The following is a 111,830-nucleotide window of genomic DNA, read 5'->3' on the forward strand; positions in this document are numbered from 1 at the left end:
TGAATACAACGAGCTACAGTAAATAATTTAGAAATGAATTTTACTGCACAACTTTCACCACACTCTACACTCCACATTAGATAATTTATATGAGTTTGTATGAGTTTAGATAATTTATAAATAAAAATAAGATACTTGAGTTGATATGAGATGAATTATAAATTGTTTGAATTAAAATATTTAATGGAATTTTAAAAAATGAGAGAGAAAATATTTAATAAAAATATTATAAAGTTAAAATATTATTAAAATATAATTTTTTAATATAATTTTTATTTTGAGTTTTGAAAAAAAAAATTTTTGTGTGTGTGTGCGCCCACTCTATTTTCTATTTGGAAGTTTAAAAAAATTGTAATGATTAAATAAAATAATTAAAAATTTGAAATTGAAAAATATTTATTTTTGTGGTGTTTGGAATCTTTGGATATTGAGATGAGATATAAGCATCTCTCTATCATATCTCATTTCTCTATCCAAATCAAGCTTTAAACATTATTTAAATATAAAATATTTTTTTTATTTTTTCATATAATCATTATTCAAATACAAAAATTATATTCAAAATTTTTGTTAACATGAAAAAAAAAATTATATTCAATTTGTTCTCTTACCTTTTTCCAAATCTAATAAAACATTTTCATTTAAATTATTTTACTATTATTTACAAAATTTATAAATTACTCCGTATGTTCAAACATGTTGAAATGGCCTAATTAAACAGATTTCTTTAAGATTTTAAGGAAAATGGGAGGTGGGATCATGGTGGGGGTGCCCCATTTTTTGGAAAAGAAAAATTCCCATGGCTACTTTTATTTTTATGATTTTTTAAAAAATTCTTACCTTACCAATAAATTGAAAATAACCCCTTAACTAACTACATATCTTCTTGACAAAATTCAAGAAGAGAAAATATATTTATAATTTTAAAATGTGTAAGTCTTGTCGACTTTCTTTAAAATAAATTAGATAAATTTAAGACCCTTATGAATTGTATCTTACATTAGTCTTCACAATATTTTTCTTAAACAAATTATATTTACAGTCGTAAAGTGTCTAAATATTACGTTATCTCTTAAAAAAATAAATAAATATCAGACTCACATGAATTTTTTTTTAGTGATAGATTTTATTCATTTTCAAAACGATATGTGAAATGAATAAATATCAGACTCACATAAAAAATTATATTTACAGTTATACGATACTTGCATATTCTACAATTATGGATAATATTACTTCTTCTTCTTCTTCTTCTTCTTCTTCTTCTTCTTCTTTTTTTTTTTTTTTTTTTTTTTTTTTTTTTTTTTTTTTGTATTTTTATAAACTCATTAGTTTGGCCACACGTGTTTTTCAAAAGTAAAGATCGTGTACATAAATTTAAACAAAAAACTCAGGGGTACGTGTAATCTTTATTACTACAAATGTGGACCACATATTCTTAAATGGATAAAACATTTTTAAAATTTTTCTAAAATTAAAAAAAAAAAAACTTTTTTATCCTTATCGTCTCGTGCTAGCAGCCTAGCACTGCTCTTTTGACATGTTCACATATTCTACGGCGTCCACTTGCTAAAGATTCCTGTTTTCTATCCCAATAATTAAATTTATCAGTCTAAATTAAATTTAAAAGGAAATTTTTTAATGTATAATTTTTCTGCGTATTCTTTAAAAAAAATTGATAAATTTAATATCTAAATAAAAAAAACTCATTTTTTTTATAACGAATTCTATTTTCTTTTCAAAGAGTATATACTTACAACTTTTGAGAAATATATATGAAAGAGATTTATTATACATTAGATATTATTTATTCTCATATTTTATATTTATAATTTTTTTTATAAGATGTGAGATATTTTTTATAAGGTATAATAATATTTTTTATAAGATATACGGTGTAAAATGATAAATAATAATATATGAGATGAATTTTTTTTATATTAAAATGGAGAAGAAAGCATGACTATTGACTTAGGGACGTTTTCCCATGCCTTGAATGAAAATCAAATTTTTATTATTTTATTTTAAATAAATAAGCAGGTTGATTAGACTATGATTGGCAAGCGAGAGTACCTCAAGTACTCTCACTACTATTCTTTATTTTATTATTACTTTTTATCTATTTTTTTACTATTCATTACTTTTCACTTACTTTTTATTACTATTCAATATTTTATTATTACTTTTTTATTACTATTCACAAACATTTTCAACACTTCTCACTACCTAAACGTAGTCGATGAGAAGGTACGATTCAGGAAGATGGATGCATTTTGATGATTAATTTCCTTTTCATGGCATTCCTTTTTTTTTTTTTTTTGGTTCAATGCATTAATTCCACAAATTTACTTGGGACCAAACACGGTTTTCTTTTATGACTTTCGGACATCATCAACAATTTGAATAGCATCATGTTTGCTATTACCAAGTCAACCTAATTAGAAGTGTTGAAACTCTCATCACAGACAAATGGAAACGGCGTATACTATTGCTAAGCCACCTTCTTATTTTGTTATGTTATGTTGTGGTCACAAGGCTTGTAACACATGTTCATTTTGGAGTGAGTTAGGGAAGAGCCGTATCGATCAGAATTTCTGACCTAAAGAAAAGAAAAGAAAATCATTTTGTTTTTTAATATCCAGATGTGACTTAGTTTAGTGGTATGTTGACCCAAATAATTTGTCAGTGAGATCGGGTTAACAATTTCAACAGTTTTCCTTTCTTTATTATTATTGTCTTGCATCACAGCAATACAGCATGTATTCATTTTGTTTTTCTATTGATTTTTTCTATTCTATAAACAATTCATCATTTACAAATTTTAAAACAATAATAATATGATTAACTCATGAGAATAACATGATTAATTTAGATATAAATTTATGACTAAATTTTAATAAGGTGTTTTTCATTAAAAATAAAATAAAATTCTCATATGATTCTTTAATTTTTCTAAAAATACTAATTAGCATATATAATACTTACCTAAATCTGCATATAAATAATTAATTTTCTTTCCGGTTTTCCTACTGTCCTGGCCCTGCGCCTATATATATATACTTTTTAGCTAGCAAGCCCATCAAGCACATGATCAGCATCCTCTCATCTCTCTAATTTTCTTCCCAAGATATCCTGATCCAAAACTTGCATATGGGGGCCGGAAGATCAGAGGGGTCAGAGTACATTGTGAGAGTGAGCAAGACGGAGATGGTGGCTGCAGTTCTGCCATTGCAAGAGCACTGGCTGCCACTATCTAACCTAGACTTGCTTCTTCCCCTTGTGGACGTGGGTGTTTTTTTCTGCTATAAGAAACCTGCAGCTACCTCCGGGGATGATGCAGACAACCAGCTTAGTGCTTTTGAGTCCATGGTCGGCGTGCTCAAGAAGGCATTGGCACAAACTCTGGTTTCCCACTACGCTTTTGCCGGTGAGGTGGTGCCAAACTTGGTTGGAGAACCTGAGATTCTCTGCAACAATGGCGGAGTATGTTTTGTTGAAGCTTTTGCAGAGGTAGACCTTAAAGACCTCAACTTGTATAACCCTGACGAGAGCATCGAGGGCAAGCTTGTACCCCAGAGGAAGCATGGTGTTCTCGCTGTCCAGGTTTGGTTCAATATGTCACACGCTCTCTGATCTGTAGATGGCTATGATTCCTCATTGCCTCTAACAACGAAGACTTTTTGCGCAACCACGGTCGTTTTTTTTAGTTGATATTTTTGTTCACTCAAAAATACGTTTTCTGAAATCTGTTGGACCATAGATTTTATTTCTATTTTTATTTTTTCATACAGACACTTGTTTTCAATGGCTTGATTATTTTTTTCTTCTTAACAAACTACAGAATATTAATTATAAATTTGAGAAAACGTTTTCCTTTGTTTACTTAAAAGCTAGTACCTATATATACGACGATCTTTGTTGAATGTGCTTGCAACTGGAAATGGCCGATAGGATCCAAATTACCTGTGAATATAATCATAAACTCGTGATTTTTAGTGTTGGAGAGAAGGCAAAATTAACATATAAATGAATTTGTATTATAAATTATCATGCAGTATATTTTTTCGTAGAGATCAATCTTATCTTCATCTGGGAATTAAGGGTGGCCAGGGCTCCATCATGGTACAGAAGTACGTAGACTGTCGGGACTTGGCCTGAATTGGCTTTAGAAGGTTCATACGCACAAGAAACTTAAATTGACTACAATTCTCTAAACTTCAAAAGAATATCCATATTATATTCTGCCTTCGTAAAAATTCAAAGTAAAAAAAAAAAAATACCCCAAAAAATAGAAGAAAAAGAAAGTAAACCTCTTTGTAATAAATTTCCCTAACCATTAATCACTCGTTAAAAAATTAGAAATTATGGAACCTACAAATATTCTAAATGAAACAAAAAAAAAAAAAAACTATATTCAATTCATTTGTCTAAATGATTTAGAGATGGACCGATTAAATGCATGATTGGTAGATATGTTATGAGATCAGGTACACTACCTAGCTAATAGTTATTCGAAATTAACTGCATGCATCGTGCAGGCTACTCAGCTAAAATGTGGCGGATTGGTGGTGGCATGCACATTTGACCACCGAATAGCAGACGCTTACTCGGCCAACATGTTTCTTGTTTCGTGGGCTGAGATGGCTCGGTCTAAAACAATCACTGTTATGCCATCTTTTCGTCGATCTCTACTCAACCCTCGACACCCCGGCTCGATTCATCCCTCCTTGGATGACATGTATGTCCCCATAACCACATTGGCCCCACCCAAAGACCCAGAACCTGATGCAGACGATCTCATTAGCCGCATATACTACATTACTGCCGACCAACTCAACCGTCTCCAGTCACTAGCCAGCAGTACCAATGGTTGCAGGAGGACAAAATTACAGTGTTTTAGTGCATTCCTGTGGAAGATGATTGCCAAATGGGCTATTATTAAGAACATGGACAAAAAGGTAACCAAGTTGGGCATTGTTGTCGATGGAAGGACAAGATTAAGCGAAGGAGATAAACATAAAGCTTCACTCATGGGTTCTTACTTTGGAAATGTGCTGTCCATACCGTATGGTGCCAAGCAAGTGAGTGAGATTAACGACAAGCCGTTGGATTGGGTGGCAGACGAGGTTCATAAACTGTTGGAAGGGGCAGTGACAAAGGAACATTTTTTGGGGCTGATAGATTGGGTGGAGGCTCATCGTCCGGTGCCAGGTTTGGCAAAGATATATTATAATGGGAGCGAAGATGGACCGGCTTTGGTGGTGTCATCCGGGCAACAGTTCCCAGTGTCTAAGGTGGACTTCGGGTGGGGAAACCCGGCTTTTGGATCGTACCATTTTCCGTGGGAAGGGGACGCCGGATACGTGATGCCGATGCCGAGCCCCGCCGGAAACGGTGATTGGGTGGTGTACATGCACCTCTTTAAAGGACAACTGGAGTTGATAGAGGCGGAGGCTGCTCAGGTCTTTAGACCTTTGACTTCTAAATATCTCGGTTTCGACTAGATCAATATTGCAGGCTAATTTTAGCGACATGTTTTAAGTGTATAATCTTTATTTTATAAAATAGTGGATTCTATAGAAAAAAAAAAAAATTAACTTTTTTTCATAATGGATCTACTTTTTATAAAATATCTGTACGAAATTTATATATTTAAGAATTTATGTATCATTATTAAAATTGAAATATTATTAAGTTAATGTTGTATCACCCTTTGTTATGTATGTCATGGAGATTTATAGATGGCCGGTGAGATGAACTTCTTGTTGTATTACTCTGTAATATTTCGCATGCATGCATATAGGTATACATACATACATACATACATATATATATAATTAATGTGGTGATCAATTTTATGAACTATATATTAACCGTACGCATGCCACATAATTATGTTAAATATCAACCCAATGTGAATATGAATGTGAAATTGTCTTGTAAAGCTGCACCATAAATTAAGCTTGTCCTCAAGCATTTATGGTGTCTCCAAAATATCAGAAATATCTCCCAACAAGTGTCTCAAATTGTCAATAGTGGTGGCTGTAGATTAGTTTGTCCCCTGAGCTTTCTCCTATAAAAGGAGATCAGTTGTAAACGAAATGAGAGTGTGGAAATCCAAAGAATGCAGTGTAGAGATAGTTTTGTTAGAGTTTGTATATTTTGAAGAAATTTCGAAATATATTGTTTCCGTTACAGTGGATGTAGGCAAGTTGCCGAACCACTTACATATTGTCTCTATCTTGTGTTTGAGTGTGTTTCTGGATGGTTTTGGTACAACAATTGGTATCAGAGCTTCGGTTTTGTGCTATCCAGAAAATTTAAGTTGATCCAAATCAACTTTTGATCACACCAGGAGGTTTGTCTTGAGAAGACGAACACGCTGCCGCAAACGGAATAAAAAACGGAGGCCGGAGAAGCTTACACGCGCTCCTAGAAGGTCGGAAGGTGCGATTCACGCGCCAACGCTCGTCCAGAGGTTGAAGACGAGTGCTTCACACGCGCCCACGCGCCCCCACTCGCGCCAGAGGTTGAAGACGAGTGCTTCACACGCGCCCACGCGCCCCCACTCGCGCCAGAGGTTGAAGACGAGTGAATCACACGCGCCCACGCGCCTCCACTCGCACCAGAGGTTGAAGACGCGTGAGTTACACTCTCTCACGCGCCCCCACGCGCTCCAGAGGAAGACGACGCGTGAGTTACACGCTCCACACGCGCCCCCACTCTCGCCACGTGCTCCACCTGCTGTTCCGGTTCGATCTGGACCGTTCAAAATTTCAGATCTGTTTTTGGCTTGTTTTAAGCCATTCGGAGTCCGATTTCAACGATCCAATAGTGGTTTCCAACTATTTGGATCATTCCGGACTCATCCGTACGGTTGAAATTTTGAAATTCATTTTACAGAAGTAAGTAATTTTTCAGATGGAATCAGAAGGAGAAATTACAGGTGATAGGAACTCTGGAAATGCTAGTAGCTCTGGACGTAGATCCATGGTGTCAAATGCCAAATTTGAAGTTGAGAAGTTCGATAGAACTAATAACTTTGGCATGCGGCTAAATGGATTCTACGGTACATTCTAGGGACCGTAGATCTTGGTTTAAAGTTTGAGAAGAATGAAGATAGTCTAGTAACTGGATATGTTGACTCAGACTATGCTGGTGATCTTGACAAACGACGATCGACAACTGGATATGTGTTCACTATGGCTGGAGGACCAGTTAGTTGGCGATCTATCTTGCAGTCTACAATTGCACTATCCTCAACAGAGGCTGAATACATGGCTGTAACAGAAGCCGTGAAAGAAGCCATTTGGTTACAAGGACTGGTAACATATTTGGGCTTTAAACAGCAAGAGGTTACCGTTTACTGTGACAGTCAGAGTGCAATTCATCTGGCCAAGAACCAAGTGTATCATTCTCGAACAAAGCATATAGATGTCCGCTTTCACTTCATACGTGAGATATTAGATGAAGGGGACATTCTACTTCAGAAGATTGGCACTGAAGACAATCCAGCAGATATGTTGACGAAAGTCGTCACAGGGATCAAATTCCAACACTGTTTGGAATTAATCAATATCTCACACTGCTGAGCACCTTCAGGTGCATTGGTGCCTTAGGGCGCATTTGATAGCGGAAATCTCTCATGGCAGATATAATGAGTATTTTAACGAGGGGGTGAAATCATTTGAAGGAAGCATCAGTTTGCAGCAGCTTTAAATATGACACACATGGGTGGAGGGGGTGATTGTTAAATATCAACCCAATGTGTGAATATGAATGTGAAATTGTCTTGTAAAGCTGCACCATAAATTAAGCTTGTCCTCAAGCATTTATGGTGTCTCCAAAATATCAGAAATATCTCCCAACAAGTGTCTCAAATTGTCAATAGTGGTGGCTGTAGATTAGTTTGTCCCCTGAGCTTTCTCCTATAAAAGGAGATCAGTTGTAAACGAAATGTGTGTGGAAATCCAAAGAATGCAGTGTAGAGATAGTTTTGTTAGAGTTTGTATATTTTGAAGAAATTTCGAAATATATTGTTTCCGTTACAGTGGATGTAGGCAAGTTGCCGAACCACTTACATATTGTCTCTATCTTGTGTTTGAGTGTGTTTCTGGATGGTTTTGGTACAACAAATTATAAGTCATATATTGTGCTATATATATTCCAGATTCATAAAACGTTACATGCATGATGCATAAATTGTGGTGATCAATTTATTTTTTCTGCAAATTATAAGACGACTCGTGCGGCAGATGATTTTTTTTTTTCTGATTAGCTATTATTTATCACTCCACAATACATATTTTATGAAAAATACTTCATACCTTATAAAAAACATACATATTCTATGAAAAACATCACATACCTTATAAAAAATACTCCATATTCGATAAAAAAAATTATAGATATGGAGTGTGAGAATAAATAATAGCTTATACATAATAAATTTCTTTTTATAATAACGTTGAGAAAATAATTTGTAAAGATTATGGATGTGCAAATTCTTTTTAAAAAATTCATTTAAAAAAACTTTTTTTTTTAGTTTTTTGTAAGAATGAATACAAAACTTACCGAGGCAATATTGAGGCATGCATCCGTTCAAGTACTTTCTAGCCGGGGCATAGAGCTCATCCTCTAAGTTGCCGTATTTGCAGATGAGTAATATACATACATTTCATAACCTATTTTACAATACATATTATAAAAATATATATTTTAAAATATTATTATATAAAATATTTTCAATCTTTAATAATTAGACGTACCTTGAAAATATTACACAACTCGAGGTTCAGGTGGGTCACGGGTCGCGTATAGTCGAAGAGGTACTACTTCTCGTGGGTCACAGGTCGCACCTATATACGTTCGTATATTGTAATTGAAAAATATAAACACATTTCATTTTTTTATAATATTTCATATAATAATATTTTAAAAGGAATATTATTTTTATAAATTAACTTATAAAAGTAATATCATTTTATTAAATATTCTTATTTTATAAAATATAGTATAAAATATGTTATGAAATGTATTTTGTGGATATCATTATTTTTTTAATATATTAAGAAAATACTGATAATGGAATAAATTGATTTTTTTTTTTTTTTTATATTAACAATGCAGAACTTTTTTTTTTTTTTGATCGATCGGTACTGAGCAATGCAGAACTAATGATAAAAGGGCTTATTTATAGTAAGTTATTTGCGTAAAAAATGATAAATTCCTACCAAAATAAGTCAATTTTTATTATAAACCTAACTAAATGATATTTATAATTTTAGAGTAAATAAATTCCGTGCACCCCTTTAATAAAAATTAGTAAATATAAGATTTACATAAAAGTTTATTTTTAATAATAGATTTTACTTTTTTAAAAAAAAAAAAATGTGTACAAGATCATTTACACACTTTAAAATTATATCAAATATTACTGATTGGTTGCAAATAACCCATTTGAAGTAATAGGAGGTGATTAGTTATCCAGAATTAGGTGCGAATGCGGTACTGCTACGTACGTATAAGGTGTGAGTTAGTTCACCCTACAAAGAAAGAATCTTTCATTCTTTGAATTAATATTGGAAGAAACTGGTGAAGTCAGTATTGATTTGTATCCATTAGCATTAATTGATGTAAAAAGTAGAGCTAGCTAATTAATTAAGTGTCGATTTGGAGGGTTGGTTTTTGGTGCATGGCTGATCTATCGTGACGATGATGATGATTCTGGTTGAGCGGCGCCTAACAGCAACTAACGACTTCAAAAACTGGCTTAGTTAATAGGATACATCAACATTCAACACCAATGTCGATATCGATAATGAAATATAATTACTGGTAATTAATATATATATATATATATATATATATATTAGCAGTATTATTTGAAAGTGTTTACACTATACACCATTCACACGACATAATTTGATTTATAAGATTTAAATTTTAAAATTTATCTTTCAGATCAAATTATGTCATGTAGATGGATGTGGTGTAAAAACTTTTAAATAGACTTATTCTATATATATATATATATATATATGTTAGCATTAATTCATTGTAAATTAATGGAAAAATATGTTAATAATTTCATTTATTAATGGATAAAATCAGTATATATATCTAGTTAATTAATGTTAGTAAAATATAATAAAAAGAGTACTCCCGAACAAAAGTAAAGCCAACCCTATAATATATGAGTAATGTTAAATACAATCAAGTTTCATGTTTTTTTTTTTTTTGAAAAAAAATATGAACCATTATTAAAAAAATAATTTTTTTATGTAGATTCTAAATTTATCCATTTTTTTTACGAAGAATACATAAGATTTATACATTATATAACTACAAATATCATTTCTTACAACTATATCCAGTGCCGACTCTTCCATTAGGCCACTTAGGCAATTGCCTAAGGCCCCTGATGAAAGAAAGCCCCTAAAAAAATATATAAAGTATAATTTTTAGATATATATATATATCTAATAAAAAATTTTAATTAACTCAACGAGAAGGAGAATATAAATAAGATCAAATAGATATTATATCATTATTATTTTTTAAAAGTATCACATATAATAATTAATTTACCTATTCTCCTTCTAAGAATACACTTATCTTTTTTTCATTATTAATTTAATATATAATTAATGTGAAAATTATAAATAGAAAATTTTTATTTTTCAGTGTTCATAAAAGGTTTTGGTATAATCTTTTGAAGAGGCAATGACCCACTTTTTTTCAAATGTGTAAGTTGTTTATAGAACTTTATTGACAATAAAAATTATAATTGTGTCTAAGAGTTTAAAGTACTTGTAAAACTACATTTACATTTAATACAATTCTCTCTAAATCAAAAATTTTCTAATAAAGATTAAGTCAAGTATTAATTGAAAATATAGTATAAAATCTTAATCAATAATTTTACTTTACAAAATGATAGGAATTATTTTTAAATAAAAATATAATATAAAAATAAAAATAAACTTATTTAATTTTACCTTTAAAAAAAAATATAGCTCAAAATTTTAGCGTTAAACCCCGAACATATTGAGCCGGCCCTGACTATATCTATCAAGAAATCGTATTAATTACATTCAATAACAATCTCAAGATTTTAATGGAGATTCTTATAACCAATCACAACATTACATATGTTAGAAAAAAAAAGTTGATAGCTTCAGGTCAACCCTGAGTTGAATGGCGGCAGGTTTGAGTTATGAGGAGGCAGTTTTAACTTTTAAGTGGTAAATCCACGTCCTTGCGACGATGATAAGATATCGAGTCTTTTTTTTTTTAAATTTTTTTTGATAAGATATGGAGTCAATTGAAAGAAGAGTCGTTAAAAGGGGCAGTCTAATCCATAAAGTTGAAACATTTATGAAACGGAAGCTGCATTGCAACCTGTTTGTTCGTACTTTGCTTTTTGGACTAGCAAGCATTCCACTCTCATTTAATTATTTCGTTGAATTTTTTTGAAAATGCAGATAAGATAATATTGCGGCTATCTATAACTTGGTCCCATTTTTCATGCTTCCTTTAAAAGTCTCCAAATGATTGCCACCTCCCAAAATGTCAAAATGTTTCTAAAATTGGTATGTTGGTTTGATAATTTACCACTTTAATTCACAAGTAAATAAATCTTTTTTTTTTAAATTTTATAAAATAGAAGCTAATTTAATTAATGATTAATTAATAAGCAATACCGTATCAACACGATGTGATGCGTAGAAAGAGAGTGCAGTGTATAGTATAATTCTTTCGTCGTAAACCAGTCGTAGTTTTACATTATTCGAGATGCAATATGAGCAAATAAGTTAGTTTCAGTCCAGGAAACATGTAATTCTTATTTGATTTTTTTGGTTAAAGCAATAATGCACAAGCATTCACGGCCTGCATGTGAACAGTTTTTTATCCATGAACAAAATGTACAACACAACATCCCCAGAAGGACAATAGACAAGGTCTACAAGGCAGAAGACAAAAGCTGCCACCATCCTTGGTATATATTATCAAGGAGAGGTTACACTTCACACTAGACTTGCAACCTAAATTTTCTTTTAGTGTCATTTACAGCCAGACATTATTCTCGTATTGATTTGCAAGGCAGGCAAGGTAAGCCTGGTATTTGGGTGCAAATTTAGTCCTATCATACATTAACAAAGATGAATTTTGTCAGGCAGGAATAGGTACCGGAAGTGTGAATCAAACGGAAGAATGCCGCAGTTGCGCGAACCAAGAAGGCTTTGCCTTCTCTGTGATATGCATTGTTCAACGAAGGTGGCCTGAGGCGGCGGAAGATAATGCAATATCCATACAGCCAGATTTGCATCATCCACAAAGGCTTTGGCAAAGCAGTGTAGCATTTTGGGGACCAACAACCTCCCCTTGCTGCTAACCCCAACTGAAGCTCGAATGAAATCACGCTGTGCTTCTTGAAGCTCTTCTCTCACATTCTGAGCAGTGTAGATTCTTACCTGCATTTGTTATTCTCTAACTCATGTAAAATGCAGATCAAATTATCGGAGTACTAAATATAAAGCAACTCATTCCACGCATTATTCGGAAGTGTGATTACCGCAGGTGAAGAGTGCATTCCACAGCTGAGAGCAAAAGCTACAAGTGGTTCATATATATCAACTGCGGATTTCCGTTGTTCCTCTGATACCTTCAGCTTGTGAAGGGCAAGAAGCAAAGCCTGATAATAGTTTCCATATATACGTTAATCAGGTAATGAAGTAAAACAAAGAGAATAATAATTCAACCAGATTACTAAAATTGTCATACGATTTGTGGCCGATGGAGTGGTGGTTTCATTTTTAGAATCACATACTCAATTGCGGCTGCACTGAAAGAATGTCCCCCAACAGTGTATGCTGCCTGGAATAAAAAACATCAATGGACATGCTCCAAGCATGAAAAGGCCATAAATTACATATTCATTAACTGCAAGCCACGAAATTATCCTTGTAACAGTCATATGCAAATTTAAGATGGTGAATCTATCCATCATTAATTTGAGATAAAGATCACGACACAAATTAAAGATGGCCTTTGCATGCAACCACCGTAACATCAACGAGAGATATGAGGCATCTGAAGGTTTTATTGATGAAGATCAGCTAGCTTGGTCATTCATTCAATATACTAAGTCAAGAAGTTGGATTCTAACATTATGACACAAACACAGAAAGGCTTGTCTGTCTGTCTATGCAATTACCAAGTGTGCGACCCAATGTGGATTGCCATGAGGGGATACACGTGAGAAGGGAGTCTTTGGTCATTCACTATCAGCTTAATCTTTCAGAGTAACTGGTTAAGAATTAATGCTAATATCTTCGCTGAACCTTATGACTATCCAACTCAGCCACAAATGCTCATTGAACAGGCCCCACCGCTGCCTACTTTGAGCTTTTTGACAAAATCCACCAGTTTTATTTAATCCCAAGTGCTGTCAGAAGCACTGGAGAACTCTCCAAAGTGCTTGGCCTCCTAGTCTAACGAGATAATACTAGGTATACACAAACAAAATGAGAGACTACTTAGTCAGAATCAAACCTTTTGCAACAAAGAGAAGAGCTTCAACTCACTTCTCGGGACTCCATATGCCAAGTAAGCCTGTTCATAGATGGCCACAAGAGAACAATAAATTTTACCCGTCAACTTAGGTTTTGGAAGTGCTTTGCGGTGTTAGCAGTGCCTAGTGTATCTTTTATAAACTACGCATACAATAAAAATATAGCAACCCACATGCATAATCAGAGCATTATATAAGTTGATCCAGAAAGCAAACTTCTCATCACAGCTCAAACGTATAGGATTCACCTTCGCCAGTTGCTCAACAAGTGTTCTGCTCTCAAAACACACACAGAGAAAGAGATCAGCTCCAGGTCCAAACAACAATTCAACCATTCAGATGCAAGACTTAAACATTCACGGAGTATTAAAATGGTTATACATGTCTGACCCATGTGCAATATCAGAGAGAGAAACAAATACATGCAACAGGGCCATTTCAGAATAAAAATCACCACATCTTTGTGATTTCATCTTCACATATAAAACAACTTTGGAAATTCATCAGGAATCTTTCAATACCTCGGGTATGCCTTCTATATCAATACATGTGCTCACCAAGAAAAGAAGTTTGAAATGCTGAATGTTGGGAAGCCAAAACAAACATAAAATTTTTGGGAAGTTGCATGTAAACAAGATCAGAAGTAGATTAACAAGCAAACATCCAATATAAAAGAATAAAAACAATCTCAACTATTCTACCTCAGGAGTCTGTAACGTTTCTCCTAATTTCCATAAGAACAAATTTTTGGAATTCATGAATTCTCATGTAATTATAATCTGCCCAAGAGACCCAAGGAAATTCAAACCAAAAGAAATAAATGGAATACCTGAACCTTCTCAGTGCCCCCGAGGCATATTCTAATTGCTTCTTTCCAACTGACATCCAAGAAACTTCAGTTGCTAGTCCATAGTTTCCAATATTAGCCCAACTTAATTTTCTCCGCACCCTGTAGGGATCACATGCATTGTCTGAAGCCACCACCTCAGAGTTACTCTGTATATCAATTTGTGGGCTCTGCAACCATGATGAAATCATTGACCTTTCAGACGATGACCACCAAGATGAACTGGAAAGATGACCGCGTGGAGATGTTCCATGTGGTGAGAGAGGTGAGCAGTGGCTTTCTGATGTAGATGTTTTGGATGGTATGGTAGAATCTGCCAGAGACATGAATATATTTTTCATACATCTCACCATCTCTTCAGATAATTGATTAGGGTAGTTCCAAAGGCCGTTTGATGGCATCCCTTTAGGGAGCTTGCTGAACTCTAGAGGTTGACAACAGTTGGAATCCATTTTCATAGACATTTTCTTGTCATGGCTGAGTGCAATTGAGTCCACTGCATTCTGATACAAAAGTATCAGATGTTAAAATCGTCTTAATGGCTGACCATTACACTAAAGGTTTACTCAATATTTCCACTTTCTTAAAACAAAATACATGGATCAAAGTACACGAAACTAAAGCCAACGCATTACCATTAACTAAAAAGCTTCATCGTAAGAGGAGCACAAGACAGATACCTCTATTACCAACTCTGTACATTTATCGGTAGATTCTAATGATTGGTCTCTCATCTCCTGGCAGTTGTCTTCGGAGGAACAACCAACTTCAGAAACGGAAACCTTTTTCAAAGAAGGTGAACTCTGGACAATATAAAAAACAAGTTAACCATATTTCACAAAATTGAGCCTATACAAATTTGTGCAAGTTTAATCAGACAAATGGAAGGCAACCATGTCAGTTATCTCATATAACCATTACAATTATACCAGCAGTAGTAAAGTATAGCGATTAAAATCCTATCTCAGCATTCCAAAGCATGAAGTAATCAGCTGCCCATGCGTGTTTAAGGTTCCCTCATGGTATAGAAGTGGAACAAATACAAGACCATGTATAACTCATCCAAATATGGAGAGAAAATTCAGCAAAGGCTTTCAAATAATCTTTGGAACCCAAAATTGGCACTTTCCAAGTAGCCAATGAGTAGATGAAACAAAGCTTTTAAGAGTGAAATAGTAAATCAGCCAAACCATTGAATGGAACCGATTAGAGTTGGCTCCGCAAAACCTTGTCCAACAAATCGGGCCACCTATACTTTCTTATTTTTCCATGTTTACATATCCGAAAAAGCAATGAAAGTGAATAAAATAAAAATTCTACAATCTGGCTCCAACTGAGTTACTTTTATGACCCACTTCACATCAATGCAATATTACTGCCTAGCAATACTTTATATCTTTGAGGAGGAAACAAAATGGGAATTTGAAAAGAAAAAGAAAAATAATTCTTTTTTTTTTTCAAGGTATAATTATTGTTCCCTCTGGGAAGGTGTAGGATTAAAATAAAAGCAGATAACATACCGAAGTATCCATAATATCAGAGGAGTGAAGAGATATTGACTGAGATGCTGAATGCCTCAAACGATATTCTGCAAGCCTCCGTTCATTTCTCTCTTGGCTTAGTTGAAAATGCAAAGAGACCATCTCTTGTTCAAGTTTTGAAACCGTGATCTCCAACAATGAAATATTGGATAGGAGCTCTTGAGCCTATTCTAATATGAGAAAACATCATTATCATGATAAACAACCAAGTGCAAGTGGGGTATGAATATACAAAAAAAGAAAAGAAAGAAGTACGATCATACAAGCATGATAAACAATTGGCAACTCTAAAAGCTAAAGTTATTTGAGAACAATATTTTAATTATTTCAACTCTTAGCTAAAATTTTAGAGCAAGTTTTAAAAAAACAAAATATCAAAAGGATAAAAATTCATTTTGCACCCTTACTACTATCCTTTTTTTCAAATCTCAACCCAAACAACCAAAACCCTCAATTTGTACCCTAAACTTACCACATTTCGTCAATGTGCACTGTCTCATTAAATCAGACAAAACTCTAGACTTGTGTTGCACGCATGATTTTTTTTTTCATGTAAAAAGTTGAAAATGCCCTCCATTTTGGGTGAAGGTCATGGTCTCTGGCTGTTGACCACAGAGATTAACATTGGCCATGTGTCTTCGACCTCTGGGGGTGGCTGCACAAGCTGCCCCTTGAAAAACCATTGAGATCTATTCAAAACCAGGGGCATTTCAGACATTTTGCACAAAAAACTTGCGTGTGTGGAAGGAGCCTAGGGTTTTGATGTGGTAGTTTGAAGTGCATTTGAAAAAAAAGGATGGTAGTTTTGTGGGGGAGGGGTGAAAATGAAATTTCTCCAATGCAAAACTAGTAAACTATATAACCCATGATTTACTGGTTCCACCTGATAGAACTTTGGAAGAAAAGATAGAGATCCACAAAAATATGATCTAGACTTACTTGAAACCTACGAAGTAAGTTAAATGGGATAGTAAGTTCCTCTCAAGTTCCCGTAGACGCTTTTAACTTTATTTACTTATTTCTGAACTATCAAGTTACCATTAAAAATATCTAAACTACAAGTTACCACACTTGTCCCATAATATCCTTTCATGATGCTTGCCAATAAAAGAAATGACAATATTTTGGGTGTGAATTAATTGGCCTGGAGTACTCACAAAGAACAGTTATCGATCATGATATCATAGTAGTTAAGTTTATCAGAAGAAATAACAAGGAATTACCCTGCCCAAAATGCCAAAGTGTGTCAACAAAAAGAAACAACTAGCAATATCAGTAACAAAATCAAGAAGCTTGAACTCATATCCTCATTAAAGGAAGTGGGAGTCAAAAAAGTTAATCATTAAGAAATATAGATAAAATTATCCACATTCCCCCTTTTTATTTAGACAGAAAAACACACTGAACCTAAATGAACAAGAAGAGGTCTTAGCAAACGCGTACAAGGTAAATGATAATGCATTCATAGCCTCAACAAAAAAGTATGAGGACATGTGAAATACACTTCAAAAATTTTGATTTCATGACCATTTTGTCAAAGATTCTCATGAGGCCACTTCAATTGTAAACATAACTTACAGAATCCAAAAGAACAATATAACAGGTAACAAACCTGGTGAGGGAGACGTGATGGACTCAAGAATTTCGAAGCATTCTTCTGAATACCCTTTTCCAGGATAGCATGCAGTTCCATCTCTTCTTGCAGCTGCTGTTGTAATCTTTGTACCTATCGCAAAGGCACACCCATTTTTGGGAGCGTTAGCCATGGAAAAGTTGCCTTTGATGAAAGCAATATAACATAACTAGCTCCAACATCATACTTCCTACATGATGAAAGCTGTGTGATAGAATTGATGAGTAAATTTTCCATTAACACTATTGAAGACTGACAAATTAATTCTACACCAGTCCTAATCATGAGGTTAATAACTTAGATGCTTTTGACTGGCTAAAGCTTTGAGCCAACAATTTCCTTTAAGCAGTAAAACACCATGCCTTCCGCAATGTGTACAAAACTGCCTTAACTTTTCCAGATGATTTCCCTTAAAGAGAGGAAAAAATATCAGAACCAACAAAGCTTATTGTCAAACTACTGATACAGCTATATATCCACCTCTACAACAAGAGCCATTTTCAAAGTTGTATGCATCTCCCAAGCAGGACTTCGAACACTCCCACCTTCTAAGTCCACCCCTCCCTCACACATTTAGAATATCAAATGCTCCCATCGCATTCCACTTTCTAAACAAAAGCCAGGAACCAAGAAATGAGACCCTACTCATACTTGTTTTAAGTGGGTATAGAAATATATAAAACTATGTAAATGGTGCAGAAGTCCTTCAGCCCAAAGAAGGAAGTGGTTGACAAGCTCCACTTAATGTTCAGCTGCATATGATCCATCAGAACAACTTGATAGAAATAGTTATCTCCAAGGCACTCTCCTCAGACAACAGTTGATGGCCATTTAACACTAGGTACTAACTCACTCCTATGTGAAATTGAAATTTCAAATTTGGATATCTCTAAGTGGTTCCTTTCAAAAGAACTTTATTCATATCAGATAATAAATTTCACAGACAGAAACACTACCACAAAATCTAAACAGGATTCCTACTTCTGGAGATTAAATTCACCACCCCATATTAAAGGGCATGGCAATATGCGCATGTCTCAAAATGGCACCTTAAAGGAAGGGAAGTGAAGCTTACATCCTGTTCAAGCTGGAACCTGGAAGAATAATCATTGTTGCTTGTAGTGCAGGATCCAAAAATTCCAGCCTCATCTCCAAGATTGCTCTCCTAAATATTAAAGAAACAACCATATTTCCTTGCAATTAATAAACAATTTAACCTTTTCAACAAAATTAGGTATCATAATTGACACCTGTAAAGGTTTTGAGAGAATCTTAAGAAACATTAATTTCAAGCCGAGAGTAACTTAAAGCTCATGATGCGACTATATTCTGCTACAAAGAGAATTTAATTGGATTATCAAGCGAAGAAGAAAAAGAAATGAAACATTTTTTCCCATGTCAATTAAGCATTTATCCCCATTTAATCCCTACTATTAGGGAACACATATAGTAAGCACTTCCGTAGAAAACTAGTCTCTTGACGTTGTAGCCAAGAACTTCAAGACAATAAACCCCTATAAAGAAAGCCCCACCAGTGCTCACCTTTAAGGACGAGTTATGGCTACGAAGTTCATCCACATTATCGAGATGTATTTCTGTATCAGAACAACTCTCGGCAGAATGTGATGGTTTCGAGAGATAATCGCTCCTGTAAAAGTGCAATCAGAAAGAGGAAAAATAAAGCATTGGAAAGTACCGAAAATAAAGAGCCCAGAATTCCGTCTAAGCAAACAATGAGACTGCTGCATGCTTACTGGGTCAAGGCAGATTCCACAATTGGCGAGGTAGGCATCATGTGATCAGTGGGTTTGGAGTTTCTCACATAAAGCACAAACTGAAATCCCCGAGCAACCGTGGCTTTTGGTACCAGAAACTATAAGACCCAAGTGCAAACAAGCATCATGAACCCTGTAAATTCACCTAAAAACATCAAACAATCTTCGAATAACTTGAATGACTGGGCATGTGTGCTGTAGAATTAGCGGGAAAACACTGTGACACCTGTGAACATGTAATAAGGACAAACAAACTCATGAATAAACAGCTACTAGTCATTTTCAACACAACCAAACAAATATTACCAACACAACTCGTGAGACCGATCAATTTCAACATCCAATTTAAGACAAGACCAACGAACCTAAGAGATGTAAAAAAAGAGACGAAGAAAAAGGAATAATATTGTGCAGGAGCATTTTTTATTATCCAGTTACATTTCGCCATCCATGAAATTGAGAGCTGAGCAAAAAAGCATAAACAAGAGCTTATGGGGAAATGTAACTGGATAATAAAAAATGCTTGTCTCCGCAAAGGAAAAGGTGAAATGACCAAATTAGGAGCAAAAGAGCTTTCTGCACATTAATTGGGCACTCAAATGCTAAGAAAATGGGAAAAGAAAAGGTAAAGGTGGGGATACCTCCCAACCGAAGTGGAAGTCAAAAGTTGTTTCGTTGAGAAGTAAAAGGACGGAATTTCAGAATCATACCCTTGGAAGGTCTTTAAAAGTTGAATCAGGGATGGGAACTTGTTGCTTTTGCCTCCTTTTCTTACCCTTGAAAATTTTAAAATGCAAATAAATATGATAGTTGGCCTAAAAGAAATAAAGTGAGGCTTCACACACCACAGAATCTCAGAGAGAAAGCTTGGGATATCTGAGTGCTTCAGAAGTGATTTGTGGTGACCAGTCTAAGTCATGTACAGGTTTGGTGAACAAAAGCATCCAATCTGTGGGACATGATGAAGTGAATTACTCATAGATAAAAAGCAACAAAACAATCCAAATGACAGATCTTAGTGGTCCCTGTTTCCCAAACGAACCATCAACAGTGATGGATACCTACTTTGAATCTCCAATCAAAAAACAAATATCAGAAAACAAAACAACACAGATCCATTTGGCCATTTCCACCACTTTTTGGCTGAATCAAAACTGAGTTGCAGACCCCATAAACCTAACGTAAAGATTGAAACACGGAGAGAAAGAGAGATTTGAAAGCTAACACGTCCCTGATTTAAAAGCCCATTTTGACAGAAAACCAGTTAGACAGAGGAAAAATTCCTTTTGTGGTTACGAGAGGCGTGGAACTAAAGAGTAAAAGAACTAGGAAAATCAGAAAGAGGAAAAAAGAGACCTTAGATGATCAAAGAACATCAAGCGCTGAAATATTCTCCGTACGAAAACAACTTGCCAAGAAGCTCCCAACTTCTTGAAAATGCTTCTCTTCCCTCTCTCTCCTTCTCTCATGCAAATCAAATATATGCACCTCTAAGTTCCAACTTCAAAGAATGTCAACGGGATAGTGTCACGACTTTGAATTCGAGCATTCAAGATAAAGGGGAAAAATGACAAAGATGCAGTTGAGGGGAGCATCTATTAACAAGCCTCAAGAAGAGGGATTTCAATTTTCAAACAGCAGAAAACAAATACAAAAGACAGCGGCACACGAATCCAGAATTGCTTCCAGACAATATATACACTTAAAAAAGGAAAACAGTTACCTTTCTTTGGGTAAATAAGAACAGAAACTAAAATAAAAGAGAGTTCCGTGTCCATTAGCGCACGGGGGGCATAGTGAAGCAAAGAGTGATGCTTTTTAGACAGGGCGCGCTTTGGAGCTGAAGACATACACAAGACTCCATATCTTCAGATACGTGTTTGAAATTTCGAAAACCATGTTTTGCTTGTTTGATGAAAGAGATGATCTTTCTGCATCTGCGTAGAACTGCGTGAACCGCACAATATTACACCTCAGACCATCAGTTCCACGGCCGAATGAACAAACGCTACAAGGGTGCGGTAATGTGACAGCAAATAACCGGGCGAATGAGGAATAGACGCTCTCTCACGTTTGACTTTGTCCAAGCCATTTACTGTTCTACAGCCTTTTGGACTTTATTTTACTAATAATGTTAAGGTACAGAAAGCGAATAAATACTGTATAATTTTTTTAAAAAATAAGTGAGAGTTATTATTAAAAATTTAATTTTTTTTAATATATATTAAATATTTACTCATTTTTAATAAAAAAATTCTTATCCACTGTAAATAATAATAATATTATTATTTTATTTCCTTGATTTTCAATGCAAGGATCCAAGCCGACTGACTTTGGAAGTGCTTCATACTGTAGATTTGAGTCATGTGGATTTTGAGTCAAGCCTGAGTATTTTGAGTCCGACATAGAATTCTGTTCTGAAATAAATGCAGCTGACTAGGATCATCTCCTCAAGGGATAACTAGTGTGTCTTAGCACTCTCATTGGAATGGTTAAATTAAAGTATATTTTTGATGAATATAAGATGAATTTAACTTTTAACTATTCCATTTATATAAATCTCCACATTAGAATAGCCATTTTTTCATTATATGACAATAAAATAATATAAGATGAATTTAATTTTGACTATTCACGTCAAATTTCCAAATTGAATTATCTATTTATTCATTATATAGTAATGAGTAATTAATAATTTTGAAAATTTTTTAATTTTTTTAATTATAAATTTATTTTATTTTATCATATTTTACTATTTATAATATTATATATTAATTTGTAATTGTATTCTAATTATATTTTTTCAATTGTCATTTAAAATGGAGAGATAAATAATTACTATTAAAAGGAGAGATAAATAAATAATATAAAAAGGATTTGATGAATGAATAGTGTGTTCCAAATTTGAAAATTAGTTTGTATATTACTGTAGCTATATTCCAAATATTTAGAATATAGCTAATTCAATGTGAGTAATTTATTGACCTAATAGCTAAATTCTCATTGGATTTAACTTTTAACTAATCCAATGAGAATGCTCTTAATAAGAGTATACTACTGCTGTTGTGCTGTTTTTTATATTTCTCATCAAATTAGATCTTTTTTAATAAATAAAAATTATAGGCAACATCACGTGAATCTATAATATTTTATGTTGCATGTGTAAATTTTCGGACAGTTTGTTTTCTCATGAGCATTTAATTTCGTCTTTATTGTTGGGCTTGCTTTTTTTATTTTTATTTTTATTAAAATTTAAATCCTTGTACAGTTGTCATACTGTATATTTGATTATTAAAATAAAATTATTTTTAATTTTGTAAATATGTACGATTAATTCAATTTTTGCTTTAATTTTTTTTCTCTTTTGGCTTCTAAGAGCACTCCCAATAAATTTTGTAAAACCGATTTTTATATAAAATTTGAAGAAAAGTAACTCAAAATTACCTCTAACAGATCATATATTTTCAAATCTATTTTTTATTTTACTACAGTATTCAGTTACATATAGCGTGAATTGTACACAAATGTAATAATATTTTATTTATTTTTTCTTTTTTTATCTACTTTATCTCCTACAATAGTTTTTCTTAATGATGTAAAGAAAAAATAGATAAATTAATGTGTGATATATTGTAAAAATCAATATATAAAATAGAAAAAATATATTTTAAAAAATAAGATACAAAAATCATTAGGAGTGCTTTATCTTATCTCTATTCAAAATTTATTGTCATACTCTCTCTACATATAATATTTAAATATATATATATATATATATATATATATTAAGTCCAGTGAGTATCTAATGAAGGCATGGGCATGCACGCTGTGAAATTGCAAAGCTCCACCAGAAAGTTTGGGTTCTGCCAGGACCATAAACTAAATTAATGGGCTTGGAATGAACTGGACGGATCATTATTTTTCTCTCTTTTCCCCTCCATCCAAGCAGATTATTGCTTTAATTATTGGGTCGCCCGACTTCCTGGCCCAAAAAGTTATCGTATGCACTGTACTGCATGAGATAAGAGGCAAGAAGGGAATGAGGGGATGTGGCCAGTGGCGACTTGAGTATGGAGATCAGAGTGAGTACTTTATAGTTTATTGTTCCCAGAACAATAAAAAATGAAGAGGCTGCGCCTGTAATTTTATTTTCTTTCGAGCAAATTACCTGAACAGAGCTGGAAGGGTCCAAATATCTCTTGTAAACTTGTATGGCTGTAAGTTCAAAAAGACAAGTACATTTGAATGCACATGAACGAAACTACAACTCAAATATACACATGAAGGAGACAAAACTGTCACGTAATTTATGCCGACATTGATTCTAAAACATGCATCGAAAGTCATGGCTCTAATCCTGGGAAACCTCTGTTGCTATGCTATCCTTGATCTCCAACTATATATTTTGTGTTCGGTTACCAGTGCTCTTTCTTTGCCTGAATATTGGAAGGTCCTTGACTCCTTCCCCAATAATAGCCCCTTCAGCAAAGTCTAATTTCATCCATGTAAATTGACCGTTTTGGGATGAGTCAGTGCTTCATCAACGATCCAATCATCCATTGGGTCAATCTCTTCAGCAACAATGTCACGCCTCCTCGTGCCTGACTGAAGCTGCAGTTGCAAATTGTAATGCACAAATGTCAGATCATTCAATCGTTGTTGCTCAATTGGATTCCTTCCAGTTGTGAGCAGCTTCTCAGCCAAACTCCTTTTGAGTACGTATCTTGAAGCACCATCACAGTTCTGGCTCAAAATTCGAATGGCAAATCTCTGCAGCTCAGGATATTGTCTTCCATAATGAGACCACCAAAGGGCTACAGTTGAATTTCCATAAAAATAAGATTTTGGATATTTGTCAGGGCTTAAAACTAACCCAAATATTTAAGGCGTGGAGCCTCTTACCTGGAGGGATGTTGGTTCTTTGGTCAAGGGCACTCCCCCCTTCAAAACCACCTCTAGCATGTCTGTACTCCTCAAGATGTCGGGAGATCAAATCTTGACTTCTTTGATCACGTACCAAGCGGACAATTGAGCTCAAAAGGCCAAAGGCAACCTCGGCATCACCAAAGAAATCACTTGAATAAAAGAGACATGGGTTTAAATAATACCCTGCAGCATGGATAGGGCTATGGAGATGGGTGTCCCAAATCTCGTCAATCACTTGCCAAAAAGGCAAGTACTGGGATTTCTTCTTTTTAAATTCCTCTTTAATTGCCTCTTTTACTTGATCCATTGTTTCATATATGTACCCAACTTGTGGCTTATCAGCCTGATTGATCAAGCATAAAACACGCACCAGTGGAATTGTTGCCTTCAAGGCAATCTCAGCTCCATTCCAGAAAGTTTGGTCTCCCACCAAATCAGCTACCCTCTTACCCTCTATTCTAGAAGCCCAAAATGATGTCTTCCAATCTGATGAGGCAAACATATCCTTTAAATGCTGCTTTTCGGATACAATATTCTCTAGAGTCAGAAAGGGCATTGCTGGTCTTGTTTTGGAGGGCTTGATTATGTCATGGCCTAGAGTATATTTCTTCAAAAGATTCAAAAGAGTTTCATGGCCATAAATAAACTTCGTAATGGTCTTGGCTTTAGTTATTATCCCTCTGATAGACTCAATCATCCCAATCTTCTCTAGCATAAGCTCAATGCAATGAGATGCGCTCACGGTCCAGACAACTCTCTTGCACTTATCCATGAATTGTTTGCCCACATCTCCGACCCAACCCTTTGTGGAACATGCCACCACTTGAACTACATTGTCAACTCCAATCTCCTTAATAACTCCATCCAACACCGACTGTAAGGTATCAACATCACCAATGAAAGATGTAACGTCAGATGATCGAAGATAAACAGCACCCTGAGGGCAATCCACCAAAAAATTAACCAGATGTCTGCCCTTTTCATCAACCCATGCATCTAACAGTATGCTACACCCTGTGCTTTCCCATGAATGCCTAATCTTCTTCACATACTCTTGCATCTCCTTCACCTCATCTTGAAGCATCCAGCCTTTTAGTTCCTGACAACTAGGGACGTCATACTCTGTCTGACCATGACCTAGTGTCGCATTTATCATTCTTTTAAAGCTAGCAGAATTAGCAGCACTGAAATCTACACCCGTTTCATAGAAGAATCTAGCAATGCTTTTTTGGGCTTGCATTGATAATGCATCTTTTATTGTTTCACAACGTATGGCTCGTTGGAAACCTATACCACCATTGGAAAAAGTAGCACCGTCTGTCAGATTGTCTTCCGGGGCAGAGTCCATGTCAACATGCCTCGCAAAACAAGAACCACCATTTTGAGTGGTCTCATGCTTATTATGCTGGTCACTGTTCCAGTTAGGATAACAATTCCTCTTCCGAGGAAGATTTGGGTGATGGGGATCCCCAACTTCCTTGGAAAAACTCTCTGTTTTCCTTTCAAGTAAACTTTTGTTAAACAGTTCCTTCACGTTTTGAGGAGCATTTTCACAAGGGGTAACATCACCTCGTATACCTCCTAAGTGGCACTTCAAGCGGAAGAAACCGCTGACCACTTTACCACAATAATTACATTGGACTCTAAAGTGTTTCTTATCAAGAGCTGTACCGTGATCATGAACATTGATGGGGCCCTCACCAGCAGCCATTTTGTTCTGCTGTACATCAAGTGCTTTCAGCGAGCTTGGCCTGCAGGACCGCAAGAAAAAGTAGTATAGATATAACAATGAAGTAGGAAAAAAACCCCTAAAGTCAATCGCGGAAACATATTAGATTCTATAAGGCTTTTCGCTTGATAGGAAAAAATATCATTTATCTTGCAATCATCATATGTTAAGCAGTTAATTAAAGAGCTCAAAAAGTGCACAATAGCTGAAAACTCCACTGGTTTTCCAAGACTTCGGACACAGGCACAGTGGACAGAATACAGATGCAGTAAACCCGTTCTATATTTCCTATTTACAACAGGAACTAGTATATAACAACATCGAGGGGAAAGAAAATGAGGTAATGTCCGTTTGGATTGAAAAATTATCTTAATTCATTCCATTTTATTATCATAATTTTTTTAAATTTTTATATAAAATATAATAAACAGTTCAATCATATCATAAAATAATAATAATATTAAAAAATAATATTTTTTTTAATATTTAACTTTTATTTAAAATCATTTCATTTAAATAAAGCAAGGAAAAAAAAAGCATTTTATGAATATCCATCTGCATGATATGCCAGAATATTTTTTTATTTGCTAATTTTAACGTTGACTTAAGTTATTAACAACAATCAGATAACAAATTAAGGGAAAACAAGATAAAGAATGAATGAGCAGGATTCCATTATAAATCAAAAGGAAAATTACAAGACGTAGAGAGATACAAGAAGAAAAACTGGACAAGAAAGGAGGGTGAAAGCCTACCTTAAAAAGAAGCTACAAAAATTCGAGTCTTGAGACAGACATACAGAAAGAAAAAGAGGAATCCTTTAACGCAAGAGCGAGCGAGCGAGCGAGGGGCTCAGATTATCATGATCAACATCAGGTCCTCTCTCTCTAGCACCAGCATCCTCTCTTTCTGGTCTACTCTAGCTGTGGGTTCGTGTTTGGGATCATATTTTCTTCGGTTACATGTCTCGGATGGTGTCTTTTTTTCAGCATTGGAAGTGTCCCCCGACTTTCTTTTTGGCCACGTGCTTTGCCCGAATCAGAGCCTCCAAAAACCTCACGTAGATGGCACTACATTCTAAACCACACGCACCACACCATGCGCGAGTTCACCGCACGGCCTGAAAACAGTAGGCGGCTAAAAACACACCGCTGTAGTTAGCAAGTCTACCTCTGAGATAGAGTAGCAGCCGACCATAGGTTGTGAAATGTTGATTTATCCAAAAAAAAAAAAAAATTTAAAAATTAAGCTTAGCAATTTAATTATTTATATTATATTTTTAATACTATTTTTATATGTTTGCCAAATTTATATTTTATTCTGATCATGTAAAATTATAAAATATCTTTAAAAAGTTAAATTTAAATTAATAAAAAAAATATAGATTTAATTATTTATATCATATTTAACTTATGATATAGACTTTCTTCGTTTTAGACTGAGCTTGGCCCGAGTTAGAAGGTGAAAATCAGACGGGCTGAAGCCGCTGAACAAGGACTAAGATTTCCATAACGAGCTGGTCGTGGGCTGATCTCAGATTTTTTCAATGTACCAAATTGTCATGAATGTTATTGATGATTGTAATAGTTTCTTTTCATTCTGTTAGAGAGAGAGGACCTGATGTTGATCATGTTAAAGCACTTCATACGCAGGGTGGTACTTTCCTTATACGTAAAACGCCTGCTAGGGTTTTTTACGTTTGGATTTTTGCTTCCGTTACGTCGATCTTGCGGCTGCATGGCGGCCATTGCGGGCTCGCCACCTCTGGCAGCCCCGCCAAGGTCCTTTTCTGATCTAGTTTCCGCAGTTCCCCAGCCACTTCCGGAGATGGAAGTCCCTTTCCGTTACCCTAAAACCATTGATGGTGAAATGGTCTTCACGTTTACAGCGGAGGAGATTGAGAAAACTGCTCAACCGTTTCGGTATTCTATTGTCCTTAAATTCCTCCGACAGAGACCTTCACTCGATGCTGTACGTTCTTTTATTCGCAGCCGATGGGGACTGTCTAACATGCCAGTGATTTCTGCTATGCAACGACCGCGACATGTTTTTGTTCGGATGGCCAACGAAGTAGATTTCTGTAAGGCTTTGTCCAGAGAGTCATGCGAGATTAATGGAGTTTTCTACCGTCCTTTTGCGTGGACACCGGATTTTGATGAAAGTTTTGAACCGCCGTGTGTCCCGGTTTGGGTGTTTTTACCAGGTCTCCCTCCAAATCTTTATCAGCCTTCGGTTTTAAAGATGCTCACTGCACCAATAGGAAGCTTCGTCCGATGTGATAACTCTACGGTTTGTGCGACGAGAACAGATGGGGCTCGGGTTTGTCTTCAAGTTGATTCTTCAAAGGAGCCAATTTCTCATTTTTGGATCGGTAAACCCGGGGTTCCATGAAGTAGGAGGCAGGAAGTGGTCTTTGAAACATTGCCAGCTTATTGCTCTTTCTGTAAAAGTCAAGGACACAATGTGAGGACATGCCGCATGATGGGTGAGAAGAAGAAACCGTTAAAGGGTGGACAAAAATGGGTGAGAAAGGATGAGAACCCAACAGAAAATTCTCAAAAGTTGGAAGGCTCAATGGATACGGTCGGAGAGGCTCCGGTAGTTACTGAGAAACATAAATTCCACACGGCATGTAATGAAGGGAAGGACGGGTTGGAGGTAGAAGATGATTGTGATGGGCTGGATGGGATGCGGATTGGTGATGGGCTGCGAGTTGGAAGCCCAGAATTTGTGCCGCTCACTCTCGGGGATGAAAAGAAACCATCCGTTGCTCCTACGGGCCCGATCCTTCAGATAATGGGTCAACCTACATTGGGCTTGGACTTGGAGATTATAGGTGGGGAGATGGACTCATGCAAGAATAATCAGCTAGTGGTAGTTACGGATTTAAATGAGGATGGGCTTAGTGAGATTAAAAATCGGATAACCGTGATTAATGAAGGTGCTCAAGTGGAAAAATTTATTTCCAATGTTTCTGCTGCTTTGGCTGAGAAAGAAGTTGATGAGGCACAATCGGAAGGCGAACCTGATAGAGACAAGCTGAAAGATGACATGCGAAAAGATTATTGCTCTGATTCTGAAAAACCTTGGAAAACGGTACGTACGTTTCAAAAAAGGAACTCTACTCGGGCTATCACTCGCCCCTCCAAACTTAATTTATGATTAGTCCAATTATTTTTTGGAATGTCCGAGGAGTTGGTTCTTCTAAATCGCGTTTGAAAAAAATTATTAAAATCTATAGGCCTAATATTGTAGCCTTGGCTGAGCCTTTTCTGTTGGAAGACAAAATTCCCAAATATTTGGAGGCCTTCGGTTGTAATTTTTTTGTCACTAATGAGGCGCATAATGGGAAAATATGGCTTTTGTGGAATGCCTCGGTAACTATTCAATGGTTGGCTGGATCTAATCAATTTGTTTCAGTGAAAGTTGAAGAGAATGGGTTTACTTTCATCCTTACTATTGTGCATGCTAAGTGCAACTCATTAGAGCGGAGGTTTCTTTGGGAGGACTTGGTTGCTTATAGTAATAGTAACTACCCTTGGCTTATTTGTGGGGATTTCAATATTATCAAAGAGGATTCTGATCGGAAGGGAGGCCGAGCTCGTCCTTTTGCAGCGATGGAAGACTTTAATCTGTGCATCCAAAATTGTGGTCTGCTTGATATGAGTTCCAAAGGCTCGAAGATGACTTGGTGTAATGGTCAGAGAGGCTTGGCCCGTAGCTGGGCAAGGTTAGATCGTTGTTTTTTTTATACTAATTTTCTTAATTGTTATCCTAACATGTTTTATCAAGTTTTGTCTCGCACGTCTTCAGATCATTCTCCTTTGGTTCTCCAAATGGGTGATGATCCCTTCAGGTATGGGCCTAGTCCTTTTCGTTTTCAATATATGTGGACTGATCATGCTGATTTTCTTAGATTTGTTGAGGGGGTGTGGAATCAGGAGGGCCTTGGTTCCGGGTTATCTAAGTTATCTTTTAAGCTGAAAAGGATTAAGGTTGCTTTAAGAGATTGGAATCAACGTGTTTTTGGGAGAACTAATGTAATTATTAGTGATCTTGAGACTCGTATTGATAACCTGGAATCTCGCCTTCAAAATTCTTTCTCAGTGGAGGATGATAATAATCTTTTGGCTACTAATCTGGATCTTTTAACTTGGAAGGGTCGCGAAGATATTCGCCTCTCTCATATGGCCAAAAAAAATTGGCTTAAAGATGGGGATCAAAATTCTAAATTCTTTCATGCTTATTTGAAAGCCAAAGCTCATAAAAGGGTTACTGATATGTGTTTGGCGGATGGCACCCTTTTACATTCTCCTTTTGCTATCCACCAAGAGGCTGTTAATTATTTCAAAAATTTTTTGGGTGAGTGTAGCAATGGTGAGTTACCCTATTTAGGTGATTTATTGTTACCTGTGATTACTGATATTGAGAACTTGATGCTTTGTAGTATCCCCTCTATTGAGGACATTAAAACTGCTCTTTTTAGTATTCCTATTGATAGCAGTCCGGGTCCTGATGGTTTTGGTTATGGTTTCTTTAGGGTTTGTTGGGATATTGTTAAAAATGATTTATTGGAAGCCATTTCTGATTTTTTTCAAAATAAAACTCTTCCGAGATTTTATACTGCTTCTTTTATTGTGTTGATTCCCAAGTTGATAAGCCTAAGGGTTTTGATAATTTCAGGCCTATTAGTCTGTACTCTGTTTTCTATAAGATTTGTTCTAAGATCATTGTGGGTCGTCTGACTAATCTTCTCTCTAAGATGATTTCTCAGGAGCAATGAGCTTTCATTCCTGGTCGTAGTATTTTTTAAAACATTAGTCTCACCCAGGAGATGATTCATTCTATTAATAAAAAATCTCACGGGGGTAATGTTATGATTAAACTTGACATGTCTAAGGCTTATGATAGAGTGAATTGGAGTTTTCTTTTACATGTTTTGGATTCTTTTGGGTTCTCTTCTCATTTTTGCGACCTCATTAATTTGTGTATCTCCACCCCTTGGTACTCTATTATGATGAATGGTACTCCTTTAGGATTTTTTAAAGGGGAACGGGGTTTGAGACAAGGTGACCATCTTTCTCCTTATTTATTTATTATTATGCAAGAGGTTTTGTCTCTTCTTTTGAAGGTCGCTTTTCAGTATGGTAAAATTGGTCAATTCACTCAGGCTCGAGGTACGCCTCTTATTTCCCATCTTATGTATGCCGATGATATTGTCATTTTTGCTAATGGTGGTAATAAGTCTATGAAAAGTTTGATGGAGGTCTTACATGTTTATGAGCTTTGGACAGGTCAAGTTCTTAATAAAGACAAAAGTGCTATTTTCTACTGCAAGAGGATTCATCCCTCTAGAATAGCTTCCATGCTTCGTATTACTGGTTTTTCGGAAGGTGTTTTTCCTTTCAAGTATTTGGGTGTTCCTATCGTGATTGGTAGGCTTAAGGTTTGTGATTTTGGTGAATTGCTCGGGAAAGTGAGTAAGAAAATTGCAGGTTGGAAAATGAAATTGCTTTCTGCTGGTGGGCGGGTAATTCTTTTGCGACATGTTTTGTCTAGCATGGCCACTCATCTTCTTGCTGTTTTACAGGTTCCTAAAGGGGTGCTTTTGGCGTTGAATCGGATTCTTAGTTCTTTTTTCTGGGGTGCTTCTGATGGCAAAGGTAAACGTAAGTGGGTGGCCTGGCATTCTATTTGTACTCCTACGGAGGAAGGAGGATTAGGTATTCGTGATTTTGGAGACATTCAAAAGGCCTTACATATGAAATTTGCTTGGCGCCTCATTCAGGGCCAATCTTTATGGACTGAGTTTTTTAGAGGTAAGTATGTGCAGGGTAATCATTTATCTTTATTGAATCCTAATAAGGGTACTCGTTTTTGGAAATCTATTGTTCGTAGTATTCCTGAGGTTCTGAATAATTCTAAATGGCTGGTTAGGGAGGGTAATATATCTTTCTGGTATGATAATTGGGAGGTTGGTGGACCGCTCATTACTCATCATCAGGTGATTGAGCATCCTTTGTTGAAAGTCAAAGAGTGTCGGGTGGATGATGGTTGGGATATTCCTCTCTTGGAGAGATTAGTGGGGGAAAGTAAAGCTCTTGAGTTATATCAGTTTTTGGCTAGGAGAAAGGAAGGGAATGATGTTCTTGTTTGGTTGAAGGGTAATAATGGTCAATTTGAGACTAAAAGTGCTTGGGATTATATTCGTATTCGTGCGTCTCCTCTTCCTTGGGCCCATTGGATTTGGCACAACAACTTGCCTAAAAAAATCTCTATCATGATGTGGAAAGCAACTCATAATTGTTTGAGTGTAGATGATAAAATTAGGAATATTGGCATTCCTATGGTCTCTAAATGCAATTGTTGTGTTAAGGGTCATACGGAGGATTTAAATCATGTGTTGTGTACAGGTGATTTTGCTAGACAAATTTGGCGTCTAGCTGCGACCCATTTAGGTGTTCATATGGGTGTTTTTCAGACCTGGAAGGAGCAAACAAATTTCTGGTTCCGTCGTGCTGGTAACTCTTCTCAGTTACGGATTATTTTTGGCCTTATTCCTTCTATTGTATCTTGGAAACTTTGGGATAGGCGTTGTAAAGCGAGGTTTGAGGAGAAACTTGAGTCAGTTCAGTCTCTCTGGCATGTCATTAAGCTTTGGATTCGGAGGATTATCTCTCTTATCATGAAAGTGTCTAAAATTTCTCCCCAGGATGTGAATATTTTACAGAGATTGGACATTTCGATTTTAGTTCCTAAGCACAAGAAAGCCCGTGTGGTTAGGTGGCTCCGACCTCCTCAAGGTTGGATGGAGCTGAATTCGGATGGTAGTAGTTTAGGGAATCCTGGGCCGGCAGGTGCTGGGGGGGTGATCCGGGACAGTTGTGGTAGACTGCATGCTGCTTACTCTATTTTCATGGATGAGGGGTCTAATAATTATGCTGAATTGAGAAGTTTAGTGGAGGGCGTCCGAAGGTGTTGTCACCTAGGTTTTGGTAGGATTGAGATTGAGACAGACTCTCAATTACTTGTTAATTGGATTACCAAAGGAGCTTGTAATATTTGGTATTTAGAGGATTTCTGGGAAGAGCTGCAGGGTCTTTTACGTGGAATGGAGTATCGTTTGTCCAACGTTTTTCGTGAGGGAAACGCTGCTGCGGATTTTTTAGCTAAGCAGGGTGCGAAGGGTGTGAGTTTGGACTGGACCAATAATAGCGAGAAGTTGACAGGTCACATTCAAGGTCTTCTCCGTATGGACAGACTTGGTCTCCCCTATCTTCGGCTTAAGTAAGTTTCCTTTGGTTTGTTCCTTTTATTTCTTTTGAGCTGATATTTTTTGTTGGTTTTTCTCTTACAGGTGGTTTTCACTCGTTTTCTTTATTGTTGTTCATGGTTTTATTATGTATTATTTTATTGAGTTGTTTTTGTGGTTGGGTTGTTTTTTAGTTTTGATGCATGGGTTTGGTTTTTGTTGAATATGTGTAACCCCCATGCATTGGGTTTGTAACCACGGTTTTCCTCCGCCATAAGTGAGGGCTATCAATAAAATTTGGGGTACCGTCCTCTTCTTAAAAAAAAAAAAAAAATCAATTGAGTAGCCATGATTGAAAATCCAAGGTTGCAGTCTGAGTGGCTGATTTTGAGTTCTCATGGCTGCCAATGAAATTGAACAATTTGTATATTTAAAATTTTAAAATAAATCAGTAGCAGGAGTTTGGCATGAATGCTAAAGGAACTGTACCAATCTTGAAAACCATGACCATATTCTATTCATTACAGAAATTCAAAAGTTAACCAAAGTTCAGCTGAAGATCACAGTGTGTACTAATACTGATTAACAAAGCAGGAACTGTAAACACAACATAAGATTTCAAAGTTAACCAAAGCAATTGAATTTCTTTTCCTTTTGAAGTACTACAAATGTCAAGCAATACAAATCAAACAAATATTACTTCAATTACAAGTTTACATGCGATTCACGGATTTACAGGAGTTGGGTCATTTTGGGGATGATGCAAATACTAGAGATAACACGTCATGGCACAGCATCTTTAAGTCCAACTGCGGCCTCATCTGAACCTGACTCTTGTTTCTCTTCCAGACGAAGCCTCTATGAGCATGGTTGTGGCTTTGAATCACCACTTTTGGTAGATTTATACTAGGATGATAGAGGTGAAGTTGAATCAGTTTTGGATTCGGCAGGAAGTGGGGGTGACGAACCAGCTGATACAGAAGAAGGCCACAGTTCAGAATCTTGGCATGTATTAGTCAGTGAAGACATGGTTTGAGGAGAAATCAAGGCAATGCCAGCTTTCTGTTGTTCCTCCAAGATCTTTTGCAAGTACCTTGCGTGTTCCTCCATGCGTAACTGAAGGTCCCGTTGGACCTGTGTGGGGATATAGAAACAGTCAGAAGAAATGAAGGAGAATAAATTACATTGCAGACCATAGAGCTAATGCACCATAGATGATGAAAGCTTCAGGCTACATTACACAGCTGAAAAGAAACCAAGACGTGCAATTATGGATTATTGGATTTCAAAACTCAAAAAGCCAGATTCCTACAATAAGCATAAATCAAACCTCAAGTTGTTCATGCAGCTGCTTCTGAACCTCCACTTGCATGCGCAGAGCCTCTGTGATTTGAATGCTCCTATCACATATTCACAATCCAAGTCAGAAATTTTCACATATTGTTTGACAGAAGAAAAGATGAAATACATACACACTACAGAGAAGCGCACACATCAACACAGAATATATCTTATCTCATAAACAAAAATGAAGACGACTAGAAAAAGATGCACTTTGCACACTACCGGACCTTTTACACTTTGCACACTATAACTACCAGACCTTTTACACTCTGTACCCTAAACTACCAAAACTGAAATACTGCATGCTCAGGGTACCAAAAAGTTGCAATGTGTACCTTCCATTAAGATTTGACCATCAAAATTGTGTCATTTCACTTATTTTTCATCCATGTTAACAGTCACAATTGAACGGGGCTGCTAATTTCCAGTTTTTAATTGTTAGGGGGTCAAATATGTCAATTTTGGCAATTTATGGAGTAACATGTAAAAGACCTGGTAGTTAGAATGTGCAAAGTGTATTTTCCCCCTTAAAATTATTACCCTTTTCTACGTCCATCACTTTCATTGCTAGTTGAAGCTGCTTTCTTTTCTTCAGAGGCAGAAGCCTTCTCTGGAAAATAATAAAAACAAGAGACAATTAATTGCCATATTCAGAAGCAGATCAAAGCTTTACTAGCTGATAAGGAAATCACACCAGTATATAAAGTACTGTAGTGAATCAGTGATATTGATGTCAAATTGACAGACAATGCAGGATTTGGCCATGCAACAATACTTTTTGGTGAGCAGACCAATCAAGGAGATGGTAAAATGGGATTATCTTGGCAAGTCAATTGCTTTATATTCTACTGGACAGGCAATACCAGTAGGGCTTAAACGAATCTGGTTTGAACTGCTGAATTACATGTGATATGGCTTGTACTAATTGAAGCTAGGAATGTATACATTCACATATTTCATAATTTAGAAGATGAAGATGATAATGAAAATAAGCATAATTTTATTAAGATTTCATGTTCCTTACCTTCATTTTTCTCTGGCATATACTTCGCAAGACGGTATTTCTGCAAAGACATATAACAGTATAGGCTCAATATGAATAGTGGCTCAGTCTACATTCCATCTAATTCAGCAGTTGTATGTAAATGTAAGTACCTGTAAGTGGCTTTTCACATGATAGATAGTCAGGCCTTTGACATTCATAAGCTTCAACACACCCTTTGGAGTAGCCTCTACATTTCAAACCAAACAAATTAGACTGCGATCAGAAAGATGATAAGACATCAAACTTTGATAGTTGTTAATAAGATTGAGCATTGTTTCACATCTACATTTGTATAGTAGAATCGACCAACTAGCTTGCTTACTTTCAGCCCCATCAAGCTTGTCGACAGCCTCCACAAAGCATTCATGGATCTCAGGTGTCCATCTCATTCTTGGCTTGTGCACAGTGGCTGAACCAGGCGATGGCAAACTTGATTCCTCATCAAGAGTTGGCAACACGGAGAGACAACTTCGATTGCATGTCAATCCTATAGCTGGTTTTGAATTTTTTGATGAAGCTGGTGGTGTTTCATAAATTTCCTATATGATCAAGCAACAGTTCTCAAAAGTAAGGACTAGTGAATAGAACAAAATGCAGCAGTTCCAACTGAAAATGCACATGTATTATGGATGCACAAGTAAAATTGGCCCCTCGAGATTTTCTGTTTGACCCAAAAAGAAAAACCTCATTCGTTCCATTCTTTTTTATTGTAACCAAATTTTGGTGCAAGTGTCAGAAGTTTGATTGTTTGAGCAATTAGGTCACATTAGTTCCAGAACCAAGTAGTGTTGCTTGGCCACTAGAAGGAACTATAGTGTAAAAAGAAAATCTAATTAGTACATATACATGCTTGTACGTGTGCATGTGAGTGTGCATATAACAGGATGTAGTTAGTCGCAGTAGTGTACTTACATCAAGCCTGGGACTTTCTCCATGGCCAGTGATAGCCATGTGAAGATCATCAGGCAAAAAATGTAGTTCCATTTGCTCAGTAAGTGCTAGACTGTCATTTGCAAAATTTACACGAGAAGCATCTCCAGGCAAATTAAGGAAGTCTGTCACAAGAGCCTCTGAATGCTCCTCATCATATTGATCGTCCATATCCTCACTGAAAAGCAATGGGGTTTTGGTTGAATCAGCGGCAGAAACAACGGACTGGTTGTAGGATGGAGGATGTGGAAGAAACGGTAGATTTCCAAGCTGCCTATGGGTTTCAGAGCTTGATGAAGAAGACTGGTATAAACTGGTACAGAACAAGGATGAACGTGAAAATGTGCTCTTAGAATTTTGGTCATGACGACCAGGAGACAGAGGACTGTTTTGTCCAGATTCTGAACGATACTTTTGAGGTTGGACAGTACATGCTTGTGTACAAGCAGAACTTAGAGATTCTGTTTGTATGAAAGGAGATGGACGTGAAGATGAACATTCACTAGCCAATAAACATCTGCCCTCTGATTCCACAGTCAAAAAATTGCGTATAGGGGAGACGGTAGCATAATATGACTGTGTGACTCTTCTGGTAGCCTCACTTTCTTTGGTAGATATGAAAATATTGTGATTCATGGTCTTAGATGGCAGCCCAACCCTCATCCACCTATGAAACTGACAAATGCAATCTGGCCCAACACTATCACAACTTTTGATGATGGAATTTTAAAATTAGTTGGAGATACAAGGATTACAATTTAAAGTGTCATTGGGGGTGAGCAAACACTAGATTGGTGCATTACAAGGAAACAACAAGCACGGAGATTCTAAGTTCAAGTTGAGTAAAGATCATCTAGAATAATCACATAAACTCTACATCTAGATGAAAAGATGATCTTTTTATTTCCCTCAAAGTTGAAACAAGAAGTCAAATCTCAGTGGCAAGAATCTACTAAAATACTTCTATCAATATGGTAAATGGCTATTTCCGTGGTGTTTACTCATCTAGACAACTGAAAACCCTCAACCAGTCTGCTTCATTTCAACGATACATACTGATCAATTCAGAAAGTAGCCATTGACTTCAACTATTGGATAAGAAGAAAGATGTCCATGAACTGCAAAACAGACTACCAGTTGAGTGATCAGTAATATGCCATATGGTAACAACAAGAAGATATCATGTTACAAGGAAATCAGTCTAATCATTTAAATGAGCGCAAATAAAATAGAAATGGTCAAAATAAGCCCTAAAAGCTTAAGCTGTAAAAAAGCGGGACAACATTGTAGATTAATCATACACATAATAACATTATCATGGGTAATACTTGTTAAAATAACAAGAATGGAAACAAGAAAATCACTTCAGCAGTTACTATACAATTTGCTCGACCAACAAGTTTGAATGCTATTAGCAGATTAATCACCCTCACGGTCATAAAGAAAATACTGAAGCTATTACGTATTCAATTGTGCTTTTTAATGATTAGTTTATACTAATTGGATCGACTTATTGATGAAAACCCAGCTCATTTCTGATAAAAATGTAAAGCGGAAACCCAATACAGAACCACTTTAACGGGATTGATGAAGCAATCCTACAAATCTCAAGCAGGACAGCACGTTGACTCAAAGAATTGCCAACTCTTGGAGGCAAATGCTTTATGGTTTATGCAGAAATTCAAGGATTAGAGAGAACCACCGGTGATATTGAGGGACAGACTTTCTAACAGAATCAGGCTTTGCATCTCGTCTCATAACTGTAGGCCGTAGCGTTTACATTTAAAACGATCCCACTAGGATATAAGCGTAGAAATATCTATTTCTCCTCATAAAAAGCCTAATAAGAAGATTGGGGTAATTCCTTATAAAGTTCAGGATGAGTTTGTTCCTAAGCCGTATGGGACTTCTCAACATGCCCCCTCACATGTGGCCCGGTATTTCCGGTATCATTATCGTGAGTAGGTCGCAGGAGCCCATCATTAGTTATAGGTTAACCTGGTTATGATATCATGTAAAAATACTCATTTCTCCTCATAAAAGACCTAATAAAAGGAGTGAGATAACTCCTTATAAAACCCGAGATGAGTTTGTTTCTAAGCCGCGTGAGACTTCTCAACAATAAGCCTTTAGTGTCAACATAAACAAATCCATCTTCATTGAATATTCTTGAGATTTTTGGAGAAGCACATTAGAAACAATTCACAAACTTGTTGTCCCACGGCTTCCTTCGTAACTCTATACTCATACCACCTCAAACAAAAGAAAAACGGCACAGTTGTTCTTTCCGAAAGAAAAGAAAGTGTCAGAATTTAAGTTCATCAATCACTTGGCCAAGAACTCGACATGTAGGCAACCACCATTAAAGTCAATAGACCATGCTTTAACTGTTGGATGATTTCCCCAACACTAGCATGTTCCCAAATCGTGCCAAGTGTCCACTCCATTCATTAATTGAATAAAATCGGCTTGAAGATTAAATACCTCAGGCATTCAATTGATGAACATTTATGGTCTTCGATGCCATTTTTGTTCTAGTTTTCTTCAGAGAAATAAAATTAACAGAAGAAAGTCAATGCATAGCAAAAACGCCTAAATCAGAAAAAAATAAAAAGCTACTAGACGCACTCGAGAATTTAATTAAAAGAGAAAAGTTTCCGGAATATAGGTTTTACAAGGAAAACCCCGCGTTTCTCTTGCCTTTTATAGTTAATACACCAACAAAAAATTTAAGAAGGATTTGAAATCGATTCAAACAAGAATTAGAGGAAGAATACATAAATGGAAAAATAAGATGATAGATTAATACAAGTGAAGAAGAAGAAGAAGAAGAAGAAGAAGAAGAGACTGACCTGAGAACAAATATACAGAGTGGGAATCAGGAAGGTAGTAGATGTAGTTCTTCAGAATTCTCTGGAGAGATGTGGTGGTGGTTTCAACTTTTGAGGAATATGGAAGCGAGAAAAAGGCGTACGTATGTCTGTAAACAGGCGTGGCCTTTTCAACTTTGAATCTAACGTCTGAAGCGGAACAAGAAAATGATTTCGAGGATTCGGAATCTATATATAATATTTACACAAGGCTATCAAGCATATGTGGAGATCAGCAATATTATATATACATGAACGATGCACCACCACCAGCGTTTGATGTCTCACTACATCCAGCGACGATAGATGTTTTTATTTCTTTATATAATAATAATAATAATAATAATAATAATGTGAACGATGAGGCAACTCTTCCTCGGAATTCTTGAGGCTCTGGTCTGAGCTGGCCTTTCCGCTTTAGGCTCTTTGGCTTTGGTTGGCTGTCCGATGCTCTTCTTCGAATCATTACATTGACATTCTAAGCAATCATAATGGGTGTATTAAGGTTGTAGATACTTAGGATATGAGGAGTTTCTCCAGTTTCCGCATACGCGCTTCTCCTGGTACTGTTGGCCACGTCCCTTTGGCTTCTGACTTTCCTACTCTCTCGAGAATCCCTCGTTTCTTGCATTACTTGTTCCGTTATCAACTGTGCTATCATTTGCAAAAATTTATAAATTAATTTAGTTTGATGTGATGTATTAAATTATTAAATTATTTTTATTATAAAATATATTTAATACATCATATAAAATCATATTAATTTATTTTTATAAAATCTTTTTATATTCGTAGTATTCTTACTCTAAAATCTATCATATTTTTTAATTTTATCACCATATTTTGTGCTTTAATTATTTATGTGAATTAAAAATTATAGTTAAATTTTAAAGTAAGGAACAAAATATATATTTACTATATTTAATATTTTTTATATAATTTTTTTTTATGATAGATTTGATAAGTGTTAATATAATTCGTAACACTCCAAATGTTACCAATAGAATTCTTCATACATTTTAGCTATTATTTATAAATTGAGTAACTAATATTTTACTAAATAGATATTTTCTTCTTTTAAGACATTAGTCACGTGCTAAATATTTAATCTTGAATGAAATGGAATGAAATTTATTTTCCATATAAAATATATATGTATAGATGAATACTGTTATAGTCACAAAGATATTATACAAAAATAATCTAACAAATAGACATGGATTCATATAATTCGTTAAATCTATTATATAAAAAAAAATTAATTTGACGAATCACATCATGTTATATCAATTTATAAAATTATTTTTATTTAATCTATTTATAATTAGAACATTTTCGTATATATATGGATATAGATATAGATATATATCCACGTCTTTTTCGCATCAAATGGAATTAATACGAGTTGGATATAGATTGGGATGAAGAGATACGTGATGTTTCGATACAAGTAAAATAAACTCTTGCTGCCTTGAATTTGAGTTTTTTTTAATTTTTAAAATCAAAGTCAATAAAATGATGCGTGTCTCGAGATGTGTGGTGAGGAGGATTTGGATAAGAACGGATTGTTGAAGTGAAAACCAGATGATTGTGGAATATTTTAATTATAAAAATAATCTTATAAATTAACATAATTTAATTTAATTTATTAGATTATAAAATTATTTTTATTATAAAATAAATATAATTTATCAAATAAAGTTACATCAATTTATAAAATTATTTTATATCTATTTTTATAATACATATTTATAAAATAAAGTTACATTATAAAATAAATATAAATATAATTTTATATTTTATTCTTATTTGATGTTGGAAAAAAATATATAAAATGTTTTAATTCGTGACAAACCATTTCACTTATAGTACACATGTAAATTAATTTGAAATGATATTTAATGTTCTAATATATAAATAATTAATATATATGTATATTTCGAAACCGTGTACGTATAAATTCGAACGTCAAAATTTTCATTTTTTTTTTATTTAATTTGTTTAGCCACATTTTCAATTCTCGTATTGATTGAACAGGTCAATTAATCACACACTAAATCCTAACACGTCAATTATTGCTGAACAGGTCATTATACAAACTTTATTTATATACACGAGAAGTGTTAAAATATTTCTCAAAAAAAATTTATAAATTAATATAATTTTATATGATATGTTATATTTATTTTATAATAAAAATAATTTTATAATATAACGTATCATATTAAATTATGTCAGTTTGTAAATATATTATTATCAAATTATTTTGTGACTAAAACATAATAATTGAGTTTTTTTTTAATTTAATAATTGAGTTTTACTACTCATGAATCATTCTTATCGCACATTATATTGATTTTTATTTTTATTTTTTAAATTTTTTATAATTTTATTTTTTTAAAATTAATTAAGTTATTATACTCATCATTTCTATATTTTATAATTTTGATAATATTTTGATAAGAGAGAAAAAATTAAAAATTAAAAAATTATATTTAATGTGATTATGATGAGCAACATTTTTTCTTAATAATTATATATATTATGGCTCTCGATCGATGTCACCTCGTAACAATTAACAATTAATTATACACCATGCATTGGCACTTGGGCAACGCACGAGGTTCATAAAACCTGCTACAGAGGCACGTTTTTCTTTTGTTTTCTAAATTTTTGTTTTACTTTTCCGTTTCTTTATAAGAACTATTTAATATAATATTAATAATTAAATTTATATATTTTCACCAGTTTAAATTATTTAGATAAATGATAATTTCACATGGCATCAAATAGAGATTTTAAATTTAAATATTAATTTTATATTTTATCAAATTTAATTAAATATTACGTGTTAAGAATAAATATATATATACAAATATTATATATATATAAACAGATAATATAAATAATAAGAATATTCTCCTGCATTTCTATGTACATCGATCAAATTGGAGTATAGTGATGGCAGAGGTTGTCCTAATAAGTTTAAACAACTTGATTGTATAGTGGAGAGTGGGGAATGCATGGGCAGTGGATCTGCGACTGTGAGGTGGGCTCTGTCTCTCTTTTTATCTTTTTCTTCTCTTTTTGTGGTGCGTATGAATTAGATGTCTCTGGTGGGGTCTGGATACGAGCGTTTCTGGCGTCCATGATTCCTTTCCTACGCCAAATATAGGCAAAACTCCAAGGTACTTGTCGGGCACCAATTCATAACTTCTTTTCAGTGATTTGGAGAATGGTTGATATTGTGAAATGTTATTCAAAATATATATTAACGATGATAAATAAAATAAAAACAACACAATCAAACACGTGATGCATGATATACGTGATTCGATAAATTGTCTACGTCCACAGAGCTGCATAAATCTTATTAACTAGAAGAGATTACAATCACTCAATCTCAACTCACATTCTCTAAGGCTTTTTACTCTCTCACATAATATGCATTCACCAGACAATTGTTCTTTCTCAAAATATGATTTATGGCCGTCTAACACAAGTCTAATATGACATATATATAGTGAGTGCGCTGGAAACCATAATCTGGCAAAACTGCGTACGTCGCTCGAGTGGCATGTTGAGTGCTACTCGAGCGAACAGCCAAATGAACATTGGCTCGAGTGGAGAGTCGAGTAAGAGTCGAGCGAACACTAGGGTTTGTGTCTCGCTCGAGCAGAGTGTCTAGCGGTACTCGAGTAGGACTCTCGGACTTGAGTTAGCTCGAGCGGTATGTCGAGCGATGTCGAACGAACTTTGGCTCAAGCCAACTGTCGAGCCAACTTTCAGTAAACACTTTTTCAACTCCAAAACCAGTCTCCACATATACCCCAACAATCTCCCACTTGGAGACTGGGTCTCCACATGCCAGCCACTGTTTCCAGCTAAACTCTATCATCTCTGCAGCTCACAGCTCCCGTCTTCAAGTTAGAAGACGCACTGAAGTTAAGCCCGACTTCAGTCTTCCACATACATCGCCCTTAGTCAGCACATCCACATGGCAACTCACAACTCCCACTGCATTTGGAGTATCTGGTCTCAAACCAATCTTGACAACCTTAGCCAACTTTCCCAGACTTTCATGAGGAACGGCAAAGCTGACTTCCTCACAGGTTTCGTGCGATCAAGCCTGCATTTTTGCACTCTTGTATTTCTCTGCACATCATTAGACCCTAATGTTAACTACAAAGAGTTAAATCTCTTACCATGCGCTAGGACTAGTGCACCCTTAGTGATCTTCCAAGCTCCTCCAGAGAACGCTACTGCAAAACCGTTGTCATCAAACTGTCCCACAGATATCAGGTTTTTCTTCAGATTTGAAACATATATGACTTGTTGTAAAGTCCACACGCTCTTGTTTGGAAGTGTGATGTGCACATCACCCACTCCCACTATATACAGTGTCTCTCCATCAGCCGTATATATCTTTCCAAAATCATCAGCAACATAATTATACAAGTTAATTCCACCAAGTATCCAGTCCTTTCCCGTGTGGCCCGAGATGTGCTAGGCATTCCTGTCACTACGGTTGCCTCAGAGTCGGCATTTAGCACTGGAGGTCGCGTGTTGGATGCTTATCGGAGTTCATTGTCACCGTCAACCGTGGAGGCCCTCGTTTGCACACAGAATTGGATAAGTGAAACGCCCATTGGACTAGATACCGTTGGCGTTGATGCCGAGAGCTATAGGCTTGAATCGGGTAAGTTTATATGCTTTTAAATGATGATTTAATTATTTTTAATGTTTCTAACTTCTACTTTTTATGATTTTATAGATCTAATTGTGAACCCTAACATAATTACCGATGATTGAGAGTTTGGAACGGACGCTACTTGAGAGTTGTGATGGAGTTGAGAGAACCTCCTTTCTTGGTAAGAATCAAATTATTCTTTTACCGTATATAATTTTTTATTATCAATTTTTTTTCATCTATTGATTGCTACTTTCTATCTTCATTTCAGGCGTGACCAATGGAACATTGGGGTTTGAGTGAAACCCGTGTTTAATTTTTATGTAATTATATTTCAAGACTGAGTCATATTGTTATTACGTTATAAATGAGACTGTTATAACTTATGGCTGCATCATACATGTTATTTACTTTTTAAACTATTTATATAGTTATATTTATGTACTTATATCCCGAGCAAATACGTGGGATAAGTACTCTTTATTCTATAATTTCTATTAGTACTTATCCATCATCTCTCAAAAGTTTATAATTTATTATCCAACTGAAATTAATCGAATTATACAAATTCGTACCATCATTCTTTTCTATAAAATTTTAAATTTGTGTAATTTTCAACTCATGAGTCATGAGCACTTTTAATGCTAAATTTCAGGCGGACATAAAATAAATTAAAGATATAATCAAAATTCAGTAACAAAATCAGAACGAATATTTAAATTATTGAAAACTCTTGAATAAACCAAATATTTGTAGATGGTTAACTTTTAAAAAAATATATATATGTTGCCCACTATCTGAAACGAAATTGAACAACAAAATTTAAATAATAATAAAAAAAAAAATCTGAAATTGAGTTCGGAGTCGGAGCTCCGACCTCCGTTCGGAACTCCCTCCTCCGATCGGAATCGGACTCCGACTACGTTCGAAGTCGGACTCGGAAGGGAATTTTGGCTCCGAATCCGGTCGGAATCGGAGGTCGAAAATGACAACTCCGACTCCGTCGGAGTCGGAGCCCCCCCCTACATACGACTTAACCCCCCCCCCCCCAACCCGCGGTGCCCGAGTGCCAATAACTAACTGAATTTGGACTCATCTCACTATTGTTCACAAATTTTAACTCATAAATCTCACTACTATTCACAAATTATTTCAAATCATCTTATCTCATCTAAATCTCAAATGGAATAGAATTATGACACAGAAAGATGAGTTGCCGTAAAAAACAGGGCTTATGCCATGCGAATGTTCCAATTTCAAAACAACTAAAAACAATATAAATAATTTTACATACAACCGTGAAGTGTGTAAATGTCGCGTAATCGTTTTGAAAAAAAATGAGATCTACTAGTAAATAATTAATTTTTTTCTTGTAAGTCTCATGTTTTATTAATTTTTTTCAAAACGATTACACGACATTTACATTCACGGTTGCAAATATCAACAATATATATGTTGGCAACAGAACAATAATACAGCAAATGCTAATCCACTAGCCGGCTTGGAATTGATGTTTAGAACTCACCACTACCACTCAAAATAAGTGAAGGATCAAACTATCATACGCTAGTAACCAGGCACTGGAACAAGCAAAATTAGATTACACAGCTCTGAAAATTGAGGTTGAAACATGCCATTCTATCTTTCATCCCCCAGGTAATTTATAAAAAATTCTACATAGAACAGAGTCCTGTTCAAATGTACCAACTTTTTTTTTTTATAAGTTCAAATGTACCAAGTATAATGGCATCAGAGGTTCTAAACATGTCATGAATCATCTTCAACAGCTTCAGCGGCAGCTATCTCAGAATCCAACTTGTTCATTAGCTGTTCACTTACGTGCTTTGCCACGGATATCATGTCGAGAACGATGCTAGGATCTAGGCCTGCACCACCTCGTTTAGTCAGACCACAAATGTGTCCTTTCCTGTTGACAGATATAGAGACCGCAGAGCTCATTTGGGATTCCTCTTCTGATGTGGCATCTACTATATAGTGCCTACCCACCTATAAAATACAAGGAAATATTTAATGATGCAATTTGTAGCTTACAAAATTTTTATATGTTCTATAACTAAAACAGTGATTTTGTCACCTTTGTTAACGTAACTATGACGGGGACGTCTGATGTGTCAAACTGCAGAAATTCTTCGTCACTAATGTCAACCTCTGGTTGCTCATCGCCTGAAGCACCAGCTGCCACAAGAACCCTTGGAATGCCGGTGTTGCTCAGAGCAGCCTTCAGGTGCAAAATTAATAAGATACATTAGTTTTCGGTTTCCAATGGCAGCAAAGTCAACTACATAAACTGCCTCTGATCATGATAGTTTGTTTTAGGAGAATAACGCCAAAATTTTAAATTTATACTGCCATCAAAGTCTGTTTGAATTCTGCAGATATATTAGGAAAACTTACAAGAAAGGAGGACCCAAGTACTTATGGTTTCATTATTATTATTTTTTTTATAAGTACTTATGGTTTAATTAATAATATTTTAATCTATTGATTAAAATTGTCATTGTCAGATTTAATTAAAAAAGAATTTCAATTGCAAATATATAATTGGATAGAGAGAAAAACCACCTTAATGGCAGCACCTAGGGCATCCAGTAGATTCCCATCTGAACTAACGACGAGGCAATCAATATAAAGACCCCAGCACATCTTTCCCTCCACAACTATTAGAGATGAGAGATCAATTCCAGCCCCTAGGAAAAGTTAAATAGGACCCCTCTATTATCAACTCAAGTAAAGCAAGAACCTAATTCAAGCACGATATAGGGTTGTTCACAACCGAAATGATAGAAAGCAGATGGTTACTTCTCTTGCTCTAATTAAATTCGTACCTGCCCCACTTTTACCACCCAAGAGACAACACTGAAGAGCAACCGAGAGGTCTGTAGACAACTCATCACCCCCTCGTCCCTGCATAAAATGTATGATATAGAATTTAATTTTACAATATGTACAACATGTTTTGGACACACCCACCACCCACACACAACCACAGGAAACAAATGAAAGACACTAAAGACAAGCGACCACATAGGGCTAAGCAATGAATCACGTTGGAATAATCAAATTGGATTCTTTAAGAGAACTATTTTATATAATGACTCATTTTTTATATTTATTACAAAGAATCAGAAAAGAAAAAAGAAGTCTACATGCGCTCAATCACCAAAAAAAATAGAAGAATTCAGAAAATCACCGTACACAACCTCAAACATTGGTGCTGCAGTTGGACTACAATCAACATAAATGGAGACCTTTCCTTTGTCAGGTTGCAATGAACTTGGCTTCCCAAGTTCAGCCTGCATTTAAAGAAATTAGTAGGCAACATATTGCAAGTATTCACCAGAAGATCTACCAACAAGCCCGAAATGGTTAGTCACTGTTGGCAATTGTCACTTAAGAAATGCACATAGTAGATCCAGCATCCAGTAGATGTAATACCTTTACACTGGAAATAACATCTGTTGCCCCCATCCTGACTCTTGCCGAACCATTTGCCTGCAATGAATTCCAAGGAAAATTACAATTACATAAAACCATAAGAAGTTAATTCGGTTTGTATGCTAGAAAACAAAATAAACCGGTGTAGAAGAAATCATTCCCGATGCTTTAATGAAGTAAGCCACAAAGAAACTCAAATGAGACTTAATTCCAACTGATTGATTCAGCAGAGGAATTATTTTATGCATTTAGACAACATTCCAATGATGAATTGGAAAGAATATTATACCTGAGGTATAACTCCAGTTTCAACAGAAACAGGCCGGTAAGTTAATCTTTTCCGACCATCAGAGCGAAGATCTTGAGCAATGCCCCCCTGTATGAAGTTCTTCTCTCCAAGAGACAGTCCCACCATTCCTGCACACAGATAAAATTGGCATCAAAGGATTATACAAGAAAGCAAAAGAAACGGAAAATGGAGAAGGAAACCCTTTGGTGTTAAAAAAGACAAATTCAAGTATTTTATAACATTCGATATTGCACTTCGCAAATTTATTTTTAGAGTAGTTGCAGGCAACAGTATTGTTGATACGCTCTAATAACCCCTCCCTCGCGATCACACTCCTGGAACTCAAACCCATGAAATCTAGCTCTAATAACACTTGTCGGATTGTGAACTGTCAATCTACCTAAAACCAATTGGTGTCTGGGGAGAAGTGCTCAAGTTTTGTATGTATTTGGCATTGCACCCCACATGCTTATTTTTAAAGCAGTCGCAAGGAGCAGTATTGTGGACACACTCCAACAGCGTAGATAGGAATCTGAATTTTGGTGGACCGAAAAAATGCATGTAAAAAATCTTCCATAAATACCAAGAGATTCCATAGATAGAGAACTTTTTTTACACGTGCAACACGCATAGAACAATAATTATTGAAACTGAAATTGATAGATAGTCCTTCACCAAACTATAGGAAAAGGTCACACTATGTTCTCTGACCAGTATCAGTTTTACCTAACTGCCCCACAAGACCTGTACATGTGGTGAGATTGCGTGTCTGTAATATGTTTTCTTTTTCCTTTTTCTTTCTTTTTTGGCCAGAGAGATATTTATTCAGTGATCATGTCATAATTCTCCCTTCAAAAGACTTGAAATGAGGACATAATCGAAAGGAATAAATTAAGGGGAAAAATAAGAATAAACACAAGAAGTAGCCTTTTATCTGAATTTTGTGTATATGCATTACAAAAAGGAACATGCCACATAATCCAAGGCATGCCATGGAATTCGGTATTGAGGAAGAAAAAGCATCAACTATCAAGATCAACAAAATGGTATGCATTCCTTTTGTAACAACTCTAGGACCTATAAGAATCTAAAACTTTAAATCTCAAGTCAGCAGAACCTAAAACCTAGGCTTCATCAAACCAACATATTAAAGTCTGTAGAATCTAAAATCGTAGATATCATCAAATCATTCTCAAAGTCTACATCATCTAAAACCTCAAATATAACACAGAGAAGTTCTTATGGTATGCAAAGTCAAAAACTTCAAGTTTTCCTAAAACTCATTCCGTCAAGTCAGCAGAATCTAAAACCTGTCTCTGATACCAACTGTAAACGCCCCGTACCCGGAGAGTTACCGGAGAGTTAGAGAGTTAGCTCATATCACCTAAAATTATATCTCAAATATATATATATATATATATATATATATATAACTCCAAAGACTCTACATAAACTCATTTCTTTAAACTAAACATACATGTTCCTCTACAAGGACATCAATATAGTTAATCAACAACTCCACAAAGTCTCTACAAAAATGTCAACATCCTAATAAACCAAATCAAATCTACTGAATAAGATTCTCTAATAATCATAGTACCCTTTGGTACTAAATCCACTATGCTCAACTAATCCTGCTCAAGCTTCCTATTTTTGATTCTCAGTTGAACTATCAAAATCATATGAAAATATTGGAGGTAATTGGGTGAGTCATCAACAACTCGATAAGCAATGAACATATACAAATATGTAAACATGAGTCAATTACAGAATGAAAAACCAAAACATATTATGAAAATATCAGAGCAACAGTTTGGAAATATTTATATACAAAAATCCTTTGGCATAGCATAATTGATATTTTCATAGACCACCACGTAGAAAACCACTTTATTTCCAAAGTTGGTGCACTAAAAAACAGAGATGTTGGTACCAACATAATAATAGAGGCCACGGTTTTACACATATTATAAGGTCAGAACATAAAGCAGAAACAAAATGTCATGCAAGAGGTTTTCATATGCAACATCATATCATAAAATAGTATTGAATAGATATAGATCATATTTATATCATCATGTATGAAACTTTCAGATTTCATATTTGCTAAATTGCTCTTGTTATACAATTGAGAAATAGAGAGCCAAAAATGCTCACGTCTACACTAGTAATGACAAAAAAATATTTTTCTTTTCTTATTCAAATACAATGTTATGCAGAAAAAAAAAATGACCGATGTTTCCAATGTTCCATAACAATATATGCACATTTTTCATAAAATCAACCTTAGTCCGTTTAGGCAAAGTCTAGCATACAAGCACCGCTTACCTAAATCTTGCAGTGTATTATGTAAGCCTAGGGTCCGACCTCTAACAGTATCACAACCTAAAAAAGAAAACATTCACTAAAGTGTTAATAAACCAAACAATCACAAAACCAACTTTACTAATGAAAACCCGTAAGCCAAACTACCAATTCAGCATGCCAAATCCATCACAACATTCAAAGAATTTCACTACTTCCTGAAAATTAGCCCATCCTCCTCAGATTTGCTTAACCATTTACCACAAGCAAGTTAGTCAAACAGCTCATACGTTCAAAAACAAACATTACTAGACTTATCAAACAAACAAACAACCTGCATTTACCCCGACATGCCCAACACCCAAACAGCCCACAATTTAAGTTCATTCCCTCCTACTCCACAACATTACAAACCAAAGACTCTTGACATGCCAAACAACAGCCCAAACAGCCACACTATGGAGTCTCCTCCGCCAACAACACCACAAACCAAAGACTCCCAACATGTCACACAGCAAACCAACAACCACAATCTTCATATATTCCTTTGTCCACCTCACACAAGCAAGAGAATCTAAAAAAAACAGCAACCCAACACGAAGTAACACAACGTACAAGTTCTACAATTCAAGCATAATTAAAGGAATAACCCGAGAGAGAGAATGAACAGAGAACGTTAGATAAAGGTGCTTACCGTCGTTCAGCAAGAATCCAGGGAGGAGGTGGGGGCGTGCAGCACCAAACAACAAGAAACTGGCTAGAAACCGACGAAGGGATGAGTGAAAACAGAGGACCTGCGGGGGAGTGGGGACAGAGAGAGAGAGTGAGATGCACTGTGGGTGTGAAATGGGGCATGTGTAGCCGAAATGGGGAGAGAGTGACAGGGAGAGAAAAACGGATTGGATCGTGCGTAACATAAGATGGGAAGGGGAGGGGCGTCAGTGCAGGGGAGGGGATGGAAGGGCAGAGGAGAGGAGCTGGGCGACTGAAACCTAAGGAGTAAACGGTGCGTTTAGAACCTGTTTTTTTTTTCCTAGGCAGGATGGGCTTAAACAAACTTGGGCCTAAGATTTGGGCTGGGTGTTACAACGTAGCATAAAATGTTTTAATCCAAAATGTAGTTTTGATCCGACCCAACTAAATTCTTGAGCCATTGATTCGCTAAAAGGATGAAAAAAAGATCCTGACTAAAATTAATGTGGGTACAAATCCTGTGGGTAAAAATAATAAAATCCAATACAGGACCCAGCCCACTGAGTTAGTAGCTAGGGGGGAGGTTAGGGAGTAGGGGTGTAACCGGTCCGATCCCGTTTTGGACAAAATCTAGGACCGAACCGGTATGTACCGGTTTTGTATTTTCCAAAACCAATTACGCATCGGTTACCCTCCTAAATTGGTACTTCGGTTTCCGGTCCGGTCCGGTTTTCCAGTTTTTTTAAAATGTAAGTTTCACAGATTGTCATTAAAAATTTGAATATAAAATATATAAAAAAAAAAAAAAAAAACTGATTTAAAAAAATCTGTTTTAACTTTTACTAAAAAAATCTGTTTTACTAAAAACTACTTCAATAAAAAATCTGCTTTACTACAAAACTGAAAACCCTACATTCTAATCAATTTCACAAACCCAATCACAAAACCCTAATATCACAAACACAATAATAAACACAATTACAAAAAATCCTAAATTTCGGATTCAAAAACCCTAATATCACAAAACTGCAAATCCAATCGGCAATCACAGTCACAGATTCACAAAAATTCCAATATCACAAAACCCAATCACAAAAACCATAATATCACAAAAACCCTAATATCACAAACAAATTAATAAAATCAATTACAAAAAATCCTAAATTTCGGATTCAAAAACCCTAATATCACAAAACTGAAAATCCAATCGGCAATCACAGTCACAGATTCACAAAAATCCCAATATCACAAAACCCAATCACAAAAACCCTAATATCACAAAACCCAATTACAAAAATCCTAGTATGTAATTTCAAAAAAAAAAAACTTACCGTGGAGGCAGATCGGCAGAGAGACAGGGGCCGAGAGAGTTGAGAGAAGAGAGATTGAGAGACGACAGACGAGAGAGTGAGACACGGGAGAGTTGAGTTGTGAGAGGCGGGAGAGTTGAGACTGAGAGCGAGAGACGAGAGCGTGAGAGACGAGGGACTTCTCACTGAGCCGAGGCGGAGGCAGAGTCACAGACAAGTCACGAGAGAGTGAGCCACTGAGCGCACGACGGCACGAGAGCGGAGAGAGTGAGAGGCGAGAGCAGAGTGCAGTGACAGTGTGTAGTCTCAAATCTGAGAAGTGAGACGAGAGGCGGAAAGACGAAACTTGAAAAAGACACGATTCAGAGTTTAGTCTTAGCCGAAAACGGCGCCGTTTGGCCTTTACTTATTTAATTAATATTTGATTCTTTTCAATGAGTTTTTTTTTTAATGATAACTAAAATTTATATATATTTGTAATACATTTAATAGACTATAGTGATTTAATATAACTATATATATTTATATTTGTAATACATTTAATATACTATAGTCAAATATATTATATATTAGACTATAATATATATATATATATATTTGTAATATATTTAATATACCATAGTCTAATAGTATTAATATTAGCTTATTAGTATAGTTATATATTAGTATTACTTATAGTGATTTAGTATAACTATATTAGTATAACTATAACTATAGTCTATAGTCTATATTAAACTATTAGTATTAGACTATTAGTTAAATAGTTATAGACTTGTATATTAGTATAGCTATATAATATATTTGACTATATAATAATATTAATATTAGTCTATTAGTATAGTTATATATTAGTATTAGTTATAAACTTTTAGTGATTTAGTATAACTATATTAATATAACTATAATTATATTAGACTATTAGTATTACTTAAATAGTTATAGACTTATATATTAGTATAGCTAAATAATATATTAGACTATATAATAGTATTAATATTAGACTATTAGTATAGTTATATATTAGTATTAGTTATAAATTATATATTAGTATTAGTTATAAACTTTTAGTATTAATTATAACTTATAAGTATAACAATAGTCTAGAGTCTATATTAGACTATTAGTGTTAGTTAAATAGTTATAGACTTATATATTAGTATAGCTAAATAATATATTAAACTATATAATAGTATTAATATTAGACTATTAATATAGTTATAAGTTATATATTAGTATTAGTTATAAACTTTTAATAAAAACTTGTAGTATTAATTATAACTATAGTCATTAGTCTATATTAGACTATTAGTATTAGCATTTTATGTAATAATTTATAAATTATAATAAGAAATTATTTCATATATGAATATATAATTATATATAAAAATTTCAAATAAAAGTTTATAATTATACATAATATATAACACTTATATATATTAATATATATAATATTTTGTATAAATCTTATATATACAATAATACAAATATTATTTTTTATATATTACTTTTATCAACCGGTTCGGTCCGAAAAATTTTAAAATCGAAATCGGCCGGTTTTCACATTCTAAGAATTGATCTGGATCGATTTTTCGGTTTAAATTTACACCCCTATCAGGGAGTCGAAAAGTGAGGTGGGGGAGTCAGGGCGATAAGGGGGTTAGGAAGAGTGGGGTTGTCGGGAGGACATGACAGGTAAGTGGCAGGCTCCAGAGCATCAACATAAGTAGTGCAAGTGGGAAGGGAAGGCTTCCTGACACACGCAACATGGGGTGGATAAAAAGCCCTCAACTGGATGACCAAAGGGATCTCTCGCTCTCGACTCTGTCTTCTTCCTCTCCTCCTTCTTCCAATGAAATGAGCGCACTAGAGAACTTCTTCTTCTTCTTCCTCTTTGACCTCTCCTCCAACCAGAGAACAATGAGCCCCAGCGAAGGCCTCTTATCCAGTAAATTTATATTCAGCATCATCATTGTATAGTGAGATATGTGGGACCATGAGAGACTGTAAATAAGAATATTATAATGGATTTCTCCTCCCCAAACGTCCGTGGACGTACGCGTTATGTCGAACCACGTAAACAAATGTGTTAATTTCTTTACTTTCTCTGCACTTATATTTTCCATTCACCGCCATGGACATATGCATCGCTACCGTGCAGTCGCACTGGAATACAGTCAGGGGCTTTAAATAACACCGAACAAGGCCCAAGTCACCCCAGTGGGCTGGGAAAGACTGTTTCTCTCCCTCTGGCCTGTTGAGCATTTTTATTGCATCAATAGTGGCGCCGTCTATGGGATTTGAACGCATCGCCACCGTGCAGCCACACCGGAATACTGCTGGGGACTCCAAACAACACCGAACGAGGCCCAAGTCGCCCCAATGGGCTGGGAAAGACTCTTTCTCTCCCTCCAGCCTGTTGAGCGATTTTTACCGCATCAACAGTGGCGCTCTCTGCGGGATTCGAAAGCATCACCACTATGCAACCTCACCAAAATACTGCCGGGGGCTCCGAACGAGGCCCAAGTCGCCCTAGTGGGCTAGGAAAGACTCTTTCTCCTCCTCCAGCCTATTGAGAAATTTTTACCACATCAATAGTGGCATCGTCTGTGGAATTTGATTTCTTTTTTTGTCAACGGCGGGACAAGGACAATTTCTCTGCGCCCTAGATAAATCATCGGACGAACGGATAACGCCCTCCCAGATGAGTATTCTCAATTTTCTACTTTTACATTTATGAAAAAATGAGCGGGTAGCGGGCGAGAAAGATTTTTGGCGAAGATAAAATCTTTCTTGCCCAGGCAAGGGACTTATTGAACTCCTCGCCCCTACACCCGAATCACTCTAGTCTCTATCACATAAAAGCACACTGCCTGAACACTAGCAGACAAACACTACGCACTTAAGTGCACAGTAGCACACAAGCGCTACCCCCCCACGTGTACTGCACCCCACGTGTATAGTACTTGAGAGGGCACTGTGCACAACTTCAACCCCTCACTCCTGTGAGGGACCGATTTGACTCCTCGCCAGGGGAGTCACGTGTGCAGCCTCATGCGCGGTAAGGGACGCAAAGCCCAACCCCACCATGGCACAGCTGGTCCCCCGTCGACCACTAAGGGGGTCGCTGGTTCTGTCTGCCTCTCATGAGGTGGTCTCTGACCACCCCAGCCGACTGGCCACGGCTACTGGCTGTGTGGTGCATCAACGTGGGTATAGGCTTGCGACACTGCCGTGAGCTACGTGGACTTGATAATAGTTACCACTTGGCCGCTAGGCTTCTGAGAATTGCTCGGGGTGGTTACCGACCACTCTGGTCAGCTAGCGGCGTCGTTGGCCTCGCATGAACTCAGTGCGAGGGGCGCACACCCTAGAAGTCACTGCTTTGTTGCATCTCTTCTACCCAGGACTTGCTAAGCTTGGGGAGCACGATTCGAGAAGCATGTCAGGAAGCACGGCTCTGGAACCATCTCAGGAATCATGGCCCGGGAAGCATCACAACCCACTATTCTCAAGACTCATCTCCCTAGGATTTATTAAGCTCGGGAAACAAGTTCACACACGAGAGTTAAACTCGGGAAACAAATGAAGTTCACTCAAGAGCCACCTGCTTGAGAGTCACCATCTTGGGAGTCAAGTGCTTGGAAACCTTCCTCACCTGGTCTACACCGTGCTCCTTTACTCAAGAATCACCTCTTTAGGAGGGAGTCACCATCTTGGGAAGCATGGCTTGGGAACCATCATAACCCACTCTTCTCGGGACTCCTTTGCCCAAGATTTATTAAGCTCGGGAAACAAGTTCACGCACGAGAGTTAAACTCGGGAAACAAATGAAGTTCACTCGAGAGCCACCTACTCGGAAGTCACCGTCTCGGGAGTCAAGTGCTCGGCAACCTTCCTTGCCTGGTCGCACAGTGCTCCTCTACTCGGGAATCACCATCTCGGGAAGCTTGGCTCGGGAGTCACCATTTCGAGAGTCAAGTGCTCGGAAACCTTCATCTCCTGGTCTTCACGATGCTCCTCTACTCGGGAATCACCTCCTCAGGAAGGAGTCACCCTCTCAGGAAGCATGGCTCGGGAACCATCACAACCCACTCGGGAGTCTCCATCGCAGCCCCTCCTTCTCAAAAGTCATCTAGACGGGACCAGCTCACCAGCTCGGGAACCTACTGCGCAGAATGAAAACTAGCTCGGCACCTCATCAGTTTGAAAATTTGCTCAATTCGGCAGCACCTCGGCTTGGTAGCCACCCCACTCGGGAATCACCATCGCAGCCTCTTGGCTCGGGACTATCCTCTTGGAAAAAACTACACTCGGAAGCCACCATCAGAAATTACTCCCATCCCCTTGCTCGAATGTCACCTGCTCAAAAGCCTCATCTCCAGCTCGGGAACCCACTGCACGGTTGACACATGCTCGGTATCTCTAGCCCACCAACTCAACACCTCTCTTGCACGTAACTCATAGCTCGGGATTCGCCTGCTCGAACCCTCCAGCATGGAGCTTACCTACGTGCCTGAGCGCGAGAATTACAACCAACAGCAGACAACTTTTTTTCAAAGCAAAAAGATTGACCACATCAACTAAAAACTTTCCGGTATTATCTCTAAAAATTTGTGTGAATTTATTTATACTAACGAAATTACTTCTTATAGTGCGGAAACACTGGTCATGTTGCCCCGCGCTCCGGCGAAGCAATTTGGCACGGACGAGCGCCCCCGTCCAACTAAGCTGAGTCTATACACTTGCAAGAAGATAGGTCTCTTGACTCGCTAAGCCGAGTACACTCACAAGAAGACGGGTCCCTTGACTCGCTGACCTGAGTCATTGCACTCGCAAGAAGATGAGTCCCTTGACTCACTGTGGGGTAAGGCTCCAAGTCTCCAGACTTGCCACCAACCCCCAGTCCAACAAAGTCAAGTCCTGACACTCGCAAGAAGATGGGTCATGTGACTCGCTGCGAGGTAAGGCCCCAAGTCTTTGGACTTGCTGCTGACCCCCATTCAACAAACCAAAGTCCTTACACTCCTAAGAAGACAAGTCCCTTAACTCGCTAAGCCGAGTACACTCGCAAGAAGACGGGCCCCTTGATTTGCTGCGGGGTAAGACCCCAAGTCTCAGAACTTGCCCCTGACCCTTCGTCCAGCAAATCCAAGTCCTTACACTTGCAAGAAGATGGGTCCCTTGACTCGTGCCGAGTGTCACGCTCGAGCCATAACCACTGCCAGTGTGTTACCTTCCGAAATGAGCCTACTGAGTTAACGGGTCATCTAGCTCCACAACTTCCAAGCGCGGGTTACCTTCAAGAACGAGTCGACTGGCTTGGCAATTGCCTAAAATGGACCTAGTGGGTCGACGGGCCCTCTGACCACTTTGCGTGGGCTACATCAAATGAACATACACTTTATAAATAGCAACAAACATTCGATCTCCGCTCTCACACTATATGCAGTTGAGTCCATCTCCTGCCTTAGCCGAGCTCCGCGCTCACACTCTAAGCGGTCAAGCCCATCTCCCACCGGCTCTCACACCATACGTGGTCGAGTCCATCTCCCGCCTTAGCTGAGCTTTACGCTTGCACTCTACGTAGTCGAGTCCATCTCTCGCCTTAGCTGAGCTCTGCGCTCGCACTCTACGCGGTAGAGCCCGTCTCCGGCCTTGGTCAAGCTTCGCGCTCGCACTCTACGCTGTCGAGCCCATCTCCCGCCTTAGCTGAGCTCCGTGCTCGCACCATACGAGGTCGAGCCTGTCTCTGGCCTTAGTCGAACCTTGCGCTCGCACTCTACGCGGTCGAGCCTATCTCCCGCCCTAGACTCGCACAAGTTGCCTACCCGCACACTACGTAATCAAGCTCATATCTCAAACCTGGGTTCGAAAATGTTTACTGTTTGCACCAGAGGAACAAATGAACGAGGACCGGCCTTCAGAATTTACTTCCCTATGTATATGGGCAAACCAAGTCGACTACATTTTTACCTCTAAAGATTCTCAAAGTCCTTACTTGCCCTTAAGAATCGCGAGGTACTGTAAGGGAGTAAAAACAATAAAGCCCAATACAGGGCCAGCCCACCGAGTTAGTAGCTAGGGGAGGTCAGGGAGCCAGAAAGTGAGGTAGGGGAGTCAGGGGGTAAGGGGTCAGGAGGCGTGGGGTTGTCGGGGGGGGGGGGGGGGGGGGGACATGACAAGCAGGTGGCAGGCTTCAGAGCATCAACATGAATGACACAAGTGGGAAGGGAAGGCTTCTTGACACACGCAAGGGACCGGTCCCACCATTACCAACTGACACACGCAACAGGGGTGGATAAAAGGCTCTCAGCCGGATGACCAAAATGATCCCTCACTCTCGACTCCGTCTTCTTCCTCTCCTGCTTCTTCCAGTGAAAGATGCGCACCAGGGGTTTTAGTCTTCTTCTTTGTCTTCAATTCCCCTTCTTCCTTTTCGATCTCTCTTCCAACCAAAGAACAAGGAGCCCCAGCGAATGCCTCTTCTCCAGTAAATTTATATTCAGTATTACCATTGTATAGTGAGATATAAGGGATCATGAGAGACTGTAAACAAGAATATTATAGTGGATTTCTCCTCCTCAAACACTCGTGGACGTAAGTATTATGCCGAATCACGTAAACCCATGTGTTCATCTCTTTACTTTCTCTGCACTTATGTTTTCCATTCACCGCCATGGACGTACGCATCGCCACCATGCAGTCGCATCGAAACACTATCGGGGGCCTCAAAAAACACCAAACGAGGCCCAAGTCGCCCCAATGGATTGGGAAAGACTATTTCTCCCCTTTCGGCCTGTTGATCGATTTTTATCGCATCAACAGTGGCGCCGTCTGTGGGATTCGAACCCATTGCCACCGTGCAGCTGCACCAAAACACTGCTAAGGGGTCCAAACCAGTTTTTTGGTACCGTCCCGGCCGGTACATGCCGTATCGGCCAGTCGGCCGGTACCAGAAATATGCCATTCCATACGGTTAAAATACCGGGTGTACCGGCCGGTACACATTTCAGCAGCTGGGAGCCGGGGGTTGAGCTGATGGCATTTTTGAAATTATGGCAAATTATTAGGAGCAAATTTGGACTTTCACCTCAAACATAAAACCTAAGTCTGAATCATCTATTTCTCTTCTTTATTTCGTTTCTTTCAATTTCGTTCACCCAGGGCCATTACACTTCACGTAGCTGCAGCACCTGAGTGACCGAGTCCCAGACCGCAAATGGTCAGCCAGCTGCCAGCATCCACCGCCCTCCGTCTCGTTGCACCGCACGTCGCCGACCACCGCCCTCATCTCGGTATTTTACTATTTTTTTTGTTTATTACTTAGTTTGATTTTTTTTGTTACTTTTTTTTATAAATAAATCATAATTGTATTTTTATAGATGTTTTAGATTATATGTTTGTAGATGTTTTAGATTATATTGTTATAGTATTTGTTTGTATTTTTATAGATGTTTTAGATTATATTTTTATAGATGTTTTATAGATGTTTGTTTATGTTTTTATAGATGTTTGTTTATATTTTTATAGATTATATTTTTATAGATGTTTGTTTATAGTTTATATTTTTATAGATTATATTTTTATAGAAGTTTGTTTATATTTTTGTAGATATTTTAGATTATATTGTTATAGTGTTTGTTTGTATTTTTATAAATGTTTTAGATTATATTTTTATAGATGTTTGATAGATGTTTGTTTATATTTTTATAGATTATGTTTTGATAGATGTTTGTTTATAGTTTATATTTTTATAGATTATATTTTTATAGATGTTTGTTTATAGTTTAGATTTGATGAGTTTCTTCTGAATGGCTTGCTTATAAGTGTTAATGTTTTATACTTTAATAGTTATAAATGTCTAGTTGTCAATCAACCGGTAATATGACTTTAACTCCAGCACTTGCTCCTGTAAGATCAGAAGATCCAGCTTGGGCCCATGCACGTGTAGTGCCAGGGGTAAGAAATAATACTGAATGTTTATATTGTAATAAAGTAATTAGAGGTGACGCGATCACTCGGTTGAAGTATCATCTAGTTGGGATTCTAGGCGATGTAGAAGCATGTAAAAAGGTCACTGAATATGTAAAATGACAAATGAATGAGTTGCTTAATGAAATGAAAAAAAAGTAAAGAGAAGAAAAGAAAATAAGTTCAGAGATTGGAGGCGATATAGATTTAACATCTGATGATATTGATGATAGTAATAGTATGGAGGAACAGTCTTAGCTTTCAAAAGGTAAGGGGAAGTCGAAAGAATTTGGAACTGGAAAGTCAGTGGGGGGATTGAGTAGATTTTTTGCTCCAAGAACAACTCCTGGGGCCCAATCTTCAATTAAGAGTTCTATGTCTTCAAATGAGATGATTGTAAAAGCAAAGATGACTGTAGCACGCTGGTGGTATGATACTAATTTGCCTTTCAATGCTGCTCAATCCAAGTTTTATCAACCAGCTATTGATGCCATGACTATCATCGGGCCAGGATTCAATGGCCCATCTTTATATGAGTTGAAATGAAATTTGTTAAAAATGGTTGTAGATGAGGTTCAAGATTATTTGCAACAAATTAATAAGGTTTGGAATGAGACCGGTTGTTCACTAATGGCAGATGGTTGGACAAACCAGAAGCAACAATCAATAATCAACTTTCTAGTTTATTGGCCGAAATGTATAATGTTTTTTAAATCTGTTGATACATCTGGCCTTAGAAAAGATGCTGAAATATTGTTTAATATCTTTGATAAGGTTGTTCAAGAAATTAGAGCTGAAAATCTTGTGCAGTTCATAACGGACAATGATGCAAGCTATAAAAGTGCAGGAAAAAAGTTACAACAGAAGTATGGTTCTTTCTACTGGTCCCCATGTGCAGCTCATTGCATAGACTTAATGTTGGAGAATTTTTCTGATCCAAGATATTTTTCCCTTATTGATGATGCTATAAAAAATGCAAAAAAGATAACAAAATTCATCTATAACCATGGTTGGGTTTTGGCATTGATGAGAAAAGACTTTACCAAAGGTCATGATTTGTGTCGTCTTGCAATTACAAGATTTGCGACAAATTTTTTAAGTATCCAACGTTTGTTCTTGTTTAAGAAAGAACTCAGACAAATGTTTACTTGTGATAAATGGATTGCATCAAGTCATTCTAAGAGCAACATAGGGAAGGAGATAGTTGAGATCGTTTTAGAATATAAAGAGTTTTGGGCTCAATGTCAATTTATTGTCAGAGTTAGTGAGCCTTTGGTTCGTGTTCTACGACTTGTTGACGGGGATGAGAAGCTTGCAATGGGATACTTGTATGATGCAATGGAAAGAGTAAAAAAGAACATAAAAGCAAGATGCAATAACAAAGTTAGTTTATTCAGTCCATTCACCAGGATCATTGATTCAAGATGGGATAGGCAACTTCACATTCCATTACATGCGGCGGGTTGTTTTCTTAATTCTGGAATTTACTATAACCCCAATTTTAAAAATAAAAATGATGTTGTAAGAGACTTCAACAATTGTGTTATGAAGATAGAACTTGATCCCGATAATCAATATAAGATCATTGCAGAACTTAACTTGTATAAGAATGCAATATGTGAGTTTGGACATTCTTTAGCAATCTGCCAGCGTGATAAGATTAATCCAGGTATTATCATTTATCAATATTATTTGTTAAATAATGTAACTTTGTACTTTAAATTTTATCTTATTTTATTTTTACTGATTAATAATTTATAATTGTATTATTGTTATAGTTGTATGGTGGACCCAATTTGGTTGCGAGGTTCCAACGCTTCAAAGGTTTGCTGTTCGAGTACTAAGTCAATGTTGTAGTGCAACTGGATGTGAGAGAAACTGGAGCACATTTGATTTTATTCATTCGAATAAGAGAAATAGATTAGTGCATAAACGTTTGAATGACTTAGTATTTGTTCGTTATAACTTGAAGCTGAGATAGAGGTAACTTTTTTTAATACTAATGTTTTCACTGTTGAAAAATATATAACATTTTCACTTATGTTTGATTTTATTTTTACAGGAGCATAAAAAGGGGAAGAGATGATTTAGATCTAATCAATTTTGAAAACATTGATTTGATGGAAGAATGAGTGGGTGAAGAATCTGAGCTTCTTGATGGAGAAGATTTGGATTGTGCAAGTATTGAGGAGCCATTAGCCTCACTAAATGAGAAAGACAATGATAATGTTGGTATTGATGTTAATAACGGTGATGATGTTGATGAAAATATTTTGATTATGTCGAATCCTGATCCTTATTGTCTTTTTTATGAGGATGAGTATCTTTGATGACGTGGTGACGTTAATGATTTTATCATGATAATATTGATGTTTATAACTTTATGTTAGTTGTAACTTAAAACTTAAGACTTGTATTGAGAAGTATTGAGTTTATGACTTATTCTGTTGTTATTTTGGAATACAGTTAATGCTTGTATATATATAATTTATTCAGGTATAAATTATTCCGAAACGGTACACAAAACGGTATCGGTACGGTACCGATACCGAAACGGTATCGGGACCGAAATATTATCTCGAAACGGTACACGAAACGGTACCGGTATCGAAATATTTCGTTCCAGTGCCTTGACCGGTACGGCTTCCGGTACGGTATTCAAAACTTTGGGACTCCAAACAATACCGAACGATGCCCAAGTCGCCCTAGTGAGCTAGGAAAGACTTTCTCCCTTTCCGGTTTGTTGAGTAATTTTTACCACATCAACAAATCCAATTGCAATTAAGTAAAAATAAGAACTAGAATATGAAAATCTGGACTTCGGTACATATCAAAAAACTACTAAAGTGGGTAAAAATGAAGATTTTTGGCGTTGGGGATATATCAACCTAAAGGGTGGGAGAGAAATGAGTAATAGATACATTCTTAAATTATGTAAGTTTTGCATATTGTCTTCGAAAAAAAATAGAGTTTACTATTAAAAAAGGACAATGCTAGGGTGAACACCAAATGTGCACTCCAAATATGCACACCAATGCAAATGGCTTTTTTCTTTTCTACATCCTTAATCTTTAAGAAAAAAAAATTCACTAAGAGTCAATGTCTTGATCATTAAGAAAAAATTAAAAAATTAAAATATGAGGGAGCACATTTGAGAGTCATACTATCATTTCTATTAAAATATTAATTTTTTATATAGGCCTCATATTTACCTACTTTTTTAAAAGAAGTGCACGAAACTTACACATTTTAAGACTACAAATATAATTTCTTGAGAGGAAATTGGGGAGAGGGGGTGTCGGAGGTTTGCTCTTGACAGTCTTATTTAAAAGAAAGTGTGAATAATGATTGTTTGGAAGGGAACATTTGGTTAGCTTCTTCTACGAGCTTTGAGTGTTTTTTGGCAATAGAGATGACAAAGGGACGACGAGGGTGGCGTACGGTAGCAACAGTAGGTGTGTTCAGTACCAAGTAAAGGGAACGGTGGTGAGAGAGCTTAGCTTAGGTTAGGGCATAACCAACCAAAAATATGAATGAAGGAAAAGGATGCGTGTGTGTTAGCAGAATGAGAATTATAAACCACAAATATACCATTTGTCATCCAAAATCAAAATACCTAAGTTAGGAATTAGGTTAGATCCAATTCCTTTAATTGGTCTCATTTGCTAGATATATGTGGTCTGATTGGCATAAATCCTCAGTCTCCAAAATAGAAGTCTTGGATTCGAAACCCCCCTCCTCAAATGTATCAAAAAAATAATAATAATTAGTCTCATTCATTCAGTTCTATTTATTTTTTATTTTTAAAAAGGAAATTAAAAAAATGTAAAGACCAATCCCATTAACTTTTTTTTTTTTTTAATATCGGAAAACCTCTCCAAGGCAGGGCCCTTCAGACCCACTTCTGTAGAATAAATCCCGATCACGTGCACCGCACCCTTTTAAAAGTTTCCCTACACGAAACTAGTTAAATCACTGACTTTTCGCTATAGGGTGTGACCCTGAATGATTGTTTACACTTATGAGATATTAAACCTTGGACCTTGAAATGAATGATACCCTAAGACCAAGACCTTCACCACTTGGCCCAACCCCTTACCAATCCCATTAACTAGTATAAAAAATAGTATAAAAATATGAAATATTCACATGTTTTGTAATTATAACAAGTCATAATTGTAAGTATATAAGTATAATTGCAATGCCCAATTTGTTGCATTAAAATCAGTAATACAAAGGACACATAATTGGTTGGGTTAACATTACATGGCAGATCATGCAGCTACAGGCGAAGTGAAGCTACTTCATACGATTTCAGAGGTCGGGTACACACACTGGCGAAAAAGTATCCAAACCTCCAATCATCTCATCAAGTGCCCACCTGTATTTGCAACATTTGCCGGGCTTTCATGGCAATGAGCTGAGTGTCCAGTACTGGAAATTCTGAAAGCTGTTCCAATTGGAAATTTCAAGCTACCTCTCTGCTTCATACACACACATGTACATCGCACTATGAACCAAAATGGATTTCTGTTTAGAGTAGAAGTTTGCATAAATCAGAACCACGTAATTGAACAGCAACCATAGTTTTACATTACATCATGCCAGCGCGCCTGCGCGAGTGACAGAGAAGGAGAGAGCAGACATTGTTCAACCATCCAACAATCATAACTCATAACTCATCAGCAGCAGAAATGTATTATTTGAAAAATTCATCAAAAAAAGAAAAAACGAAGGAGATCACAGTGGCCATAGATAGGTAAAATTTCAACTGACCGCCATATTGGCTTCTGCTTCAACACCTGCTTTTAGTAAGTAGCATTATTCAAAGATTTATCATCAAGTACCTCAACATTTTATAAAGTACACCAACAATTTTAAGCAGATGCAAATAATATGTTGTAATAATTTCACCCAGTGCTTAAAGGTCCATATGCAGAACTTTCTCGAGGCAAACTGATACAATAATGGGCCCAGCCAAATCCCCAACAGCACAGCCTGCACAAAAGTGCATAGTTTATTGGTGGGAAATATATGACATGGGATATACCATAAATTGTTGCCAACTAGAGAGATTCAAATATAATCCTAGAAATCTTTCTTGCCAGCAGGTGTGAGCTTACCAATCCACTGGCCAGCCGAAGGACGAATGAGGGTGGCACCAATCCCTGCCCCAATGGAAGCAAAAACCAGTGATGCACTACACTTCACAGTAGCACCAGCAACCTTTTTCCCTAGAAATTTAATTTTTTCGGCTTTATCAAGTTCATCACTCTCTTCTTTAATAAGAGAAGAGATGTATCTGTAGAATTCAATACCAACTTGAACAAGCCATGATGCAGCAACCCCTAGAAAGTGTCCTGCATATCAAAATGGGGCACAATTCAATGCGGTTGAAGCTCAGAAATAAATTACAATAAATGGGAAGAAAGCAAATATAAAAGGCTTAACCTCTGATAGTTGTTCTGCTAACACTATAGAAGTAAACCAATCTAGGCATCCCTCTTTCAGCCTTGCGCACAGCAGATTTGGGAGCGTCTGTACATATTGATCATATGCATCAGTTTATTAGAAATCTAATCAGAAAGCTGATTAGACTTTTTTTATAATAATCAATATCTCTTACAGCAATAACTAAGCTCATCTCCTCTATTGCATGTAAAATGTCCATTGATTCTTCTTTATAATATGATGAATCACGAAAAATGCACATTTGACACCTTTTCTTTTCCAAAGAAAAAAAAAACTTTTCAGTACCTTTCAAAAGTTTCCATGCCATCCTCTGTGAAACATGATGGACAGCAATTCGTTCTAGCACTCGTCTAGTGGTTACAACAGTAGTCTGTAATGGTATGCAGTAGATCACTGAAATAAGTAGTCTCTAAAAGGTACAACTGAGTTTCCTATCTTTCTAGAAACATCTGCTGCAAAACAATGGAGAAAGATGCAAAGCTTTGCAGCACACAAATATGAGTTCCAAGATTGAGAAACAGCAAAATTGGATGGAAGTTTTTTATTAAAATCACTGTTAAAGCAACCAAAATGACTTCTTTCGCTCCAGTTTAAGGTAAACACTAGGTTAGAAACAACAGGTTTCAAAGACAACAATATTAGGACTTGTCAAAGGCCAGTAAACGTGTTCATTGAAACAAATATTTTTTGGACAAAATGTTGTGAGAAGGCAGGAGCCAGTTATAATATAACATGCATCGTGGAGAACTTTTTTTTTTTTATCAGTATCGTGGAGAACTTTTGAATATCAAGGAAGGATGGTTAGATTTAGATCAATACTTTGCCACAAAAAATTAGGAAAGGTAAACACAAAGAGGCAAGTCTAGCCAAACCAGACTTAATTCGCATAACGATGGGAGCTTGGACAAGTTCACAAAATTCATTCATAGAGTTCAAGGCATTTTTGTTTTGGTTAACATTAAGCCCTATCCTACATGATGATGTCAGTTTGACCAAGGAGCACAAAGCCAAAGATGGTAACTTATCGAAGGATTCCAGTGAGCATCAAAATATGGACTTCACTTTATCCTATCTAGTGGAAAAACAAATAACCAACATAGCTGTAAGAATTTTTTTTTTTATATAAGTTAAAGATATTTATTAAGCACAATGTAATAGGCGAAGCCCAAGTACACAAGAAGTATACCAAAGAAACACCTAGTTACATTCTAATACTAGAAAAGCGAAGACAATAACTCGTTTATGGCCCCTCCCTTGAGTACAATAGCAGAGAACCAGCTAAGTAGAGTGCTTATAAAAAACTTCCAAAATGCATCTCTATTGCGTTCCCTATCATTAAAGCACCTCTCGTTTCTTTCCAACCAAATACACCAGGACAGGATGTCAAACACAGATGAAAAAAAATATGCAAGTAGGCAATGATAGCAGAAAGGAACATGCCCGCAGAGATGGATCCCAAGACATGGTGACTGGGTACAGAAATAGATTTGATGAATTATTAATTTTCTGGTTTTACTCATTAAAAATAGATTCTTGCATTAGTTTCTCATTGAGAGGGTAACACGTTATATTCCAGAGAGCCAAGAAATCTTTGCTAAGCAAATATATAAAAAATGAACAAGCAAGTATTTTTTAGAGTTTCACATCGTTATAATTTACCACCCATGAGAATCAATCATGCTTTAAAAACTACTAATGAGAATCCTTGAATGCACAAGAGCTGAATCCTTATGGTTCATGAGACAGATAGACAGGCATATAGGTACAACTCACCTCACGGACAATTTGCTTCACTGATTTTTTTAAAGGAACAACCAAATCTAAATGGCGCTCTTCTTGAGTGTCCTGAAGAAACTCATCATCATCCTCCTCAATGTTTGAACGAGGCTCCAAAAGAGGCAAATAGAACATCAAAAACGACCTCACGGAAGTCATAGCAAATGCCCTTAATTCAAAAGCTGAGAACAAAGGTTTTAACTCAATTTTATATTCTTTTGTTCTGTATTTCAAAGAATCATGCTGAAAGATATTTGTAGTTGCGCTTCGTATACTGGAAATGTAATCTTCAGACAATGCTGCACCAGCATCACAATGAGCAACCGATATCCTGAATACAGCAGTGAAGCTACTATAAGTCAATATATGGTCCGAGCTTAGCTAAAATACCTCTTTTCGAAAGTGGTCCTAAACGTATGGTAACAAAACCAAGTAGCTTGTTGCAAAAGAAAATGGGAACAATAAGAAAAATCTGCAAAAGACACTAGCATAGACAACGGGAGAGAGAGGTGCACTTTCTGCTGTAACTGCTAATCATCCAAGCGGTTATTATTTTGTTTTCCAAAAGGAGAATTACTCAGTTTGACCAGGCCAAGATGGCGTACAAAGCTTAGCTCAATGGAGCTATACTTGGGTACTAAATTTGAAAAACCTAAATATGGAGCTCCTTGTTTCTATTCTTTTCATTTCTTTTTGTCTGCAGCATCCGAGTACAGTCAAAAGCCTACTATATACTTAAATTTCAAGAATTTCAAAGAGAATTTAGAGCCACCCCGTTTAGAGACTATCGATGCAAATGTATTGCTGATTCATAAAACAATGCAACCAGAATGCATAAGTGAGGCACCTCCAAATTTACAACGACAACTCAAGTCACAGCCACCAAATAAAAGAGCCAAGGCCAAGATTATAGCTTTAGTAAAATTTTGCAGCAATGAAGAAATGCACAAAAAAAAAAAGCCTCAAGACTCATTGACTATACCCACTTTTACGATACCAAATTTGAACAACGCCTATGAAATCGAGTTATACATAATCAAGGAAAACAAACAATGCCAATCTGAGAACTTCCATCTTTAAAAAATATATATAACTTGCCGACAAATTGGCCATACGGTCATACCCACTTACCTCAGACAAGTTAATACCCCATACTGAATCCAAATATAACCAATCCGAATTGTGTTAGCCATTTATATACTCCATCCACTCCACACAGACACGAACATTTTTATGCGGGGAGAGAGAGGGATGGAAGGAGGGAGAGAGAGAGAGTACCCGAACAACGCCCTAGAGGCAAAAGGGGTTCCGGCGGAGACGGCGGCGGCGGCGGCAGATGCCGCGACGGTAGCCGAGAACAACCCATTAGAGTGGAGGCTTTGGCCCGTGTATAAACTTGGGTTTTTCCGCAACAAATCCAAGACTATAGCTATTCCCGCCATTGACGTACTTCCTATCTAAAACCAATCACAAAGATACAAACTTTCTTATTCTTTACCATACCCAGTAAGGACAAAAGATAGAGGAAGTTTCTGGGAAGATTTCCCGGGCTTTGTCGTAAATCTGCTTGAGAAAATAAAATAACAGGGTTTAGCTTGAGAGATTGAAACAGATCGAGCAACCTATCCCAAGACTACGGAGAGGGAAGGCAAATGGGCCACGTTGATTTTTTTGTTTTTAAAAAATGAAAAACACTATATGCAACCGAGACGAGAAACCGCGGGGATCCGTTGCCCACGTGGAAAATGAAACAGGCCGTTTTTTATTTCAGTTCTTCTGCTTGCAACCGCCGTTGCAGAACCCTTGCGGAACCGGCTGACGTCAGTGCTAATTTATTAAAAAAAAAAAAAAAAAAAGAGAGAAAGTGAGTGAAATATGCGGTAGAAATGGAGGGAAAGAAAAAACCCAAAATTGAACCGTCCAATTCGTTTTCTCTGAACCAAGAGTCTGTGCTCGCCGCGGTGGACCAAGCCGGTCTCGCCCCCGTCGCCTTCTTCACGGCTCCGTCGCCTTCTTTACAGCTCCGAAAGCACACTGGTCACTGAGCAAGGAAGTGAGCAAAGGTTTATTTCTCCAACCGTTTGGGTTTTCTTTTTTGCACTGCATTGTTTGTTTTTACTTCTCCAGGGTGTGCGTTTTCGAATGTTGTTAATGTTTGTTGAAGCTTCACACACTCCTTTCCTTTTGTATCTATTTTATTAGTTTAATGCAATCTCTGTAAGCCAAAAAATATTTACAGTTGCGCTTGCATTTTACCTGTTTGATAAGATGCATGAAAGAAATACTAGCAAGTAGCAACCAACACTGGGCAGAACATTTAAGGAAGTTTAGTTAATGAAGTTTGGTTTAGATTTGCAGCAAGGTTCTTTGGTTTAGAGAGGGCAAAACTCGTGGGGCAATAAAAATACAAAGGAAGCTACAGATTATTCTCGCCATTTTCCTACTGTCTTGTGAAGGAGATTTATGGTACCCTTATTCCTCTAGTCTCGCATGTTTTCAGTGCAAAAAAAAGATTAATCATCTTTATTTTGGCTAAATCTCCTTCACAAGTCACAGTTCTTGATTAGTTGAAAAATCAACGACAATAATCACAAAAACTCAAATCAACTTTGCAGCACTCAACTAAGATAACCCTTTCATTGAACTGAGAGACCAAAATTGAAGAGAATCATATCATAACCAAAGAAAAAATCTCAAAAGTCTTGACAGTGCAAAATTTGAAACAATGCAACGTTATAAACTCATCTTTTTTTTTTGTTTTTTTTTATAAGTAAATAAACTCATAGATGTCGTGCCCTCTCTAAACCCACACAAGACCCACCTGCGCCCAATCGTAGGTTATTCCGAGGAAAGTGATTCAATTGTTGATTTGGAAAGTGGTGAGACCACAAGCGAAGAAGATGGAATTGAAGACTTGGATGTGGGTGGTAAGCATGCAAAGAAAATGTTGAGTAGGCTGAGGAGTGGATGTATTAGTTTTGATGGATCAGTGGGGGATATTGATGGATTAGATTCAACAAAGATTGTATTACAGCCTGATGAGAATTTGGAGATATTGGAAGGTGAGGTGGAAGGAAAGGCAGCGGGTATGGTGAAGATGAAAATGGCAAGTGAGAAAAGGAAAAAGGCGAGCTCTAAGAAGCCTCCCAAGCCACCCCGTCCTCCTACTGGTCCGTTATTGGATGCAGCAGATATGAAGTTGGTCAGAGAAATTTCTGAGCTTGCAAGATTGAGGCGTGCAAGGATTGAACGAAGGAAGGAAGTGAAAAAAATGAGAGCAGATAAAGCATCATCTTCAAACGATAACCTTGTTGCATTGGTCATCACCATGCTCTTCTTCTTTGTGATAATCTTCCAAGGTAATTTTGTCCTAATCATGTTTACTACTATTGAGATTGCATTATGTTGTCACTGATTGATAATTTATTTTTTCTTTTTGGTTGTTTGTTATTCATCTCATCACCTTAAAGGTCTTCACCGAAGATAAAGGCTTTTGAAAAAAAAAAATTAAAAATTTATTCTTATTCTCAAGAGTGATGACACTGAAAAGATAATAGTCCTCTCAAAATTATATAACGGGTATAAACAAATAAATTTTGGTAGTGCAGAGTAGCTGAGGAATATGAGAATATGGTATATACTGGTGCCAATTTAATCCTTGTGTGTGTGCGCGTGCACGTTTCATATATTTTTGTTTGTACATTTCCCAGCTTATAGTTGTCCTTCATTCAATAATTATCTTTTTTCTACTTTCAGGTATATTGGGCTTTCGAATGTGATGCCTCAAGATGTGGTCGTCTTCAGATTTCACCAAGTAGATTCCTGTACATCTGCTTGTTGTCCTTTTTCTCCCCTTATCATTGTTTCGGTTTGGCTTTGCAATTTATGTTATAATTATATTCCATGTTTGATAATATATCAGATTACTTACTTGATCTGATGTGATAAATAGCAATGCTACTTTGTTTCCAGTTTTCTTATTTTGCTAAGACGTGTGCAAATATTTGTAATTATTTGTTAGTTAGCTGCAAAAGTACCATGCTTATTATACAGGCAAGTGATTGTAGACAATATAATGGGATTACCAAACAAGGAGAAATATAAGAACAATGCTCTCTCTGTCCCTCTCTCTCTCTCTCTCTGACTGTTTATCTATCTGTCTCTCTCTTTGAATTATCAAATTCTATATGCAAGTTTATTTTGTAATTTGAGTTATAAAATGCAGGAGTTTGCTTTAGAAGTGTTCAAGTATTAGTCTCCACATATCCAAAGTCCGCAATGATAGTAGTTGGTGGTGAGATTCAAGTTGAATAGTCTAACACCCTTCTGCTAGGGGACCAATGGACCTGATTCTTGGATCCCCAAGTATGTTACTCTCTCTCCATTTCAACTTTTAACGTAGAAAAACATCTCTGCAATTACTAACTCCATTTTGGGGCTTCGTGTTGACATCATAGTAGTGTTTATTGTTGAAGAATGAGAACTTTGCATATCTGCAGAAAATCTAAACTGTGTTGTCTTTAGGTCTTGCTTAATCTTTTGTTCCATGAGGTATACTTTTGGTAGATGCCGGAGTCTCTTACAGGTGTGGATAATTAATAGATCTTTTGGGCAGGATCTGATGAAAATCTGGATCCTGAATTGTCCATGTGTGGCAAAGTTATCAATCTTTGGTTTCACGGAATATAGCCAGTTTGGTCACAGTTAATGTTATCATTCCCATGGGGCACAAAGCACATAGAGCTGGATTCAAATGGACTCTGGTGCAGGCTCGCGGCTTCATCTAATGGTGAATATGGCTGTTCAAAGTTCTATTGTCCTGTGGCCAGACATGGAGGAAAGAGGAACTTTTTCCCCCATTGTCCCCTCTGATAAGAGAATGTAATATCAGCAGAAACTATTATGATGACATTTCTTTTACATACAAAAAATATCATCAAAAACTATATTATGTATAGATGATATGAATTTTGTTGGGAACTTCAATTTATTTTTCTTCCATTGTCCACAATGATAAGAGAATGTAATAGCATCATTATATGATTTATGCATAAAGCATGTGGCATGTGGCTTTTCTATTGAACTCTCTCTCTCTCTCTCTCTCTCTCTCTCTCTCTCTCTCTCTCTCTCACTTTTTATACCACCTTGTAACTGCTAAGGATTTTGAAAAGATTGTGCCACTGATCTTAAATCGCAGTACTAAGAAGATGCACTCCGACCAGACAAGACAAGGAATCTAAAAAAGAAAAGGAGGAAAAATATAAGTTTGCAAAAGTGAGAAAGTAAACATGTCAATAAAAAGAGGGACAGAGTCCTGACTGACCCAATTAATCGAAGAACTTTTCCAATTGCCACCATCCATGCAACCGAAGTGCCTCCCCCACTTGAAAAGTTAAAGGAAAGAACATCGATTCAACATAATAAGGAAAAAAAAGATTACCTGTATTCTATAGCTTGCAGTTAATGGTTGATGCCAAAATTACCATTTTTCTAAACAATTTGCACCATTCATCCTCATTAAAATATCTAGTAACTGTTTATTGGACATATATGGGAAAGCCAAAAATAATTCAATAATTGTCTGCAATAAAATGAGCTTAGTACATGAAGGTGGAATCCATATCCATAACAAGGCCTCCTCCTCTTATGGTAGAATAACTTGTATGATTGATGCTGCAGTTACCAGGCTGTTTAACCCCAGTTCATGCAGAAATACTTCGAATTAAGCTCCTAAATTGTGTCCATAAAATTGCTCAAAAGGATCACGAACACTAAGATGCTAAAACTCTGGAGAAAATAAAACAGTTTCATGTGGAGATGTCCAGCTATCACGTTCTCTAGCAGACAACCATCTTGATCTTAATCCTCAGTAGGATCAGCTATTAAGAAACTAATTAAGATTTCACAGGCTGAACTCGAGGCCTCCAGAGTCCCAGCCTATACTTGTGGGCATATTTCAATATCAGCTTCCTCTGCAAGAAAAAAAACGGGTGTCAGAATTTATGCAAGTTTTTTTTTTTGGACGGGAGGAAGTGTTATTAGAATTTAAGAAAGCCAACCAGGAGTAATCATGTCTAATATCACAGAATCATGGCCCCAGTTTTAACAAGTAGTAAGCATAGAATGGCAGCCTCATTTACAAGTTATTAACAGCATAAAAGAGATGCGCGCAAGACCTGATTCGTACCATTTTCCCCCCTCCATACCTCATAAATGTAATTCATTCATGTTAAGGCCAATGTATTTTCTGTGTGTGTATCTATTTATATATATGTCTGTGTGCGTGTGTATAAAGATATAGATGAACCCAACTACATTCATCCACAAATTTGCAAAATGGCATCTGGCAATACAGCCACGGTCAAAGGTCTAACCACTCGTATTCACGTAATATTTTGTACTGCCAGCCATCCTCGAACTAGTTCACAATACCAATAGGTTTTGAATGAGACGCGGGTAAAACAGAATCTAGTGATTGCTACTAACTTAATTTTTTGATAAGTAATGCCTCATACTACTATAATAGGCCAAAATTTTTATCGGTAGCCAATAAGAGAACCAACCATTAGCACATAATATGATGAGACAATAGAGAACCATCAACACTAAAGTTATTACATCTTCAAAGTCATCATACTATAGCAATCCTATTATGTCTTGGAAGTCAAGCAAGGTCTAACATTTCCATCGATCAATGCCAATCAAATCCTCTGGGTTGAGGCATAGAAAAAATGTAACAACCTATCAAGATCAATATGACATGATAACTTGTTATATTTCATACCATGTGACAAATGTCAAGCTGAGATATCATTCGATAGCCATATTCATACCAAAACCAGATCACGGAGCTACCATGATTGTAAACTTGAATAAAAATAAACAGCTGCCATATAGGAACATATTGCCAGTGATAAAACAACATGCTACAGCATCACTATACCCATAACACATGCATGAAATCTAGACAAAAATATATTAATTCAGAAATACTAGTTGCTCAACTGCAAACCAAAATTGGTTGCATAAAAACTTAAAATAAAAAAAATAAAAATAAATAGAAAGGGAGAGAGAGAGAGACTCATGCTGACAACAGAGAATCTCTGTGATAGTCACAAGTACCTTAAAGATGAAACTCAAAAAAACAAATTCAAATATTAATCAACATAACGTGCATCTCTCTTTACACGTCAACAAAATAATAAAATTTATCTTAGTACAAAGTCCCACAAGTAAGAAAAGAGTTTTGCAACTGTAAAACAGGCTTCCATCTATCTTTTGCCAACCTAATATTATGCAAAAAAAAAATATTATGCAAACATCAAGAAATAGCTCATTCTGAGTTTTCACTGATTAGACAAGCTAATCATAGCTATGCTGTTGCCAAAAAAATATGGGGAACCTCTTAGACAAGAATTGTGCATCAGACTGAACAATCTGTGACCTAATTAAAAGTTACCTTGCGTTATATCAGCATACTGGGACCATAAAAAAGGAAATAGTTATAGTGTGGCTGCAAGTCCCAGCATGATAAGTGTGTATGGCAGGAAAAACATAACTTGATGATTTACGAGCAACCTGTTCTTTTATGTCAAACCTTATTTGCTAACTTAGAGGAAACATTACAAACGGGGTAACCAGAACTTCTGAATAAGAACTCAAAAGTGCTAATCGCAAATCATTAGAAATACATTCCTATGTACAAATATATCTCTAACCACAATTATGATGAAACCCACGTGCCATATCAGACATGAATGCATGCATGCACATTGTTCCAATGAGACGAGAATAATCTGCAGTGAATACCTGTTGGCATGGTATGCCAAGTTTCTTGAGCTTAAGAGTTCGAGAGACAAGCAGCTTCTGAAAGTCACCAATCTCAGACTCAAGCTTAGCCACATGGGATTTGACCCCTTTGCCTATTCCATTCAAAAACTCTGGTATGCCAACCTTTTCTGCAACAATACCAAGCAGAGCCCCAAACTCAATCATTGCTTCTAATTTCCTAATGCCCTAAATATTCTTTTTGGATGCAAAAATAGCATAAGAAAAATATATAAATTTCTTGATGAAAATACTGATAATTGGGGGCTTGAGAAAAACAAGTTACAAGACTCCTCGAACTAAGCCTAATACGACTATTTGGCTTAGTTAAGGCAGGTTTTCAATTTTCAGAAACCCAGACAGCTCAATAAGAATACTATGTTCAGTTTATTTCTTATTTTCTCATTATCTTTGTATCTCAGGAATCAAACAATATCCGGGACCCCAGAAAAAAAAGAAAAAAAAAAAAAAACAACAACAACAACAACCTTTATTCTCACCCCATTTATTTTCGTTGATGCATATTTTTTACTAGTAAAAAGAAAATTAAACGGCGTCAATTCTTTGGAATTCTTTCCTCAGCTTTTTTCAGAAACCAAAGCCCAATCGCTTTTTTCAGAAACCCACCTGCGCAACGTTATAAACTCAAAATTCTGTGGGTCTTGGGTACGAGGAGAAGAGGAGTAGAAGTGCCTACCTGCTCTGTAGGGCTTCGGATTGTCGATATGGTGGAGAAGACGAACCGGCTTCGGTGCTCTGGTGGAGAAGATGAAGTGGGTTCGTGGAACCGGTGGATGGGAATGGGGAGAAGAGGGCGCCGGCTTTACTGGTTTCGACGCTGACTGAACCAATGCGGAGGAAGACGATGCGATGGGATTGGGGAGGATGGGAATGGGGAGGAGGGAAGAAATCGAGCGGGAGGATGCGGGAGAAATGAATGTGAAAATTCTAATTAGAAACAAAAACCACAAGTTGCAAACGACACCGTCCCCGCCACGTAGGACAGGGTTACGCAACTGGTTCCCCAAACGGTTGTAAGCAGCGTTTTTCTTTTTATTTTTCTTTCATCCGTTTTCAACCTCCCAAACTCATCTCCCTCCATTCGTTTTAAATAAAATTAAGAGTAAAAATAGAAAGTCGGAAGTTTCAATTCCATTTTATCAGAATTTTCTTGGAGATTTTGCCTAAGAACCACACCAAATACAGATGGGTTTCAAGAAATCCCGAAATAAATTGAAAAATAACAAGATTCAAATCCAAAATAAATACATTCAAGTCTTTTGAAAGATAAAAAGAGTAAGAAAAGTTATTGCAATACGAACCTGTAAATGACAATGATCTGGAGGCTGAGTTTAAAAATGGGTCTGGTGGGAAAAAAAAAAGGGGAAGACAGAGACCAAGATCTCGAGATTGGTAAAGAAGAAGAAGTAGCAGCTGTGATGTGAAACTCTGGATGTTGACTTCTGAGCTTGAAAGTAGCAAATGTGCTCGTAAGAAGGAAAGAAAAAGCTTTTCACAATGAGAGAGAGAGAGAGAGAGAGAGAGAGAGAGAGTGAGGGGCAAGATATGCAGTAAGCAAACAGCACCAGAGATCCAAAGCCATCAGACTGAGTAGAGATTGCAAGAATAAAAGAAAGTAAAAGAAGAAGTAGTAGCTGTACTTAAAAGTAGAAAGTACAATTTTATTTATCTTGGAATCGAAGGAGCGGATGAAAAGAGGGCAAGATGCATGAATCAACTTTATTCAATTTTTTTTTTTTAATCTCTCCACGTGGGCCGATTCTCCGGGAGTTTCCCACCCCAGTTGTATATAGCAAAACTATTTATTTAGGAAATGCTTTTCCCACATAAGGTTAATTGACGGTGGACACCGATTAATTTTTTTTTTTTTACTTAATTGTTAAGTAAGGATTTGAAAATTAATTTCTGATTTTTATTTTTTATTTTTAAATATTTAATGAATTTAAAAAAATGTTTAAAAACCAAAAAAAAAAAAAATCATTTATCTATTTGGTGGTTATTTTGGTGGCCTCCATCCGTAGGAGTAGCACCGTCAGCACTGTAAAATATGGTTAAAGAAGAGAAGAAAAAAAAAAAGAATAGAAAAGTGGGAAACATTACTTTCACTACAAGGAAGCTCATTGATGATTGAACAGCTGAATCAGCCAGAATTACACATCAGTAAACCACTACTACCACCACCCGCAAGTACATGGAGTAAAAAACAGCAACAAAAATCACTCGAGAAGACGAAGAAAATATCACCACCAGACTAGGAAAACAAATAAAACTACCAACGCCCATGCCCTCTAGTATATATAATGTCTTGCATGGTGACAGGATTTTATACAATCTAGGACTAAGCAGACTGCTGTATTTTGTGAAGCGGCCAGCTTTTATTAATTCTCATCTCAGCCACCGTAAAGCCAATGTGGGCATTCTTAAAGAATACATGAAGTACTTGGCATTCTAACACGAGCGAGCATTTCATCTCTAGCTAGGTAAAGGATCGTCGATGATTTTCATCTACAGTTCGAGGAACACGAACTCTTCGATTGCAGGCACCCCTCCTATTTTTTGAAGGGTCTCCTTATTTGGTTCTTCATCCACACCAATAGCCATAATTGCCTTTTTCCTGCGGTGAGTCCTTCCCACGCTCATAAAGCTCACATTCACATTGTGCTCACCTAGTATGTTTCCAACGCGGCCAATCATGCCGGGTTGATCCACCTGCCTGCATAAAATCAGGTTTCCCTCCAGGCTCACATCCACAGCAAAGGATCCCACACATGTTAGGTGGGGTTTTCCATATTTCACTTTCCCCTCAATGCTTATATCTCCACTATCTGAAACAGCACTTGCAAATTTAGAATCCACATTGGATATTTGCACCTGAATCGAGTCGACAGGGAACTCTGGAGATGAGTCAATGCCTATCCTTTCCTCACTTATGCGAAGACCTTTTTGTTTGGCAGTAAAATCCGCATTGACCAGGTTAACAAATGAGGATGATATCGGCTCGATTATGCCTTTTGTGATCATAGCCCGGAGGAGTCTTGTGTCCAGGTCATCCGGGTCACGGGCAGATCTATAGACCACCCTTATATTTTTTATGCCGCTCCCTCCAGCCACCAACTGTACAGCTAGCCTTCCCAGCTTCTCAGCTAGCACAACATAAGGTGACAACTCTGACAGAACCTGAGCACACAAGCAATGTGTAAGCTACCTTCCCTTACAGAATTACTACGCGCACACATATATATAGCATAATAGCAAGAGAGTTCTTCTTGTCCCGAACCCCCAACTGGCACTCAAAAACTATTGATTATCTGGCTATGTATGCACAACTTTTTACCTCAGCGGGGACCATGGGAGCATTGACAGCAGTTGCAGAAAGCTCCCCTTTCAACGCTCCTACTACAGCCTCTGCTATTTCAATAGCCACGCCTTCCTAAATGGATGGTACGGAGGGTTTATTGGGTTAGAAAATATTATGTAAGAAAGCAGAGAGTATATGGATCATGAAAGGTGCTAGGAGACAAAAACATGCCTGTGCTTCTTTTGTGCTAGCTCCAAGGTGAGGTGTGACAGTGACATTCTCATGCTGCACTAACTTGCTTTCTTTGGGTGGAGGCTCCTCTGTGAAAACATCAAGTGCAGCCTGTTCCACGTAATTATAGAACTCATTAAATTAGTAAAGGTGACCATTTTCGGGATATCCATCCGTACAACTATCATCAAGAACAAAACTGAGGCAAGAAGATCATCCAATCAAATGATCAGCCCCAATCAAGCGTTTGAAAATTGAAATTCATCAGGGAAAATTTAGAACTGAGAAAATGTAGCAGTGGATGGATACAAGAAGCCTTGAGACAAGATGATACTACTTAGATTAAGCTTATGTCACAGTCACTGATCATTATGCTTCTATGAATTTAGCATGACCATTTAGGTGTCTTCCACATGAATTGAAGAAGCATACCTGAGCAACAACGCCACCATCGAGGGCCCTAACTAATGCATCTTCATCAATAACTCCGCCCCTAGCAACATTGATGATTCGCACTCCTTTCTTCACCTTTGCAAATGTTTCATCATTGAATACCTTTGAAGTGGTAGGAGTGAGTGGCATGTGGAGAGAGATGAAATCCGCTGTGGAGATGGCCTGATCAAAAGATACCAACTCCACACCTAAAGCACGGGCTCTATCGGCTGGGGCATATGGATCATGCGCAATAACATGCATTCCCAAGCCTTTGGCACGCCTCGCAACTTCAGAACCAACTTTCCCAAAACCCATAACTGCTAAAGTCTTTCCAACCACAGAGACACCAACATACTTGCTACGTTCCCATTTTCCTGAAAAATCAACTTGAAGTTTAGCCTTCTCCAACTAATTTATCTTGTGGCAATAACAATGCAACATCCAAAGAAGTTGGCAATGCATCCTAAGATTTTATCTTGCAATTTCATTCAATAACTGAGTTGTTTTCTCAATAACTATTTTCTGCATAATTCCTTCGATTAAGATTACGAAGCACCTTTTCCTATTCTGCTCTTTCTTATTCTCATTGTTTTTTTTTTTACCAGATGATCAAGCAAGACTCACAACTACTAGCAAGTAATAACTGCACGTTAACAGGTAGGTACTCTGATTTTTCAATAAATAATGGACAAGTTTCAGTCTATACAATGAAAAACGCTTATAGATCAGATCACCATTAATACTGACAACATCTATTAATCTTTTTTTTTTTTGTCAGCTTTAATATTATATTTATATTATATGCTGTTGCCGTGCTTAGGATGTGTTCAGGGGCAGAACCAAAAAAATGTAATTTAGGGAGGGCAAAACTATAAAAGTGTTTGATATGGCCATATGGGCATGGACTTGGGTTCACCCCTGCTGCTGAGTGCTGCATGTGACTGAAATTATTAATGTGGTGTACCAAACAAGGTATTCACATTTATACTTGGAAAGCAACACATCACCTAAAGTATCTAATACCAGCAACCCAACATTAAATATGGTTGAAAGCTACAAAAGCGGAAATCCGACCCCGCAGCCTGTTCAACTTGAACGTCGTGTCACCCAAACTCTGCAAACACAGGGACTAGTAACACATGAAAAATCCAGATCAATCATCTCATATCTGGACACGGACATGGAGGCTTTTGTTAATCCATTTTTCAGGTCAATTATTTCACATATACAACCAAAAAAACCCCATATCAACTTGAGTATAAACTTAGATTTCATTCTAACTCTAATGAACAGATCTAAGATAATTAATAAAGAAATGAGCAATTCATTGATTTAAGGCTCCGTTTCTTACTCGGAAAAGTACGAAGAAGAAAGAAATTACCGACACAGAGCTTGTCCTTCTTTAAGCAGTACATTGTTGAAAATTCTAAACTTTCATTTTCTTCTCTTTTTCCTCGTAATTTCTAGGATTTAAAAAACAAAAGAAAACACACGCGCGCACACACATCAGATCAGACATGAAGACGTACCAGCCTTGACAGATGCATCGGCCTGCGCTACATTCCTAGCCATAGCACTGAGCAAAGCAATCCCATGCTCGGCTGCGGCCACCGTATTGGCTGTCGGCGCATTAACCACAAGACAACCGAACTCCGTGGCGGCTTGCAGATCCACGTTGTCAATGCCCACACCGGCACGCCCCACCACCTTCAGCCGCCCTTTCGCTGCCTCGAACACCTGCCTGGTCACCTTGGTACCGCTCCTCACAATCAGCGCGTCGCATGACGAGATCTTGGAGCAAAGATCATCGGGCGAGAGGTCGTACAAGCATTCTACGTTGCCAAAACTACGTAAAACTTCAAGACCGGCTTCTCCGAGTTTCTCGGAGACCAAAATTGTTGGTCTTGGATTTGAGCTTCCAGAGTCGAGATCTTGTGGGTAGTTGAGGACCGAGGTTTCGGTTGATGTTACCGTCTTGAGGACGTTGCTGACAACAAAGGAACTGCAACGAGAATGAGACAGAGAACGCGACAGTTTTAAGGAGATGGGCGTGGAGGTGGTGTGATGGAGGAACGAGAGAAGAGAGGATGATTTGGTAGAAGATTTATAACAAGGAGAGGAGGTGAAGGGAGGAGAGACGACGAGTTTGGTAGAAGAAGAAGAAGAAGCCATGGGTGATTGGATTGCTTCAGGTTCCTTGTTTTTCTGGTTCTGATATCCGTGTCCAATGGAAGCTGGGATTCTTCAGCCTGAAATGCGTCCGGGGGTCTTAAATAGAAGCCACGATCTTTGACTGCCAAATTTGGGGAAGTAGTAACACGACAACGCGATGCACGCTCGATCCATTGTTAACTTTTTACTTTTATTTATAATTTAATTATGTGTAATTGTTTAGATATTATTTTATTTAATTAAATGGCAATAAAGGATATGAGTAATAAAATAATTTTATCCTAAAGCTTCGATTACCACACACCATCTACACGTTATAATTTAATTAAAAGAAATATAAATCAACATATATCGCGTGAATTATATATAATATAAATGCCCTATAATAACATTTCTAGTTAGTAATGAGATGAGATAAAATTTAAAAATTAAATAAATTATTATTATAATATTATTTTTTAATATTATTATCATTTTAAAAATTAAAAAAAGTAAATTATTTATTATATTTTATGTAATAATTTTAAAAAATTATAATGATGAAATGAGATGAAACATTTTTATTATCTAAACAGATCTTACTCAAAAAGGCTTTTTATATGGTTGTTTTAACTCCAATTTTGTCCTTCTCCACCTATATTAGAAACAATTAAATGTAAAATGTTCATATCCTCCTTCATTTATAAAAGAAACAAGTTGAGCTTTGTTAAAAAAATCTTACTAAAAATAAGTCAACATTTAAGCAACAAATCAATGTGACACGTGGACTAAAAAAACAACAAAATGGTAGACGGATATGGATTATACATCTTAGAAGTCTTTGTCTTACTCGGGAAGGAGAAAGCCAATTTCCATGAAATTTCTTATTTTTGAATAAATAACTCATTCAAATGGAACTTTTGTCAAACTAGATAAAACATTAGGCCTCGTTCGATTAGACACACAAGATGAGAAGGGTTAAGAAATATATAAATAGTAGTGATATAGTTTATAAATAATAGTAAAATTATTTGAATTAAGATATTTTATAGAATTTTGAGAAATGAGGAGAAAAATTTAAATTAAAATATTATAAAGTTAAAATATTGTTAAAATATATATTTTTTAATATAATTTTTGTTTTGTGATTTAAAAATATTGAATTATTTTTTGTGTTTTGTTTGTAAATTTTAAAAATTTGTCATTATTAGATGAAAAAATTGAAAAAGTTACAAATTTAAAAGTTTAAAATATTTGTGTTTGAATTGTATTTCAATGTTAAAATAAGATAGGTTGAGACTATCTGAAAAATCAAACGAGACCTAAATACTTATACTCTTTTTTATTCTAATTAATTATATTGGTTGGGCAAAAATGACTTCCACTTTTCATGTGGGCTCTGAGTTCTGATTCTTTTGTAAAAATTAGATTTTTTGTTCCAGGTGACGTTCGCTCGAGTGACACTCGAGTGTGGCTTGAGCGTACATCACACAATTTGTTCGTTCGAACCCATTTTTTACTCCGATTGGAGTCTTGAGCTTTAACTCCAAACTCTAATCGGAGTCGAACTTTGACTCCAATCGAAGGGAGTTTTGACCTCTGCAGTCGGAGTTGGAGGTGAACATTCCGACTCTATCGGAGTCGGAGCACGAGCCCATCCCTACGTTTGTGTGGCTTTCACAATAATTATTTTTAGCACGGTTGTTTTCAAGTAATAATCAAGGAAATGTAGATTTAGGCTAAGATAAAGTAATAACAAAGAAAAGGAAAATAAGAGACGTCATTGGTATTTGGGGTATGTGGGCCTTTTGATTGCTCTTGTTGATGGTACCATTATTCTCGTTCAAACCTTATTTACGAGTATATATCCCAATATATTTTATTTCTCTCTTGGAATGTTTTAAATATATGAGTAGATTATATTTTTTTAAAATAAAATATGCGAGACTTATACACTCTAAAATTAAGAAAATACTAATATGTTTTATGAGTTTACCATCTCATTTTGACTGGTCATATATTTAAAAAAAAATTATTATTTTTTTACTTAAAGGTTAAGGAATCGACTTTTAATATATTGGTGTATTTTTTAATTTTTTAAAAATATTTAAAAATCTCTAAATATATAGATAAATATAAAATATTAAATTTATACCACTAAACATGCCTAGCGGTTAAATTTAGGTGGCACACTAGCACCACTCTTAAAATTATATCTAAATATTACTCATTTTTTATTTATTTAATCACAACATATTAATAAAAAAAATGCATGTTGAAATTTATTATAATGATTAGATCTCAATGTTAATGAATTAAAAACTTGTTCATCTTTTAATGATGGTTGCATTTGGATGTTAAAATGAGTTGAGTTGAGTTGAGTTGAGATAATAAATTATTGTTAGAATATTATTTATTATTATTATTATTATTTTGAGATTTAAAAAAGTTGAATTATTTATTATATTTTATGTTGAGATTTGAAAAAATTGTAATGATGAGTTGAGAGAAATTGTGGTTCCAAACGAAGCCATTTGAGTTATAGTTGAGTTTTTCTTTTTCTTTCTGATATATTTTTCCGGTGGAACTGCAATAGCTGGCCTTGGCCATGTGAACGTACGGAATCGGGATCCAGATCCCATTTTGCACCTATCGTTTTCCTACCACTTGCACCGTCTTTTCGTGGGTCCGCCGGCGCCCTTGAATATTCGACTACAAAGCTATTATTAATTTATTACATTTAAAGGAAAACAATTTAAAAAAAAAAAACATGGAAAAGTAATACACTTCTCTCTATTTTTTGTAAGTACAATTTTATTTATAAAAGATGTACACCATTCATTTCATAAGTCTTTTTTAAGAATTTATAATTTTCAATATATTACTAAGTGAAACGTAGATAAATAAATTTTTTTTAAATATAATTAGTATTTTTTTCCCTATCGTCGTCATAATGCGGAAAAAAAAAAAATCAATGGTGCATATGATTCACATGCCCTTCAGCCAAAGACTCCCGATCTATTTAGATAAGCGAAAAGCTTGTTTACTTTCCAAAGCGTACCGTTATAGTGTACCGCTGTGGGTAAATTTATTTATTTTATTGATTAATGAAGTAATTTTAAATATATTGATATATTTTTCTTATTTTTTAAAAATATTTAAAAAATATGAAAAAAATCAAAAAATAACTAGCGATATAAACGAGCGGTGCTACTCAGGCAGCAAACTAGCACCGCTCTTTAGATAAACAATTGAAGCATTGGGATTTACAAAATGAGTATATATTTTGTTAGAATAATTATGCAGTTAACATTTTAAAATTATATATAACATTATCAATTATCATAGAAATATTATTCATCGACTTTGTTGAAAGTGCGAAAACAATTAAATTTTTCTGAAGCTTTGGAGGTGTCATAAACTTCACTTTCGTTAAAATGTTTTGTATTATTTGATGCATAAAATTATGATAGACTTTACGAGTCAAATTATTGAAAGAGGGATGATACTCATTTTATATATTTTATTTTTATTAAATTAATTGAATTGTTTTACTTATCATCTATATATTATATATTTGTTATAGGAAAAATAAAATAAAAAAATATATAATATGTGGAGATGGTAAATATAATTCATAGTAAAAGCATATATCATGCGAAAGATCCAACTTTATTGTTGAATGAAAAATAATTGCTCAATAAAGTTGGGAGAGCCCACATCAACTACAACGTTGTAAGTTGAAAAATAATTGAATTATTTGGTACATGGGGTCGTGAACGATGAGAAAATAAAAGAGAAATGATACTTGCAGTCGTGAGCGTGCAGTCGTCGTGTAGTCGTTTTGAAAAAAGTGAATAAATAAAAGACTCACCTGAAAAGAAATTAATTTTTTAATAATAGATCCCACTCTTTTTCAAAGCGACTACACGACGACTGCATATTCTACGACTGTATGTAGTATTACTCAAAATAAAAATGGCATCTTTCAAAACGTGTTTTATAATGAATTTTTGAGAAGCAGAATACATGATGTTGGGGAATGGGGAGTGAATTTAGACGGAAAGCCGAGGAAGGACAAGATCTACCTACCTACCCCCCAATAGGCCATGGGCCCATTTTCCAACAAAATAAAGAGGAAGAAAGAGAAAAGTCCCGAGACGCTACGTCCAAGAAACGGACCCGTATAAAGACAAGATCTACCTAATACCCAATAAATAAATATAAATAAAAGCAGTAAAGATGGTTGAAGTGCTTTACCTATTAATAAATAAATAATTAATTATGAAAATAAATTCATCACTTTCCGATAAAAACAGTTTTACAGGATTAATCATAAAATATCTTAGTTTAACGATGTGTTTAGTTGTTAAATTAAATTAAATTCAATTCAAATTAATCATAAAAAAAAATTTATTATTTTTTTAATTTTTCATAAAAATATAAAAATTGATGGCGATGGATCCAAGAACATGCTTATGCTTGCTATACAAGAAAGAATCATGATGAGTGCATATTTCAAATTTTAAATTGATTATATTATGTCATTTCGAGGGTTTATGAATCATGATATTCGATCCATGTTTGAAGGAGAGAATATTGGAGTTCCAACCCTCATTATTATATCATTAGTGGCATATCTTTTTTTATTGTTCATATATTCGTGCACAATTCATTCTGCATAAATACAGTAGCTGATTGTTTACTCAAGTCAACAAGGATGATGATACGGAACGATAAGAACTGTGCGGTAGCTGGCGGAAGGTTTCAAATTCATCTCAACTCATCATTATAATTTTTTTAAATTCTATTATAAAATATAATAAAAAATTTAATTTTTTTAAATCTCAAAATCATAATAATGTTAAAAAATAATATTCTAACAATATTTTATCATCTCAACTTAACTTAACTCAACTCACTTCAACATCTAAACACACTCTTAAAGAGTTTGGGTAGATGAAGTTTCGTGGGTAGACTGAGCAGTGGCTATCTTAAGATGGTGGAGCGGCAATTGTCGGTGTGGAACCGGATCGATTTATTTATTTATTTATTTTTTTCTCGGTCCGATTCGAAATCTAGAAATTCGAGTGTATTCGGGCAGTTATCCGCCCAGATTACATCCGAGCGGGTAGGAAGAATTCGAATTCGATTACGGATTCAGTTACGTGACTCGATTATCCGTAATCGGGTCCCTTAATTAAAAAAAAACAAACAAACAAACTGTCCCGTCTTTATTATTTATTGTCTTCTTAAATCCCTTCTCTCTCAAACTGTTGAAGCTTTCCAAGTTATGTATCTGGGTAGACTGGGTTTGCACTTACGCATCTCGTCTTTGATTCTTCGCAATCCTTTTAGCTTTCTCTCTCAAGTCTCAAGTCTTTCCCCCGAATCCCTTCTGACCTTTTCTCTCAAGTATTTCCACCGAATCTCTCAAGGCTCTGTTCTCTCTCAAGTTTCTCGATCTCACCAAAACACGGAAACAGTAACTTAGAAGTCTTTTGCACATCTAGGTGAGAGACGCGGAGGCTACCATCCATATTCTCTCTCTCTAAGCTCGTAAGATATATTTCTTTGTATTTATGAATTTTTCTCAGATTTTTCTCATTTTTCTGTTAGATTTGTATGAAATTATGGGTTTTGTTTTGTTTTGTTTTTTCTTTGCTCTGTAAGCTTATTTCGATACCTTATCAGTGAATTTTTTCTATTCAGTTCACGTATGGAATGAAAAAAAGGCAAATTTTAATCATTGTTTTATGTAATACTTCGTTTATTTTAAGTAATACTCTGTTTGTTTATTGAAAAAAGTCAAAAGACAATGACTGAATCTATAGGTTTGTATTATTGAGATATGGTTGAGAGACCCATATGGATTTGTTTGTTCTAATATATCGATATGAAGCTAGTTGTGTGCCTTGGCTTAAATGACATCTCTCTTGTCATTGACTTATGTTAGGTCGAATTATTCCCATTGAGTCTTTGAACTGACAAACTTGTCCTTTAACTCAAATTAACTCGAGCTTTCCCAATTAATGAATTTGAAGGGATCCATTAAGGTTGCAGGGGATTACCCATTGCTGTGTTTAAAAACACTAGCAAACATGTTTAATTTTGAATGTTTAATGGTCGTTTAAGAGCTCCTCAAATGTTTTTGGCAGCCCGATGTTGGATGTTGTTCTAAATAATTCTTCACTGGACAGGGAGATGGTGCAATGCCTGAAGCACATACCTGCCATATTTCAGGCCATGTGGGATTGGTGACCCATTGCAGAGATTGGGAAAGCAGCAGTCATTAGGCAACTCATTGTCAATTTGTCGTTCATTTTGTACTGCAGTTTCTCCTCATTCTTGTGTACAGTTTTTTTTTTTCACCTTTGTAATTTGTGATGCATTATGCAGTAAGTAGCATTATTTATCTCTAATTTTATGAGAAAAAAATGAGAAAGAAGAAAAACTAGTTTGTAAACAAACTTTGATCAGGATTTTGTAGTTGTAATATATATATATTTTTCTTCCCGGTGTTCATCCCCAATGGAAAGTTTTAAAGTCTTAAAAAAGAAAAAAAGGATTTATTCGGTTATAACCCGGATTAAATCCGATTACAATCCGGATATTATTCATTTTGTATATCCGGTTACAATTCAAATATCCGGATTGAATCCAGTTATCCGCCTGAATTAAATCAGGATTAATTCGGGCGGATAACCGCCCAGATTTTAGCATCTAGATTCGGTTATGGCCGAATATCCAGATCTGGATTCGGTTGAACACCCCTAACGGCAACCCTAGTCCAGAGGAAGAAGATGAATACTGGATTTAACGTGTACATGTTCTATATATAATGAGGATTGTTGCCGTGAATATATTGTTGCCGTTAATTATGACACTTCATTGAAAGATAATTTCAATTTTACTTAACTACCATTCGTTTTAAGCAGAGTAATAAACTAGTTATGGGCTAATTTTAAGCTTATTATTTTCCAGTCAACAAATGCTGATTTTCCAAGCCCTTTTAGCCAAATGCCAGAGCATCTAAATTTATGGCTTTTTATCTCTTAAATTTGTTGCATTGGAGTAGTCATAACTTGCTAGCTTGACATTTGAGTTACAGTATATGTAAACTTATCTCCATCTTTGAACTAATACCATTCATAGCCAAAAGAATATTTTATTCCAATAATTTAGGTTGAGAAAAAATAATAGTTGAGAAACAATAATTTTAAGTAAAAACTAAATTATTAATTAACATATGGTTAGTGTAGTTACAAAATATGAAAAAATAATAAAAAAATTATTAAAAAGATAATATTATATTATTATTTTGATTAATTTAATATGTAGTTATGACTTGAATGGTTTTAGATTTATGAAAAATATGTACTTTTAGCTAAATTTTGAAAATGGATTTGATAAAACTAATGCTAATGCTCTTAGCTGGATCGAATTGATTCTCGTGGAGCTCAGAGTGATCAACTATGAACAGAAGGAAAATGAAAATATTTTTCATGAACATCTAATTGTTTCAATGGCATTCTAACATTCTAGCTACATGCATGGAATCCCAATTCATGTGGAATCCATTCTCCCAGTTTCTTCTCATCTAGCAACATGATCAACTCGGCAGCCGAAAGCAATCTGAATTAGCACAAACAGTATTCTCTGTGACATGCCATGCCACAGAATTATCTGTGACAGAATTCTCGTTCCATACAGTAAGTTTTGTTTTGAATGAACAAATGAACTAAAACTAAAACCCAACCAATTGTCCTTTCATCGTCTCGTTCGCTCTTCGATCAACTTCAGCCCAACATATCTGCAAAAAGAAACCAACTAATTTTACGTCAACCTTTTCACAAAGCATTTTCCTTATCAATAACACCAAGTTTACAACATTTAACTTACCTTCCAAGCATCAGTACAGTGGCCTGAGGATTTGTCCCTGGCGAAACTCCAAACGTCGACCCATCAACAACTCGGAGTGCATCAATGCCAATGACCCGGAAGTCAGCATCAACCACTTTCCCCACAACGCAGCCCCCGTGGTAGTGCCATATGGTACTAACTGTCCGGCGACAGAAATCTTCCATCATACGTCTGTTGGATTGATCAACAGGCAATGCAGGTCCCACGAACCTAAAGTCATGACCACCGAACAAGTTCCTAAACTTGAAATTCTCCAAGGACCTGCTCCTGAGCACAGCACCAATCTTGCGTGTGCCATTCACGCAGCGTTCAAGATCAACTGGGTTGTTCAAGTAATTGAATCGAACAATTGGGTTTAACCTCACATCTATTGAGGCTAGTCTCAATGTTCCACTCGAAAGTGGCCCAACAATCTTTTCCATGAGAGTAGCCACAGTGAGATACAGAGGGGCGGATGGTGTCCGAATGAATATGGAGCGAGCGGGGGATGCAAAAGGGATGACATTGGAAGCTGCTTCGATGTAAGCCCCCGATTCAGTGATGCCGACGACCTGTATCAGTGAGTGCTCCAGCGGAGTTGGGGCCACAATGGAGATACCATTTCTGGGATTATCGTAAAGGTACTGCCCAACATAGGGAAGATGACGAGCCACAGGGATTCCCCAAGACGATAGATGAGGCCGTGGACCAATGCCACTCAACAGCAGGAGCTGTGGGCTTCCAATGGCACCGGCAGAAAGGATCACCTCGCCATGTCTGCTCAACATCGCATGGTGATACCTCCTGAAGTGATCACGATAAACAACTCCGATTGCTGATAGCCTTGAACGCGTGCGCGCTGAAGTTGAAGCCAGTAGTATTCTTTCCACAGTTGCGTACACGGCCACCTGAATATTGGATGGTCTTGCGTACCTCAGGAGATCAGCGGCAGTGTGTCTCCTCCCGGTTCTATCAAAAGTCGAACCGCCAATCTTGGTTCCCACCAAGTGATCTAAACTAAACCCGTTATAGGGATCAACACCAGCTTCCAATAACCCATCTCGAATTGCCGATTGCCAATTCCTTAGCTCTGGCCTAAACACTATTTCCCTCTCAACCCACTCATAGGACTCGTTCACCACTTTAAGATCCCAATGGACACCCGATTTCTGATAAAACTCTTGATCTGCTCTGCTATAGAACCCTGCATTTATCGCACTGCTGCCACCAAGAACGCGACCTCGGGCATTGAGGACTCCTTCTTCAGATGTGAAGGCTTGGGCAGGGGAGTCGAATGCATTGTCTTCCATGAGTGTGTTCAAGAAACCTTCTTGGTTCATCAAATTGGGCTTTCCATGGGCAACACCGCCTCGCTCGAGCACTAGTACTTTATACGACTGCGATAGTGTTGCAGCCAATGGGCATCCGGCAGTGCCTCCCCCAACGATGATGTAATCATAGTAGTCTTCGGATGGGAGTTCGGTAGCATTGAACACAAACTTGAGGTAACTTGGGTCTGCACGAAAATTGGAGACAGAAATCGTGGTTAGGCCTAGTTCGATTAATAATAGTTCCCACCCTTTTCTTGCACTTTCTCAGCCACTAAACACAAGGAATGAATGATGGAGAAAATACCTCGGTTTTTAAGACAAAAGTACTATTAGGTTACGCTTGCACAGAGAACTTGAACAGGGCAAGAGGAAAATTTCTATGGTTAACGAAATGGTGGCATTAGGTTCAGTTGATTAGAGAATTTCAATTTCTTTCCCTTTCATGCACTTTCTCGGCAACCCAACGGAATGAACGACTTAAGAAAATAATAGACTTTCTCAAAGGATGAGATATGAAAACTGAAGAATAAACGGGACAGCCGTCTGTATGGTTGCCGAGAAAACTGAAGAATAAGATATGAAAACTCAATTCTGGGTCTGTCACATGCATTTTCTTCATCTTTTCCGATATTTCTCAGAAACCAAACGAGAAAAAAAAAAAAAAAAGAGTAGACAAAATTATATAGAGGGAGAACAAGAGTAACCTTGTCGAGGCGGTTGTAGAGGTGGTCTAGCAAAAGAAACAACTGCACCAAAGAACATCAAGAGCGCAAAGTACTGTAGCCCCAAGCAAATGGGTCTAGCCATTATTGTGTTTTCTTGGTGTTTCTTGAAGGAGAGGGAATTTTCCTTGTGTTTCTTGTGAAGCGCGAGAGAAACAGAGGAAGGACTTGCAGAAGTGGTAGGAAGGATTGGCGAAAAATTTTGGTTAAAAATTCAGTTAAATACCGTTAGACGTTATAGAGTAAGGCAAGAATCCTCTACGTCAAGGCCTGATGGGGGGGCTTGCAAATTCATATAAATTTCTAGGCCTACTTTATGGCTCAATAAGAAGTATTTTGGGCCCAGGTTGGACTTGGACTGGTTTGATGGAGTGGCAAGCCCACAGTCATAGAACAAAAAAATCAAAACATAATTTATTTAAACCCATCTCTTCCTCAAATATTGAGTCCAAATCTCGATTATTTGAGAGTTGGTTTAAATAGTAAGATGAGATGAGATAGTTTTAAATGAGTTGAATAAAATATTATTTTTAATTATATTATTATTATTTTAAAATTTAAAAATATTAAATTATTTATTATATTTTATGTAAAAATTTTAAAAAATTATAATAATAAAATAAAACCATATTTAAATCTAAAAAGGGCTCGACTCTTCACAAGGTTGATATTGAGTAGTAGATTTTTGAAGTGTTGGGGGGAAGGGGCAAATAATTGTGCAAAAGATTGTGGCGTGGTGTGTATTTTGAGAGTGGCATCGACTTGAAAGGCTATGATTGATTTGATGTACTTACTTCTTAACTTGTAGATTTTATGTTAGCACGCGTTGTCCTTACTTTGATGCTTATTTTTAGTTTAGATGATTGTCAAATGATCAAAAATTAAATAAAAGAATGATATTTATAATTACAATATGTAAATTTTGTGTATTTTCTATTGAAAAAAATATCAAACTTTTTCAATAAGAATGTTCGGGATTTGCATATTTTAAAACTTATTTAGCATTACTTATAAATAAATTGATATCTTTTAAAGATTTTGATAGAATAGTAATGTTATAGATAAATTTTAAATGTACAATTCTCGCACAGAACTTTTATAAAAATATAAATCTCATAAAAAAAAGAGAGTAAATTTTAACACTTTAATACGATAGAATCTAATTTTTTACAAAAACAACATTGGCGATTTGTAGATTTAGAGTATTAGCATTAGATTCATCATTTTTATTTTCAAAATTTGATGAAAAGTACATATTTTTCATAAATCCAAAACCTCTCTATCCATAATCCCACATTGGATTAACCATTAGATTCATCAAAATAATAATATAATATTATTTCGTTAATAATAATATTTTTAATTTATTTTTTTCATATTTGACAATTACACTAACTATATGTTAATTAATAATTTAATTTAATATTTAAATTATTATTTTCTAACTTAAATATATTGTGGCTCAAAATTAGGAAATAATAATTTAAATAAATAAAATAATAGTTATAGAGTGTGAATAGTGAGTACTGTAGCTAAAAGCTTGACATTTGAGCATATGGTGAATCCAATGCCTGGATTTTAAAACCAAAATCATCAAATTTTAAAGATTGGACTCATTTGATGAGTCCAATGCTAGTGCTCTTAGAATTTATATATTTCATTATTTTTTACAGAAATATATAAATTAAGAAAAATTATATTCTTAAGCCTCATACACCACACACCAACCTTTTTATGATTTTTTTAATTTTATTCTCTTATTAAATGTGTGGTATATGGATTATAAATAGAATAATTTAATTATTTTAAGAATAATAAAATCAAAAAAAACTTTAAAAAAATTTAAAAAAAATAAAAAAATTTTTGGTGTGTGGTGTATAGGCTTATGAATAGCAATGCTCATAAATTAATAACTGCGTATTAATAACTGCAAATTTGACAATGAAGAACGAATTGTTGCTAATAACTGCGTATGGAATAGGCTTAAATTAATATTGTTAAGAGGGGGCCCACTCCAATCTGATTGGCGTTTGTGTGATACTCGCTGAAAAAGGCGCGTGAACCCTCTTCGCCCCTTTCAAAATCTTGATTCCCTCTTTTGATGGCAACATCTCTCAACCTCGCTTTCTTTGATTAGAATATTATTGCAAAATAAATATTTAAAAAAAAGAAAAAGAAAAAAATATTTAGAAGGATTACACATCCAAACACATATTCTCCCTTTCTTTTTCAGAGCCTCTTCTTTTTCTTCTTCCCTCTCTTCGCAGAACCTTCTCTCTCTCTCTCTGAAAGTCTCCATCTTTCTCTTTTCTTCTCTCCCTCCATGAATTGTTTACAACGAATCAAACAACCCAGCCGGTTGTTCTTGGTCCTCCTGCTCTAGTACGATAAGAAGAAGAAGAAGACGAAGAAGGGCGACAACAAACCCATTAGATTCTGTTCTTTACGAGTAGTTGCTCTTCCTATTTGTATCGAGATTCTGTTCTATTCAATTTAACTCAAAGAAGAAATCGCTGAAAAGGAAATTGGCGTGCCAGACGACTACGGCATAACCATGAAACCGGTTCAACCCCCACTGGCAGCGGGCAGCAATAGAGGGCTACGGGCACGTAGGCGGCAGGACCTAACCCTACCTCTCCCACAGCGAGACGCATCTCTAGCCGTCCCTCTCCCTCTTCCCCCATCCTCCGCCCCAAACTCTTCCTCCTCCTCCGCTTCCTCGTCCTGTAATCCAAACGGCCGCAACGTGATCAACTTCTCCGAGCTCGAGCGAGCCAACCGTATCGGGAGCGGCAGCGGAGGCACCGTATACAAGGTGATCCACCGCCCCACGGGACGCCTCTATGCCCTCAAGGTCATCTACGGCACCCACGATGACTCAGTGCGCCGCCAGATCTGCCGCGAGATCGAGATCCTCCGTGACGTCGACAACCCCAACGTCGTCAAGTGCCATGACATGTTCGACCACAACGGCGAGATCCAGGTCCTCCTCGAATTCATGGACGGCGGCTCCCTCGAGGGGAAACACATCCCTCGCGAGCCCGACCTCGCGGATCATGCCCGCCAGATCCTCTCCGGGCTCGCCTACTTACACCGCCGCCACATCGTCCATCGCGACATCAAGCCCTCCAATCTCCTCATCAACGCCCGAAACCAGGTCAAGATCGCTGATTTCGGAGTCGGCAGGATTCTTGAGCAGACCATGGACCCCTGCAACTCCTCGGTGGGCACCATTGCGTACATGAGCCCCGAGAGGATTAACACGGATCTAAACCACGGTAGATACGATGGCTACGCCGGTGATATATGGAGCTTGGGGGTGAGCATCCTGGAATTCTATGTGGGTAGATTCCCCTTCGCGGTGGAGAGGCAGGGCGATTGGGCCAGCTTGATGGTCGCCATTTGTATGTCCCAACCGCCAGAGGCCCCGCCCACCGCTTCCAGAGAGTTTCGGCACTTCATTGCCTGTTGTTTGCAGAGGGAGCCGAGTCGCCGCTGGAGCGCCTCGCAGTTGTTGAAGCATCCTTTCATTGTGAACAACAATCACACCCAGAGCCAGGTTCATCGGAATCTCCATCAACTTTTACCTCCTCCACGCCCGCTTTCTTCCTAGTCTTTTTCTTTCATATGTTTTTCTTTTCTTTTCTTTTCCCCTTCAAGAATGATGATGATTTCGTGTAATTTTGATAAGATGGGTAAGTTTGATTTTTAGGGGCAGAAACTGGGGGGAGAACTGGATATGTTTCTAGTTTCAGTCAAGCAATCTCAATCTTGATCATGATCATTTGTCTTTGATAACGTTTGGTTGAAAAGAAAAATCTTCATCTCTAACGGAGGAGCCCAAGTTTTTATCGTTTTTTTAATGCCTTTCTATTATACTCAGATTATTGTTAGTGTAAGAATTGGTTATAGGGAATGTTGGGTATTTGGAGGGTTGCTGAATCTTTTCCATTTTCGGTTAAGATTGTTGCTAGCTTTTAGCTTTTCTTTCAACTAATATGTAGATTAGATTTTCTTTTGTGATATTTAAAGCATGAATCCCTCTTTTGTCTACCATTATGGTTGAGAAGTGAGAACAGAGAAAAGGCAAAGGTGTTCTCTCTCTCACATATCCCCACACATTATTTCAATTGGGTCTGTTCACGTTTTCATCTTGCTAGGCGGTTTTCACATTTTCATGATTGCTTTGTTTTTATGCGTTCTCTTGATTTTTGACGACTATTTTTGTCACACACACAGATGGGGCTGTTGATTCTTAGGAGAAGCAAGAATTTCCTGGCCAATTGTAGAATAAAATTTTAAATTTTATAAATGGGTGTGTCTTATCGCCTGTGTCTGTGGAGCTTCGTTGTCTGCTCCAAAGCTTTTTTTTTTTTGAACAACATGCTAATTGGATATTTTCCGTCTTTTCAAGATCATATTGGTCTGACCCTCTTCAAGGATTGTGCAGCAATATCAGTCCATGTCTGCATTGACTCTTTTCCAATTAATTTCACCTAAATTTCTATTAGAACCCTCTGACTGGTTCTCTGACTATAAATCATGTTATCAATGTATCTGTTTGTTTGTTTTTATGGACTGAAGTGGCATCTTGAATGGGTTTTATTTTATCAAACAGCACGCAAATGTACTGATGATGGAAATTTGGCAACATGGTTTTAGGTGTGTGTAGTCTGAACTGTGAGAAAAATAATGCCTATGCTTGAATTTAGGCGTCAAGAAATTTCATGGGTAAACTAGATTCTATTATATTTTCCTCTTCATCGGTGTAGTTACGGATTTGAGATCCTGCAAATGTGATCATGGTTATTTTAATACACACTGGAAAATAGTAATTTTTGGCCCTTTTTTTTTTAATGACGGAGAACCACCCCATGGCAGAGTCCTTGATTCCTTAGGACTCACCCATGGAACCTAAACTCCCGGGGAGACTAACACAAAAAGTCATCGCCATGACCTACTTAAATCGCAGTTTGATTCCAGGGTGAATCGAACCTGGGACGTGGGGCTCATGCACACAAGTTCACCCTTACCACTTGGGCTACCCACGGTTGGATCAATTTTTGGCCAATTCTTGATAATGCAACAAATGGATTTTACCATTTATGGGCATCTATGTCATTAGTCATTACCTTTTGCATGAGGTTTCAGATGCTGCAGCATAGAGGATAGCCTTTGATTTTGAAGGATGAAAATCCTTGGATCTCGCTACTGTTTTATCTTGTCTCTTTTGTAGAAGGAATTATTGTATGAGCAGTCACATATACTAAATATTGGATATTCGACAACGGATGAGCTTAGAATCTTCTTCTTTAACACTTAAATGGTCAATTTGTATAGATTTCATGTCCACGATTTTCTTGTATCATTTGTCAATCACAGATAAGGTGTCTTTTGTACACATCCGGTGTATATGGACTATGCCTTACTATGTTCTATCAGTTAAATCATTTGTTACTTATAAAATAAAATATAGAGAACCGATACCTTCTAAGGTCTCAAGCTCAATTAAAGATAGTAGATGATAGCGTTAGAGATGGTAAGGTATTTAAGACCAGGGTTTTAGGCATGTTTAGTTTACTACTACTCTGTTTGGTCCCAGCTTAAATGTTTAACATTATCAGTATACAAGGTGCTACACTGAGTGGAACTTTAAGATGCTCCAGCAAATAGCAGCCCAGGCTTCAGATTGAATGTTTGGCTTATTGCAACACATTTCTGCAACGTTTTTTCTTGGTGCAGCACTAAAAATCTGAGAAGATTGGCATCACAGACGCATCAAACATCCAATCAGATAGTATGCAACGCGTTTCATTTGCTGATCATCCTTCTTTAGAAATTTTCATTTTGGGCTGTTCTCTGGTTATAAGATCATTTTTTTTCACTGCTGAAGCCATCAAACACTGTTGTGTTTGTTTATTTTAGTGCACGAGTCTCAGTTTATGAAAGGACAGGTTGCACATATTCTCCACCTTTTTCAGACACATGGGCCAGCTTTTAACACTATCACTAAAAGTTGCACAAAGTTGCATATCATTAGTTTTTTTTATTTTTGCTCTCTCTCTCTCTCGCTCTCTTATTTATTGATTCTGAAGTTTGAGAGATAAGGGAGAGAGAGAGTGCGTTAGGCATGATGATATTTGTTTAGGAACCCAACTGCCAACGATGTAGAATGAGGAAATAAGATTTGGTAGGTTTTGTAAGGTGGATTTGCATCCCATGGTGGAAATGGGTTTGAGGATTCAGTTTCCATCTCCCTTATTGGTAAAAGACATAAAGCAGATGATAAAGAGTTGCAAATGACGATACCAATGTCATAATCTCCCGAGTATGGAAGCCGTGTGTACATTCCTAGTGTCATTGCTGCTGCTTAGTCCTTATCAGTTTCGAGTACCAAACAAACACCTTTGTGATCCTTTTTGCCATATCTTACAAACAAATCTGGACTTCTGGGTTCCTTCTTCATTGCCTGCTGTCTCTCTTTGGATATATATATATATATAAATGTGAGAAATTCACTTTGTTACGATGTGATTCACTTTTTTACGAAAGGCATGCATGCCCAAAACTTTCTTTTAGAATTTGTACCTGACATTACTCTATATATATATATATATATATATATATATATATAAATCAAAACACTAATATTTTTTGTTATTATGTTGAGAATGTAAAAAAAAGGGACTAAACATGACTCTTATTTTGTGACGACGTGATGTTTTTTATTTGGAAAAATATTTGCATCCGCCCCACACCAGCACACACTCAACCTATTGAGTGTAAAAAAAAAAAAAAAAAAAAAGTGATGTGAAGTGTGTGCTAGTGTGGGGCTGATGCATAGCATTTCCCCATACCATTTCTTCCTCAAACCCCCTCATCGTTTTCTCAGCCATCTCGAGGTCTTTTAAAATTCTTTGCCCGAATAATTACATGTTGGCATTTACTTTTTTTTCTTTCACACTTTCCACAGGGACTATTAAATATTATAAGAGTATTATTTTTAAGAGAGTTATGTTATATATAGGCATTTTTATATATTTTTTTACGCATTATATTAATTTGATTGGTCAAAATAATTATTTTATATTAAAAAAATACGCAGTCAATCAAATCAGTAGAATGAAGTATGCAAAAATAATTGCATATAGAATTTTTATATTTATAACTCTTTGTGAATTGGGTAAAAAATGATTTGAAGAGATAATTACATGAGAACTTAATTTATAAATCGTCCAACTTGCAGATGAGTTTGTTCATCTTACTTGATGATGACAATGAACCTTACGACATTAGACTTTTAATTAGTGGCGTGACGAAAGTATATTTATTCACAGAAACATAAGGAGCTCATTTGGGTGCAATTGTGTGCTATAATACATAGAATATTAGATGGTACGTAGGAACTCAAAAGAATTCCCTTCATAAAATATTAGTTAGTACGTCTCTTTGAGGGGTCTTTTTGTAAATATTTCTACACTTCTGTAAATATAGATTCATTGTCGAACTATGTACACTGTTTTTCGTGCCTTTTATTTTATTTTTCTCTCATCGTTCTTAACACTTTTTATAGAAATTATGTTTAACACAAACAAATAATATTAGACTTTAGTCTTAATCATTAGATGTATTTTTATTTCTTCCCTGCTAAACTTGCAAACATTTATCTTTTTGTTTATATTCTTTCGTAAAATAAAATGAGATATTTTGTTAAAGATTAAATAAAATATTATTATAATATAATTTTTTATATAATTTTTATTTTAAAATATAAAAAAATTAAATTATTTATTATATATTGTATAAAAGTTTAAAAATATTATAATTATTATATAAGACGAGATAAGTTTGATGGGTAGTGATAGGCTTACTACCTATTTACTACCCATCTACTACTTGTAATGTATTTATTTTTTTACTATTTTATTTTAAGTATTTTTTTAACATCCTTAATCATTAAGAAAAAATTAAAAAAATATATAAATTTACTAATTATCACTTCCTTAACTATTAAATAAAATAAAAAATTATAAAAAAAATTAAATATAAAAAAAGTAGTAAATGAGTAGTAAGAAGGTAGTAATTGTATCATTTTCCAAGTTTGATTGTTCTCCGTCTCGTCGCCTGCTCTGTCGGCCCGATCACCTTCCGATTCATTCTCCGGTACCTACTATTCTCTCTTTTGTGTTCGTCTGCACTACTGTCGTATATATATAAAGAACACAACTTTATTTATTCCCTTAAAAAAAAAAAAAAAAAAAACTTTGTGTATCTCATTTTCTTGATCTACCCAATAAAATAAGTCATTTTCTCGTTTGTAGACTCTGCAAACTGCTTGGCATGATCCCCCCAAAGCAAAAAAATGGCAAGTAGCTCAGGTTTGGGTGTCTTTTTCTCTGGTGCATATCTGCTCAACACGTTATGCTCCTTTTGTATATACTAATCAACGATGATGATGATGATCATTAGGAAAAGTCTAACCAGTACTTGAGTACCAGCAGCCCCAAAAAGTAAACGCTGAAAAAAAAGATGAGAAATTTTGATGGGGAAAGAGAAAACCCCCACCAGAGCTGCCTTTTATTTATTTTATCTCCAACCAAAGAAAAAAAAAAAACCATACTTGTCAACGTCGCTCCCTCATTGCCTTCCTCCCATCAAGGGTCAATGGGTTTTCAGTAGTACTGCTATCCCCCAATGATGTTCGAGCTTTAGTCCCCAAAAGGTAAACGCTGATATGTCCATTTACATGGTACAGGTGCCACCACTCTTGTCCTGTCTTCTTCTTATTCCTCCTATTGTCTTGTCGTCCCGGTGACAAGGGAAGGGAGAGTACAACAGTAGAGATTCCCCTGGCTCCTGCTTATCCGCGATGTTTGTCAGACTGTTTACGGTTCTGATTCTTCTGTCTTCCTCTGTTTCTGCTGCCGCAGCTGCCTGCAACCCCCTCGATCGTGACTCTCTCCTCTCCTTCTCCCACAACGTTTCTTCCGCTTCCTCTCCTCTCAACTGGAGTTCTTCCGCCGATTGCTGCGACTGGGAAGGGATATCTTGCAAGCCTATCGATGACAAAGGTGATCTTCGGGTCACCCATCTTTTGTTACCCTCCAGAGCCCTCGCCGGCACCATCTCCCCATCTATCACGAACCTTAGCTATCTCACCCACCTCAATCTTTCCCGAAATAGCCTCATCGGTTCTGTTCCTTCCGGATTGTTCTCGTCCCCGATTCGGCTCCGTATCCTTGATTTGAGCTATAACCGTCTGTCCGGCGAATTCGCATCATCCTCCGCGTCCTTCAGCAGTGGTGCCTTCCAGGTTTTGGATTTATCTAGCAATCGGTTCTCTGGGGCAATCCCGTCTGCATTTTTCAACCTGGCGGTAGCAGCGGATAATTTGACAAGTTTCAACGTGAGTAACAACAGCTTCACGGGCTCTATTCCCACCTCTACCTTCGGTGTTAGTAACTCTTCACGCAACTCGGTCAGGTTCTTGGATTTCTCCTCCAATCAATTCAGTGGTCAAATTGTCCGTGGGCTTGGATTATGTTCCGTGCTGAAGATTTTCCGAGCCGGTTACAACGATCTCTCGGGACCCCTTCCACCTGACATTTACGATGCTGCGGCACTCGAAGAAATCTCGATACCTGCTAATAATCTCTCCGGAACTATTGGCCATGGTATCCTTCGCCTCACTAACCTCAAAATCCTCGAACTATACTCTAACCAATTGCAAGGCCCCATACCCAGGGATATTGGCAAGCTCTCCAACATGGAACACCTGCTTCTTCACATCAACAAGCTCACTGGTTCTCTGCCCCCATCTCTTTCGGATTGCAGCAATCTCATCACATTGAATTTACGGGTGAACCAATTGGTGGGAGATCTCGCTGCCTTCGACTTCTCCCCTCTTGTCAGCCTCAATACCCTTGACCTCGGCAACAACCAGTTCACCGGTAACTTCCCTCCAAGCCTTTACTCTTGCAAATCACTAAAAGCTGTTAGAATGGCCACTAATAACCTCACAGGGCAGATACTGCCCGACATAGTTGCGCTGCAATCTCTCGTTTTCCTCTCTGTTTCTAACAACACGCTGACAAACTTCACCGGGGCAATCAGGAATCTGATGGCCTGCAAGAACCTCAGTACTCTTTTAGTCTCCAAAAATTTCTATGGTGAACTAATGCCAGGTGATGATGACACATTGGATCCAGAGGGATTCCAAAATATCCAAATTTTAGCTTTGGGTGGTTGCGGTTTCCCTGGTGAAGTGCCCAACTGGCTTGCTAAGCTTAAGAAACTTCAGGTCTTGGACTTGTCTGTTAATAGGTTCGGAGGTTCAGTTCCTGCTTGGTTGGGTAGTCTGCCTATGCTTTTCTACATAGACTTGTCTGCTAACCTCCTCACAGGAGAATTTCCCGTGGAGCTCTGCCAACTGCCAGCGCTTTTGTCACAACAGGCTTATGAAAACTTTCAAATGGGCCAGACTCATCTGGAATTGCCAGTCTTTGTTATGCCCAACAATGCTAGCAAGCAACAGTACAATCAGCTTTCCAGCATTCCTCCAGCTATTTACCTGAATAACAACAGCCTTAGTGGCAATATCCCTTCTCAGATTGGGCAATTGAAGGTTCTTCATGTGTTGCATCTCAATGACAACAACTTCTCTGGCAATATTCCAGATCAAGTTTCTAACCTCAAAAACTTGGAGAGGTTGGATCTCTCCTCAAACCACCTATCTGGCCAAATCCCTGCTTCACTTAAAGGTCTAAATTTCTTATCTTGGTTCAGTGTTGCAAACAATGATCTTCAAGGACCAATACCGATGGGAAGTCAGTTTGACACTTTTCCCGCTTCCAGTTTTGCCGGGAATCCACGGTTGTGTGGCACAATCCTGCAGCGTACTTGCCCTAGTTCACAAAGAGTTGAAACTCATAAAGGTTCAAACAAAAGGCTTATTATTGGAGTCCTTGTGGTCTTTTTGGGAACTGGTTTTATTTTCACCGTGCTAGCAATGTGGATATTGTCTAAGAGGAGGGTCATTCCAAGAGCGGACACTGACAAGATTGATTCTGAGTCAATTTCTAGCAACTCCAATCCACTGGTTCCTCTTGGGATTGACAAGGATACCAGCATGGTAGTATTGTTCCCAAACAATGATAATGGAATCAAGGATCTCACTATATCTGAAATCTTGAATGCCACAGAAAATTTTAGTCAGGCTAACATCATAGGCTGTGGGGGTTTTGGTTTGGTTTATAAAGCAACATTGACAAATGGCAGCAGGTTGGCTATTAAAAAACTCTCAGGAGATTTGGGACTGATGGAAAGGGAATTCAAAGCAGAGGTAGAGGCTCTGTCCACAGCCCAACACCAGAACCTGGTTGCCTTGCAAGGTTATAGCATGCATGAGGGCTCTCGGCTACTAATGTATTCCTACATGGAGAATGGAAGTCTGGATTACTGGTTGCATGAGAAGGCCGATGGTGCATCTCAACTAGATTGGCCAACTCGACTGAAAATTGCACAGGGAGCAAGCTGCGGGGTGGCTTACATGCACCAGATATGCGAGCCACACATTGTGCATCGTGACATCAAGTCCAGCAACATCCTCCTTGATGACAAGTTTGAAGCACATGTTGCAGATTTCGGATTGTCCCGATTGATTAATCCGTATCAGACTCATGTTACAACTGAGCTTGTTGGTACCTTGGGGTACATTCCCCCTGAGTACGGGCAATCATGGGCAGCCACTTTGAGGGGAGACATGTACAGTTTTGGGGTTGTTATGCTTGAGCTACTCACTGGGAAGAGGCCTATGGAGGTATTCAAACCGAAGATGTCCAGGGAGTTGGTTGTCTGGGTGCAGCAACTGAGAAGTGAAGGCAAACAAGACCAAATCTTCGACCCTCTCCTTATAGGGAAGGGCTTTGAGGAGGAGATGCTGCAGGTCCTTGATGTGGCCTGCATGTGCATCAGCCAGAATCCTTTCAAGAGACCAACCATCCAGGAAGTTGTCGATTGGCTGAAGAATGTAGGGGCAACCCCCCTAGACCAGAATAAGGAGTAGTGTACAATTCCTTCGACACATCTTTTGAAAAGATATGTATACTTGTAACAAAATTGCAGCTATTAAAGCAGATTTTATGCCACTTTACCTTTCAAACATCTTTTGTCCCATTATGTTGCTTTGAAGATGAGATTAAGTGATTCAGTCCTTAGGAACCTCTAACTAGGGATCGATGACCTATGTTATAAAGGTAATCACTTGCCTATCTGGTTGTACCTAAATGTAGAGTTTTACTGCTTTGCTCATAACCTGTCATGTAAATAATTGTTTTAGAACAAATTTTGATACCCCAATTGGACTAAAAATGATAAAAGGTCTCTGAGGTTGCTCATGTTTAAACTTGTCAATCTGTTGGGTATGACTCTTTCAATTGGAATCTGTCAATTACTCTGTTTTCTAGTTATCTAGACCATCCAAAGATCTGCAATAGTGTAGATATTTTGTCTTCAATATTCAAGCATGGACAAGATGAGAAGCACCCCTCTTTCTTAATGTTGGGAATTTGTTTTATGTTTCTTGATCGTAATCATAGTTTCAATGCATTCCTGAACAGCAGTGCAGGTTCTCCAATGAAGTATGTAGTTGGAACCATCTTCTTAAGATCCTACTAGATCTATGCGGACATGAGAAATTTGTGTTTTATTTACCATGCTAATTGAATAAAACAGTCTCGCCTCGTATTAGGACAGTTACCTTGTTTCACTGGATCCTGTAATTTGTATGTGAAATTGATTGACGTTTCTGTCAAATCTCCAGCACTGGGAAGGGTGTTTATCACTTGTATTTCTGAGGGAAAAATTGCTTGGTGCACGGGTAAACGGACCATGCACATAGCAGAAGTCTTTCTTCTTCCAAAGAAGAAATACTTCCATTCCATCTTAATTCATGCTCTTTGTTTCAAATTCCTTTCCTCTGTAAACTCCACACAAAGTGCAATTAAAGAGGCTGTGTGATTCAGTACAAGCTCTAGATTTCGCCATTACCCGTCAACTAGCGAATGCATTATGCATCTCTCACACAAGCACACACTCAAAAAATGATAAAAACTAGTTAAATGAAAAGCAACTGAGAATCCAAGAACATGTCACGACATGGTAAATATGTTGGTATATATAATTACCCACGATTACAACTTTGCTATTACAACATGTCAAGTGTTCCCTCCATTTTCATGGATCTAAAACATTTTCTTTACGCTGCTTCCAAAGAAAGAAAAAGGACAATGGATAGTGTGTTACAATCAAACCTTCCAACATCAGCTTTAGCCGAACAACGTTATATATAACATAAAAAGACCCTTCATGTCAACTTCATCAAAGTTGAATCTTGATAATCCGATGGTGAAAAAGAATGAGCGTGGCTACAGATTCATCTCTCCTGTGCCTCAAAACCCAAGGAATTTCCAATTGGGTCAAAAAGAAAAGCACTGAACTGTGAGAGGAAGCCATAGAAACCACACCATACCCCATAAAACCAAACCGGACTGGCACAAATGACAAAGTCTAATGAAGGAAGAGATGTAATCTACTTGGGATTGAAAAAAATAAAAACAGGATGTGGACTGAGAGAGATAGAGGGTGATTTATTTATAGATGAACTGGAGAGAATAGGGGCGCTAGTCATCTCCTTGAATATACCAGCAAAGGAGCATGGTGGCACAGCGGCGCAGGATATATATACGAGCACGTTGCTCCTTCACCAACGAAGCACACTTTCTGCTGAAGCCATTCCCCTTTCTCTTTGCAGAGACCTTGGCTCCACACGTGTTGTATTGCTGGAGTTCTACCATGGCTGATGCCATCATTCTCTTTAGTTTATGCAAAGAGAAAGAAAGAAAGAAAGAAAAAGAAAGAGCTCACAACAGAGCTTGAGGAGACGTGTGGGGTAGAGGGGGTAAAGTATATATACAACCACAAAGCTTAGCAGGAGATGGTTGACCGGGCTTTGAAAATTGAAGGGAATGAACATGGTCAGGTTCGAAAACTGAGGGATTTGCAGCCTCAGCAGCATAGTTTTCTGTGAAGAAGAGGGGGCGTGAACGTGGGTTTAAACCAGTAATATAATGGAATTACAATATAGTAATGCTCCTACCGATGTTAGTGAGATGGGATGGAGTGCAGAATCGAAGAGGATTAATTAGAAAAGTGGCAAAGGCAAGCATGAAAAAAGGAGGCCTGCTTAACCCAGACAAGGCACGAGATTTGGCTCTGGGAACAGTGTCCCGGCAACGTAACCTCAATTCTGAGGTGGGACGTTGGTTTGGTTGGATTCTACCTTGCTTGATCAGCTATACAGGGAGAAAGAGAGAATACTTGGCTTCTTTTTTAATTTTATTCAGTTATTTAAGACAAGGTACCCTACGTTGATAAGGTAATTTATGTATACCAAACATGATCTTAGTGCATAATCTTCTCTTCAGTGCTGTCAGTAGCGTATTATGGGTGTCTAACCATGGTCATCTACAGCTCATTGGTCCCCCCCGTCCCCTCCCAAATTTTAAAAAAATAATCGATTGTTGATGGATGATCTTGTAAAGTTTGTTCCCCTTTGGGTCAAACATTGATTTTTGCATTTGGGTAGTGAGATATTCTCGTGTATTTTGTAAATAGTAGTGAAAAATAACGATAAAATATTAAATAATAATGAATAATAAAAAAAAAAAAGTAAAAAATAATAAATTATAGTAATGTATTCTCAGGTATTATGAAACTGAAGCCAGTAGTGCTCATCACAAATTATTCTTTTTGGTTCATGATAATATTTTCCACTTTCTAAAAACAAAGAAAAAAAACTTGTACTAGAGTTTAAGCAATATAATATAATTACTGAGGTTTGCTGCACATTAGCCGAAAGCCGCAGCACACCTCACATATATATATTTTTTTTCACTCAATGTGTTGAGTGTGCTGAGCTGATGCACAAATTAATTCATAATTACTTCCACAGGCTTCCTTTGTGGATTTTTTTTTTTTTTGGCAAATCAACTAATCATACTGACCATATACAGAATTCACAGCCTTTTGCAACCAAATGAATCACTCCCATAACTACAATTGAAAGGATCGTGCTGCAGCCCATATATTGTATGTGTTTTTTTTTAAGTTGTTTTTTATATAATTTTTTTTAATATTTTTTAAAAAATAAAATAAATTTAGAATATTATTAAAAATACTTTCTTAATCAAAAAGTAAAAAAAAAAATTATTAAAAAATACTTCTTTAATCACGAAGTAAAATAAAAAATTATAAAAAAATATTTTATATTTTATTTCATGATTAAGCAAGTATTATTTAATAATATTATAAAATTTTTTATTTTTTAAAAATATTTAAAATTATTAAAAATATCTATATAAAAAAAAAATTAAAAAATACTCCAGCGGTAGCTCCCAGCGGGAGCCCAGCGGGAGCTCCAGCATTTTCCCAATTGAAAACTCGTGGGGTGACTAGATCACCACAGCTTTCCCATCTCATTACTAAAAGTCTAAAACCAGCAGGGGAATACTGATCAGTTTGTCTAAATACACATGTCGAGTTTTGGGGCCAGGATGGGAAAAAGCAACACCAGAGCAGCTTATCCAACTAATCAGATATTAATGGTCAGGTTAGGTTAATAATAACTCTCTTTAATTTACCAAATGAGTTGCAAAAGAAAATGAATCGAACCATACTTTATATTTGGATCATATAACGAGGGCTGGATACTCTTTAAGATTTGTATCCGAAGCTATATCCTTTCCGAATATCACGATTGGTCAATGCAGACAACTTCAATCTGTATAGATATGGTTGCTCGAACCCTGTATAATGCATGAAGCTTGCACCATATCCAAGTGCTGAAACACTAATCTTTCTTTGATTTATTCATGTCGCTGTCAATATGATCAAGCAATTGACACCTTCAACGGTATGGTTTTTGCTTTTTTTAGATAAATGATATTTGCACTCATAGAGTCTATGCGCGAGCGCCGTGCAACTTTTCTGAAAAAAATAAAAAAAAATATGAAATATATATGAAAAAATTAATTTTTTAATAGTGAACCTTATTATTTTTTAAAAAAATTACACGACGTTTACACAACTCATGACTGTATCTAATATTACTCTTTTGTTTATTACTCACGTGGAAAGCTAAATGAAGTGTAAAAAGGATCTAAGAAGTTCTTAAAAATCTGCAGATAGCATTTGAAGTATTGCCAGGTAAGTTGGTAACTGAAGCCTGAGTTAAGAAAAACTCTTCATTTTTTTTTTTTTTCTAATTAATCTGGTGTATGCATGCTCACATGGGGTGCCTGGATTCTTCACATCCAATGTCTATGTGAGGGACAAGAGCACGAGAGCTATATATCTATCGATGCTTATTAGGAAATATTCCAGACTCATTGGCCATGCCGTGTCAAGTATGACTATGGCCAGCTGCATGCTGCACATGGGGTTTGATTTGGTCTATCTTTTATCTTTTTATGAGGAGGTGCGGTTTATATAGTGAGATGAGATGATATAATTTTATATAAAAATTAAAAATTAAAAATTAAATAAAATATTATTAAAATATTATTTTTTAATATTATTATTGTTTTGCTATTTGAAAATTTTGAATTATTTATTATATTTTACGTAAAAATTTAAAAAAATTATAATAATAAAATAAGATAAAATATTTTCAGTGTCCAAACGTGGAGATCTCCCGAAAAGTGGTATCTCATTTTCATTCATTTTCTTTTTTCCCTTGTTCCTGAGTAGATTCTCGAAGTTCTCAGAGATCTAGTGGGAGATAAAATAGTAGAACAGCTAGCAACATTACTTTACAGAAACATGGACTTTGCAGAAGATCCTGGGTCGTCGAATGTTCCCTTCATATTCGTATTTGGACCTAATGCAGTGAATGCCCAAGAGTGTTTCGCAAGCTCCCATAGTCTTTTGATCTTCACCTCTGAAAATCTCGTACCAAGGACCACCACGTACATAAAATTAATCACTTTTAAGGAATTTGGCAAACCTGATCCTTTAATTATTCATGGCATCGGCTTTTTCAATGTTCTGGTACATACTGGTGTACTTTTGGGTGTTTGTAATTCTAAGCAAAGTTAAGACTTTTAAGTAACTTGCAACTACAATTCTGAGTTAGTTGAAAACTTGAAAGAAAAACTCGCGTAGTGGCGATGGCAGATTCCGGCTTTGTTTGTTTAGTTGTTAAGCCATGTGAATTGGTGGCTCGGTGTTAATGCCTAAAAATAGTGCAACAAGTTAGAAGGAAAAAAGAATAATTCACAGCCCGTTGAGACTGTTCGGACTTCGATTGGTGTGGTTTGGAGCCCTTGGCAATAGTCCAATGCAGTTATATGAAATCGGTGCGTACATCCATGACAGCGAACAGAAAATAAATGCAGAAAAAATAAAGAAGAGAGAGACACACATATTTACGTAGTTCAATATTGAGCCTACGTCCACGAGTCGTTTGGGAAGACGAATATGTTATAATGTGTTTATTTTACAGTTTCTCATAATCTCTCATCATCATTATATAATAGAGATCGAAATTCTATTTTATGAGGAGATCTCGTTGCTAGAGTTCGAGTTGTAAGGTTGAAGGAGTTGAAAAAGTCCTTGTGAAGCGGTCTGGTCTCTTCTCTTTATCCTCTACCCCTTACCTATTTTAGGTCACGTCTCCCATCTTCCATGTCACGTCTTCACTTTTTTCTTTGACACCTTTCTCATTCTGTCTTTTATTCCCTCCTCCCATCTTTTTTTTCTTTCCTCCTGAAGAGACTCTCCTGCTTGGGCTAGACCTAGAACCCATTATGGGCCTGTGATGTTTTTTCCCCTCCAATGAGTTTATCCAAATCGGGCAGACATGCTCGCTAGGCTTTGGGGCTCACACCTTTTGGGCCCATAACAATCATGAATGAATCAATATCAGTGGCAGATCTCCACTCGGGAATGAGAAGATCAAGTACTAGTTTTGTAACATATAATATAATTTTTTCAAATTTTAAAACACAAATAGTATTAAAAATTATATTTAAATAATATATTAAATTTAAAATATTTTTATTCAATTTGTTTTTAATTTTTTAAAATATAATAAAATATCTTAACTCAAACAATTTTATTAATATTTACAAATAATACGAGATATTCTAAATGTCCAAACAAGACCTTACGAAATAACTTGACAAATATGCTGAAAGATAACTACTTTTGGAGATTTATAAATATAAATATAATCTTTTGTTATATTTTAAACAAATCAAAAAATAAATATATTTTTTTGTTTTCTTAACCTCTATTAAACCCTGTTATTATGCATCAAACAAAGAGTGTTCAATCCAGCTAGTCTTGACACTATATAGGAGCCACGTCCATAGCAATGCTCGTGCTCAACTCATCCAACCCAACATCTCATCTCATGAGGCATCCATCCCCTCGAGGAAATTAAAACGTTTTTATTTTTTCAATTTACATCTTCCCATCTAGAATCCTATATATGTTGGGGCAGAGATAATTGTGTTATGTATTTTAGACTAATGTTACGTACAGTTATAGAATGCGTAAATACTGTGTAGTCATTTTGAAAAAGAGTGAGATCCATTATTAAAAAATTAATTTCTTTTCATGTTGGTCTCATATTTATTCACTTTTTTCAAAGTGACTATATGGCACTTGCACACTCATGACTACAAGTATAATTTCTCTTTTATTAATAATGATCAATGGATCTCTTAAGACATCATTAAACTGATTTTTAAAGTCACGTGTTGTGTTTTGTTTGTTTATGTTTTTATTTCTCTTGGATCAATCGTGACAGTTATTCCTTACATTTTTAAACGTTTACGTTTGGATTTATTTAGAGCCCTGAACTTGGGGCCTGGCTGCCATAACATGAATTTAGAGAATCTTATAGCCCCCCACCCCTAATTTAATTGGACAAGTTTGAGGATTGAGATGTGAAAGAGAATTTTATAAATAGTAATAAAGTAATTTATGAATAATAATGAGATAGTTTGAGTTACGTTTATAGAGTTTTAGAAAATAAGAAAGAAAAAATTAAATAAAAAATATTATAAAGTTAAAATATTATTATAATATAATTTTTATTTAGAAATTTGAAAAACTTAAATTGTTTTTTATTTTTTATTTGAAAGTTTGGAAAAGTTGTAACGATTAGTTTAAAAAAATTATAATAATTAATTTAAAAATATTTGTATTTGAATGATATTTGAAAAGGAGATGAAATTTTTTTTTTCCAAAAAAGCCATAAATCACTTCCCATGAGATGAGATCCAACAACTTTAGCCCATGAAAGTCAATAAATAAATCCCATTGGCACTGGCCCAAAACGGCTTGATGTGCTTCCGGCTCTTTTGCACTCGATCCTTTAACACGTGTCATCGTCACTATTATTATTATTATTATTATATATTATTTTAACAAGAGACACACGTGGAAAAAGAGATTTCAATATGTGATTATGAAATTTGCTTTGATTAAGTTTCGTTTATTTTTACAATTCATCTCAATTTATATTATCTTATCTCATTTAATTATTATAATTTTTTTAAATTTTTACACAAAATAAAATAAATAATTTAATTTTTTTTTAATTTTAAAATAAAAATAATATTAAAAAAATATATAATAACAATATTTTATTTAATTTTTAAATTTTATCTCAATTCATCTCATTTGTAAAAATAATCGCATGTTACTCACTGAAAAATGAAGAGAGACAAGACAATACAATATAGGAGAACCGATGATATAATATGATATAATATATAAAATAATAAAAGGAAAATATTTTATTTATAAATTTTATAAAAATAAATTCATAAAATGATTCGATTTTTTTTATATAATTTGTTAAATTGTAAATATATATATATTTTTTGCTATGGAATGAAGTAAATTAATCTCTTTATATAACCAACCTCTTAGGAATATACAACAAATCAACCTTCTTTATTTCGCTTTGTCTTTAGGGAATTAAGTAACTCAAAAGTAAAATTATACCGAAGTCTTGGAAAACGCCAAAATCTTTTCTCAAATTGAAAACAAGCTTTGAGACGAGATTATGTACTTTCATTCCAATTTCATCTGCTGAAAAAGTGCCTGAGCTTACTAATTTGATTTGACGTTCATGAGAGTGAATGAAACTTAAATATCATTTAATAAATGAGGAGAAGGAAGAGCACAACCGGAGAAATATGGGCGCTTGAATTTTTGACACGTAGCACTCAACATGTGTACCTAAGACGACCATAATCATAACACAACAAACTAAAACAAACGGTCAAAGAAGGGTTGGTGGCAAACGATTATCAACACGTGAGTAATGCTAACTACAAAGTTAAACAGACATATTTTATGAAGATTTAATAGATAAAGCTCACCACCACATCGGAATCAATCAAAATCTG

The 111,830-nt window shown here is 36.4% G+C and overlaps 14 protein-coding genes and 1 long non-coding RNA gene across 37 annotated transcripts; 7 read left to right on the forward strand and 8 right to left on the reverse strand.

Moving 5' to 3' along the window:
- The first annotated feature begins 3,081 nt into the window (after positions 1-3,081).
- Positions 3,082-5,742, forward strand: LOC108991548 (shikimate O-hydroxycinnamoyltransferase-like). Its single transcript, XM_035692557.1, has 2 exons — positions 3,082-3,603; positions 4,539-5,742. Exons 1-2 carry the CDS (start codon positions 3,151-3,153, stop codon positions 5,502-5,504), a joined length of 1,419 nt encoding a protein of 472 aa, XP_035548450.1. The 5' UTR covers positions 3,082-3,150; the 3' UTR covers positions 5,505-5,742.
- Positions 5,743-11,893: 6,151 nt separating this feature from the next.
- Positions 11,894-21,383, reverse strand: LOC108991552. 11 transcript variants are annotated; one of them, XM_018965855.2, is made up of 15 exons: positions 21,096-21,383; positions 20,729-20,873; positions 20,218-20,321; positions 19,352-19,505; positions 19,140-19,245; positions 18,673-18,762; positions 17,577-17,690; positions 15,944-16,129; positions 15,104-15,226; positions 14,406-14,926; positions 13,750-13,849; positions 13,558-13,617; positions 12,787-12,879; positions 12,578-12,697; positions 11,894-12,476 (listed from the first exon to the last, which is right to left on the reverse strand). In XM_018965855.2, the coding sequence occupies exons 4-15, from the start codon at positions 19,390-19,392 to the stop codon at positions 12,156-12,158; spliced, it is 1,875 nt and encodes a 624-aa protein (XP_018821400.1). In that variant the 5' UTR covers positions 19,393-19,505; positions 20,218-20,321; positions 20,729-20,873; positions 21,096-21,383; the 3' UTR covers positions 11,894-12,155. The 11 variants fall into 11 exon arrangements, with proteins under 11 accessions (XP_018821400.1, XP_018821401.1, XP_018821395.1 ...); XM_018965856.2 differs by lacking the exon at positions 20,218-20,321; XM_018965850.2 differs by lacking the exon at positions 20,218-20,321 and having other exon boundaries at positions 19,352-19,598.
- A 2,105-nt stretch (positions 21,384-23,488) lies between these two features.
- On the reverse strand, positions 23,489-27,195 carry LOC108991554. The gene is made up of 3 exons (XM_018965860.2): positions 26,783-27,195; positions 24,275-26,049; positions 23,489-24,186 (listed from the first exon to the last, which is right to left on the reverse strand). The coding sequence occupies exons 2-3, from the start codon at positions 26,007-26,009 to the stop codon at positions 23,870-23,872; spliced, it is 2,052 nt and encodes a 683-aa protein (XP_018821405.1). The 5' UTR covers positions 26,010-26,049; positions 26,783-27,195; the 3' UTR covers positions 23,489-23,869.
- Positions 27,196-27,764: 569 nt separating this feature from the next.
- LOC108991550 lies at positions 27,765-28,418 on the forward strand. The gene has a single exon (XM_018965848.1). The coding sequence runs from the start codon at positions 27,765-27,767 to the stop codon at positions 28,416-28,418; it is 654 nt and encodes a 217-aa protein (XP_018821393.1).
- Positions 28,419-28,495: 77 nt separating this feature from the next.
- On the forward strand, positions 28,496-29,701 carry LOC108983998. The gene is made up of 2 exons (XM_018955812.2): positions 28,496-29,123; positions 29,601-29,701. Exons 1-2 carry the CDS (start codon positions 28,506-28,508, stop codon positions 29,691-29,693), a joined length of 711 nt encoding a protein of 236 aa, XP_018811357.1. The 5' UTR covers positions 28,496-28,505; the 3' UTR covers positions 29,694-29,701.
- Positions 29,702-33,863: 4,162 nt separating this feature from the next.
- On the reverse strand, positions 33,864-40,086 carry LOC108984001 (myb family transcription factor PHL6-like). 2 transcript variants are annotated; one of them, XM_018955817.2, is made up of 8 exons: positions 39,451-40,086; positions 36,581-37,716; positions 35,991-36,207; positions 35,779-35,855; positions 35,648-35,687; positions 35,164-35,233; positions 34,610-34,679; positions 33,864-34,413 (listed from the first exon to the last, which is right to left on the reverse strand). In XM_018955817.2, exons 2-8 carry the CDS (start codon positions 37,259-37,261, stop codon positions 34,186-34,188), a joined length of 1,383 nt encoding a protein of 460 aa, XP_018811362.1. In that variant the 5' UTR covers positions 37,262-37,716; positions 39,451-40,086; the 3' UTR covers positions 33,864-34,185. The 2 variants fall into 2 exon arrangements, with proteins under 2 accessions (XP_018811362.1, XP_018811361.1); XM_018955816.2 differs by having other exon boundaries at positions 36,581-37,728.
- A 5,579-nt stretch (positions 40,087-45,665) lies between these two features.
- LOC108984003 (exosome complex component RRP42) lies at positions 45,666-52,548 on the reverse strand. 4 transcript variants are annotated; one of them, XM_018955824.2, is made up of 10 exons: positions 52,232-52,548; positions 50,902-51,001; positions 50,232-50,288; positions 47,904-48,031; positions 47,615-47,671; positions 47,380-47,472; positions 47,005-47,083; positions 46,742-46,866; positions 46,254-46,397; positions 45,666-46,165 (listed from the first exon to the last, which is right to left on the reverse strand). In XM_018955824.2, exons 4-10 carry the CDS (start codon positions 48,027-48,029, stop codon positions 45,926-45,928), a joined length of 864 nt encoding a protein of 287 aa, XP_018811369.1. In that variant the 5' UTR covers positions 48,030-48,031; positions 50,232-50,288; positions 50,902-51,001; positions 52,232-52,548; the 3' UTR covers positions 45,666-45,925. The 4 variants fall into 4 exon arrangements, with proteins under 4 accessions (XP_018811369.1, XP_018811368.1, XP_018811367.1 ...); XM_018955823.2 differs by lacking the exon at positions 50,902-51,001; XM_018955822.2 differs by lacking the exon at positions 50,232-50,288.
- An 8,263-nt stretch (positions 52,549-60,811) lies between these two features.
- On the forward strand, positions 60,812-62,313 carry LOC108983999. The gene is made up of 3 exons (XM_035691551.1): positions 60,812-61,850; positions 61,960-62,005; positions 62,244-62,313. The coding sequence occupies exons 1-3, from the start codon at positions 60,812-60,814 to the stop codon at positions 62,311-62,313; spliced, it is 1,155 nt and encodes a 384-aa protein (XP_035547444.1).
- Positions 62,314-64,374: 2,061 nt separating this feature from the next.
- Positions 64,375-69,096, reverse strand: LOC108984002. Its single transcript, XM_018955818.2, has 6 exons — positions 68,708-69,096; positions 67,427-67,760; positions 65,939-66,023; positions 65,633-65,719; positions 65,305-65,541; positions 64,375-65,179 (listed from the first exon to the last, which is right to left on the reverse strand). Exons 1-6 carry the CDS (start codon positions 68,869-68,871, stop codon positions 65,103-65,105), a joined length of 984 nt encoding a protein of 327 aa, XP_018811363.1. The 5' UTR covers positions 68,872-69,096; the 3' UTR covers positions 64,375-65,102.
- A 230-nt stretch (positions 69,097-69,326) lies between these two features.
- Positions 69,327-72,500, forward strand: LOC108983054. 8 transcript variants are annotated; one of them, XR_004801897.1, is made up of 5 exons: positions 69,327-69,492; positions 70,201-70,788; positions 71,186-71,253; positions 71,655-71,794; positions 72,045-72,500. XR_004801897.1 is itself a non-coding variant. In XM_035691713.1 (3 exons), exons 2-3 carry the CDS (start codon positions 70,374-70,376, stop codon positions 71,741-71,743), a joined length of 504 nt encoding a protein of 167 aa, XP_035547606.1. In that variant the 5' UTR covers positions 69,327-69,492; positions 70,201-70,373; the 3' UTR covers positions 71,744-72,500. The 8 variants fall into 8 exon arrangements, 1 of the variants encoding a protein (XP_035547606.1); XR_004801898.1 differs by having other exon boundaries at positions 71,186-71,243; XR_004801896.1 differs by having other exon boundaries at positions 71,186-71,794.
- Positions 72,501-72,880: 380 nt separating this feature from the next.
- On the reverse strand, positions 72,881-76,835 carry LOC108983057. 2 transcript variants are annotated; one of them, XR_001994812.2, is made up of 3 exons: positions 76,579-76,835; positions 75,239-75,387; positions 72,881-73,401 (listed from the first exon to the last, which is right to left on the reverse strand). It is a non-coding gene; the product is annotated as an uncharacterized LOC108983057 (long non-coding RNA). The 2 variants fall into 2 exon arrangements; XR_001994811.2 differs by lacking the exon at positions 76,579-76,835 and adding an exon at positions 75,954-76,186.
- A 529-nt stretch (positions 76,836-77,364) lies between these two features.
- On the reverse strand, positions 77,365-81,517 carry LOC108983060 (D-3-phosphoglycerate dehydrogenase 2, chloroplastic-like). The gene is made up of 5 exons (XM_018954583.2): positions 80,771-81,517; positions 79,239-79,615; positions 78,807-78,917; positions 78,612-78,707; positions 77,365-78,454 (listed from the first exon to the last, which is right to left on the reverse strand). Exons 1-5 carry the CDS (start codon positions 81,411-81,413, stop codon positions 77,783-77,785), a joined length of 1,899 nt encoding a protein of 632 aa, XP_018810128.1. The 5' UTR covers positions 81,414-81,517; the 3' UTR covers positions 77,365-77,782.
- Positions 81,518-89,162: 7,645 nt separating this feature from the next.
- On the reverse strand, positions 89,163-91,737 carry LOC108983056 ((R)-mandelonitrile lyase-like). The gene is made up of 4 exons (XM_035691552.1): positions 91,732-91,737; positions 91,330-91,483; positions 89,295-90,810; positions 89,163-89,205 (listed from the first exon to the last, which is right to left on the reverse strand). The coding sequence occupies exons 1-4, from the start codon at positions 91,735-91,737 to the stop codon at positions 89,163-89,165; spliced, it is 1,719 nt and encodes a 572-aa protein (XP_035547445.1).
- A 1,800-nt stretch (positions 91,738-93,537) lies between these two features.
- On the forward strand, positions 93,538-95,178 carry LOC108983062 (mitogen-activated protein kinase kinase 5-like). The gene has a single exon (XM_018954584.2). The coding sequence runs from the start codon at positions 93,902-93,904 to the stop codon at positions 94,958-94,960; it is 1,059 nt and encodes a 352-aa protein (XP_018810129.1). The 5' UTR covers positions 93,538-93,901; the 3' UTR covers positions 94,961-95,178.
- Positions 95,179-99,885: 4,707 nt separating this feature from the next.
- Positions 99,886-103,715, forward strand: LOC108983063 (tyrosine-sulfated glycopeptide receptor 1). Its single transcript, XM_018954585.2, has one exon. The coding sequence runs from the start codon at positions 100,217-100,219 to the stop codon at positions 103,409-103,411; it is 3,195 nt and encodes a 1,064-aa protein (XP_018810130.1). The 5' UTR covers positions 99,886-100,216; the 3' UTR covers positions 103,412-103,715.
- The last annotated feature ends 8,115 nt before the right edge of the window (positions 103,716-111,830 follow it).

The sequence above is a fragment of the Juglans regia genome, chromosome 7, assembly GCF_001411555.2.
Source record: "Juglans regia cultivar Chandler chromosome 7, Walnut 2.0, whole genome shotgun sequence".
Classification (NCBI taxonomy): domain Eukaryota; kingdom Viridiplantae; phylum Streptophyta; class Magnoliopsida; order Fagales; family Juglandaceae; genus Juglans; species Juglans regia.

Coding starts and splice junctions, on each gene's coding strand:
- LOC108991548 (XM_035692557.1), top strand. CDS start 3,151: ATGGGGGCCGGAAGATCAGAGGGGTCAGAGTACATTGTGAGAGTGAGC. Junction 3,604..4,538: donor ATGGTGTTCTCGCTGTCCAG/GTTTGGTTCAAT, acceptor TGCATCGTGCAG/GCTACTCAGCTAAAATGTGG.
- LOC108983999 (XM_035691551.1), top strand. CDS start 60,812: ATGGCAGATGGTTGGACAAACCAGAAGCAACAATCAATAATCAACTTT. Junction 61,851..61,959: donor GCGTGATAAGATTAATCCAG/GTATTATCATTT, acceptor TTATTGTTATAG/TTGTATGGTGGACCCAATTT. Junction 62,006..62,243: donor GAGGTTCCAACGCTTCAAAG/GTTTGCTGTTCG, acceptor TTATTTTTACAG/GAGCATAAAAAGGGGAAGAG.
- LOC108983060 (XM_018954583.2), bottom strand. CDS start 81,413: ATGGCTTCTTCTTCTTCTTCTACCAAACTCGTCGTCTCTCCTCCCTTC. Junction 78,918..79,238: donor ATGGTGGCGTTGTTGCTCAG/GTATGCTTCTTC, acceptor TACGTGGAACAG/GCTGCACTTGATGTTTTCAC. Junction 78,455..78,611: donor CTCCCATGGTCCCCGCTGAG/GTAAAAAGTTGT, acceptor TTGTGTGCTCAG/GTTCTGTCAGAGTTGTCACC.
- LOC108983063 (XM_018954585.2), top strand. CDS start 100,217: ATGTTTGTCAGACTGTTTACGGTTCTGATTCTTCTGTCTTCCTCTGTT.
- LOC108984001 (XM_018955817.2), bottom strand. CDS start 37,261: ATGAGGGTTGGGCTGCCATCTAAGACCATGAATCACAATATTTTCATA. Junction 36,208..36,580: donor GAGAAAGTCCCAGGCTTGAT/GTAAGTACACTA, acceptor TTGATCATATAG/GAAATTTATGAAACACCACC. Junction 35,688..35,778: donor ATGTGAAAAGCCACTTACAG/GTACTTACATTT, acceptor ATGTCTTTGCAG/AAATACCGTCTTGCGAAGTA.
- LOC108983998 (XM_018955812.2), top strand. CDS start 28,506: ATGATGGGTGAGAAGAAGAAACCGTTAAAGGGTGGACAAAAATGGGTG. Junction 29,124..29,600: donor CTGAAAAACCTTGGAAAACG/GTACGTACGTTT, acceptor ATATTATCAAAG/AGGATTCTGATCGGAAGGGA.
- LOC108983056 (XM_035691552.1), bottom strand. Junction 90,811..91,329: donor TCTACAACCGCCTCGACAAG/GTTACTCTTGTT, acceptor ATTTTCGTGCAG/ACCCAAGTTACCTCAAGTTT. Junction 89,206..89,294: donor ACTGTACTGATGCTTGGAAG/GTAAGTTAAATG, acceptor TTCTTTTTGCAG/ATATGTTGGGCTGAAGTTGA.
- LOC108983054 (XM_035691713.1), top strand. CDS start 70,374: ATGTTGAGTAGGCTGAGGAGTGGATGTATTAGTTTTGATGGATCAGTG. Junction 70,789..71,654: donor CTTTGTGATAATCTTCCAAG/GTAATTTTGTCC, acceptor TATAAAATGCAG/GAGTTTGCTTTAGAAGTGTT.
- LOC108984002 (XM_018955818.2), bottom strand. CDS start 68,871: ATGGCGGGAATAGCTATAGTCTTGGATTTGTTGCGGAAAAACCCAAGT. Junction 67,761..68,707: donor GCCTCTAGGGCGTTGTTCGG/GTACTCTCTCTC, acceptor TGCTGTATTCAG/GATATCGGTTGCTCATTGTG. Junction 65,542..65,632: donor TAGCAGAACAACTATCAGAG/GTTAAGCCTTTT, acceptor TTTGATATGCAG/GACACTTTCTAGGGGTTGCT.
- LOC108984003 (XM_018955821.2), bottom strand. CDS start 48,029: ATGGTGGGACTGTCTCTTGGAGAGAAGAACTTCATACAGGGGGGCATT. Junction 47,672..47,903: donor AAACTGGAGTTATACCTCAG/GTATAATATTCT, acceptor AATTCATTGCAG/GCAAATGGTTCGGCAAGAGT. Junction 47,473..47,614: donor ATGTTATTTCCAGTGTAAAG/GTATTACATCTA, acceptor CTTTAAATGCAG/GCTGAACTTGGGAAGCCAAG.
- LOC108983062 (XM_018954584.2), top strand. CDS start 93,902: ATGAAACCGGTTCAACCCCCACTGGCAGCGGGCAGCAATAGAGGGCTA.
- LOC108991550 (XM_018965848.1), top strand. CDS start 27,765: ATGGCGGCCATTGCGGGCTCGCCACCTCTGGCAGCCCCGCCAAGGTCC.
- LOC108991554 (XM_018965860.2), bottom strand. CDS start 26,009: ATGGCTGCTGGTGAGGGCCCCATCAATGTTCATGATCACGGTACAGCT. Junction 24,187..24,274: donor AAGAACCAACATCCCTCCAG/GTAAGAGGCTCC, acceptor ATTCAACTGTAG/CCCTTTGGTGGTCTCATTAT.
- LOC108991552 (XM_018965853.2), bottom strand. CDS start 19,392: ATGATGCCTACCTCGCCAATTGTGGAATCTGCCTTGACCCA. Junction 19,246..19,351: donor GTGGAATCTGCCTTGACCCA/GTAAGCATGCAG, acceptor GCACTTTTACAG/GAGCGATTATCTCTCGAAAC. Junction 15,227..15,943: donor CTGATATTATGGATACTTCG/GTATGTTATCTG, acceptor TATATTGTCCAG/AGTTCACCTTCTTTGAAAAA.